Source organism: Cucurbita pepo, chromosome 14 (genome assembly GCF_057944985.1).
Source record: "Cucurbita pepo subsp. pepo isolate OVF chromosome 14, ASM5794498v1, whole genome shotgun sequence".
NCBI lineage: Eukaryota > Viridiplantae > Streptophyta > Magnoliopsida > Cucurbitales > Cucurbitaceae > Cucurbita > Cucurbita pepo.
The window spans coordinates 10,713,539-10,851,200 of record NC_141811.1 but is presented as its reverse complement, the minus strand read 5'-3'; the positions used below and the strand labels follow the sequence as shown (position 1 = coordinate 10,851,200).

Here is a 137,662-nt window from a genome sequence, read left to right as displayed (position 1 = left end):
TCGGACTATCCAACCCAAACTATAAAAGATGGGTTGGGTTGAATTTTCGAAAAACAAGGTTTGATTTGTCGGTTAGAAATTTTTTAATCGGGTCAATCCAACCAACTCGAAAATAGGTTTCACAACCGAACCTAACGTATTTTTTAAGATTATCATGAAAAATTTTCCTCGACCGAACTCAATCCATCCCATGGACACGCTTAACTTACAAATTTTTAAGGTAAGAGAGATGATACTCGGTTTAAATTGGTTCACTCGATATAGGCTATGTCCAGTTCTCTGCTATCCGTGCATGTTCCACTAAAATTGTCAATAAGAATATACAAGACTTCACAGTTGTTCGATGATGATTTCTCTTACTTTTTTCTCAAGAAAAATGCTCATGAATCACTCGAAAAAAACAACCCTAACCCTAACGGAGTATCGTTTTGTTATTCTTCGACAGGGTAGGAAAAGAACAATGAAGATGCTAAAAAACATGCTACAAGAACGACAGGCAAATCCTAGGAAACAACATAATGATTTTTTTGATCATGTTCTTGAAGAACTTGAAAAACATGGAACTCTTCTCACTCAAGAAATGGCTTTGGACTTGATGTTCTTTCTCCTTTTTGCAAGCTTTGAAACCACTTCACTTGCTCTAACTTTAGCCATCAAATTTCTCGTCGACCATCCTCGTGTCTTGACCGAGCTAACGGTATCAACTTTAGAGCTCAATTTGACGAATCGACACACAAATGAATAACTTTTTGATACCTTCAAACGTTGTTAGGTTGAGCATGAGGGCATCTTGAAGAACAGGGACAAGGCAGATTCAGGACTTAATTGGGCTGAATACAAATCCATGACGTTTACTTTTCAAGTAGTTTCATCATATCATTATTCTCTCTTGATTCACTTGTTTCTTAATCTAACATGAATTGATGTCTTCCATTTGTAGTTCATTAATGAAACGTTGCGACTCGGAAATGTAGCTCCGTTGATCTTTCGAGAAGCATTGAAGGATGTCGAGTATAAGGGTATGAACTGAATTCGATATGACTTTTGGGAAAATGAAAAAATGTTTCGGTAAAATGTACTTTTGGTCCCTAAAATTTGATTGATCGTACTTAATTATATTAAGGATGATCATATGATCTGATAACCCGACTAATCTAGACTACCCAACTTAAACCATAAAAGTTGGGCGGGATTAAATTTTTTTTCGGTTTTTGGGTTGGTTGAGTTTTTGAAAAATCGAAAATTTGGTTCCGTTTGCAAATTGACATTTTTTATAGTCGGATCAATTTAACCAACTCGAAAATAAGATTACAATTCAATCCTATTATACTTTTAAAAAGATTAAAAATATTTAGGATGTGTAATTGATGTCAGTAATGTATTGTGACTGGTAAATGTTTGATATTTGAATTTTTACGGTATTTTAGTCATTAATATAACATATAATTAGAAACTTTTTAAATAATTAAAAAAACCGACAACCCAATTCAACCCAAGATTAGATTGGGTTGGGTTGAGTTAGTTTGGACGACAAACTCTATTCGGGTTGCTCGTGTCACTATCCCAAAAATTTGAGTTGGTCAAAAAGATTTTTCCAGTCTAATTCAACCGTACCTGTGAGTATGTGCCATTCACTTTTTGTCTCTAAATGAGTTGTGGACAAAAACGGGACAGAGTATAGGACGATGACAATAGTTGTAGAAAAGAAATTAATAAAGCCACGTCACGTCACATTAATAAAAAAAAAATTACAAAACTTACCTCAATGTCTCGTCATTTTCTCGTTGGTCAACTAACGGTCAACTTTAAGTCGAGAGGTATATTTACAATATGTAAAATTATTGAGTTATTTAAGAAATGGTTTACATTAAATGAGGTTTGTACAAAGCAGGATTTGTGATTCCAGCAGGATGGATAGTTGTACCGAGTCTCTCAGCCGTCCACTTGAATCCAGAAAATTACGTTGACCCTCTTACGTTCAACCCGTGGAGATGGGAGGTACGTTAACTTGACACTAAGTATTAGAGGCGTACACGGGTTGAGTTAAAAAAAAGATGGTAAAAAATGAAATGGTTATTTGATACCAAATTTTTACCTTTTTGTGACAGAAATCAGATGGTGGGGCATCCAAACATTTGATGGCATTTGGTGGTGGCCTTAGATTTTGTTTTGGGGCAGAATTTGTCAAATTGCAAATAGCTGTGTTTCTTCATTCTTTACTTACAAGCTATAAGTAAGTACGATTTCCCGAACAATTTTCATTACACGTTTTTCAGTTTCGATTCTTTTCGTGATTTGGCATGACCTGTCATATACGAATAGACCGACTTTATAAGTTGATTGAAACTTTTTAAAGTATAGAGTTAGAGACTATATGGTCATAATTGATAAAGTTAACTTGTTTTGTTTTCGGTTCACTCAGGTTTGAAGCAATTAAAGGAGGTAACATTAGTCGAGATCCGGGCTTACAATTTCCAGATGGTTTTCATGTTCGGATCACGGAGAAATCGTTATGCAAATAAGAGAATAAGAAGGATTTTCAGATAAATAATGTTGGAGCACCTCTATGAAAATTAGGTCAATGTTCATGCTTTGGAAAAATGTGCAACTTTTTAGTCCAAAGTGGTTTGAACTACATGACATTTCAGTTGAGTTATTATAGTTTGGACGAGGCATGCTAGAGAATATATGTTACACTACTGGTTAATATAAAGTAATATACACGTAAAGTGTTTGGATCTCTTTACAAAATGGGTGTTTATACGATTTGAGCACTCGATCAACCTGAACTACCCAACTCACATTATAAAAGTTGAGTTGGGTTAGATTCTTTTTTCGGTTTGAGTTGGGTTGAATTTTTGAAAATCTAAAAATTTGGGTTGGTTCTCGGGTTGATACTTTTTTGTTCATGCAACCCGAAAATAGAGTTACAACTCAACCAACCTGTGAGATCTCATATCAGTTGAAGAGGGGAACGAAACATTCTTTAAACCTCTCCCTAGAAAAAGCATGGCAAAGGAGGGCAAAGCATGGTAAAGGAGGGAAAACCTGAAACGGAATGCCCAAGAAAGACAATATCTACTAGTGGTGGGTTTGAACAATTACAAATGGTATCAGAACCAGACACCGAGCAATGTGCCAACGAGATCGTTGGCCCCTATGGGGGTTGGATTGTAAAATCTCGCATTGGTTGGAGAGGAAAACGAAAAACGAAACCTTACTCATAAGGGTGTGGAAACTTCTCTCGAGTAGACAAAAGACCAAACCCAAATTTTCTCGCAAGGAACCCAATCCTTGCCGACAATTCCCGCCCCAATCCCTTGAAAAAATAAAAACTTCGAGAACACCTCTATACTTTTTTAAAACCTTCAAAATACCCTAGCGCTAGTACCACATCTCAAAAATACTCGTGAACTTTCAAAACTAACATTAAAAAATATAGAAATAATTTATGATGGTTTTCATCCATATAAGGACGGTAAGAATTTTTTAATATATTATTAAAGTTTTCATTCTTACTCCATAAATTGAACATCCAAAGATGTAAGCACAAAAAGAATGAAGTGATACACTATATGAACAACAGAGAGCTCACAAACACACAAACTACGTCACCCTTTTTTCTACATACACTGTTCTTTCAACTAAGACAACATATGGAACAATGGCATCATCATTAACAAACACATTCATAGACATGTACCATGATATCAAAACAAGCCTAATCAGTTCCCACATTCCCATTTTGATGTTGGCACACAACTTAGATAATGACACCACCTGCAATGGTTGTTTCCGTTCTCCCCTCGAAATAGCATCACCAACCCGATCGTGAACCTGCAACGACGAAGCAAGATCGTAATGAAGCTTTATTTTCATCTCTGCTGTTATCAGCATTCATCGATCGGTAGAAGCGATACACTTACCCGACAATTAGAAGAGCGAGGGCCACGAAGCATAAAATATATTGGTAAGCCTTGTGCTTGGATACAGCTCGAGAACTTGCGGGGAGATGTCGACGTTCCATCCATCCGAACTGAGGACGGAGAAGCAAAACAAACCCAAGAAGAAAGCCTGTCAAGAACCCGCCAATATGGGCGAAGTTATCGACATGAGGAAGAATCCCGACAGCCAAGTTAATGGCGATGATGACGATGAGTGTGATGAGAGCTGCAGCCTGCAAGAACAATAAGTTAGCTGTTGATAACATGGTATGTTCAAATAAGGTACACACCAACCAACATGAAAACAAAGACCATGTGAACCTCTTCCTAGCAGACACATTTTAAAAACCTTGAGGGGAAGCTCGAAAGGAAAAGTCCAAAGAGACAATATCTGCTAGCGGTGGGTTTAGACTATTACAAATGGTATTAGAGCCAGACATCGATTAAAGAGAGGTCGATTGTGAGATTTCATATCGATTGAAGAGAAAAATGAGTGTCAGCGAAGACACTGGACCCGAAAGGGGGTGGATTGTAAGATCCCACATCGGTAGGAGAGGAAAACGAAGCATTCTTTATAAGGGTGTGAAAACCTCTCCCTAGCAGACACGTTTTAAAAACCTTGAAGGGAAGCTCGAAAGGGAAAGCCTAAAGAGGACAATATCTACTAGCGGTAGGCTTAGAATATTACAAATGGTATCAGAGCCAGACATCAATTAAAGAGAGGTCGATTGTGAGATTTCATATCGATTGAAGAGAAGAATGAGTGTCAGCGAAGACACTGGGCCCGAAAGGGGGTGGATTGTAAGATACCAGATCGGTAGGAGAGGAAAACGAAGCATTCTTTATAAGGGTTTGAAAACCTCTCCCTAGTAGACATGTTTTAAAAACCTTGAAGGGAAGCTCAAAGGGAAAGCCCAAAGAGGACAATATCCGCTAGCGGTAGGCTTCGACTGTTACTCATTTTTGTGTCTTCAACTAACCTTATCGGTATATATAGTCCAGTTTGTCAAGAGTTCCGATAGCATTGCACCAAGAAGCCCAAATAAAGCACCAGAGGCACCAACAGAGATGTTGTTTTGTATGAAAAGAGACGATAATATGCTTCCACCTAATCCCGAAAGCAAGTAGAGTATCCCGACCCGAACTGCGTGATTATGTCAAAAAAACAACCAGTGAGCATGAAATTTCCAAAGTACAAAGCAGGCCAAAGTAAGACACTTGACGTACTGAATCCGAATTGTTGTTCGAGGCGGATCCCGATAAATACCAAGCTCAACATATTTGCAAGCAAATGAATGACTCCAGCATGCAGCCAAATACCAGTAATGAGCCTCCATGCTTGATGCCCATGAACTATCTTTTCCCATTCAAGGGCTCCCAGTTTCTGTAGTCTGAAATAAATGATATCAGTTGTGGTAAAAACTCAATGCCTAAAGAGTAGTCTCATGTTATTCTTTGCATTCATGTGTCTCTTCCACAAATGGTAGAGTTGAATGTGTGCAATAGCAAATACAAAGTTCAAATGCACAAGAACGTCATCGACAATTGTCATTGATGTAACGGCTCAGACCCACCGCTAGCAGATATTGTTCTTGAGCTTTCCCTTTCGGGCTTCCCCTCAAGGTTTTTAAAACAAGTCTACTAAGGAGAGGTTTCCACGCCCTTATAAAGAATACTTCGTTCTCCTCCCTAACCGATGTGGGCTCTCACAATTCACCCCTCTTCGGGGCCCAGCGAGGACGCTGGCACTTGTTCCCTTCTCCAATTGATGTGAAACCCCCAAATCCACCCCCCTTCGAGGTCCAGTGTCCTTGTTAGCACATCGCCCAGTGTCTGGCTCTGATACCATTTGTAACGGTCCAAGCCACCGCTAGCAAATAGTGTCCTCTTTGGGTTTTCCCTTTTGGGCTTCCTCTCAAGGCTTTTAAAACTCGTCTGTTAGAGAGAGGTTTCCACACCCTTATAAAGAATGTTTCGTTCTCCTCTCCAACCGACATGGGATCTCATAAAACCATTCATCAACAGTTATCGAGATTAAAGGAGAGACCTAGGAGAAGTATATAGTATTCAACTAAAAGGTTTCTCCAAGGAAAACCTTTTCTAATCACAAAAGTAGAGCACAGATTATAACTTTTTCTTAGGAAAACCTCTTCAAATGAACAGATTAGATAACCTCTAATGGAGTTCTACAAAGCCATTCTATACATTAGTCCATTAATGGAGGTACCCTTTTCTCAAAGTTGAAAGATCTACTCCAAACATTTAAGTCCTTCGCTCATGAACCCGATTGAACACGGTAAAAGAAAATATCCGATCAAGGGAGAAAGGCTTGGTCTGTCCTTTGCTAAGTGAAACTAAAAGCTAAGCCGAGAATACTGCATCAACAACTCAATTTGCCCGGTAAGACCAAGTCGCCTTATGCACGGTTAAGCAGGTAAGCGAAGGCTCTCTCTCGCCCTATTCATTTCATTTGACCAGCAATGAACTAGAACCCATGAGGCTATAGATTACACAAGTGCATACAAAATACCTCAAACAAGGAAACATAAGAACCTCAACTTAAAACCAAGCAAACTTCCATGATAACAGCAACAGATTAACACAGTGACTAATGTTCATAAACAGAAAATCCCAATTGCAAAGGAAACAGAGTTCATAGAAACCCAATGGCAAAATTAAACAACTCACGTGGAAGAAGAAGGACCAAACAGAGGATTCACTCTAAGAGGCTCAAAAGAAAACCGTCCAAGAAACCTGGCAACACACTCCTGAGAGCCCAGATTGTTGTGGGGACAGTTATTAACATACATAACAACAACGAACATAGCAACATTAGCCACCACGAACATAGGAACCAACCAAGAAGTCCATTGCTTCTCAGAGGCGTCTTGATAATAAGAACCTGAGTAATTCCCAGGTGGGTTGTTATTGGGTTTAGCCCCTCCTCTTTCCAGATCTCGGCTACCCATTTCACTCAATCCCTCTTTTTCTCTCAATCGATCACACTATATGAAGCCCAAATGAGCGATCAGTTTCGCCCAAATGGGTTGGTTGAATGGAAGAAATGGAGACGGAAAAGGGGGGTTTCAGAGATTGAAGCGATGAAATGAATTGGGATTTGGGATTTTGTTGTTGTTGTTGTGAATTAGATGTTAGGCGGTGGGTGTAGGTTGGATTCAACAACCGGGGGGTTTCCAAGTTTGAATGAAAGCGGTAAGAAAAAGGAGTAATGAGTAATGGAGGTTAAAGAAACGCATTTCTTGATGCCGCTTGCTCGTGTGTGAATTGTGGAGTGGGGAATCATTACATTTCAATGATTGTTCTAAATTAAAGAACCCAATTCTTGTGTGCTTCCCATTTCCAATATATTTACAACCTTCAATTATTCAACTTTTCATCTTCTCCACTTCAAACCTTTTATGGAAGGTTTCCACACCCTTATAAATGGTGGTCAAGCAACGTGGGACATCACAATCCACCCCTTTTGAGAAACAGCGAGAAGGCTGGCACATCCTCCGGTGTATCTGGCTGATACCATTTGTAACGCTTCAGATCTACCGCTAGCAGATATTGTCTTTCTTAGGCTTTCGGGCTTCCCCTCAAGGCTTTAAAACGCGTATGCTAGGGGAAGATTTTTACGCCCTTATAAATGGTGGTTAATGGTGGTTTGTTCTCTTCTTCTACCAACGTCGGACATCACAATTTATCTTTCTACTTTAACAGGATCTTTAAAAAATAATAATTTTATACGGATAACTTTGAGTTGATTTTATATAGAATCAAGTAAAAATTAGCTACATATTAAATTGATTCAATTTAAAGTATAAATTGTTTAAATTTTTTTAATTCTACAATAATATTTTAATGGATGCTATAAGAAAATTCAAGCATATTTCACTTTCTCCATTAATTTTTTAAAATAGTTTTAAAATCATTAATTTTTTTAATGGATTATATAATAGTTTTTTTTCCTTAAAAAAAAAAAAAATCACTATTTAAAATAAAAAAAAAAATCATCCAAAGCTTGCAAGTGGGGATGGTTGAAATAAGTGGTGGATTAGCTCATTTTCTCACCTATATATATATATATATATATATATATATATATATATATATATATATATATATATATATATATATATATATATATTTTAGGGAGTGGTTTTTGTTATGATGGGTTTGGAAAGAGGTTGTAGTGGACAAAATCTTATTAATTACAATTTTAGCTTTTTTTTTATTTTAATTATTTTAATTATTTAATAATAGTTTAAATTTTTATTTATTTATTGGTTTTTTATTTTTGTAATTTATTAGTAATTTTAAAAGCTTGAAAATTATATAAAGTCTAAAAGTACTTTTTTTTTTCATTTCTTTATTTATTTGTTTATTTTTTAGAAAATATAATATCTTACTTATGGAGTTCTTTTTTTATAATTTTTTAAATAAAGAAAAATTTAATAAGGTAAAATAACAAAATCTTTATAAAAAAAATTAAATGTTTTTTTCTTTGACTTTGATGTTAATCCCAAGCTTTGACTTATGAAGTCTTGATATTGTTACATGTGGGAGATAATTATTTTTTTTTCCAATAATATATTAATTCATGTCTATAAATTTTAATGATTAGATTAGTTATTTATTTATAAATAAATGTCAATATATTTTAGTCAAACATGCATAATTTTCGTATTATTATTTAATAACTCGGACATATTATATACTTTTAAAATTTCGGGCATTAAATACTTTTTACCAATTAAACTTATAATTTAACCGTTAATTATTATTCAAAAGAAAAAAAATTTGTATCATTTGATATAAATTTCTGAAGTATTTGTATCTTTATAAAAATATTTCTAAATAATGCATTTTTTTCTTAAAAAAATGTGTTAAACTATAGATTTTTTTTTAAGAACGTGTTAATGACGGATATATCTACACTTTTTGAGACTGTCGATATACTTAGTGGTGAAGATAATTGGATAATTCAACTGGTTAAAGCAGTTATCGACCAAGAGATTAGAAGTTTATATCTTTCTATCTACCTCGTTGGACTGATAAAAAACTAGTGATTTGACCGATCATTTGATTGATCAACGAGCAATGCATGCCCCCAAACCCATTCTATGAATTGAAAATCCTTCATGGAACAGTTCCTCGGTACATCACTGATTTTGTAGGTACCATTCACACACCGCTCCATATCACCTAGATAAATAAAGTAATTGAATCGTACAGTTGGGTTAATCGTAAACGACAAATTTGGAATTGTTCGTGATGGGATTTATTTTATTGGCAACTGAAGGTGGTTGGATTGTAATAGTTGGCTTTGAAGTTACTCAGATATGTTTCCAACTGGCAGACGATTGGTTCCAAGCCACCAATTAAGTATTGGTAACATATGGACCCTGCACAAGCTTCCTTTGTCAGGCACTGTTGGCGTAGATATGGGCATTCCCCTGTTGTAACCATAAAGTTCTGAAAAATAGACCTCCCAAGTCACTAGACATTGATGCTTCAGTTTCGATAACATGTCCATGTCGAACATATATAGGACATTCACTAATCATAGAACTTGAATATGAATCCAACTCTTCGAGCCGTTTTCAAAGCAATGAACAGACAAATTGTAACTTTTCGAAGCACGGTTATTGACTTTAAGTTTGTTTTTGTACGAAACTGATGAACAAGACATCGTGGATGTGACTATAAAATATAACATATCACTATGTGAAATCCGACATCGGTTGGGGAGGAGAATGAGATATTCTCTATAAGGGTGTGAAATTTTTCCCTAGCATACGTGTTTTAAAAACCTTGAGGGAAACCCGTAAGAGAAAGCCCAAAAAAGACATTATTTATAAGAGTGTGGAAACCTCTATCTAGCCAACATGTTTTAATAACCTTGAGGGGAAACCCGAAAGGAAAAGCCCAAAAAGGGCATTATTTATAAGAATGTGAAAACTTCTCCCTGCAAATGCGTTTTAATAACCTTGAGAGGAAGCTCGTGAGGGAAAGCCCAAAAAGGATATTCTTCATAAGGGTGTGGAAACTTCTTCCTAACAGATGCGTTTTAATAACCTTGAGAGGAAGCTCGTGAGGGAAAACCCAAAAAGGACATTCTTTATAAGGGTCTGAAAACTTCTCCCCAATAGATGCGTTTTAATAACCTTGAAGGGAAGCCCGAAATGGAAAGCCCAAAGAGGACCTTCTTTATAAAGGTGTGAAAACGTTTTCCTAGTAGACACGTTTTAAAAGTCTTAAGGGGAAGCTCGAAAGGGAAAATCCCAAAAAAGACAATATCGGCTAGCGATGGGCTTGGACCGTTACACACCATATCTTTGTTTGTGTTCGTGCTTCTTTGCCTCAAAGTACCGAGATATTGATAAATACTTGGGTCGTAAGATTAGATTAAGTCATTTGAAAACAAAAGATTTTAACTACTAGAATCATGGACACAGTCAAGGGCTTGCTTGTACCTACTTCAATGAGGTAGGGGAGAGAGAAATGTCGACAAGAATGCCATTGGCCTAAAACCTTAGCAAAATGATCCTAACAACACACCAAAAGCTAATATCCCAAGGAACACAAGTTTTTAAATTCATACTACCTCCCCTTCGAGCCGAATTTTAAGCAGCCTCAACATTTCGACCATTCATGGCGCTTTCGCAGTCTCACGAGCAATGGAAAGCTTGGCCAAAAGACCGCATAGCTGCAGATAAGACCCAACTCCATCACAAATTCTCATATGAGCAAACCCAGTTTCCTGCAATTCATCAAAAGAGTGAGTACTAGCTAATCTGGTATGGTCACACGATAGCTCATGTTTCAACATACCTTCATGAATTCCAGTTTCAGATACTCAGCCATATCATAGTTCTTAATAATACGGAAAAGAGTGGTTATTATGTCAGTGGGAGAATAGCCCATGTCGTAGAGTTGCTTCAGGGCTGCACAAGCATCGTCAAATTTACCTTCAAGCACGTTACGCACCATGTTCTTAACATGCAGCGGATGCGGTTGATCGCAAACCTAGTGAATCAACAAGCCATGTTACAAGATGAAGTTTCCTGAGTCTAAGATAAGGAAAGATAAAAACATGTGATAGGAACCTTGAACACATTGTCTTGGTTTACAAAGCGGAATCCACTATATGTAGCTTGCAAATTATTCAGCGCTTGCCTCATATCACCATCAGCGGTGAAAATGATTGCTTCAAGACCTTCTGGAACATAGGGTACCTTCATATTTTCAAACAATTATCATTTCTAAACTACTTGAACATATTACCAAACATGGGAGTCCACAAAACACAACAAAACAATTAAAAAAAAAGGCTCAAGGTAGTGTTAAGGATAAAAAAAACAAATGCAAATTAAACAAAATAACATGTAGTGAACACACAAAGGGAGACGTTGAAGTGAACCATAATCGAAGCCTCTACTAGGAGCCGACTAAGCTAACGTGTAACGAGCCAAGAAATTATTCTAAATTTTCATAGCAAACTGACAGCTCCATAGCACATCGAAGTGTTCATGAGTCATTTAGCATAACACATAACATTGATGCCCCAAACCCTTCTCGCTTCAAAACACGGCAATCGTTTGTTCTATATCCATGCCTCTATGAAATTTGTAGTAGGACCCTGTTTTGCAAGAATGGTTAGCATCTCACGATATTGGCCAACTAAGGTACTCTTTAACCTTTTGCTAGACAATGAAGGTTAGCACATAAAAAGCTGAGGTGAGTGCATCAGATGGTGTTTGTCATTTTTGGTGGCTCCTTCTATATTTCATTTTCTATATGGTTTGTCTAAACCACTGCCTTTACTAGGCTGCTGTTTTGTCCCACGCTTTCAGGCTGATCTAAAGGCTTGCTTTCTTGCTCCAAGGCCAGAAACATATAGTTTCTCCGTGTTGGTAGGGAACTAAGCAAGAGGAGTGGAAGAGAACCATACTTGGAAAAAAGCTGCACTTTAAGACACAAGTTAGCAGTTATTACGTAATTGACCACCTCATGAATTGTGAGATCCCACATCGGTTGGAGAGGGGAATGAGGCATTCCTAATAAGAGTGTGGAAACCTCTCCCAAGTATTCGCATTTTAAAAACCTTGAGGGGAGGCCCCAAAGAGAAAGCCCAAGGAGAACAATATCTGCTAACGGTGGGTTTGGGCTATTACAAATGGTATCAAAGCCAGTCACGGGACAGTGTGCCAGCGAGGACGCTAAGCCCTCTAGAGGGATGGATTGTGAGATTCTACATCAGTTGGAGAGGGGAACGAAGCATTTCTTATAAGGGTGTGGAAACCTCTCCCTAGTAGACTTGTTTTAAAACCTTGAAGGGAAACCCGAAAGGGAAAGCCCAAAGAGGACAATATCTACTAACAATAGGCTTGATCTGTTACATGAATTGCTTTGTTTTAGCGTTTCAAGCAATCTCTCAAGCTTCCATTTTCTCCTTGGAGGAAATTAAACATGTTGAATGTCTCCTTGGTCATACTAGCAAATTTTCAGGTGTAAGCCCATTATAACTCAGTGAAACCTCTTATGGATTAAAATAACTCATTCAGCCAATTTAGCCATGAAAGGGCAGATCTATTTAGGCTCAAGGGAAAGACGATCCAATTTAATACATCATTGTCTTCATTTGAGTTGAACCATGCTAATGCCCAAGATAAAGGGGTGCTTTCGAAATGTCTCAATATACATGCTCAGTTTTTCTTTTGCTCCAGACATCTGACTCCCTCAATAGCTTGCTGATACCTTGAACACGACCCTACAAGTTTCTTGATTCTCTTGTTCTTAATTTTCAAGCCTATTAAAGGAACAACAAAACCAATTTTTAAGAGTGCAACTTTTCAGTACTTTCGAGTAAGTTTTGACTAATGAGTAAATAACTTAGAGCACCTAGAAACTTTTTCATAAAAATAACAATAATAATGTTTCTTTTTTATTATTATTTTTGGGATAAGAAACCTCAAAGGGGATATACTCATTGAAAAAGAGAGAACACACCAAGGGCTGGGGTTGAGAGAACCCCTTCCCTCACCAACTACTTTAAAAGAGCCTGCCAATCCTTGATAATCACCAACATACTATAATTACAAAACAACTTTTTGTGTAAAGCAATTCACCAAGAGCACGTGTTTTGTATATAAAGTTACAAAAAGAATCAAAATGTAAGGACTTATATTCAAACGAACACGCATTTCTTTCCTTCGACAAAAGCCACAAGAGAGCCCTAAAGATGCAACTGCCTATCACCAAAGCTTTACCTTTCAGATTCCAAGCATTCAAACCCTCCAAGTGCCAATCATCAATTCTAATTGGCATACTAAATGAAATCCCCAGAAGACCCGCTAGAATATTCCAAGAAATTCACCCTCCCTTGTTTCTTTCTTGGCAACTTATATCTCAATGTGCCTTGATAGATCAGTGCAATATAAGTTGCCAACATAATCTGCATCTAGAAGGAAGAAGAGACCAGTCTTTGAACTTCCTTTGCAGCCTATCATCAGTATTTAGGCTTCAAAAGGCCAAGGACCAAAGAAAACTGGGATTTTCTTTGCGCTTTTATGCTTCCAGATTAAGCTAGTCAAACACTTTAGATTGGACCTAGATCTTGAAAAAGGGATAAGAAGTAATTGGAGATAACACTCAGCACAGACTGGATAAGGGTGAGCCGACCCAACTTGAGAAAAAAGCATGTTTCGGAGAAACATTTTGTGAACCTAGTCTAAAACAGGGTTCCATAAGATCATACTCCACAAATTACCCCCAAAAGGGAGACCATGATGGTAGGTCGGAAGTTAGCTAAGCTCACATCCAACCAAGGAGACCCAAGAGCTTAATTTAGCAGTTGAAAGAAATATAATCCCCTTCAAAACTTGTGTCTACCCCTTTGATAGCTAGCCTATTGATGGATGCCTACCACCCACCGAAGAGTTTGAGAGAACGGAAAATTGTATTCTCATAGCCTAAAATAAAATAAGATATAATACAAAATCTTGGAGTTAAATCCTTCAAAAGTTATAACATATACTAAAAAACATCAAAAATAAAGAAATAAACGAATATCTTTCTTAAAAAAAGGTTTTTAATATTATGTTCATTGATTATTAAAATAATAAGGATGATTTTTTAATTTATTTTTTTATTAAAAAAAAAAAAGGAAAACTAACAAACTAGGATTAGTTGGTTGCTTGCACCCCATAAACCCATCGGTTTCCATTTAATGAAATCAACACCAATTGACTAACTTATAGCCCTAATATATATGCATACAGGAGATACACGAAGGGAACACTACAAAAAGTGAGAGAGTACTGAAAAGAAGGCAACATGACAAGTGCCGAACCTTCCCTTCCACAAGTTTCTAACATGAACAATCAGCAATATTAACATTTTACTTTATTTAGGTGCAATTTTAAGACACATATCTATGAGAAATTCAGGCCTACACGAATAGTTTTGAGAGAAACAAGGCTCTTTATCCTTTTGAACAATACAGCTTAAAAATATGACCAATGATTACTAAACAAGCTAGCCATTTCCATCAAAAAATTGCACAAAAGAACAATGAGACAATGCATAATAAAACAATGGCATGAGATCTAACATAGTGCTGCTTTCAGCCTTTCAATAAAGTGATACTTTCTTCAGAAGATAATCAAGCGGCATCAAGTTTTTAAGAACAATTAAATTTAGCAGAGAGATAGTATTTATAACAGAAATGTAGTCTGGAATGCATCTCTAATCACTATCACAAATAATTGATACCTTTTCTGCTTGAAGTACCACCATAAGGCGCCCAAGAATCTCTTGATCTGTTAATCTTGAAAATCGGACAATTGCACATCTACTCTGAATAGGCTCAATAATTTTTGAGGAGGTATTACATGCAAGTGCAAAACGAGTTGTGTTTGAATATATTTCCATTGTACGCCTCAAAGCTTGTTGTGCTCCAGTTGTCATGCTGGATTATTTTCATAATCATAACCATCACCAAAAGCAATTAATAAACAATGGAACCCACAGTCAGAAAATGAACAGCAAAGCAAAAGAAAATAAAATTAGGTGAGGGATAGGAATGCGAAAAGGAAGGGGAGGAAACAAAGAAAACCTCCCAAGAAAGAACTTCTTGGTTCCATTTAGGACCAAATAGTGACACGAAAGTGGAACTTGCACGCAGAAAACGATTCTTTTAGATATGGTTAGATCATATAACCTATGACTATGAGATGTGTCATATACCCTAAGAAACAAGTACGAACACAGACATGAGACATGATTATGACACGGACACCGACATGTCAATTTGTTAATTTATACAAATGTACGACATGGACACATTGGGAATATTTTTTTTTAATAGAAGATGTGCGTTACGTGGTTTCTATTTCCTCTTTCATTTTCTTCTTCTTTTGTAGGGGTAGACAGACAGACATCTTTTTCGGTTCAAATGAGACCACAAACATATTTGACACTTCAAAATAGACAAGATACGTGAATTTAACAAAAAAAAAAAAGAAAAAGAAAAATGAATGTGCTTGAAACAGTGAGTAGTGTGTCCCTCCCCCCACAATTTCTTCATGAAATTTTAGGGCTGATTATAATAAGGTAAGTAATGGTTTGAGCAAAGGACATGAAATAATGAGCTGGATTAAACATTTTTCTTTCTAAATTCTCGATCAAATTTCTTTACAATGATGTGTCCCCTACACGACCAGATATGTTCCATGTGTGTTCCAAATTGGACAAAATAAAAACAAACAAGGATGCTACAAACACTCAACAAAAGAGAGAAACCATGTTTCTTAGCATATGTCCATTGAAACCTACCTGTCAGCTTCATCCAATATTACCACTTTGTGTCGACCAGGAGGCAAGGTTACTTTCTTTTGAGCAAACATCTTAATTTTGTTCCTCACAACGTCGATTCCCCTAAACAAGAACACAGATTAGAAAAACATACAGTTCCAATAACATTGGAAATGTTTGAAGCTTAAAAAGCATAGAATGTGCCACCTTTCATCTGATGCATTAAGCTCCAGAACACCATCCTTGTAATTTGGTCCTAAGAGCTCGTGTGCAAGAGCCAGAATACTGGTTGTCTTCCCAGTTCCTGGCGGACCCTAGAAAACAAATATATAGCAACAGAGTATCACCAATAGCAAGACAAAAGGAAAAACCTCATCCCACTTGATTAGAACCTTTTGAATTTCACTTGCCCCCTACCAATTGTGAATGAAATTTTTAGTATATTTCACTGCAGTACACTAAAACCCCCAAAAAATAATAAAAAACAGGATAAAATTCGAGCCTGATGAGTTCCCAAATCCCCCGGTGCCCATGAAAACAGTTCAGAAAATGAAAAAAAAAATGTACAAGCTGCATGATTTTCTACTTCACATAACTAAGATTAAAAATTAAGCAACCCTATGTCCCATAACTGAACTACAACATCAATGGCGGCAATATAAACTGAACAATGAAAATTTCGGGAGGAAAAAGCGATGGAGAAGTACAGATAATATGAAATTGGGCATGTTGCCGTCGCGAGCAATGACTTGGAGCCGAGAAACTGCTTCTTCATTGCCCACAATGTCAGCGACCTTGCTGGGCCTGTACTTCTCCACCCATGGCATGTCGTAGCTGCTGCTGCTGCTGCTGCTTCCTGAAGAAGACGCCATGGATTTTCTTTGTCTTTGCACAGATGAATGTGGCTGCTCGAGGATGGGTAGAACAATTTGAAGGAGAAACTCGGCCCTTCCCACTTCGCGCCCTCGGCTTGGCTTGGCTTGGCTTTTTTTTTTTCCAATATAAAAGGGCAAAACCCCATTTTTTTTTTCTTATCATTAATGACAGCTTTGACCCTGCATTTTTTTGTTTTACCAATAATACCCTCCCATTTTTTATTTTAATTTTTATTATAGAAAGTAAAAAGTAAAAAGTAAAAAGTAACCCTTTTTACTTTAAATTTAAAATTTACTAGAACAAAATTTTGATATAAATGTAACAATATGAGAGTGACTTGATATAAAAAATTGTGGCTTCAATATTGATATATCGTTTCAAGTCTCGATCTCGATCCAAATTTTATTAATTTCTTTTATTGAATTCTAAAATTTTGAGTTGTTGGATTGGTAAACCGAGCAACCCCAATAGAATTCACAGCCCAATTTAAGTTGGGTTCAACTGTTGGTTGTGCTTTTTTTTTTAAATAATAATAATAATAATAATAATAATAATTCTAGTGATGTATCATATGTATTACATTAATAACTAAAATCTCAAAAAATTTAAATATTAAGAGTTTGACCGATTAACCCAACATTCACGAGTTCGTGTTTTGGCGCAAGATTTAGTGATTAAACTTGGTTAGACGAACACGACTCTTCACAATGGTATGATATTGTCTGCTTTGAGTATAAAGTTTCATGGTTTTGCTTTAGATTTCCCCAAAATGGCTCACACCAATGGAGAGTGTATTCTTAGATTATAAACCCATGACCATTCCCTAAATTAACAGACGTGGGGACAGTTTCATCTAACAAACTCATATATTTTTTTTGAAAACCTATAGTCTTGTATAAAAATAAAAAATAAAGGTTAAGTTAATAAAATTATCTCTAAATTTGTATTTATCTAAAAAAAATACTCTTCAATTTTTAAAAGTTTCAATAATATATTTAAACTAAAAAAATATTAAAAGAATAAAGTTAGCTACGATAATACCTTTAAAATTTAAAAAGTTTCATTAATACCCTTCAATTTAAAAAAAATAAATAAAAACAACTCATTATCACTAATACTATATTTAAAAAAATACCCATTAAATTTTAAAAGTTTATAAATTTTTTAAAATTTTTTTTTTATTATCAATATACGTGGACGACAATTGTCAAATGCTACTTTTGAAAGTTCATGAGTATTTTTTATTTTATTTTATTATGGTAAGAGTATTTTTTGTTTTTTTTATTTAAAGTTTTTTAAAAAATTTAAATATATTTTTGAAGTTTTTGAAAATTTGTAAGGATATTAATAAAAATTTTGAAAAAAATATTAATTCGTTTTATTTATTTATTTTTTAAAATTTAAAGATAATTTGGTTAATTTAGCTTAAAAAAAAAAAAAAGATTTTGAGGTGAATCTAAAAAGAAAAAAAAAAACATGATGACGACACGTCGTGTGATAAATGAACAAGTTCCCCCCACCAGTAATTTTCAGTTTATGAACAGACAAAACGACACGTGGTTTCGATCCAATCGGGCGTGTCCCACAGGTGGGGAGAAAAGACAAAATAATTACAAAGAAGCCGCGATCCCGGAGACACCATAACAGGTCGCGCCATTCCCCTTTCGCACCACGACGAGAGTATCTCAATTCCTCCCCCCTAGGCCTCTTCGTATCATCATCATCATCATCCCCCTACTTTTCCCCGGAGCTCCGATAATCCTTCACCTCCCTATTGGATTTTCCCTCTTTCGTTGTTTCTTGCTCGGGATGAAGCAAGTCAATTCGCGGACTTAGGGTTTGATTCATTGTTTTTGGAATTTCTAATGGCATCTTCAAGGTCTCCGAATGGATCGTCTGACGATATTGTTGATACCTCCCCCTTGATGGGGAATTCGAATCGGTCGCTTGATGAAACGCATTCGGGTCGGCGATTTGTGCAGAGGCAAAGTCTGCGTCAGGCGGCGAGGTTTCTGAGGCAGGCGAGTAGTCGGAGGACGATGCGTGAGCCGTCTATGTTGGTCCGAGAGACAGCTGCTGAGCAATTGGAGGAGAGGCAGAGTGATTGGGCGTATTCGAAGCCGGTTGTCATCCTTGACATCGTCTGGAATTTCGCTTTTGTTGTTGTTGCTGCTACCGTTTTGGTTCTGAGCCGCAACGAGTCTCCTACAATGCCTTTGAGGTTGTGGATTGTGGGGTATGCGTTTCAATGCATTCTCCATATGGTGTGTGTTATTGTGGAGTATCGTCGCCGCCAGCAGCGGCGCTATTCAGACTTCAATTCGATGGATGAGGGAAATTCTGCACGCGGGCTTTCCGGTTTGGGGTCGAGAGGGAACTCGAGTCATTATGTATCATTGGCGCACCTGGATGATAACGACACCAGGTTAGGTTATATATACGTTTTTACATTAAGATTCAAATATGATGTCGTCCTTTTCAGAAATCTGTTTTATGATGTTTGACATGCAGTGATTTCGTAATTGTTCTTATAGGAATTATAAGGAACCAAAGGGTAGATTTTTTGTTTGATACAGATGATATGTTTGGTTATATGCAGCATGTTAGGTAAAGGACATGGATTCTGAGTTTGCTTTTCAATGGGAAATGTTAGACTATTAGGATGATTACATCAGCTGAGCTTTTCTCCCAGCTGCACAAATGCTTAGAAATTCGAAATGTTTGGTTAAGTTTACTATCTTGGACGTCAATATATATATATATATATATATATATATATATCATAATTCTTACCTCCAGGCGTGATTGATAAGGAAGGATTGATACAACAGGAACCATTGTTCTCTTTACATACCTATTTTCAACTAAACCACCCTTGGCATCAAAGTCTCATCATGTAAAACATTCACGTAGTCTCTGGCGCTGTATGAAGGCAACTCATAAGAGCTATTATTGTTAGTCGTTTGTTTAGTTTATCATTAAATTATTAAACTGAATTTTCAGTTTTTTTTTTATCATGAAACAACTTCTGATTAAATAATGAAAAAGAACGAGTGTTCAAGGGATACAAACTCCCATAGGGGGTGAAAAAGAAGGAAAAAAAGAAAATACAAAACAACAAATACACCCATAGAGAGATTTAACCATGAAAAGAAATATTGAAAGAACAAAAAAAAAAATTTCAATATCTTCGCCTGAAAGTCTTGGAGAGCTTGCAAACAAAAGCTGAAGCTATGAAAAAGGCCTCCACCAATTACGTAACATTTAAAGCTATTACATTCTTCTAAAGAAAATCATAAACCAACCTCCAACCTTGCCATCAAGAAAAACGTATGAAACAGCTGCTATGCTCATTGAAATTAAGGTTGCAACAAGGTGACAAACCAAAGAGCTCAGCCTCTAAGAAGACAAGGCAAGACCATGCCTAATTTTGAGTGTAAAGCTGAGAGATTTTGATATAAAGCAAAGAGAGAATCCTAGTTTCAGCTCTGAATGAGGTTTTTATCTGTGTTTGTTGTGGCTTCATTCACAACATACCAAATCTTAATAAGAACGATCTTGAAGGAGAGATTTCTCAATTACTGCCCCCACACTATTGAAACTATTAATTGGCCCATTCTTTCAAAACCAAAAAACTGTCAATTAATTAGTGAGAAGATTCATCCCCAACCCTTTGATAACCTTTCCACTGGATTTTCTGTAAATCGAGTCAACCTGTTAGAGAATTCCCCAAGAACTCTAGAATTACTTGAGATTAATTTCATTGGAAGGGTAACAATAGGGAGCAATCAAACATTTATCCGAGGTGATGAAGATGGGATTGCACGCATCTTAAGATCGCAAGCTTCAATAAGAAAAGCAAACTTACTAGAAATCGACCAAGTGGACTCTATAGGGGAAACTTCTTTGAACTAATTAGCAATTGAATTTAATGATGGGCCAACAACACTATCTGAAAAAAAAAAAAAAAAAAAAAAAAAAAAAAAGGAGAAAATGAAGCTTCAAAGTTATCATCCATGCAATGATCAACCTCATTTCTTCCCAGTACCTGTAAAGTCAACAGAGGCTCTTCGACTCCAAAATATTGATGCTAGCAACTTATTCCCCATCAGAATCATGAATCGATGAGGAAGAAGGTGAAAGCTCATTACAATTAGAAGAAATTAGAGAAAAAAGAGGAGAAACAAGGGGAAGTTTTAGAGATTGTGGAATGAAAGGAGATTGGGAGGGTATTAATCAAGTAGTTGATTGTTATTGGAGTTGTATTTCATTGTATCACCTTGTATGAAAGAAGGTGTGAGAAGTAGTTTTTCCTCAGCTTATATGTATGGCTGCTCTGTACACAGTTTAATAATGATAAAGTGCTGAAAGGTTTTCTCCTGCATTTTTCTGGTTTCTATACTATCATTTTGACTGAGCTCAACACAGTCGAGGGAATATTCCGAATCCAATTGCATTAATCAACTCTATTCATCTATGAATACAAGCATAGCTTAGTAGATAAGATATTGTATGGCTCTACTTTAGGTGGTTTGGTCCTCCATCCTTACAATTATTGAACTAAAAAAAAAGTAATAATTCTACTTAAGAGCCACGTACACTTGAAAAAACTTAAGAACAGACTTTTGGAAAAATATGTTGTAGGATATCACTCTTGCAAATCGTTTGGAGTGGATATAACTAGATTTTATCAACCTCAGTTTCTTGATGACAATTGAAATTAAGTGAATAAAAATGTAGGATGTGGCAGAAGTACACTGACTTGTTATGAGCTAGCTTTGCTCACCCCTTAAATAGAAGGATGACTAGAATAGTAAATGATAATGCTGCTTGCTCAATTTGGTCCCTGTCTGTCTATTTATGTATCACACTGAAGACAGACCGTAGTGGTGGAACAGTGTCTGTCAATTTTTTTGCAATTCCCCAAGTTAGGTAGTTGTTATCTGTAATGATTATGGGAGTTTGTTTATGTTTGTTCTTTTTAGTTCTCTTTCAAAGTTGTTGGGTTAGAGTTGTGAATCTTTTCTAGATTTTGGTTCTTTTGTATAATGTTGATACTCTTTTGTAATTTCCATTTTATCAAAGAAAAATGTTTTGTTTTGTTCTTTAAATTTATAGAGATGTGGGGTGGACAAAGTTTGTGCTGGTTTTTTCTTTTTATCTTTCGATGAAACTTTTCTAGTAAACAATGGCAACCCCACACTGTGTAAAGAAATCTGGAAAAGCAAAATTCCAAAGGTCCCCCTTTACTAACTATTTGCTTTTTTCTTTTTTTGTTTTGGTTTTTGAAAATTATTGCTTGTTTTCTCCCAATTTATTTACCATGCCTTGCATCTTTCTTAAGGAATCATTTGAACTCTTAACCAAATTCCAAAAACAAAAACAAGTTTCTAAAAACTTTTTTTATTTTATTATTTTTATTATATTTATTCTGATTTCCACCGGGTGGAAGCTCAAATGATTAGAAGGGAAGTCTTCCACTTTACAACAATTGACTTTATAAGAGAAGGAAGCTCCACTCTACTGGGATTTAGAGATATCTAGATACAGGCCTGCTCTCAATAAGAAAATGCCTAGAATATCCCATCACATCTATAGCTGATCAGTATTTGGGCAAAAAAATGAGTACATTTTGCATATTGTAGGTGACAGATTTCCACGAAATTTCTCCCACCTTAAAACCCCTCAGGATATTCCTTCCACAAGAGAAATGAATTGTACGGCTGAGGGAGTCTCCAATAATAGTGGAAGGGGAATGGCATAGGGGATCGTTGGGAGCTTGCCCAGTTGTGTTCTATCAGTTTGGCACACATGGAGGAGCTAGCTGGAGATTTAGAAAGAAAATTACGTGGTTGCCTTTAGGATAGAAATAAAGGAGGCAAACGAATCATCTTGTTAATCAAGAGAGATCGACTTACTGCTTTTAAGGGGAGGATTAGTAGTTGGAAACTCATGGGAGAAAGATTATTGAACGTTGAAAAAATGGATGTGGAAGTCCATTTTATTGTTGAGAATAACAAATAAAGGATAATTTCAAAATGAGAATATTTATAGAGAACACCTAAAGAGAGGCATTGGAACGTATCCCACCCCAAACTTTTCTTAGAACCTCTTAACATCCCTAAATACTCCTATTATTTTCGATCCATAAATTCCATAAAACTTCAGAAACAAAGGTAGTCTTCCAAAGAACTTGATCCCTTATCACCTAATGGACTAATGAGCACTAAGTATGTAGAAACAAGCTACTTCTTTTTCTTTATCATCATCATTACTATTTTTGTCGAGTAGTCAATTACATTCTCATTGTCCAGCATGCCTCTTTCGAATCTTGGCTTACAAACATTTATAAATCTACTTCCAACACAAAAACTTCTTAGCTTATGAGCTCGTGGAATAATGTTGGATTATAAAGCTGACTATAATCTGGCTTGATATTAGTAGAATTTTTCACGTAACAATAGAATTTTCTGTAATTGAGCATGCATCTCTTTTGTTCTTGTATTTGTTTTTTTCATGATCTTGTATTTCATTTCATCTATCTCAATGAAAGTATGTTTTGTAAAAAAAAAAGAAAAAAAACAAAACAAAACAAAAAAAAGGTTATAAAGCTGATTCATTAGTTGATCCCTCCAATTTTCTTTATATCTCCTATATTCATTTTTTCTGACACGACAGTGTAGCAAAGCACCTGGAATCTGCAAATACTATGTTTTCCTTCATCTGGTGGATTATTGGATTCTACTGGGTATCTGCAGGAGGCCAATCTTTAGCACACGTCTCCCCTCTGCTTTACTGGTTTGTGATTATTCCTTTCTTGTACCGGATTTTGAAGTCGATGATTACGTTTTCATAGATTCTAACATCTATTAATGTGGTTTGAACTGCAGGTTATGCATCATATTCTTGGGTTTTGATGTCTTCTTTGTGGTCTTCTGTGTTGCTTTGGCATGTATCATTGGAATCGCTGTTTGCTGTTGTCTTCCCTGTATCATTGCACTTTTATATGCTGTAGCAGACCAGGTATTTTATGGTGTCACTGAAGATATTTTTATGTTTTCATTAAAGGGCTAATATTTTTGTGACTGTTATCTTGTTGTCTCCTTTTTTGTTTTTTTGACATTTCTACATAACAATAAGATTCTGTATAAAAATTTTCTGCTTTTCCCATTATAAAACTATAGAAGTAAAAGTAAGAAAGGGAGAGAGACGGGAGCTGTCTCCTTTTATTGTGTGTCATTTTCATGTATAAGATTGATCGACTACCATTAGAAATGTGTATCAGAGAAAGCGCATGAGGAAGGAGGGTGTAATTAGTTGGTTAAGAAGGGGACAACTATTTTGTAACTAGATTCTGGGGCTGACTCAAGGGGACTGGGTCAGGGTACTAATAGGGCAGGACAGAGTTGAGTAAGGTGCGTTTTGGCTTAAGATTGGGTGTACTTGGGAGAGATGGAAAGCTCTAGAATTCTTCCCAATCAGCTCTTATCAAAGATTCTCTCATAAAATTCTTCTTCTATATATTAGCTTGACACCCTTCTTCTTTGTTGTAGTTTGTCTTGAGGTTATTGAAGCCTCGTTGAAGAATTTAGGATGCAAGGGGTGGGATCCCTTATACTCGGTTATTACAAGAGAGAGAGGATGCAAGGGGTGGGATCCCTTATACTCGGTTATTACAAGAGAGAGAAAGAGAGAGAGAGAGAGAGGGGGGGGGGGGGGGGGATGAGAAAAAGAAAAGGAAAGAAAGAAAGAGAGAGTTTAGGACCCGAGTTTGGTAGCCAGTATTATATTTCACCCGAGGGCCAAGACCATCTAAGATTAATAATGTGTTTAGTTTGTTTACAAGGCCAACTTTACTACCTTGATGCATATAATTACGCATATATGCAGGAAGGAGCAACCAAAGAAGATGTTGAACAGTTGTCAAAATTTACATTCAGAAAGGTTGATGATGCAGAGAAATTCTCCGCTGATGTACAGGAACCTCTTGGTGGCATAATGATCGAGTGTAGTACAGATTCACCCATTGAACGTGCCCTCTCACAGGAGGATGCGGTATGTATGCCATACCATTATCACATGCCAAAACTGAAATACAGTCCGTTGCAGGATCTTATTTTGTTATAAACTAGAATAGGCTTCTTCTGCTCTCAAATAGATGATTGTTTGATGGAAATCTCGTCTTTTAGGAGTGCTGCATCTGTCTTTCTGCATATGAGGATGGCGTCGAGCTACGAGAGCTTCCGTGTGGTCACCATTTCCACTGTGCCTGTGTCGATAAGTGGCTGTATATTAATGCTACCTGTCCTCTCTGCAAGTACAACATCCTGAAAAGTAGCAATCTTGCTCAAGAGGAAGTTTGAAATTACTTCTCAATTTATGTGTATGAAAGAACGTATATACAGGTGCGTTGTGTGTAGTTGTGAAAGGGATGGATCAGCAAACTCAGTATAGGCCTCTTTCTTTTGCTGCAGTTGCTATTATTGTTGTAGTGAATGTTATTCTTTGCTGTAGTCTTTGCTCTGTGCCCAGGTTGCTGCTCGTGTAAATGGCGATTGAAGGTTCTCTGTAATGACTAATACCCCCCCACCCCAAGGCATTCCCTTTTGTTTCCTTCTCCCTAGTCCTCAACTTCTGTAATCTTGTTGCTCAATAAATTTAAGTTACAAATCTTTTGTTTTTGTTCTTTATTCCAAACTTTGTTGCTGCCTTTGGGAGTTCGTGTGTCAGTTTTGCAGCAACTCTCTCTAACATCCAACCAATAATTCTATTTTTTTTATACCTAATTGGATGCATTTAGATCCTTGTATTTTGGATGAAGTTCTATTCATTTTCATTTCAATTTTAAGGGATGAAAATGGTCATTTTTTTTTAATGTTCATGGACCGAAGTAAACTAAAGTTAGAAGTACAGGACCAAAATTAATCAAAGTTGTACTTAAAGTTAAATTTATTATGTACTTGAATCATTGAATCATATATTGTGCAATGTCTCATTAATTGTTTGTGCTACTTTTTATTTTGTGCCTATTGTTGAGCCTATCAAGTATGTGTTAGTTAGTAAAATGTTGATCTCGATCTAGATGAGATGATATATTCTAATAATTGTTTTCATGAACTATAAACTTTGATAATATCTAAGAGTTAAATTAGGGGTGTTCATATGACTTGATCAACTTGGACTACCTAATTCAAGCTATAAAAGTTAGGTTGGCTTACATTTTTTTTCTTCCTACTTTAGGTTAGGGTTCAAATTTTGGAAAATTGAAAATTTTGGGTTAGTTCACGAGTTGACATTTTGTTCCCAATCGACTTAAAATGGGTTACAATTCAACTTAACCCTACCCTACCTATTGAAGTAAGTTGTAGGGAGCTTAAGACCGTTGGATTGAGCTTATTGAAGCAAGTGAAATTACATTTAGAATGCCTCAAAGTTTGGTTAGATGAATTGGTTGTCTATGTTTTGCATGTTTCATTGCAATATTTATCACGAGTTATTGAGATTGAAGTTGTATGATGTGTGAACAGTTTATTTTACGATGATTAGTTATGAACTTTAATTGGCATAAGATGTGTACTCGACCCAAAAGATTTGAATTCTCCATCCACCCAGTATCGTAACTCAAACAAAGGTTACCTTCGATTTCATTTTGGTCCATTTTAGTTCAATCGGTTGATTCAATTTCTTACCAAAGGGAATGGTTTCAAAGGAAAAAGGTCATTTCCACAACAATTTTCATAAACTTCATCACTCCACAAGTATCAAGAATGTAACAAAAGGGCTGCACAAAATTCATATTTTGTATGAGTAGTGGTGCTTCAACACCAAAACACAAGCATTCACCATTACACAAAATGGAAGTAAATTTTACATTATAACAAGGCATACAATATGATAACACTGACTATACTATATGGATGGCTTTCATTTTCTTTCCCCTTCTATGACTGTACTATCAGGACAAAGACAAAAAGAAGAAGTAATAAAGATGAACAAAATGAATGATAATACTGAGACACTATGATGCTTTGTGAAGATTACAGGCTTGTAATACTACGCAGCTTCGTTGCTTTCAACATCTTTACTTCACAATTTTCCTTGTTTGGATCAAAAAGATTCGTCTGATTCTCATACAAAAGTGATGCTCACCTCATGCATTCCCATGTCTTGCTACTTCTCTTTATCTTCTTTTTGAAGGTTTTTTCGTTATTTCTCCATGATCTGAACGTCAAAGCCGTCCGGGAACTGTAAACCGGGAGTTCGGACGATGTTGCCTCCTTTGATTGCTTTGAACCTGAGAGTTCCAAATGTACAAACATTAGTTATCTGTCTCGAGGACAGAGGCATGTAGTTGCCCCTAGTTTGTCTTCGATTCATAAAGTTTTAGCAAGTATTGTTCCAATTTTATCGGATGTTCTTGAAGGGACCAAAGAGTTGTATTACGAAAATTAAAAAGTTTTATATATAAAAAGTTAATCCTGTCTTACTCTCTCTTGCAACTTACCTGTACTTTGTAACCAGACAATGGAGAAACACAGCCATTTGAACTTTGGTAAAATCTGTACCAACACAGAACCTCATGCCCCCACCAAAAGCCATGAAATGTTTAGAGGCTCCCTTCAGTTCAGATTTCTGGCAAAAAGGAAAATCAATTATTGTGATCCCAAATATCAAACGTAGTGAAACTACTCACAATAGAAACTAGCTCAGACAACAAAAAAAAGGACTAACGATGTATCCTCAACATACCTCCCATCGCCACGGGTTAAAAGCAAGGGGATCGACGTACTTTTCCGGGTTTAAGTGCACAGCTGGAGGGCAGACCATAACAGCCCAGCCTGCTGGAATGGTATATCCTGCTCGAATTAAGGTGCATACATTTTTAGTCAACATCTGGGATGATCTTTTGCAGGAAAAAAAATATAACATCTTAAATGCTACTACTGCATACCCTTAAACTGGATATCTCTTAGTGCTTTTCGAAAGATTCCTGGAACTATATTTGCCAGTCTCGCCGTTTCGTTGATAAACTGAAATTTGATGAAGTTGGTTTGTAAGAAACATAGGGCATAAAAGAGAGAAAAGAATGAACATATGAATAATTCAAGTAACCTGAAATGTGAATGTCATGGATTTGTATTCCTCCCAAGTAAGCCCAGAATGTGCATTTTCCCTTCTCCTCAATATTCCCTCATGTTCAGCCTGATAAAGATGCAAATACTCATCAGAAAAGAACAGATTTCAACAAGGTTGTGGAAAGCAAGTAGCATTTATGGCTGCTATAATAGAACAGAACGGACCGTCAGCTCCTCGAGCACATGAGGATTGTTGAGGAGAAATTTGATGGCTGCTGTAATAGCAAGTGAAGTAGTTTCAAAGCTTGCAAAAAGTAGTACAAACATAAGGTCCAAAGCAATTTCCTCAGTGAGAAGAGTTCCATCTTTCTCCAGTTCTTCAAGAACAAAATCAAAAAAATCTATTTGTTGTTTCCTTGGATTTGCTCGCCTTTCTTGTAACATGTTCTTCAGCATCCTCATCGCTCTTTTCCGGCCCTGTTAATTCATTTCAAAGTAAAAGATCAATTTTACAATAGATTAGTTCAAAAACAAGTCATTATCAATTGTAACCTGTGTTGTTAGTAGGTTTGAACGGAACAAATTGAAGTCATATTGATATCAAAACACAACAAATGTTGGGAAAATAGTATAAATAAATAAATATATGTATATATATATACATATTGAGAGAGAGAGAGAGAGAGAGAGAGAGAGAGAGAGAGAGATTATAAGAAGTAAGACATTTTCAAAGATAACAGAAAGATATATTCAAACTAATAATTTGATATCAATCGTATTTTAAAAAGTTAAGCTTCTAACCTAATCGATATTGTAACTACATGTTCATTAAACTAGCCATATTGTAGAAGCTAAAAAAAAGTAACTTTTTAGATGTAGCTTTTGATACCAAATTTGGCAATTATTTCTTATGTATATTAGGAATATATTATGAAATAAAGAAATTATTACTAAACAAGCTTAATTTTGAACTGAAAACGGAATTTCTTTTGAATTATTCTAAAAAGAATTCCAAAGTTCATCTTGCAGTTCTCAATTAAAATTTTGCCTATTGAAGCTATCCATAAGAGCACCCTCAATTCCTACGGCAAAAATGAGGAAGTGCGCATCATTAGAATTTCTACACTATATTTGGATTACCTGTAAGCATTTGTTATAAGCAGTTCCGGGAACATTTAGAGGGAAGGAGATCAAGCCCTGTATGAATGCAACAAAGTTCTCTCTCAAATTCTCCGAAGAATTTTCTGAATCATAACTAATCAGCTTCTTTGCAGTCAGATGAAAAATCATCTGCATGGACCAAAAAATCAGTATCAGACATGGAAAATGAACAGAATTTCTAAAACATGCAATTGTTAACAAGAATGTTCGAGTATGTAATTACACTTGCAGTATTATCCTTCAATTCAACTGAGTTTTGAGATGACCATTGTCTCAATCTTTGAGTTGCTACAGCCTCAACTTCAGGTATCATCTTTCTCAGACTTTCAGGGCCAAAAAGATGAAGAACCATGTTCTTAAGATATTTATACATGAAACCGTGCAGCGAACCAACATTTTGCCTTCCAAATATCTCTGTGAAGGTATCAGGATACCAGCTCTGGAACAATTGTCCCTCTTCTTGAAAGATATAGTAATTCAAGTCAGGGTCTGTCGAGACAATCAACGGTCTTCCCACCAAACTCGTTCGGAAAATCGGTCCATACCTGAAACATTTAAGCGCGTTCAATAAGAACATGAGAAGAAAGAAAAAGAACAAGAAGGAACACAACAAACCTATCCATTCTGTTTCTGACGAAAGGAGGAATATCAGAGGAGGTATTGGGAGCAAAGAACTGCAGGGTTTCACCAAGTAGAGGAAAACCCATTGAACCTGGTGGAAGTTTTCCATTACATTTGGGATTTCTCCATCTATAAAGCCAGTGTGTAAAACTTACAACAACAATAGCACCAATCAAAAGAAGCCACATTCTGGGTATAAATAGGAACAGAGAAGTTCCAAAGAAGAAATATATATATGATTGATGCACGCTGAAATGGAAATATTGTCAGAAGGAGAAGGGGGCGAGTGGTGCTTGGATGTGGGGGAAGAGAATAATCAGAAAGCAGAAGAAAGTGCTGGCATGTATCTCCCTTTGAGTAACATATGAGTGAGATCTTATCATCATATATAGCCTCATTGGACATTACAACTAGTTAAGATAGTAAATTAAATCTTGTCCTCTTCCTTCTCTCTCTCTGGACCCTTTATTTAATACAGAATTCAATTCTAAAATATGGCTTACAGGTAGTTAAGAGATTGAATAAAATAAGTGTTTAGTGTTCTGTCTAAGACCACAACTCCATATCATTTGTCAAACCCCATATTTTAGATCTCGTGTGAAACTTACAGGATGCTTCCTCCACTCCCCTCTCACCCTTTGTAAGATAATACCTCATCTTAAGCCACCATTTTCAAACCAAAAGAAGAAGAAACACGAGGGCAGAATAATGCCTTATTTTAAGGAGCTTTTGCTTAAACAGAAGGGGTTTTCTTCATATATTTTTCTTTAAAAATTGAAAGGGTCTGTTGGTTTCTCTGTAAAGTTCCAAAGTATCTGAATCGCTAAATCATCAATGGAAAACCAATCTTTCATTAGATCATTAAAGGCTCAAACGAACATCAGATTTTTCACACCAAACACAGGAAAATATTCCTCAATATCTATGTTAAATACCAGAGTATCTAAACCTCCAGGATTTGATCACTATAAACAAAGCCAACATGGTGTTATTTTACAAAAATTTGTCGCGTTTTCTCTTCCTAGATCTTCCGTTTTAGCTGTAACCACCACCCAATATTCCCCATATCATACTCAAATCTTGTTGCTTACATCAATTGAAGATATGGATGAAGAACATTTGAACAGTAAATCAGCAGTAAACGATTATGCACACCAAGTGTTTCTAAAAATGTTTCTTCCATATTTCCATAAGTTAGGTATGTAAAAGGTGGAGAAACTGATTAAACACACCTTCTTCCAGACATGGAGCTCCGTCCCAGAATGCCATTGAGCCACAAACTCCAAAAACTCCATTATCAATGCTACAAGTTAGATCGATAGGTCACTGTGCGGCTACCGAAACACAATAATTGAGAGCTTTTAGCCCTCTCAATCCGATAATGCACCTCAAAAACTAGGGTTCATAGAAGAATTGCTCCATATGTAAAGCTCAGGGCTCGATTGTTTCTTCAAATTTTTTCCGTTTTTCAACTGTTCTTCGTTTGGAATTTCTCACTCTCTAAATTCATCATTTACTCATTCAAAAATTTAAAAGAATATAATTTTTTTTTTTAATTTCTAAATTTTATTCGATATTTTTTTTTAAAATTACTAATTTAAATTAATTTTTGTACAAAATTAAGCTCAAGAATAATTCTATTAAAATTCATAAATTAAAAAACTAAACAAAATAACATAATTATAATTTATTAATTGAGGTAAAAATTTTACGGTAAAATTCATAACATGTTCTTAAAGTTTTAAATTCATTTGATTTTTAAAGTTTAATTGGATTAAATTTAAAGCCTAAGGTAAATTTGCCTTCTTTTAGGGTATTTTTTTTTTTTATTTGAGATAGTGTAATTATTATCATTTTAATTAAATTATTTGATAATAATTTTAAAAGCTATTAAATTAAAATGATAATAATTTTAACTGCTTTTAAAATTATTATAGTTTAATAATTTAACTCTGTCAATTATGTCTTATTTATTGAATTATAATTAAATTAATACCATTATTATTTTTATTTTAATTTGGGTTTATAACGTAATTAATAACAAGAAAATTTTGAAAGGTTCAAATTAATATTTAATATATTGCATAGGCGAAAAAAAAAAAAAATATATATATATATATATAATTAATATATTTTAATTTATTATTTCAAATATGCGATGGGATTGAGTCATGGACGTATCCCTCACAATTTCTCTATTGTATATTTTTCGAAGAAACTCTCATAAGCCAATATGCTCGTGTTAAAGTTATAGTAAGGAAGATCTCGTGGAGCAACTTCTACATTGTTAGAACATATCAAGAAGGCTTTTCACGGTATCGTTCTTGCCCTTATTTAATCATTTATTTTAATTTTTAATAAAATCAAATCGGTTTTCAGTACTTCTTGACAAGGAACCCTGAGTCAGTTGAATCTAAGAACCCTCGTAAGTGTTTGGATATGCAAACCTCTAGTTCACAAATGCTAAAACTCCCGCATTAATTTGATTTCACTTCAAGGGAAAGTAAAATTCGGATCACCTTGTTGATCAAATATCTCAAGACATGAACACTTGTTTGAGATTCAAATCATTTCACAAGTACGATCGATCATGTCAAGCTTGAATGATTCTAAACATGCAATCTAAATTAAATGGAATTGCACGGAAACGTAACCCTAATGGTAAAGGAATCACCGGATGACCTCATTGATCAAATATCTCAAGGCAAGAACATTTGTTTGAAAATTTAAATCACTCCACAAGCAAGATCGATCATGTCAAGCTTGAATGATTCTAAACATGTCATCTAAATTACATAGCAAATAAACTTAGCCCTTGGCTAACGGCTACCAAAAATGATATTTTTACTACATTTGCCCTGCCAAATTCATTTACAAACGCAGTATACATGGCACGAGCATTCAAAAAGTTGTAACTTTCATATCTTATGACCATAATTAGTCAATATGTACCGTCATAATTAGTCCGTATCTAAAAATGTCAAGAAACATCATAACTCTAAATTATGATTCACAAAAAATTGGTCACATGGGTAATTGCTGAAATTTATAAACGTGGTAAGAGTACACGCTGTGTGTATCGGGTAACCAACAACTATTAGTCACTAAGGAGTAATTGCTCAAAACTATTTTAAGTGAATCGATTACATTGTGTGTTACGAGTAATCAACCATCAAGATCTCTTGATTTTGATTGATGAACTATATGATAGTTTGCATGTCTGACCCTAATAGGGGAGAATCTTACCGAGTATTTTCATACTCACCCTATTTTAAAATGATTTTCAAGTAAGGGCAAAGTTGTAGCATATGAGTGACGAGCAGGGTGGAAAGAACGATCATAGGACAACTAAGACACTTCGGTGTAAGTCTTGTTCGAACATCGTTAGTTTATGGGAACTATGGAATTACGAGACCTCATGCATGTTGTGTGTACGTAGAACATAGATTACGTCTCTTTATATGTTTGTACAAACACGTACCTACAAGAATGATTTTGAAGAATACAATAATATAAAAAACGAAACAATCTATATAAACAAATTTGATATATTACCCCGAAGAGACGCTACGTATATATCAGTATGTTGCCCTAACACGAAACACTCGATTAAAATAATAAAGTTTAAAAATATTTAAAACCAAAAAGGAAGAAGTATTGGAAGGTTTAAAGGAATAAAATAGTGACTTTGTGAGGTCCCAAAAGTTGCTTGCCCTTTCATGACAGCTCTTGCTTTGAGCTTTGAACACTTTTTTCAATACTCAATCAAAGACCTGTGCTTGCTATAAACACAAGCTATAAAACCCTAATATATATATATATATATACAAACGCACACGTAGCTATAACTCATTTTGTTAGATGAACACGACTCTCCACAATGGTATGATATAAGCTCTCATGGCTTTGCTTTGGCCCTTCTCTGAAGGGCATCATATCAATGGAGATAGTATTATTTGATTATAAACTCATGATAATTCCCTGAATTAGTCGATGTGGGACTTTCAAACGATCGTGATTGTATTATTTAGTTTTGAAAAAATAATTTGAGCTATTTTAAAAATATTATTGGATTGGAAAATTATTCTAATTTTTTATTTTCATATCTAACCTAAAATTATACTTGAAATGAGATACTAAATATTAAATTAATTTTTTAAAATTATTAAATATATATTGATAATTATTTAATGAGTAAAGTTGACTATAATATTTTAAATGCTAATAATAATAATAATTCATTGGGATAATCCTAAAAAAATGTTCATGGTTAAAACAAAACCAATTTTTCATTTGCAATTTTAATAATTTAAATTAGATTTGGTATAACATTTAAAAAAATAATAATAAATAAATAAATAAAAGTAATGTAAATTTATGAATAAAAAAATATATAATTAATTATTTATAAAAAAATTGTATTAAAAAGGAAATAAACTAATATATTTGATAAATTACACAATTTTTTAGAATAGTCATTACGGGTGAAAATTAGTCATAAAATCGAGTTCAAAACTTATATAAGGTCAACCCAAAAATTACTGGAATCGAGACACGGTTTGAATAAGAGAAAAAGTTAGGTATATTTGTTATAGCCGTCTAACGGCTGTGTGACCAACCCCTAAACGACTCTCTGTTAAGGTCTTGGATGTCTAGTCTCCAAAGGGTATGACCAAGAAAAGTGGCATTGTTGGCGGTTCCTTAAAAGGGTTGACCAATGCTATTTCAACCTTGAAACCACGACCATTTTGGCATTTTGAGTAGCCAATCGTGGGTCGACTAAAGCTAATAGGCCAAAACAACCCTAAAAGAATTATCAAGAAGTTCACCAACAAAGCATCTGTTCGAGTGTCTATTGTCTAGTTACTGAGAAATCCATCAAAGTCTGAGTGACTTAACACCACACTGATACTTTATGGTCTAAATTTGATCCGATGTCACATAATTTTTTTTATTTTTTCTATTTTTTTTAGTATCAAATATATATATATAAATTATTTGAGAATTTTGAAAAAAAAAAAAGAAAAAAAAAAGAAAAAAAAACCAGTTATAACTACCAAGAATTTAAAGGGTGTTTAGAGAACATGGCAAGATCTTCTGTATCCATTGCTTTCAATGACTTTTTCTCGCATGATCTTCTAGATTTCGATCAGACGGTGAAGAAACATCCATCAAAGTTGACTTAGAAGGAATATGATTGGCTCTCAATTAGTTGTTCACCACCTTTGGATGTCAGCCACGTGTCAAAATCAGAACCCATCATTCCAGCTGCCAATTGACGCTTCTACAGCAATAAAATTCGTGAAGGTCGGTTGAAAAATGATTTTTAATTTTAATTTTTTTTAATGAAGCACGATCCCCCAAATATGGAAATAAAAAAATACATTATAAAACAATTAATTATATTAATGAGATTTTTTATTATAAAATATTGCAAAATTATTTTTCAATAATTTTGTTTGTCCTCATTTTAATTTATTACCTAAACATATGTTTTATAATTACATTTATGTTTCTAACCCAAAGTAATAATTTAATGCAAATTATATACCAAATGTCGAACTTTTAAGCTTCACTCGAATTAGCAACTATACTCGGGAAGTCATTTAGTCTTGGTCGAACACAGGCTGCTTTGAGAGACGATGAAACTAGCCATCATTTAGACCTGTCAAGTGCGACCGAGTAAAAACCTAAACACGTAATTCAACCCAACTAGTATGGTTTCAGTTAGATTATGAACTTATTTTGGTTGGATTCGATTCAAATAGATGAAATTTTTATAGATTAAGTTGATTTATAGATTTCTCTAATAGTAATTGAACTGAACCGATTCGAATTTATTATTTTCAAATTTAGTGGTAAACTTTAACTAAATATACGATCTAAACAACTCGAACTATTGGGTTCAGTCTATTGGATGGTTGTGTTTATTATTTAACTAGGGTTATTATGATTGAAAAAGTTTACAACCGGGACAATTGGGTTAGGTCTAGAAAATGTCCAAACCTAACTGAACCCAAATTATGAGCATCTCTACTAAAGGTATTTCTGCAACGAATTTATAACTCGGACAATTGGGTTAGGTCTAAAAAATGTCAGAATCTGATCGAACCCAAATTACGAGCACCACTACTGAAGGTGTTTCTATAACAATTTACAACCCGGATAATTGGGTTAGGTCTAAAAAATGTCAGAATCTGACTGAACCCAAATTACAAGCACCTCTACCGAAGGTATTTCTACAACGAATTTACAACCCATACAATTGGGTTAGGTCTAAAAAATGTCCGAACCTGACCGAGCCCAAATTACGAGTACCTCTACTGAAGGCATTTCTGCAACAAATTTACAACCCAGACAATTGGGTTAGATCTAAAAAATGTCAGAATCTGACTGAACCCAAATTACAAGCACCTCTACCGAAGGTACTTCTACGATGAATTTACAACCCAGACAATTGGGTTAGGTCTGAAAAATGTTCGAACCTGACCAAGCCCAAATTACGAGTACCTCTACTGAAGGTATTTCTGCAACAGATTTACAACCCGGACAATTGTGTTAGGTCTAAAAAATGTCCGAACCTGACCAAACCCGTATTACGAGCACCTCTACTGAAGCTATTTCTGCAACGAATTTACAACCCAGACAATTGGGTTAGGTCTAAAAAATATCCGAACCTAACCGAACCCAAATTACAAGCACCTCTACTGAAGTTTCTGTAACAACGCTAGCCCACCGCTACCAGATATTGTTCTTTTTAGGCTTTCCCTTTTCTTAAAGTTTTTAAAACTTGTCGGCTACTTTATAAAGGGTGTTTCGTTCTCCTCTCCAATTAATGTGGGATCTCACAGTTTCTAACGAAGAAAAGGGTTTATACGAGCTCCTTCGACTGATTAAAAAACTTAGTAATCCCGAGAAAATAATTAAAATGATGAAGAAAAAGAAGGATGGAAGCAACTTAGGAAATAAAAAAGGATGAGATAATTATGAGAAAAGTAAGACAAAAGGCAAGAAGTAATGAAAAAGCATCTTGACTTTGAATTATTAAAAAAAAAAAAAAACAAAATAAAATCAAAAACTTATCTTGTAGTTTGACTTTGAATAAAAAGTAAATTGTAATTAAAGAAAATTAATTAAGGATTTTAATGACAATGATAGTGATGTAGTGAATTGAGTTAGCCAAGTCCGATGATTAAGGAGGAACTTGTTCTTCCTTGTCTCTTCCGTGCGCCTTGTGGGAATATTCTTATTTTAATCTATTTCTTACTTTATTTATGACAAAATACAACTTTTTATTCTATAGGCTTTCAAATAGGTGTTGTCCTTTTAAGTTACGTTTAAAAATTTCGTACTTGATCGTAATTTGACTAATCAAAAAGTCACGGGAAAGAGAGAGAGCTCGTCGGTCGTAAAAGTCGAGCTTGGCTCGACTCCTCTCATAGAAAACCCTTGTGACGTACAGTTCGAGTCGCTTCTAAGCTCTTTATTCTCTTCGTATTTGCCTCCCCTAGCTCGTATCCAACTTTGGTTTGTTGATTAGTTAGACTTTGTTTTAGTGTCGGGTTGCGATTTTGTGTCGGCTGGAGGTGTTTAAAAACCTAAAAAATTTAATTAATTTAAGTCAACTCATTCGGTTTGAGTTGAGTTATGAACTTATCTAGGTTGAGGTGGGTTAAATAAATGAAAACTTTATGAGTCTGGTTAGTTCATTATATTCCCTAAAACTAGATTGGATTGAACCGAACCACATAAAAGAAAAATGTTGGATGGAGTTCATTATTTAATAAACGTTGTTTGAGTAGAAAAAGTTACGGTTGGGTATAAGAAATGTCCCAACTTGACCTGACCTAACCCAACCTACGAACACTCCTAATCTGGACACGTTTGGCTACAAATGGTTTTTCGAAATCTTCATCTTCTCAGCTCAATCTCGCGATCACTTGCATTGTTTCGTTCATCGTTTCCTCACTTAGCCTAACCGTGGTTTTTTTGCATTCGGCCGCCCTTTTCGTAATCGATTGCGTCTCCGTCACCTTGAACCATACTCAAATGACATTATTATAAATTTTCAGACTTGTAACCTAAAAAAAATTCAGTTATCCTACCTCGGTTAATGCATAGAATTTGGATCAAGATTCAGAATCTTGATTCAACGCTTGATGGCCCCAACATTCTTGTGCATCTTTTGTAACATGATCACGTTACTTACTCCTCACTTCTAAGAGTGAGGACTGTTTTGTCCTCACTCACATGTTTTCTAGGAAATTCCCCGGAAATCACCCAATATACAATTGTTCTAAACAAAACGTGCTTAACTTTGGAGTACTTATGATTGAGCCGTCGAAAAAAAAGTGTCTTATTGGTATAGATAGTAACTTTCAATTCTTTTAAACGTTTCTTAGCCATTTTGTCATCAGAATCACTCTCATTCAAATATGATCCTAATTTATTTATGTACTCCTCCTTCACTCGGGTGTCTCATGTTTGGAACTATATATATATATATAGTCCCAAACATGAATAATAATAAGAAGTGTAACAGGTTATGCCCACCGCTAATAGATACTGTCCGCTTTAATCCGTTACATATCGCTGTCAGTTTCACGGTTTTTAAAACGCGTCTGCTAGGGAGAGGTTTCCACACCCTTATAAGAAATGCTCTGTTTTCCTCTTCACCGATGTGTGATCTCACAAAAAGTGTATCTGATTCAGTAACATTAGTGTTTTAATTTTTTTTTATCAAAGAGTGTGAGATCTTACCTCGCTTGAGAAGCATTCTTTACAAGGGTGTGGAAATCTCTTTCTAATATACGCGTTTTAAAAACCTTGAGAGGAAGCCCAACTAAAAGAGAGTAATATCTACTAGCGGTGCACTTGGACTCTTACATAGATACCCGACTAGATGTACTCAACGAAACACTCTTTAAAAGGGTATGGAAACCTTTCCCTAGTAGACGCGTTTTAAAGTCGTAAGGGTAAGTCCAAAGAAGACAATATCTGCTAGCGGTGGACTTGGGTTGATATATGTGAACTTTTTTTTTCTATTCAAATTCTACTCGGCATTGATTCTACTCTAATTGAAGTGGACGTTTGACAAAAATAATGGGCATAAGTTCCTCGCTTACAATAAATTTTTTTATGTTCTCGAACTCTGTTTGTATTCAACTCCGCTCAGATCTTAAATAAATATTTTTTTGTTTGCTTCGTTCGATAAAGAATAAAAATATAAAAAGAAAATAAAAAAGTAATCAAGCTTTGTTTTGCAACTAAACAAACATAGAAGCAAAATAAGTTAAGCTTATGATTTGTTCAATGAACAAAGGAAGTCACCAAAACATGAAGCTAAAGCAAAGGAGGAAGAAAATGACGTCATCCATGACAAAATATTCATAAAAATAATATTCCTTTAAAAATTTTAAAAACCTCCAAGTTGGGTTCTTTTGTCTATAATTTTTAAAAACCCATGTCTCATTTATTGAAACCAACAGAATCCTTGTTCAAATTCATGCATTTTGCAAGCTTTTCGCCCTCCATTTCTCGGGTTTTTTTCCCGTACAATACGATATCAAGTATATGCCAATGATCGTTGAATTATTATACTTCTGGTGTCGTTTTTATAAATTATAGCAGACGGGTTATGCATAACAATGAAATGTAGCTAGGTTTAGGTCATAGCCATGTCAAATAAGCTTGTAGTTAAGTCTAGGGACGTGTATATAGGCCTGTCCAGTGGATTCTAGAGAAGTAATATGCATTCGATCCTACCTAGAAAGAAAAGTAGAGCGGAAGGGTTAGTCACAAAAAGTAGGTCTCACCATGAACCATGAATGTGATTGTATTTCTCGGCTCCAACAGTGAAGTCACATACTGGGTATTTCTCGACATCAGCTAAAGAGGTCCTGAAGGACATGAAACTTTCATATTTTTCCATTAATTCTATTTGAAATGAATTTATGCATATAATAGAAAAAAAAAAAGTTCAAATTTTGTGAGATTATTTTATTTCAACGGTTTAGATTGAATCTCTACCAATGGAAGTGAATTATTTTCAACCGTCCGATGTAGGTGGCGCTATCCAATACAGTCGAAAGTACAACGGTCTATGTACGTTCAGCAAGTTTGGAATTTATTGGGCCCAACTTCTTCATGGCCCAAATTTAGCAAAAATGTGAGCTATAAGACTAAAATAATAAAATTAATTAAAAATACCGTTAATTTCATACCGAAAATTTTAAAAGTGTATTAACACAATTTGGCTAGACGATGTCAGACGGACAAGATAACTTTAGCAGATTGAGCACTTTAGGATCGTGAGCGGCGATCGACGAGTCCAAACCCTAGTACTCCCAGACAAAGCTAGGCTCAATGAGTTAGAATAGAGAAATTTGGAGATGAGAGTCTACGTCAATGTCATCTAACTGCCCTAATGACCTAGAGAACCACCGGAGAAAACCAGAAAGACTAAGGTAGCTCCCAAGCTATTATCAGTTGGCATGGTGTCGATACAACTTCCACTTTCCTTTCTACTTTGGTACTAGTACCGTCGAGCTAAGCTTAGGTTAGTTAAGGTTGTGTGACCGATAATTCAATTAGATTGTCCTGCACAACAGATCCGTTTTAAGTGGAGACGTGTTGCTTTCCCAAACTTGGGTGACTAAATGGTCAGTTTGCCGACTAACCTTCTATGGCTGACGAACAAGCTAGTATACACCTAATGCCCCCATTAGAGAGAGAGTTTTACGAGGTAACACTGCAACCAGAACACCGGTTAAACAATATGTAGGCTAAGTTAGTTACCTAAGTATGCGAGACGTAAGGATTGTACACCTAGAGCCGAGAGAAAAGCCCATGGTCACTTGCTCGGTTAAGGATGCGATGAGAGTCTATAAGTAGGTTGCTTGTTGGGTACAATTTTATACTCACCCTTCCTATATTTGTTTTTCAAGTGACTGAAGTTCCAGGTCGAGCCGAGGAGATATTTGAAATCTCTAAAGCCACATAGGGGTGTCGACCTAAGGTGGCTAATGTTCGTACATGCCCCAGACGAATTTTTTTCTATCATTAGCATTGACTTTGCCTAAATTCTTCTCCTTCAATCATAGCTTGTTGTCGTTTTTGATCTCATGCTTAAAATGTTGTTCAAATTACTGCAAAATAAACTCGATATTAAGATGATCTAGCTTTATCTGTAGGCTCTCTTTCTACTTACTAGAAATTTCAGATACACATGTAAGACTCGCTCTCGGTCAAATACAAAACGTCTACTAAACTTTCTGGCGGCCTAAACTAGCACGTTATGTTTATGCTTAGTATATATTTCAGACACGTATATAAAACTCGCTCTTGGTCAAATACGACCCCTCTACTAAATTCTCTAGCGAACAAAACAAACACATTTTGTCACATGCATGTGCTCCAGCCACTCTTGGCTTCACGCGCAAGTCCTCTTAGCCTTTGAACAGGCGCGATTCCTAATCTTTTGGGTTAATACCCGTTGTGTCATGCGCTCGATTTTTCTCTCTACAATTGTAACGAACGAAGAATATTTTTTTTTGGAGAGCGGCCAAAAAAGATACGAAATTTGCATATAAATCTATAAATTTTAAAAAATTTAAAATGAAATTTATAATTTTAAATGTTTATACCCATGGATGGTGAATGGATGAACTAAAAACAAAAAATAGAAAAAAAAAAAAAAAAAAAAGAGAATCAAAACACAAAATTATCGTTTTTGGTTTCGGGATTGATGTTGTTCTTTGTGTATGGCGGTGAAGATGATCGTGTTTTTATTTAATATTGTGGAATCGGCTCGGTTGGGAGGCTGATCGCAATTGTGGCTCAAAGTGTTCGAACACAACGCCCAGAGCCCATCCCGTTATCATCTTTCCCACCAATTTCACCTCAAATTCAATCCTATTTACGAAATCAATTGCGGTTCTTGGGAAAATAGAGCAATTTCAAGTAGCGACGGGAGACGCTAATTGTGAGGAGGAAAATTGAGTGTCCACCAAGCTCGAAAAGAAACCAGACATGGCGATGCGAGAGCTTGTTACTGGAGGAGCTGCTTGTGCTGTTCCTGGTGCTTCTTCTTCTTCTAACCCTCTCGGTGCCCTTGCCAACGCAATAATTGGCTCCTCATCCAAGACCCAGGTTCTTTCACTCTACCTTCTGGATTTTAATTTGATTTTTTGTTTTTTTTTTCATGAATTTGTTGTTTACTCGTTTTTGTCAAATCAGATTGGTAATTCATGTTATGTTTGAACTATAATCTGAGCAGGAAAGGCTACGGGAAATTCCTACATCGCAGCTCACAGGTCCAGAAAGGCCGTTTGCCCCTGCGAGCCATGGGCAGCTCCCTGGCTCTGAATTTGATCACCCACCGCTTCATCCCAATGAGCAGGTTCTTCTTTGTTTTTTGTTTTGAAATTTTTCTTTCAGAATTCACATGGAATTTTGAACTTATCTGTTGTTTCTGTTTTGTTTGATGTTAGGCGTCTAATTTTTTTAGCGGCTTCCACTCGGCTGCCGATCAGAGTGGTCTGGCCTCTGCATGGAATGAGGTTCAGGGCGGTCCTCCTCCTGTTCATTTGAGAGATATGCAACCAAATCTTGCTGAATTTGATCGAATTTATGACCAAATGCCTGCTTCTCAGGATCAACCCGTATTGGATGGTACTTATAAGTTTCCTCTTTGTTCATTAAAATTCTGGATGGTTGATATTGTTGGCAGTTCGATTGCGTTTTGTGTTGGAATCGAACCCTTTTCGAAGGACTTTGATCTTGATAACGAAAATTTAGTTCAACAACATTCGTCGTTTATCTAGTCTGGGTTCCCAATTCATGACTTGAATTCAAATTCTTAAATCCATAAGTAAAAAACTCCATAGTATATTTAATTCAAGAACTTCCAGATCATAGTCTTGAAACTATTATTTTTAGTTCATCCCAAAGTTATAAAACATTTAATATTGACTATGTAACATCTGATAATTGTTAGAGCTTGAATTTGGTACTCTTTCCAGTCTTACTAATTATTTATTTTTTGACTTCGTCTTTACTGTAAAGCAGGGCCACCGCAAAGAATTCTGTCGAACTTTTTGCACTCATTTGTAGAGAGTAGCCGTGGTGGAATACCTTTTCATCCTACCTCTCTGCCTTTATTGGGACTATCTGAAGGTGATAAACAATGTATACGAGATCGTAGTAGCATAATGGCTCGACATTTTTTTGCAGATAAGAATGAAGACTTCATAAATGCACAGGTTTGGCGATTTCTCTGTTTAGTACCATTTCATAAGAAAGAATGTAGTTAGCTTTTTTATACCAAATTTTCAGACATTATCCAAGCACTAGTTTAAGTGCAATAGGATTTCATCGTCTTCAGGTCACGTCTCATGTTTGGCTCTCATCTTTTCCCTTTTTGTTTAACTTCATGTTTTGATTTATTTATTTATTTATTTTTATGTTAAGAAAGACTGTTTCTGCTTATCTTGAAAGAACAAAATCAAATCTTGAAAAAGTATTTGTTTCTTAAAATATTTACGATCTTTTAGATAAGAGGCAACGCCTTGATGGAAAAAGTACATGAAAAGGGGAGTCATTGGCCCTAGGCACCAAATATATTAAGAAAGTGATCCTCTAATAGTATTAGTAAAAAGAACTTTAGTCGCAAGAAAAGAGATTGTAAACCTTTTTATGATTCCAAACGAGTTTGCGAAGAGAAGGGTTGAACATATTAACTTTCTGTTAATTCAATAGGTAAATTGTAAATGAAAACTTATCGGAGTTTCTTTGTATTCAATCCCTCCAGGTGAATGCACTTCTATCTTCCTTAGACATTGACAACAGTAGACAGGTTAGGGGGCCTCAGCCTGGTAGGTTTCATGAGTTGGAGGATTATTGGAATGAATCTCAAGCTCTCCAGAGACCTGGTGGTCACATTGCAGATGGATGGGCCTCTGAATATAGCCTAAACCGGGAAAAGTATGCTGATCATGAGGCTTGGGCTCAGTCTTTCGAACAACAACATGGTGCCAATGGATGGGCCTCTGAGTTTGAGAAGGTAAAGAGTTACAACTTGTCCATATTAAAGGATCTGTGGCTGGTGTGTTAACTAGCTTTCTAATGATTGCGTAGATCTTTTGCCGAGGATCATTTTGTAAATTTTAAGCATCAATAAAATTGCTACTTATATATATTAAAAAAAAAAAAAAAAAAGAAGCATGGACTAAAATTGGACAATTAAAAGTACATGAATAAAATGAAATGAAACCCAAAGTACAGCGACCGAAATGATATTTTAACTTTTTACTTCCAACAACCTTGGGGAAATATGTGTAATTATATTTTTGATTCTGTATGCACAATGCCTAATTTGACTCTAATTCAATTATAATAACTTATATTTGCCTCTGTGGTTGTGGATTGTAATTCTCTTGATATATTGCCACAGGAGAAGTTTCAGTTAGCATCGGCAGAAAAAATGGCAGGTGGTAATATGATGAACTTAGCTGCAATGGAGCAGACTCACAAGCTTGCAAAGACGTTAGCTGATAATAACGACCCTAAATTTCAGGTTGATATTTTGTATTATGATTTTAGTATTTCATTCATCTAAAGCATAACTAATGTTTTCATTTTACCTTCGTATTTGATAAGATCACATCACATAAGCAAATGCTGATGAACAGTTGGTTTGATTAATTAGGCTTGGCGATGTTGTAAAATTAGTTTTAATAGAAACAAGAACTATAATGGTATACATTATAGTAATTTCTTTTTACAAATAAAAGCAAAGGTCAGATTGATGGCTTTATTGATGGAAAATACAACCATGTATTAACATTTATTTTTCTGACTTTATTTCTTCATGGGCATCGTATGTAATTGTTTTAGGTTAAATTATAATTTAGTCCCAATGTTGTGTATATTTAGTTCCTAAATTTTTAGGTTCCAATGATGCTATTGGCTTTCAATTGTGATCTTAATAAGTCATTTTTGTTAACATTATTACTTAAGTGGTGAATAACTCGTTGGTTAGATTAGCACGTGTTGGCATAACGTGGCACAAGGACTAGGCTAGTTGGATAAAGTCAGGTAATGTATTCGACATGCCCACCCCACAAAGTTTTTAGGCCATCAACGTTGTTTTGTCAAACTGTCATCTGTTATGGTCTGTCATACTGTCACTTATTGATATTCCTCTAGATAGGTGCTTTTGCATTTTCTATGCTTCTTCTGGATTCTGTTTTTTTCCCTTCAAACTACACAATCAATTCATCGAAAAGGCCAAATTTGATATTTTATCCATCTGGCATGCAGAACTCGAAGTTTCTTCAGTTTGTTTCAAAGATGAGTAGGGGTGAACTTATTATTGAAGATAATCAAGTCAAGCCAAACTCTTTATCTCCATCAGATAACTGGGCTTCCGAGTACCAGCAACAGTATAATGGAGGTCTTCCCTGGTCTGATGAATTTGTAAGTCATGAAACAAGTTGTTCCCCTTTCTTCCCCACCTTGCAGTTTGACAATCTGTCGGATGGGTGGGTGGGTGTTTTTATGAATAATTCTCATGTTTGATTTTTGTTTTGTTTTCATTATTTATGGATGAAAATGAAGGAATGGAATACCGAGAGTGCTAGAAATCCTTCCCATAATCAGGGGTGGAGCCAAAATATTTATTGTCCAAACTTTACATTATGAAGAAAAATTAGATGGAAACAGAGGAACTCTAATTGTTTGAATTAAAAATAAACTCGGGGGAGCCCCCTCCTTTTGCTTTCCGGTCCTTACCTGCCTGGGGCAATGAGGTTATAACATAGGTTTCCAATCGTCCAAAATTGTGAAAATCCAGAAACTTTAAAGTTGTAGGTGGAAACCCTCCTGAATTTAGAAAAGTAGACTTGTTCCCACGCACCCACCAAAACTCTATCTACAAAATTCTCTTACCTCTTTCCATGTTATTCAGAATATGTGAAATCAAATTAGTAAGTTATCTATGTTTCTTATGAATTGGTACTAAACAGACCATTGTTTCCAAGTTATTTGGTTAACATAGTATTTAAATGCTTGTACAAAACTTATTTTTCTAAAAAAAAAAAAAAATGGTTCCAGGTTTCTAATCAAACTAATCGGTGGGCTGATGAGTTTGCTGAAGAGAAGCAACATATGTCAGATGATCCATGGGTAAATGAATTTTCCAAGTTGCACATGCAAGACGACTGGGTGGAAGAATTTGGTCAGCAGGTTGGAGAAGGGGCTTCTGGAGAAGCCGATAATTGGGCAAATGCATATGATGAGTATGTCTGATATTTTACTTCAAGTGACTATACTGTAATGCTGTAAACACCTGTCTATAATAAATTCTTTTGTGCCTTCTGCTTTACCTTCCTGACAGGTATCTAAATGAACAAGTAGCTGCCAAGGGAAAGACAGATGCTTCAAAGGGAATATACGTTTTTTCTGATATGAACCCATATGTTGGTCATCCTAATCCCTTGAAGGAAGGCCAGGATCTGTTCCATAAAGGCCTTCTGAGTGAGGCAGTGCTCGCTTTAGAGGCTGAAGTTATGAAAAACCCTGAAAATTCTGAAGGTTGGAGGCTTCTTGGAATTGCACATGCTGAAAATGATGATGATCAACAGGTATTTTATGTTACTGTTGCAGAATTTTTGGCTTTTAAGACCAACTAGGTATTTAACATTCTTCAATGGAAATGATTAGAAATAGAAGATCAAATAGGCGATTAATATTTTTTTTTTATACAGAATGATTAGTTTGATAGATTTTTGCTTATATTGTCAAGTCATATTTCTCTAGAACTTCTATGTTTCTTCCGGATTTTCAACTAAATTATTGAATTGAAAGCACCATCCCTTCAGTTGTTGTGGTATTACCGTTTTTGGTAAAATTGTCAAATCTCCTCGTGGAATCACGTATTTTGTAGTCAAAAAGCAACTATTGATCTACTAAGTTCCTGTGATGAGTTGAACTTATTCCCGAGTTTCCAAAACCTTGGGAATTAGTTATTAGAATATGTTTGTAGATGAAAACTGAAAAGATTTTAAGGGGCTCTCTCAAATTGTATTACATTCTCAACCATTTTCTAGAGGCTTACTGTTACTACTACCAATACTTTTATGACCTGCGTAATGGTAATGCTTCCCAATCTATAAATTTTTATATGTGAAAACTGGGTAGTTATATACAATATGTTTGTATGTGAAAACTGAAAAGATTTGATGGGACTTGCTCAAGTTGTATTACATGCTCAAACCATTTTCTAGAGGCCTGCTGTTATTACTACCAATACTTTTCTGACCTGATGGTAATACTTCGGAATCTATAAATTTAGGTGATGCCTTTTCATGGCATTTGTACATTCGATATCGTGGTGTGCCATGTCATTATTAACTTCGGATTTCTGATTATTATTTGTACAATAAATATGCTATAAATTGGTATATGCAGGCTATTGCTGCCATGAAGCGGGCACTGGATGCTGACCCTACAAACTTAGAGGTGCTTCTTGCGCTTGGTGTGAGTCACACAAATGGTCAGTGGTTGCTTCCTTATCTAATTACATGCTGCACATAATTTATATCGTTAGTTCAGCAAATTTTTAATTATCTTGACTGAATGACAGTAGTTATTAGAGTTGAATCTTTGTAGTGAGTTTGTATATAAATTATATATAGCTCTGTTAAAGATTTTAATTTAATTATGGGTTTGCTAGTGGTCAGAAGATGAGATTTTTTTTTTCCCTTTTTCTAAGGAACAATTTTATTGATGTATGAGATTACAGAAAAGGGTAAACACCACAGAAAATAGCCTTTTGGGGATGTGGGTCAGGTTGACCATCAACTATTGTCCTTTTAGGTTTCTTGATGTCGTTCTCTGGTGTCAATTATTAAACGATAACCCCATGGTTTGGCTAGGTGATTCAGTTGGCAAACTATAACCTGGGTTATGGGTTCGAACTAAGGTGTCTTCCTACCTAGGATATTGAATATTATTTTTCTCTAGTAGTATCAAATATATAGGTTCAAATTGCTGCCCTATGAAATTAATTAAAGCATGCAGTGTTAAAAAGAAGAGAGGAATTTTAATCCAAATGCTTCAGCCTGGCTCCACATCTCAACTGTTGTTAGGTCTGAAAAGGATTAGGATGATTTTTTCCAAGGGAAATGAAGACGGTGGGGTGATGTGTGAGATTGGATTTAATCGACCGTCTTTAGTTGGCCTTTATCTGTAGGGTATAAGAAACCTTTGTAATCTTCATGTTAGTTCGCCACCTAGTCACCCCCCCTTTGTAAGTGTTTCACAATTAATAGGTGTGTTTCTTAAAAAAATAAATTGATCTATTACTAAAATGATTACTGCAGAATTAGAGCAAGCTGCTGCTTTAAGATACTTGTATGGGTGGTTACAGCATCACCCGAAGTATGGAATGCTTGCAAAACCGGAGCTTTCTGATTCGTTGTACTATGCAGATGTAAGCACCATGTTATTTCTGCTCATTCTTCTTCAGCTTTTGTTACGAACTCAAAAATCTCGGGAAATTTATTATTGGAAAATGTGCCTATCTGTAGTTCATTGCTTTATCATGTAGCGGAGGCTTAAAAAATTAGGTGGAGTATAACATTTGCGATTAAATCCAGTCATCTGATTACATTAATGTGCTAAAATTACTTTCAAGTCCATGGGCATTACTTTTTGGCACTTTCATGGTTTCTGCAGTGAGCTAAGTAAGTGCTATCAATAATAGAATCTGGGTTTGGATATTGTAGCAAATAGCGAAGTATCCAGAAACGTTTTAACTGCTGATATTTTTGAATGCATTGCCATTATTAAATTGATATATATTATTGGTTGGCTTGGGTAACCTGTCCAGATTTAATCAATTTTTCTTGTATGCAAACTGAAACCGCTGAATTGAACCGACCCTGGTTTCGGTCGGGTTAAGTGGTTTTTTTTATTTTCCCTTGGGGTGCAAGATTGTCACTCTTTGGAAATCTAAAGGGGTTGGAAAAAAAAAAAAAGATTCAAAGAAGCAATTTGCTTGACGTGAAATTTTCACTGAATTTTTCCTTGGTTTGGATTTTGGATTTCATTAGCTTGACTATTTTGTAATTATCCTTTAAGTCTCTTGATTGGAGCTTTTCTTTTCGTAGTCTGACTCCCTTTTTTCTTAATGTTGGGTGTATTTTTTATTGCCCTTGTAGTCTTTCATGAGCAAATGTTCGGTTTTTTATAATAGCAACAATAATGATGAACGAATATCATTAGTATCTAGGAGTTTTTAGTATGGAACTTAAGATGCTTTCTCATCATGCATCCATTGCTCTCTTTGGTCTAAAACTATGCACCATTTTCTTTTTTGTATGTGCAGGTAGCTGGCTTATTTAACGAAGCTGCAAAAATGTTCCCTGATGATGCTGATGTGCACATAGTACTTGGTGTCCTTTATAATTTGTCCAGAGAATTTGACAAAGCAATTGCATCCTTTGAGACAGCCTTGAAACTAAAGCCGCAAGATTACTCTCTTTGGAACAAGCTAGGTGCTACGCAAGCTAACAGCATTCAAAGTGCTGATGCCATATTAGCTTATCAACAGGTATCAGCCCTGTATTCTCTCCATCTTTAGAACGTATCTTTGCTCTTACCATTTTTTTTTTTTTTTTTTTTTTGGTGAGATAAGAACGAAGTTCCATCAGGCATAGTTGACATTTAATTATTATTATTATTATTATTTTTGATAAGAGACATTCAATTATTATTTTAAAAAGATATGGTCTTAATTTCATAAGAGAGGGTGAGAGAGACGACGAAAAGGCTGGCAGTATCCATTTAGGGTAATGAAAATGGAGTGTGAAGTCTTTAGATACTCCTAAGGTGTGTGTTTGGAGGAGGTAGAGCAAAAGCAGCGAAGAGAGGGAAAATTGTGGGATTGATTTGTATCCAACTAGTTACTGCCAAAGACAGCAGATTCATTAGGCAAACAAGAGGTTATGACTGTTATGGTTAGCAATTTGCATTCAGTAATGGTAGGGAAGTTTTGGAGATTTTGCCAAACCACCATGATTACATTGGAAGCTTTTAAAATTGTAGCTAGGGACGAAGTTGAAACAAGCACAATCTCTTGGGTTGGAGTGGTAATTAACCAGGAAGAAATTGAGAAAAAAGTGAACATCTAGACAAGTTAGAGGAGGAAAGATTGTCCGTGTCTGTAGAGGAAAGGGAGGACACTGTCCATCTTCGAGTGAGAATTTCTTCGTTACGGTGGGGGTGTATACATACATGTATTTTAATAGACGATAATCACGAGAAGAATTAGTTTGCTTCTGAACTTGAGGAGGATACAAAACAAGTAGTCACAGAATGGAGGGTGCAGTAATCTCCGAACGTTAAGATTTGAAGAAAGAGTAATGCTTTTTCGATAACAAGCTGAGCTTCCATTGAGATTAAATTAAAGAAAGAGCAATGTTTCTACACTGATCTGATCTTGTAGAAACCTGTGGTGAAGCTTTGACCTCAAATTTGAATTGATTTTTCAATTTATGCATGCGCTTCAGTCTATGGGTGGAAACATTTTATAGGATTTTTCTTGTGTATGGTCATGGTCTCATTGGAAATGTTCGTGCTGGCCAAAAACTAAACTGCTTAAGTCCATGAACAACTCGTCTTATCGCAAATTATGTATTTACAACAGTGTCTACTTTTACTTATTTTAGCCTTATAATGACTCTTCTGAGTGTGTTTACTGACTTAATTGTCTCTTAGGCACTTGATTTGAAGCCTAATTACGTTCGTGCCTGGGCCAATATGGGAATCAGTTATGCTAATCAGGTATATGTCCTATGCTTAATTATTTCTCCTTTTCCAGTTTCAGTGAATTATCAAAAAGTTGGGAAGCCCTCTTTCTTCAACAATCTTTTTTCCGGTTGTTATTCACCAATCATTTCTAGTTTCAGTTTAAGTAATGAAGTTGTACTGAAACATTAATTGACTTTCTTTCCCTCTACACTTTTAGGGGCTCTATGAGGAATCGATTAAGTACTATGTAAGGTCACTTAGTATGAATCCAAAGGCAGACAATGCATGGCAATACTTAAGAATTTCACTAAGGTATGTGATTTAGAGCGATTTTATTCTTGCATCGCCCACCCACCCTTTAATGCAAATATGAAATCATAGATTTCTCTATTGCAGCTGTGCATCAAGGAATGACATGCTGGAAGCCTGTGATTCCCGCAATCTCGATGTTCTTCAGAAGGAGTTCCCATTATGATATTATTCTTCGCAAGTATTGGATGAATAAACTTCGACTGAAAGGGTTGCATGTCGGTTATATCGAAGAGGTTACAGTCAAATTTTACTGCAGCGTGGACTGTTAGTCTTCTTAAAAAAATTGTTGGGGGTTGGGGGGGAGGAAGTTAAAATGAAATTACCGTTACTGTACACATCAATGTATTCTTTGAGGAATAATTGTGTTTATTACTACACACCCAATAATGATTGTATATAACAATATATGTAGCCCATGTACGAACCTCGTTCCTTAGTTTTCAATAAACACACAGAATATATCATATGATGCTGTTTAATTTTCCTTTCTTTTTATTTCATTATCTTATTAGTTGGGCATTGATTAAAAATGCAGTGAAAGTGATGGAGCTTTGGTTATGGGATTGAGGAAGAAGCTGGAAACTTGCAGAAATGGTGAAGTGATCCTCCATGCCTACTTCTCTACACTGGTAAATACAAAAACTTTGGCCTTCTCTTTCTGAGCTACACGTTGATGATTTCTGGCGTCATTTGTGTAAGTAAGTCCAATATAGGGGAAAGATTTGTAGTCCGTCCACACTGATTCTGTGTCTGTTTTTTTCTGTCTTTGTAGCACAATAGAAACACACTCGTACACTTCATACACAATGATTTAGGTAGGATAATGCTGTGGCTCTGATAGAAGGATTGGTACGATCCCCACCTTATTAAATAAACCAACCACACACCCATCTGCTTCTGCTCTCTCTGTCTCTGCCATTTTACTTGTTGCACACGCCCCCGTTTCTTCCCCCTTACAGCTTTCACACGTCCCTACAATACCCAGTTGCACCCTACTCTACTCTTTTAACATTTATTTGCATTTCCTGCCCCTCTTGTGAATCTAAAATAATTTCATGATATCCATGCTATTCAGTTTTAGGCTAATGAGAATGGCTTGATGGTTCTTGTGTTGTTATCCGTTTACTCCTAGAATGCGAGATCCCAATTGGTTGGAGAAGAGAACGAAACATCATTTATAAAGGTGTGGAAACTTCTCTCTAGCATACGCATTTTAAAAATTTTGAGAATAAGCCTGAAAGGAAAAGCCCAAAGAAGACAATATTTGCTAGCATTGGGCTTGAGCTATTACAAATGGTATCAAAGCCAGAAATTGGACGATGTACCAGGGAGGAGGCTAAGCCCCAAAAAGGGTGAACATAAGGCGATGTGCCAGCAAAAACACTGGCCCTCAAGGGGTGGATTTGGCGGGGGTTCCCCATCGATTGGAGAAAGGAACGAGAGCCGGTGAAGATGCTGGGTCCCTAAGAGAGTGGATTGTGAGATCCTATATCGGTTGGGGAGGAGAACAAAACACTTTTTATAAGGTTGTAGAAACCTCTTTTTGAACGAACGCGTTTTAAAAACTTTGAGGGTAAGCACAAAAGGGAAAGTCCAAAGAGGACAATAACTGTTAGCAATGGACTTGGACGGCTACATGGAATGCCTCTATGATTTCCTTTCCCTAAGACACATGCTGCACTAAATCTCGTTACATTGGTGAATCCTTGATGCATCTTGTAGTGTAAAGCCATTCAATGTGTGTGTTTGTATTCTATTCATTTGCCTTTCAAAAGTTTGGTTGTCATGCTCTTCTTATTTTCAAACTAAAATATAAAATTGCCTCTTACAAGGTCCGTTCAAAAGGTACGGGAGTACGAGAGAAACTCATAAAATATTGAAGAATCTTGACTTGGAGAACTTATTTGTCAGTAGAATAACATCGAGAAATAATATCAATTTTTATCTATAAATTTGTCGATTGTGTCAGTTTTTACTATTAAATTTTTACTCATTGATATCGTTTCATAATTATAGTAAATGACGTCAAAGGAAGGATAATTTTCATTCTCATTTTCTCATGTTCATTCAAAAGAGGGCATTCATAATGTTTAAGAACGCTTTTTATTTCATTTGTGTCAAAAGCATTTAAAGGAGAGATTCTTGCTTCTTCTATCGGATCTTCATTACACAAAGAACGTTTTGGTTAAGTTATTGATAATCTCTTAAAAGTTATAGGTTTGAATTTTTTCTCTCAAACTCGATTTTTTTTAATATCAATTTACATGTAATTTGTTGGTAAATATGTTGATGTCTTTCTTCCGATCGAAAATTTGTTTCGTTGTATTAAGAATCATACTAAAATATGACTCATTCATGAAAAAAATTCGAACTAATAACATATTTTAAATATTTCTACGAAATTAATAATTTGAGACGGGTTGAATCGAGTCGAAGTATATATTATTGATTGCATCATAAACATTTGAATTGTTAATTGAATTGAATTATAGAATATTGATGATTAATACGGAAGACTTAAACTCCGTACCCAATTATTGAGAAACTATTATTTGAAAATTGTTGGCGTGATCTTTTGGACAAAATAAATTTGAAAACTCAATTAATTTTGATTCCATTTTCATGTGGAGAGTTGTAAATTTAATAGTTTTTATATCATACGAAATAAATTTAATCGATTCGTGCAGTGCTGTAGCTAACGCGTTAGGTAACTCGCCTCGAGAGTACGTTCGCAAAAATGAAACTCAAAGAAATTGATAGGGGCCCGTGCAAGCGGTGAAGAAAACGAAATCATAAAAGTTTGGTTGAGTTAGATTTATTTATTTATTTATTTATTGGAGTTAGGTTGAGTTTTTGAAAACCGAAAAAACTCGAGTTGATTTGTAGGTCTACATTTTATTTGATTGGGTCAACCCGACCAACCTGAAAATAGAGTTACAGTCCAACATTATTTTACTTTTAAGATTACCCGAAAAGAAAAATATCTTACATTTGTAACCAATATTTGTAACGCATTGTGACGTGTGAATGTTTTATATTTGAATTTTATGAAATTTTAGTTATTAATGTAACATGTAGTATTCTCGACAACCCAATCCAACCAAACTTAAAAAAACAGAGGCTTGAGTTTGGTTAAGTTGTGAGCTCTATTCAAGTTGATCGAGTCACCAACCCAATCAATCCGAAATTAAGATAGTTCAAAAGATTTTTTCAACTCAACCCGTGTATACTCCTAGTTAGTATATTTTTTTTTTAATTTTTTTTAAAATTTTTTTTAATGACTTATAATGATTTAATAAACTATATATAATTTAAGTTTTATGCACTTATTTGGTTTTTCGTATTCAAAATTTATTAAATAGATTAACTTTCAATTTTGTGTTTAATAAGTTCCTAAACTTTAAAAAATATCTATCCGATCTTCAAGATTTTTAATTTTGTTTCTAATAAATCCTTCGATTATGAATTTTGTATCTCAATATGAGCTCGATTGATTCTATATTTTTTAAAATACACGAAAACACAAAATTTAGAGTTTAACTTTGAATTATAAGTTAAAATTTTAAATTAAAGTTTAGATACTTACAGGACATTTTTTAAGTTTAGGAAGCTATTAGACGTAAAATTAAAAATTCAAAACCTATAAGATATTTTTTTATAGTTAAGAGATCTTTTCGACACAAACTCTAAACGGGTTCATTTCTATATACAAATTTAGTATCGAAAGTTTGTATCGAGTAAAAGCGAGTTTGAGGTTAACCTTTTCTTGTGATTTTACTCGTCACACGACAATTTTCTCGACGCGGTACTCTTTTCATTGTCCATCACGATCAGACATACGATGAAAATGTATACTTTTTAATGTGTGTAAAAATAAAATATAAGAAATAATTGTACTAAAAAAATGAATAGTAAATAATAGTAAATAATTGAAAAAATTATAACTTTATACCGGCTCGAAATGAAAACCCTTTACCTTTCATGAGCCGTTCTAAAAATTATAACTTTCATATCTTAGGATCATAATTAGTCACGGAAAAGTCATAAATTAATAAATACTATAACTTTAAATTATCAGACCGAAAATTCGTAACCATCTAAGAATAAATGAAGTTTGATTCTTCTTTAAGTGACATGAATTGCGTGATAATTTGAAAAACATTTTCTTCCCATTTTCTTGGAGTTATGCATGATTGATGATTTGATTAGATCACGTAATCACCCAATTCAAAATCACAACTTTATGATAACATTTCCGAGGTGTTCGTCGTCTTTCTCCTCAAACTTGGAATAAATCAAATTATATCGATGAACACAATCACGAAAGTGTCTATAAACTTATTGAACACTCTGTTCATCAAATCCATAAAGCTTTTTAAAGCATTGATCAATTTAAACGACCGTATTCTAAACTCGTAATGTATGTACCTGATACACAATGTTGTTTTAGGAATGTCGTTTTTCCTTACCCTCGGTTGATGATAGTTTGACTATAGGCAATCTTAGGTAGCTATGAGATAATAAACATCTTAAGATCTCTAATTTTTACTTAGCATATTTAACATAAGATGCAAATATGAATGAATGCGTAGAGCCACGATCAAACAATACCCATGTATGGTATCCAATAATAGGTAACGTACTTGTCACTATGACATTCATGTTCTTTGCCTCTTGACACGTCATGACAAAGACTCGTCCTTGTTAATGAGCCTATTTTGGTCTTGGGGTCTAGTTGAGCTGGAGGGCTGATACGTAACATATCTCGTAGGAGTATTATGTCATGAAAAGAATGGAAGTTATATGTCACAAACATTGTGATACTTCTCCAGTATGATTAATACGAACTTGTACACGATGATATGATACTTGCTTCTTTTCTTCTATAGCTTTCAACAGCATGAACATATGTTAGCTCGTAGTCAGGCCCATGAGTATGTATACGAGCTCACTTGGTGGTTTCATATACACCTACTTGGACCGTGCGTAGAGAAGTACTGTACATTTAATCTTGCTTGGATTCAAGAGTAGTGCCCAAAAGATAGTTTACGAAAAGATAGGTCCCACTTAAACCATGATTGTCTGTGAATGCATTTTCCAACCCCAACAATAAAGCTACCTACCGAGTCTTTTTTAATACTCAAGGCATGTTTTCTATTTTTTTTTCAGGTAAGGTAAAACACTCATGTACAGATGACGACGTCTCTATGGAGGCTATAAAAATAAAGGCATGGTAATGATATTTTGCATTTAAGTTGTAGCCCTTAGGTTAGATCACGGCGTATGCGTTTCTTTTAAATTCTCGTTAACACGGGTTGTTTCCCTGTTTTTCAATTTTCTTATCTCATTGATGTTACGTTTTTAATTTTAATTTAATTTTGTGAACGTTTAAGTTCAAAATAATATTTATACTAAAATATTTTAAAAACTCTAAGCATTTAGTAGTCAAAACATGCGATTACTAAACCTTGAATCGAAAGTTTACCGTCTAAACGTAACATTCAATTTCATATCTAACATATATCAATTAGTTTCTTAATCGTTTCAATTACGTGAGAGACCTAACATACATAAAATTACTCGTTTCTAGACTTGATAATCACGCAACATGAAATGTAACAACTCAAGTCCACCGCTAGCAGATATTCACCTTTCTAGGTTTTTTCTTTCGGGCTTTCTCTCAAGGTTTTTAAAACGTGTTTGCTAAGGAGAGGTTTCCAGACCCATATAAACGATGTTTCGTTCTCCTCTCCAGCCGATGTGGAATTTCACTTTTTTGGTCGGTCTCTTCTTCAACCACTAAGTCTACACGTGCATGCATAGCAAACAGTCAAACATGACCATATAATTCTGTAATGATATTGCCATTTGAGGGCCAAGAGAAAAAGACACCAACAAATTGGGAAGCAAAAAGATTCCTTCTCTAATCCTACTTCCCTTTCAGCTCAATCTTAAGCTAATAGGGTTAGGTTAGATCGAAAGGTTGTCACGAGATTCAACGAGCGATGACTATTAGTATAGTCGGAGAGAAATAGGGATAATCAATACTCTAGGGTTAAGTCAGGTTGATTTTTCAAACAACATTAAAGACTTATTTACAAAGCAGATCTCTATTGTTTGCGTAAATGTGTTCCTCCCTACCTATGTGAGATCCCACATCGATTAGAGAGGGGAATAAAACATTCTTTATAAAGGTGTGAAAACCTCTCCCTAGCAGACGTTTAAAACCTTGAGGGAAAACTCGAAAGAAAAAATCAAAATAGGATAATATCTACTATGAGTGGACTTTTTCTTTTGCCGTGCTTAAAAGGGTATCTGAAAACCAATATCTTATTACAGTGCTCTCGACTCTTTCCGTGGAGTCTCCTATAGATCATCAGGTCTCCTCGATTAGGCTTAACCTAAATGGGTTTCAAGATTACTTTTTAAAACGCCTATAATTAAACTAAGATTGATTATAATATTTATTGTTAAAGACTAAGGCAAAAAGGAAAAAGGAAAAAGAGTGCAAAAGGTAAGGTCAAAATCATATGGAAAGATGGATGGATGTGTGAGAAGTACCATGCGTGCACCAACTCTTAGCTTCCCTCACCACATAATGTCTTCCCACACGCAACCTTAGTCCTTCTTTTCCTTTGCCATTTTGCCTCTTTCGTCATGCCATGCCCCTTCTTCTCACCATCTTATCACTCTCTCTTACTTTCTCCCTATTTCCACAACATTATTATCCAAACCCCATTCATGTAATCCACCTTTTAAACACAATCGAGGCGAATCGAAGCTCGACTCATGTGAGATCCCACATTGGTTAAGGTGGTTAAGGAGTAGAACGAACACCCTTTATAAGAGTGTAAAATCTCTCTCTAGCAAACGCGTTCTAAAAACTTTGAGAAGAAGCCCGCAAAGGAAAAAAACCTAAAGAGGACAATATGTGCTAGCGCTTGGCCTGGGCTATTACAAATGGTATCAGAACCAGACACCAAACGATGTGTCATCGAGGAGGCTATTCCCTGAAGGGGGTAGACACGAGGCGGTGTGCCAGCAAGAACACTGAACCCTGAAGGGGGGTGGATTGTGAGATCCCACATTGATTGGGGAGGAGAACGAAACACCCTTTATAAGGGTTTGAAAACCTCTCTCTAGCATACGCGTTTTAAAAACCTTGAGGGGAAGCTCGAAAGGGAAAATCCAAAGAAGACAATATCTGCTAGCAATGGGTCTGGGCCGTTATAACTTGGATTCGAAAATTAGTGTCGAGACCACAACTAACAATCAAGAAACTATGGAGCACATAAATCGTTTAGATTTGTAAAGGGTTAGATTCAATTAGCTCAAAAGATCTATAAAGTGAACCAGATACGGGATTGAACCCTTTATGTTTTACTCGAGTACCCGTTACTAAATTCGAAAGATCGGGTTAGGTTGATATTAAAAGCTTATAAAGAACATGTAGGAATATACTTCAATATATGGTTAAACAAAAGAGACAAAGGTGATATACCCTCTTAAAGGGCAAGAAGAAGGGATCAAGTGTCCTAAAATGGTCCTCCGACATCCATAGGACATGAGAGTTAAGGGATACCTAGAGGGTGGCAAAGGGAGCACGAAAAGCTCCATTTTGAGAACTTTGATGGTTTTGTTGAGGGGACATAAGGCAGAATTTCTGGTTCAAAAATTAAATAAAAATTCAAACTTGGTGCACTACCAAAAAAAGCAATCAATACTTACAAATATAATAATGGCTATAAAAAAAGGATTCCCTTCTCGAAGCCTCACCTTAATCTTGATGGAATCAATGGAATGTAAGGGAACAAATCAACCCAATTAGCTTAATTAACCATTAATTAAGCTAATTTTATATATTTATTATGGATAAAACAAGAAAGAGAAGCTTAATTAGTCATTGTTATTACCTTAAAAGAAGGAAAAGATAAGGAGACAAGCGACCATGTTAATGAAAATGATGTTTTTTGTTTGATTTATCATATGGGTATGCAAATTATAATCAAATTAAAAAAAGAAACAAAGATTTTATTTAGTACCCAAAAAAATAATAATATTACATATTCAATATTTGTCGGTTTCAGCTTTCCCTTTGGAAGAACAGCTGAAAGATTCTAGCTTTACACAATTAATTGATAGGGAAAATTTCTTAGGCTAATAATTTTCATGCAAACCGTAAAAAAACTCAAATTTTGTTGGTGGGGTTTCTTGAAATCACTCAAATTACCATTGTTCTTGCAAATTTCTTCATTGTTCTTGCAAATTTCTTCATTTTTGTTGGTGGGGTTTCTTGAAATCACTCAAATTACCATTGTTCTTGCAAATTTCTTCATTTTTGTTGGTGGGGTTTCTTGAAATCACTCAAATTCCCATTGTTCTTGCAAATTTCTTCATTGTTCTTGCAAATTCCTTCATTTTTGTTGGTGGGGTTTCTTGAAATCACTCAAATTCCCATTGTTCTTGCAAATTTCTTCATTGTTCTTGCAAATTCCTTCATTTTTCTTGGTGGGTTTTCTTGAAATCACCCAAATTCCCATTGTTCTTGCAAATTTCTTCATTGTTCTTGCAAATTCCTTCATTTTTCTTGGTGGGTTTTCTTGAAATCACCCAAATTCCCATTGTTCTTGCAAATTTCTTCATTGTTCTTGCAAATTCCTTCATTTTTCTTGGTGGGTTTTCTTGAAATCACCCAAATTCCCATTGTTCTTGCAAATTTCTTCATTGTTCATGCAAATTCCTTCATTTTTCTTGGTGGGGTTTCTTGAAATCACTCAAATTCCCATTGTTGTTGCCAATTTCTTCATTGTTCTTGCAAATTTCTTCATTTTTCTTGGTGGGTTTTGAAAATGAGAGCCATTTCATTGGGTTTTGTTTCTCAATGCCATGAAGAGACTGAAAAAAGGGGTCTATTTTGCCAACCAAGAGAAAGGGAATCATGAAGGGTTTGAAGATGGTAGCCTCCGGAGGGGTAATGAAGCCTTAGAAGGAGTTTGGCTTGTGAGAGGGCAAAAGGGCTCAAAGGAATATTAGAAAACCCTAAACTTTTAAGCATTATTTCCCATGATTCATACCTTTCATGGCGTTGCCTTCTCTTGTTCCCTTCCTCAGAAACGACGTCGTCTATTTCCCTACCAAACCAAATTTGCTCCACTTCTAGTCTCTCTTTGCTATTTTGAGGCATAGTTGCTTCCAATGAGTCAAATATTAGGGAGTAATGATTCAATGCCTCTAGAAATCTTTGCATGAATAAAGGGTGGTTGAAATTTGCTTCCTTTTCAGCTATGGTCACCACTTTGGGATTCAAAGCCTTTATTTTATGAAGCAATCTCCGAACATCGTCCTTCAAAAGTCTGTAAATTTACCATATGAGATCCTACATCAGTTAGGTGGGAGAATTAAGCATTTTTTTTTTTTTTATAAGGGTGTGAAAATTTCCTCCGATAAGACGCGTTTTAAAAACCTTGATATCTGCTAGTTGTGGAGTTGTGCTGTTACAAATGATATCAGACTAGACACTAGGCTATGTGCCAGCGAGAAGGTTGACCCTTAAAGGAGGTGGACACGAGACAGTGTGCTAACAAGGACGCTGGGCTCCAAAGAGGGTGGATTGGGAGGTTCACATCGATTGGAGAAGGGAACAAGTGCCAGTGAGGACCCTGGTCTCTAAAGAGGGGTGGATTGTGACATCTCGAATCGGTTGGGGAGGAAAACAAAACATTCATGATAAAGGTGTGAAAATTTCTAAGTAGAAGACACGTTTTAACGCTGGTCTCTGAAGGGGGTGGATTGTGACATCCCACATCGATTAGGGGGAGAACGAAGTATTTTTACAAGGGTATGGAAACCTCTTGCTAGAAGACAAGTGTTAAAAACCTTGAGAAGAAGCCTAACAGAGAAAGCTCAAAGAGGACAATATCTACTAGCGGTGAGCTTAACGGTTACATACAAGCTAAATACTTTCTTATGAGTTGAATGGTAAGTTAAGTACCTGTGCAAGTAGAGAACGCAATTGACGGCGAGCGCTTCATCGGGGAAGAGCGTGAGAGCGGCGGGGACAAGACGGTCAACGTCATGATCATTGAGAAGAAGAAGAGGATGAAAATGAAACCTCAAGCCAAGTGAATGAGCAAATTTGGAAAGCCTATCACCCGTCTTAAGAAGAGAGGTAAGATCAAGACCAATGGCAGTAATACGAAGCATAGGAGAAGCAAACCGCTCAGCCAAAGCTTGCATAAGAGGAGGCCATTGAACACCATGAATGATATCAAAATCCACAACATGAACCATCCCACAATCCTCAATAGCTTCCAAAATGGCTTGATTTGCAGTCAAATGACAAAATCTAATAAAGGGTGTGATTTGATTCAATGATAAATAGCAAGATTGAAGCCCATCTTGTTGTAACGACGAAGAAGAAGAAGAAGAAGAACAAGGGAGGCGATGGGAGAGTGAAGAAGAGAAATAATGAAGCAATCTTTGAGTGGCATCGCCATAAGGGGAAGAGTTTGAAGAGATAATGGAAAGAAAGCGATGAGCTGAGAGGAAGTCCGATTGAGAGATGAAATGGGCACAACGGATTAGTAATTGACGCATTTGGAAAGGGTCCATTGCCATTATCTTCTGAAAAAAAATGGTGTTTTGAAGGGTTGGATTATTCCCACATCGGATTCTTTGATAGGAAAGTTGTAGTTATTAATAGTGAGAACCGGTGTTACCTTTCCTTACCCTTCTATTCTTTCTTTTCATCTCTTCTTCTTCTTCAATAACTTTTCAACTCATTGTTTATATATAAGGAGGTGAAAATGGAGGCATACGCCATTGATTTGTGATCCTCAAAGTCAAACTCTTCCGAGAAAAACCAGCTAGCTCCTTTTGGTCGGTTTAGCTGGTTCGAGCTAGAGCGGAGGAAAGATGAGAGGTCAATTACTTCCCTTTTTTGCATTCCGCTCATAAGAAAATGAACAATTCTTTCATGTTCGTCTAATAACTATTTTATTTTTTAAAAGTTAGCTACAAAATCGACCGTCGTAATAAATTTGTGAGGAAATAAGCATAATTTTCAAATATCAAATAGTTTTAATCTTTTTAAGAGAATTTTTAGCTAAATTTAAAAAATAAAATAGAATTGATTTTGTGAGTCTACTACTTGGCAGGGGCGCTATTGAGTTTGACCTAGGTCACTGGTATTGTTGTCAGAGTACCGAAGAAGATAGGGGATGGAGACTCTAGTGACACCGGTCATACTAATTGCTCCTTAGAATTTTACTTGGATTTTTACATTTAACCCTTTTTCGTTCGGTAAATCCTTTGTAAATAAAGTGGGTGTTGCATATGAGTACTAGCTCGTCTTTTTCTAAGACATATAGTACATTTGCATCTCATTCATACTCCATCTCCATTTTGGAGGTTGTCGCATCACTTTTGGTTAACTTTTTCTTGGACTAAAAATTTTTGGACATGTGGTCCTTCTTTCTGCCCGTGTAATAAATTACTTCAAATTTCTCTGCTGAGAACTTTTGTTGTCGTTCTTCTGAGTCAAGTTGTGTGGTTCCTTGGTAACTTTTTACTTTGTTGCCAATTTCTTATCCACACTGCTTGTTGTTACTCCGACTTTTACTTGCGTAGAGCATTTCCTTTTCACTCTTCATCACGATGACTCCTATTTACCTAGCCATGGTTTCTTGGCTGACTAACAAATTTTTGAACTCTACAAATGATGGGCGGACCGTCTTTGTATAACAATAATGAAACTTCTATATTCTGGTTATAATCTCTGGTTAATGATCTTTTTCATTTGAGCTCCTCTAAGGTTGAACTTCATATGTAGTTCACTAATCTCCGGATAGATTGACCCTATGGAAATATTGAGCAATCGTCATGTCGCGTTGTGAGATTGATAATAGTTCGTTCTCCAGAAGTTTAATCGTGTATCGTTCTTCTTCGAGAAAAGCATCAGGAACATGTCTCATGCTTCTTTTGATGTTTCGTCATCCCGAATATGTTCCAACATCTTTTCTCAAGTGTGGTCTTCAAGTCAAACATTGTCTTGTTTGTTTTGATTCTCCATTTGTGCAAGACACCATTAGAATCCTCTTCTAGCGGTGTAATTTTACTTCCACCAACGACCTCCCAGAGATCTTGTCCATGTAGATAGAACATCATACATGTTGCCCACATATTACAGTTGTTGTTGAGTTTTTTTATTCCTTCAAAAACTTGGGTTATCACCTATCACGTTGGCAATACATCAGTAATACCAAATAAATTTTTTTAATGCAAAACTTGCATACTCGTGGACTATTCATGAAAAAAAAAAAAAAATCACTCACTAATAATCTCAAGAATTGTTTCCATATGAAAAATAAGACAAAGTTGTAAACACAAAACATATTAAGTTATACCAACATAGTTCTGATACTAGGAAATCGGACAGAGTTGCAACCATAGAGCATACTAAGAATTTTAGAGACCTAACAACCTGTACCAAGCTCGCTCTAACACCAGATTGTTGAATACAACTATTTTGTGGGAAACACTCACACTCGTTCTTGGTGTAGAGATGAGATGTAGGGACTAAAACTACTGCACTTTGCTTGGGATGAAAAACAGAGCCCTTGAACAAACTACACCCTTTGTTCGTACATGAGTGTCTCCTTCTCTAGATGTCTCATACTATTGGAGATAGTATCGCTCACTTATATACTCATGATCTTCTCCTTAATTAGCCCATATAGGACTCCAACAATCCTCAACGTTTACGGGTCATAAATATACATGCCTATAAAAAGAGTTGCACCCTTTATTTGATGAGGACAACCGTGAGGAGGGGGAAAACCTTAAAAGAACTTCGAGAGCTGAAATTTGTTCGTTGTTCGGCATCTCGAGAATTCCTTTTAGCCTATAGTTGAGAGTCTAGAGCTAGATGCAAAATCTTAGTTTTCCCTAATAAATGATAGATTTAGCTCCACGAAATAATAACATTCCTTATTTATAAACCCATGATCTTTCCCTTAATTAGCCAATGTGGGACTCCTCTCCGAACAATCCTCTCTTCGAACAAAATATATCGCAGAATCTCCCCTGAGACCTATGGAGCTCTAAAACAACCTCCCCTTAATTGAAGCTCAACTCCTTCTCTAGAGCCCTCGAACAAAGTACACCATTTATTCAACACTTCAGTCATTTTTTACTAAGTTAAGGGCATGACTCTGATACCATGTTAGAAACCACGACCCTCCACCATGGTATGATATTGTTCAAAAGCATAAGCTCTCGTACCTTTGCTTTTAGTTCTCCAAAAGGCCTCATACCAATGGAGATAGTATTCCTTACTTATAAACCCATGATCTTCCCCTAAATTAGTCAACGTGCGACTCCTCTCCCAACAATCCTAAGCTTCAAATCATCCCATAAGCCTCTTCAAATGTACATTTTGTGTTTAGGTTAAAAATCTCAAAAGTGTCTCCCCCTCAAATGGCATACAAATGCAAGGTATTTAAAGAGTATCATGACAACCGTTCAAAGTTGCTCGTCGCAACAAAAGGAAGGCTAGCAAAAGGCGTGTATGCTTGAATTGTCTGAGGTGATGCATTTTTAAAACATAGAGGTGCTAAAACCAAGTGTTTTGTATTAGCTATCGTATCTATTATTTCTTACAGTGAATACACCATTTTAAGATCTCGAGGAGGCAAATGGAGCGAGAGCCAAAGGGAAGGTTAAAAAATGTATGATGCATGTATCTAAATATTCATTAGGTACAAAGTACAAAAGGCACACGCAAAGTGGAAATGTGAAGTTGTTACTTTTGTACATTTTGCAGCAAACTTAACCCCGATTCTTTGCTCAACACTGACACCTCCCAATGCCTTTCCTCTCTTCTTTTGCTTCTCATCTTTTTTTTTTTTTTTTTTTTGTTGGAAGGGAATAATCTCGGTCTATCAATATCATACTATTGTATACGTTCGTCTCCTTGTCTCATTTATCTTAATTTTATCATGTCGGAATTAATAAGCTTGACTTAGTAAAAAAAAGTTATTAACCTAGAATAATTTTAGGATAATTGTTGAGTAATTATTGATTTGAATAGGTTGAGGGAAATGGTTAGTCAGGAAGATTTGTCAGTAGTTGCTTAATTTGAAGAGAAAGTTTAAGAGATTGGTTGTGCTTTCTCCCGTATAGATACTCATGATGTATGTTATTTATACAATAATAAAGAGAATTGAAAATAAGTGTTTAAGGTTCTTTGTTCCAAAAGATCTCTCCCCTCAAGTTGTTCTTCCTGTTTCTTTTATTTGTTTCGACATGTTTGGATCATGGGCCATTTCTAATATCGTCAAGTGTCGAACAAAGAAATTGTGAGCCTCGAAAGTATGGTTATAATGAAGATCTGCGATAGAACTCTATTAGATTAGTAACGTGCTTCAGAGTCGAAGAAGAATTGTCTCGATAGTCCAGACAGATAGATGACTAGAGAACTCGGCAACCATAAATTTAACCCTCTTAATCTCATCTTTAAAGCTGAAAGTAGCTGAAAGTGTGCTCATTTTTGTCGGAATCTTCATAGGTTCTTGTCTGAGAAACAGACAGCCTATGTTTTGCTTTTGCATGGCCATACATGCAGCAAGCGAGTTGGTGTGTGCTTTTTCTTTGCTGTGAAAGGATGGAAGTTATGAAGCTCCGAAAAAACATTAATCGACTTTGGTCACTAAATTTTAAAATGTTACACTTTTATCTTTGAGTTTGAAATTTAAATTTTTGCAACACCCGTTTAAGAAATCCTCGAGTTGTTAACTATAAGAGTCGAGCTCACTCACCTCCTCTCACAACCTATAGCCACATACAATCCGATGAGGAGAAATTGAAGTTTGTGTTCCTTGTGTCATCGACCCGAAAGTTGTATCATCGACTCCATCTTAGGCTTCCAATTTGCATCCGAGGGTGTTTTAGGAAAGCAGCTTCATCGCATCGACTCTTCATTGTGTTGACTTATCTACTCACACAATCGATCTTCGTTTGTGACTGTTGATTTCGATCGCCATTCGTCCCGCTTTTTCATCGATAACTCGTCGTCAGTGCTGATTGCCTCTGATTTTCCTTATTTTCACACCTAGCGGTTTGGAGAGCTACCTTATTCGTTCATAGGTGTCATGAAGGTCTACTAAATTCCTAAAACGCGAACTCTCTGCTCCAGGTTTTTGTGTGCAAACTCCTCAATTTTCTTGGTGTGGAAGCACTATGGTCTACATGCTTGATTGCCGTTCAGAATCCATAGACCAGTTACATGATGACCGAGGTCAAGAGCCTTAATCTTTACTCCATGTACGTAATTATGTTCTACAGAGGAATACTCAATCAACCACCTAGAGCTATCCTACGTTCGCATACATGCTTGACTAGGAAGATAATCCTATCAATCACCTAAAACACGGAATACACTGTCTAAATATTAAGACAAACTCATTGGGGAGATAACCTTCATCATTCAACTGTAGCACAAATCACAATATCTCATCCTCTTTTAATTAGAGCATAAAGCATTAATAACATACATCATAGAAATTTCATCCAAGTCATCGAGCTCCATCTTACTTCTACTCGAGGCCAAGATATCTCAAATTGCATCTCGTATTCTGATCTTTGTTCCAAATTAATACAACCCACGTCTTGATGTCATCATAACTCACTCAAACATGCTCATCGAGAACGGATCCATGTGTCGTTCATATCATCGAGACATTTCGAATATCCATCCATCTGAGTTCTATCAAGGTATTGGATCCTCCCATCCCTATGTCATGTCATTTACGGACTTTGTATTAGATAGCAGGTACATATACCAACCTCTAACACATGGGTAGAGGCAAAATTTATCTCCTCTCTGGTATCTACCTTCTTTTTTTCCTCTCTCATATGAACATTTTTCTTCTCAACTTTGATCTACAATATTTTTTATTTTCTCCTCGTAAATCGACTACGACCTAACTCAAAGCACTGAAGAATGAAAAGAAATGGTGTTTATACTTTTTGGGGCATTGAAAGTCGATATCCTTTAAATTTTAGCTCGGAAGGAATGTAAAAAAACGTATAAAACGAGTGGTTATTTGGCTAAAACGTACAATCGATTATAAATTGGATTTGAAAAACAAACCTTTCTGCCTCCAAATTGAGATTATAAACAATACAACAGATCTTTTGTTCCAAATACAAATTTTCTTTTATTTGCAAGAGAGCACTGAAAATGAAAATTTTATATCCACAAGAAATATGACCAATAAAAATGACATGAAAAAGACAAACCTCATAGCCACTTCCTCCAGCTGCCTGACCTTTTGTCACCCGACAGGAACCTCGGAAGGCTTAGGAGACTATTCACTCTCGTAACACCCTCCAATGCTGACCATTCCTCCTCTTCATTCGAAATGCACTCCGCTAAGCTTCTCTTCGACGGGTTTCGACCACCACCTCCAACCTTCTCGTCCGTTGTGTCGTCGACAGGTACAATCTCATTAGAGCTTCCAATTGTGCCATGATCGTTAGAATCGACTTCAATATCTTTCGTGTCCTCGCTCGGCGGGGCTAGATCTTCTTCCACTGGTTTAGTGGCTGTGTTTTCTTCTATTTCAGGCTCGTACTCGAGAAAGAGACATACAACAGCACAATCGTCGTTCTTGGATGTAGGATATTTCAACCTCCATGCACGAACCGCGCAGTCGACAAGAGCCCTGGCTGATGTTTCGCGAGATGGGGCTGAAGCAACAATTTCAATAGCTTCTTTATTCGAAAGAACGTCCCAAACCTGTGTCATGTACGTTAATTTGATCAAACACATGTTCATCAGAAGGAACCATGACGAAACATCTATTAGCTCGACGCCGAGGAAATCAATATTCAAGGGAATTGTAACAGCCCAAGCTCACAGCTAGCAGATATTGTGCTCTTTGGACTTTCCCTTTCGGGCTTCCCCTCGAGGTTTTTAAGACACGTCTGCTAGGGAGAGGTTTCCATACTCTTATAAAGGGTGTTTCGTTCTCCTCTCCAACCAATGTGAGATCTCACAATCCACCCCCCCTTCAGGGCCTACCGTCCTTGCTGGCACTCGTTCCTTTCTCCAATCGATGGGGGACCCCACCAAAATCCACCCCCTTTCAGGGCCCAGCGTCCTTACTGGCACACCGCCTCGTATCTACCCCCTTTGGGGAACACTCTCCGCATCGCTTAGTGTCTGACTTTGATACCATTTGTAACGGCTCAAGCCCACCGCTAACAAATATTATCCTCTTTGGGCTTTCCCTTTCGGACTTTCCCTCAAGGTTTTTAAAATGTGTCTGTTAGGGAGAGGTTTCCACACCCTTATAAAAGATGTTTCGTTCTCCTCTCCAACCGATATGGGATCTCACCGAACTTTACCGAGCAAGAAGAAACACACCCTTTAGAGCACTACAAATACACTTTAAAGCTTGATCAGATATATGATGAAAGGAGAAAAAGATACCCCATCAGTGGCAAGAATTACGAACTGATCTCTCGCCGTAAGGTGACGATAATAAACGTCGGGAACAGAAATTAGACCGAAATCCTTCAGACAAAAGTCTCCGAAAGCTCTCGCCATTGCCAAACCAGGTGAATCGTTATTAGGCAACCATACTCGTGCCACTTCGGGCTCATCCTGCAAAGCGAAGACTCTTCCTTTGCATTGCTGGATCCTAGCAGCTTCAGCTAGATAACAAAAAGAAAAGTGGAGTAATGTCCAGGTAAAGACTAAATTTAAAACTTAGGAAGAACCCAAGAACGAAAACGGAACTCTTAAACTCGTGTATATTTCCTATTTGTAGATAAATTTACCAGGAAGGTCGGGTTTCAAGTCCACCGTTAGTTGAACGGGAATCAAAGAGTTATCTTCGTCGATTGTAGCCAGCACCGCTCTCGAGTCACCGACATTTCCAAGTATAAGGTTCTGACCCTATAAAACATCACTTTCCACTTTTGTTTAGCCACATATAATGAGATAAAATTTCATCCGGAGAGAGATTGATAACAGTTCAAACCATACATGACAGGCAAAAGTTTATGCAAGACCGGAAGGAGCTAAACCAAAACACGTCTACTAGGGAGAGGTTTCCACACCCTTATAAAGAATGCTTAGTTCTCCTCCCCAACCAATGTGGGATCTCACAATCCACCCCTTTTCGGGGACCAGCGTCCTCGCTAGCACTCGTTCCCTTCTCCAATCGATGTGGGACTCCCCAATCCACCCCACTTCATGGGACCGCCTCCTTATTGGCACATCGCCCGGTGTCTGGCTCTTATACCATTTGTAACCGCCTAAGCCCACCGTTAGTAGCTTAAGGTTTTAAAACGCGTATGCTAGGGAGAGCTTTCCACACCCTTATAAAGAATGTTTCGTTCTCCTCCCCAACAAACGTGGGATCTCATATAAAGAGACTCATAGTGACAAGAAAATTGGAGAAGAAGTAATGGAAGACCACGTTCTAGTTAAAAACATCCAAGAGCTAATGCCTGATACAAGAGAAAGGACTCGAGAAACAAATGATCATTCGTGTTTTTCATTAGAATTTCATAAATAACTTCAGTTATCGTGGGCTTGAAGCCCTACGAACTGGGTTAGAGCTGCACCATGTCAAGAGTACTTAAACCTCCGAACGCTAAAACTGACGAGGCCTTTTACAGATATTTAACGGGTGAGCTACAGCACCAATAGTTCATAATTTAGAGTAACTTATTTCGGTGGGTACGAACTATCGTTTAGAGAGATCCATTTAGAAGTGTGTGATTGTTTAATTCGTTTTCTCGACGAGCACCGAGGAAAGGGACTGGCAATTCTAGCAATCAGCAACATGAGCATCCTTGTAAAGGCACAATTTAGATGAACTAGGAAAGGAAAACTCAAAATGCCGGGGGCTCCACCAATGATCCTACCAAAATTGAAGCTAAAAAACATACACCACCACAAATCTCGATCTTTTTTGCACGAAGTTCCTAAAACCCGCTACATATTCCTTCATATTCAGAAAAGAAAATATCTTTTTTGCACAAATCTCGATCGGTTGGGGAGGAGAACGAAGCATTCTTTATAAGGGAGTGGAAATCTTTCCATAGTAAACGCGTTTTGAAAACCTTGAGGGGAAGCCCGAAACGGAAAGCCCAAAAAGGACAATATCTGCTCGCGGTGGGCTTGGGCTGTTACAAATGGTATAGAGCTAGACACTGGGCAATGTGCCAGCAAGGAGGCTGAGCCCCGGAGGGGGTGGACACGAGATGGTGTGCCACCAAGGACCCTAGGCCCCGAAGGGGGATGTATTGGAGGGTCCCACATCGATTGGAAAAGTGAACAAGTGCCAGCGATGACGCTGGCCCTGAAGGGGCTGGATTGTGAGATCCCACATCGATTGGGGAGGAGAACAAAGCATTCTTTATAAGGGTATTCTTTATAAGGGTGTGGAAACCTTTCCATTGGGGAGGAGAACAAAGCATTAAGGGTGTGGAAACCTTTCCCTAACAGACGCGTTTTAAAAACCTTGAGGAGAAGCCCGAAAGGAAAAGCCTAAAGAAGACCATATCTGCTAGCGGTGGACTTGGGCTGTTACAACTTTCTTTCATCTATGCCACCGGGACATTTTTTTGTAATCCCCAAGGTTTGGAAGGCAATATCTCATCTCCATCCCTCGTACCCTCCTTTAATGAAAGTATTGTTTCATCTTCTAACAAAAAAATAATTGAGGTATGCCACAATGCATGCCTTATCGAGGGCACCTAGACTCAACCGAGGCAACGCGCCTTCACCTCATTTAGCTCCTAAGTACATATCTACACGTGCAACCGATGTGACTGACTCTCTTACCTATTTTGGAAGCGTACTCGTTTAAGATTATGTCCATCATTTACAAAGCAACTTCCACCGATCTATTCATCCTTATTTCCTATTCCTAAAGAACACACATTTAGTCAATTTCGAAAACATAACTGAACGATATCTTATCGTTCTAATAAAACGCCTCCAACAGATCTACATTTATGCAAACAAACACACTGAAAAACAAACCATAGTATGATGCAATTTTACCTGCTTTATTAGAGTCACAGCCGTCGATCCACTGCAAAAACAATCAATTTTCGGATGCAGTTTCAACTCCTTATCCATTAATTTGAAGGACTTCAGTAAAGATACTTTGAGTGGCAGAAACATCTTGGGGAATTTTTCGTTTTCCTCGGCCTCCAGTGACTTGTACGAATCTTCATCGCCGTCCAGAGCAACAGAATTTTCAGAATTTGAACTTCTGGAATGGTTCGTCTTAACGACACTGCTTTGATCTTCGTTTGATTTAGATGTCCATTGTGTACATAGGATTAGAGGAAGGGTATCCCGAACTTTTTTCGCAACCATATGTCCAAAAGGACCGTGTCCATCAAATACCCCACAAAATATTGTATCTCTTTTCGAACCGAAAGCCTATAAGAAAAAATGTTCGAACCAAGTTAATCCAAAGGGCAGTGAAAAGTAAAAGATCCGTGCCACTAGTGACTGTCAAAAGCAAACAACATTCTGGTACCGATACATAAGGAACTGATTTACGGGTTCCTCAGTGCTCGTTTGCTCCAAGCAGAGAAGGAAAAACCCATATTATCTAAGAAGTAATAACTACATTGGCAGCTCGTAGGAACGGTTTGGGTATGTTCGGATAATAATGAGAGGATATGTTTGGTTAACTATTTTAAAAAAGAAATGATCTAATTCATCACATTCTTGTTTATTACTTAATGTATGTGATCTGTGGACAAGCTAAAGTTTTTTACGAAACGTTGTCAAACAGGTTTTTCTCTTAGAGTACCTTATCTAGTAAAGCATGAAACAATGTAGTTAGTTCGTTGAAAAAACTCGACCAATCACGGTTTCTTACAATAGATTTTTAGGAGTATTTTGTAAAACAAGTTGCCCAACAGTGTTAGTAACCACGACCCTCCACAATGGTATGATATTGTCTACTTTGAGCATAAGCTCTCGTGGCTTTGCTTTTGGTTTCCCCAAAATGCCTCATGTCAATGGAGATGTATTCCTTACTTATAAACCCATGATCAACCCCTTAATTAGTCGATGTGGGACTCCTCTCCTAAAAATCCTCAACAGTTCTCCCCTCGAACAAGGTACACTATAGAGCCTCCCCTAAAGCCTATGGAGCCCTCGAACAGCCTCCCCTTAATCGAGGCTCGACTCCTTCTCTAGAGCCCTAGAACAAAGTACACTATAGAGCCTCTCTTGAGGTCTATGAAGCCCTCGAACAGCCTCCCCTTAGTCGAGGCTCGACTCCTTCTCTAGAGCCTAGAACAAAGTACACTATAAAGCCTCCCCTGAGGCCTATGATGCCCTCGAACAGTCTTCCCTTAATCGAGGCTCGACTCCTTCTCTAGAGCCCTAGAACAAAGTACACTATAGAGCCTCCCTTGAGGTCTATGGAGCCCTCGAACAGCCTCCCCTTAATCGAGGCTCGACTCCTTCTCTAGAGCCCTCGAACAAAGTACACCCTTTGTTTGACACTTGAGTCACTTCTAACTACACCTTCGAGGCTCACAACTTTTTTATTCGACATTTGAGGATTCCATTGACATGACTAAATAAGGGCATGGCTCTAATAACATGTTGAGAACCAAGATCCTCCACAACGGTATGCTATTGTCCACTTTGAGCATAAGCTCTCATGGCTTTGCTTTTGGTTTCTCCAAAAGACCTCATACCAATGGATTATAAACCCATGATCAACCCCTTAATTAGCCGACGTGGGACTCTTCTCCCAACAATCATCAACCAACAGCCCCTTAAGGTTCCTGACATGCCAAAGATGAAACTTAACACCTGATGAACTGATTTGTACATCTCAACTTCAATATAGTATCAATTTTCATAAGCTCCTGGAAGGAGCATAGATGGGTAACATGGAAATCTAACAACTTGTTTAATGTCCTGCCAAGAACATGAACGATCTAACACGATAAACGGCACGATTAATATCACTGACATACAACCTTTTATGGATCATTCTAAGTAATCCTAGATTACCTCGGAGACTGCTAGTTGGGTTGATTAAGCTATGTCATAAAGACAAGAATCAATGAGCTTAGTAGCCACTAGAAACAGTACCTAATTTGTAATCAAATTCACAAAACCCCCTAGATTTTATGTTAAATGAATATCATATGGAATCAAAAGTTCTTGCACATCCCAAAAATGAGTTGGATCTCCAAAGCTCATACATAAAGTGACATCAAGTGCTGAAAGGACATTATCAATCAGCTCAAAACGAAGAAAAAAGTGATATAACAGTATGAACAATGGGTACTAACCTCATGCACAACCATGGCATCTTGATTAACCCCTTTCTTCCCCTGTTGTGTATACAAACAAGCGATTCTCGATGACCCATTTGAACAAATCCGCCCTGGAACCTCAAATTCATGAACCTTCTCTGAACAAACCCCAACGCCAAAAGTTTTAGTGGAATTGCTCTTCCACCAACGCGGCTTACTGGTCTTAGAGTACAAAAACGAAGAAGCAGAAGAAAATGAGTTGATTGTAGAAGGTATTGGGGATTCCGCCGCCGCGGCAGAATCAGCGCCGCCTCTGCTCTGCCGCCCTTTTAGAGACGAATGGCAAGAACCCATCAACAAAATCGGCTAAATCGATCAAAATCAACACCAAAAGAGCTTCCTCTGCCCCTTTTTGGGGGGTTTGGGCGGAATTTCTCTTCCGATTGTGGTTGGGGTTGGAATTAAATTATTGTGTTGGAATCCGTAAGGGAATGGAGGACAAGATGGTAAATAAATCGAAGTTGATGAAACATCGTTATCCGGGTGTGTGGATCTTAAATTTTATTGGGAAAAAAAAAACAAAAAAAAAAAAAACAATTAATTCTTTTCATTTCAGTGGAATTTTTGTACCCATTGTTCATTTGTTTATCTCCGGCCGGCAAGCCTTGTGGGCCGCCGGGATTTACCACTCGTTAGAGTTGAAACCTCGGGAATGGACAGTCAAAGAGCTGTCGGAGCGACACGACAGGACAGGACAGGATGCGACACATGGACTGAGTGACAATGGTGGTGCATTTTGTCGTGTAAGACATGAGTGGATTGGAATCTTTATTATAAGAATTAGAATCTAAAAAAAGTTGGGCTTTTTTAGGAGATGGGTATGATCTTCTATAGGAATGATTGTTTGTTACCTTTATAGTGAAACATCATGACTTGAGCTGTTCATATATCCATGACTTTGACTTGGAAAGTTCAGCTCTAGATAGTCAAAGACATGTTTTTTTTTTTTTTAGGTCAAATGTGAGGTAAGAGTCAATCTTCAACTTTTAAACAATTTATACTACATTTTTATATTTATTCGTTTTAAAATAATAACTTCTAATATTTTAATTAGGAAGGTATTTAGAATCTTGCGTAATAAATTCACTGAATCTAGAAATCCCCACAAATCGAAGAGTGGGAGGCACCAAAGCTGTGAGATCCCACATCGGTTGAAGAAGAGAACGGAGTATTATTTATAAGGGTGTGGAAACCTCTCCCAGAGTGGATTGTGAGATCCACATCGGTTGAGAAGAAGAACGAAACATTCGTTATAAGGGTGTGGAAAGCTCTCCCGGAGTGGATTATGAGATCCCACATCGAGCATTCTTTTAAGGGTGTGAAAATCTCTCATTAGCAGATGCATTTTAAAAACCTTGAGGGGAAGGTCGAGAGGAAAAACTCAAAGAAGACAATATTTGTTAGTGGTGGGCTTGAACCGTTACACAAGCCTTCACATTAGTTCGGAAGAAGTCGAATGTTTGGCCTAGGTGACTTTCGACTAGTTTTGTGTTAATATCATGTATAATTGCATTATGAACTTCTTGCTAATAGGCTAAGGGAGTGGCTCTCGTGCTTTATCGGTATTAGTCAATCGAATTTTATATGGGAAAGAAGCAGTGTGAACAATATCATATTTTGGTAGGAACGATAAGAGGTATCATCAGTATAAGGGGAAATCTCAACGTGTATTAAAGATTGGCTTCTTTATCTTTGAGATTCTCCTAACAATTGGCATACCTTGTTAATTTGTTGATAGGGTTTAGGCTTGTATTACATCCTCGATAATCTCGATCTCTACGTATAGCTCCTTGAAAGGTTATTTCCCAAGCGAGGCTCGAGACAAATGGATCTTTTGTCTCCTTACCCATTTGTTATTGAGACGAGGGTGTTCACCCTTATATTGAACTCACTTCCTCTAAGTTTTGGCTTTCACGGTCAATCCAACTATTTTGCTGAATGCAACCTCTATCATCTTAAAATACATCACCTTTTCCACTTACTTGCAAGTGAAATCGTATCATCTTTTGATGTGTTCTTGTCGTTCAATAATAAATCGATTTCTTCACCAACTATATGACACTTATCTTGTCTTGTCTAAGACTACTTGCTTGGTTGGCCCCCACTTCTATGTTGTCATCTTGTCTGTCTATATATAGGGATCATAACCTACTACCTTATGTTTGAGATACTCTCTCTCACTTAAACTAGTCATCGTTATCAATGACTTTCTTAAGGACACAATCGTATCATGGATTATGGCATTCTCTCCCACTTAATCTCGACATCATCCCAATGAGGATCCAAACGGCGGACTAACTACTAACTGAGTTGCATGAAATAAATGTCCAAAAATCAGGGACCTATCTCACACTTCTCTCGGTCTTTGAGACTCGCAACATAAGCACAACAAGCATCCTATGGTTGTGGGCTATCTCATCAGGGACCTACCTCGCACTTCTCTTGGACTTTATCCGCGACTCACTAGACAAACTATTGCAAAACAAGCATTAATATATCATCGTCTTAGCTAGGAGGAGCACACCTCAAACGTGGTCATCTTGGGCTCAACATGCATATTCTCTGAGGAGTCGTCGTGGCCACGTCCCTTTCTAGAGCAAAGTATAGAAGCTTTTAACATAGTCCCTTCAACGTCTTTACTTGGGCACCTTCATGTGACAACTGTTGCACTGACGTTCTTGCTGCAACTTCATTCTTCACAATTCTCGTGAGCGATGACTCAAGAAATACATATGTACTCACTTCTTGGAGCAGTTATATGGGCTCGCTTGCCTCTCTCATGATCACTCCTCTCAGAACCATTTTTCATCTTCTTGCTTCATTGATGGGTAAGACTCTTCCCACTTAAGAAGTCTGCTTCAACCCCGAAAATTATTCTGATTTTGACTTACGACTGCCCTACTCATCCTAGCTCTCGTGACGTACCTGTGAAATGTTAAATTAATGATAGGATGCACGTGCAATTAGATGACATTATGCTTGAATCAGAACTTGAGAGAGTGAGACGTAGGCTCATACAGGCAATAGTACTTGACCACGACTTCCATTAATGACAACGACTCAAGGTTTGTGGCAACGAGGACTTCCATTAACAAAATCTCATTCAAAAATTTTATTCCCTAGGTTTTAAAATTTCAAAATTGATGCTAAATATTTAATTCTTTCCAAGGCATTAGGGCATTTTGATGAAATTTGGGACATTGATATTTTTTGCAATGAAGATGCGTGATCGCCAATGAACCCCAACAATGGCAGAAGCAGATGCAGTAGAATTGGCCAAGCAAAGATGCAGAGCGGTTATGGACATGATCGAAGCGCTACCTTCTTCCACCAACATCTCCGTTTCAAGTAGCCGAACTCTCCACAAATTGGCTCTTCGCGAGCTCAATTTCCTCTCTCGCTGCTCCTCTTCGTCATCCATCCCGCTCAGGTTCCGCCATTTTTCTCAAATCGAACCGTTTACAGTTTCGAATCTTACGTATCTTTCCTGATATTGATCGTGATTTCCATACAGCTTGAACATTGGGCACCTCGAGGCCATTGTTCACATTCTTCAACATCCTTCCGTCGCTGGAATTTCACGTGTCTGTAAGCCGATTCCATCTTCCTGTTCGAAAGCTGTTTATGTTGATGTAATCTGCACTTTGAATAGGAATCCTGTGTGGATTATTGTATCCGATAGAAAACCTAGGTATATTTCTTGGCACAGGGGCCATAGGAGTAAGGGATTGAAATCTCGGCTTGAGGAAGTGGTCGATGCGGCTCGCTCTTTGCAGGCCTTGGAACCTTGCTCGATCATCTTGTTTTTTTCACATGGACTTGATCAGTTCATTCTCGAAAGACTCCGAGATGAATTTAGGGCTACGGAGTTTAATTTCAATTTCTCGGACATGGATTTTGATTTCTCTGAGATTGATGATGATTGGGTTAATGTGCTTCCAAGAAGATATAAAGAAGCCTGTGTTCTTGAAATAAAAGTTAATGATAGGAATTGCGGGATTACGAGTTCAAATTGCATCAGTAAATTATGTTCTACTGGTGTGGATGAACCAGAGATTTTGGACAAGTATGTTGAGAGAGATCTTGGGGTTCCTTTCTGCTCTGTTGTTAAGGCAATGAAACCTAATCCTATGATCGGGATCGAAGATCTCGAATCCACGAGTTTGGAACATTTGTTGGATGGTGATACTGATCTAATAAATTTCGATACCACGGCATTGATTGCATTAGTATCAGGCATTAGTAATGGTTGTGTTGCTAAATTATTGGCTACTCCAGAGGATGAATTGAAACAGAAGTACAAGAGTAACTATGATTTTGTTATTGATCAGGTGAGTTTTGTTTCCAGATGAGCATTACCCTGTACTATTTTTCTGTTCCTGTTTAGCCACTATTTTACTCGCAACTTAGCGTGGCCTAAATTCGTAACCATCGAGTATTGATTTAAAGCATCAGTAGATCTTATTTTCAGTATAATCTTCCCCATGTTTTTGAATTGTTAGAGCTGAAAATTAAGGTTGATTTACCAATCAATTAGTTTGTTGATTTCCTTGCTCGTGTTAAATGATCTGAACTTGTTCTTACTAGTATTATTATTATTTTTGGTTGTAGCCAATGTAATTTGTTCTCTCGATCCCCTGCTAGGTTATGTCCGAAATTCAGAAGCCGATTCTTGTGGAGCTGAGTTCTTTTTTATCTGGAAAAAGAGGTATAATATGCCAAAGTGTTCACTCTGAGTTCAAGGAACTAGTTACAATGTGTGGAGGGCCGTACGAGAAGTCCAGAGCAAACTACTTACTAAAGCACATCATGTGAGTCCATTCGAACGATGTTTTGTCGTTCCTTAATCTTCCTCATTCATTTGAAATACGTAGATAATTTGGATTTATCACTTTTAGTTTCATAAATCTTAAAATGGAGACAATATTATGGGTCTGTCCAGGATTGCTATATGCTGAAAGTGAATATGTATTCTGATAGATGAAGTTAATTGGAAATCTCCCAATGTTTGCAAAGAGCATAGGTTTTCCTTTAATACTCTAGATGCCAATTGCCCACTCCTAGCATGTAACAACCCAACCCAGATCCACCGCTAGCAGATATTGTCCTTTTTGGGCTTTCCCTTTCGGGCTTTCCCTTAAGGCTTTAAAACGCGTCTGCTAAGGGAAGGTTTCCACCCCCTTATAAAGGGTGTTTTGTTCTCCTCCCCAACCAATGTAGGACATCACATAGCATGCCACCATGATCTCGTCCCACCAAGTGCTTAATACCTTCAACACCCAATAGAATTTTTGCATTTCTTTCTCATGAATCTTGGCCATCCTGATGTGCATTTGAGAGTGAAACATAAAGTAGGTAGAAATGACTTAGGTGGCTAAACACCATATCTATAAGGGTCTTGTAAACAATAAAAGACCGAGAATGTGAGATCCCACATCAGTTGGGGAGGAGAACGAAACACCGTTTGTAAGGGTGTAGAAACCTCTCCCTAGTAGACGCGTTTTAAAAACCTTGAGGGGAAGTCCGAAAGGGAAAGCCCAAAAAGGACAATATTTGCTAGCGGTGGGCTTAGACCGTTACTGAGAAGAAATGAATTCAAGTTATGGTGGCTTTCTACTAGAATTTAACATCATACAAGTACCTCGACAGTCGAATGTAGTGGGATCAGGTAATTGTTGTGTGAGAATAATTGAGGTGTGTGGACAAGCTATAGCTTGGACACTCCCAAAACTTGGTTATAAATTTTGTTGATAGTATTCCTATTCATATATTATTGAGATTTTTCTATGTTTTATGTGTATTTATAAGTGATGTCAAGGATATCGATTAATATTGATGTTTAACCTTCCAATTTACAGATATTTCCGTCCTTGATTACACTTTAGTGCACTGATTGGTCTGAAAAATGAAACAGGGTTGTGCCAGACATGGCATCAAAACGTATGACGTGTCTCCCGACCACGAGAAAGCTAGCTTTAAAGAACAAGATCGTGTTTGGTACTGGCGACTACTGGAATGCCCCAACATTGACTGCTAACATGTCATTCGTTCGAGCAGTATCGCAGACTGGGATGTCCCTTCTTACCTTGGAGCATAGGCCGCGAGCTTTAACTGGCGATTAGTTGATAAACACGTGTTTAAAACGCGATCTCTGATGACAGTAGGTGAGTTCAACAATATATGAGAATGGAGATTTAGATCTTTATCCTTTTGGTCGGGAATATAATATCTTATCGCTACCAAAATTCTGTCACTAAGTTGTTGGACACTTATTTTGGAACTCTTTCTGGAACTTCTAGCTTTTACACATCTTCATTTGAAATTGTTCAATGTTTGTCTTATTTTATAGCGTAGTCGGTAGGATTTATTTATTTGTTTGTTTGTTTCTGTTTTTTGTTTCGATTAAGAGGATAATATATATATCCCCAGTGGCATTATAATAGTGTTTGTTGGGCGACAAAAGGCATTAAAGAAACCCTCCTTGCTCATCCCAAAGATCCTTTTTCAAATCTCGTTCTGGTAGAAGAACGCTAAGGTTACTAGCAAAGGTGAAGAGTTGAAAGGCACCTATTCATCTAAGAGACAAAATGAACCTAAAAATCGAGATTCATTTGCATCTTCAATACATTATGTATCTCTTTATTTATGTACTTGCATGTATGAAGGATTCATGTATGGGCTTGAAAGGTTGTTGGTTGAAGATGGGAATACGTTCTTCTTTCTTCTTCATAATTGACCATCTTTCCAAGGAAATCTTTTAAAACTTTCTTGGGGTTGTTTGTCATTTCAATATTGGAGGTTATTCTTATTATCGTGGGGTTCGCCTAAAATAGAAATTTTCCAGAGTCAGCTGCACCTATGGGTATATAGCTTGTCAGATCTTCCCTTTTCGTTGGAGCTTCATGGGTGTTGCCCCGTTCCCCAATCAGATGCTTGGATATGAACTATACTTCACAAGGAGTCAAATGGGAGTATGACCTTGCCATTTGACCTCTCTTCCCATGTAACTAGGAACGCTCAATGACAATCTCTCAATTGTCACTACTTGGCCTCTCTTGCTACCACGATAGCCCTTAGTGTGGTCAGCATCAATCGTGTTTGGGTCCCGAAACTTACACTCATTCACATTAGTTCATCCAACAATGTTAATGAGTGAAAACAAAGTATCACTCAAGTAGGGATACAAGGGAATGCTATTAGTTTTTTCTTTTTGAAATTTAGGCTTGTTTCCTCTCAAATTCATTTATATGGTTTTTTTTTTTTTTTTAGAAATGTTTGAATTCTTAATCAAATTATAAAACATAAACTTTAAAAAACTCTTTTTTAGTTTCTAAAATTTGATTTGATATTTTAAAAAGAAAATGGAGGAAAAAAAAAACTATAAAAACAAGGATTTCAACTTTTTTATCTTAGGAAAATAAAGGAACAATCATGAATATAATGAGTACCAAATTAATAAATAAATACCATGGAAATTTTAAAATTAATTTAAAAAGGTTCGTGGAAATGGGAAATTTTGGAAATTAAAAAAAAATCATAAATTAATTTTCTTTTTGACAGATTATAAATTAAAATATGATACAAAAAGTTGTCCAGACAGGCTAGATAGGAAGTACAAAATTTCACTGAAATCAATAATTGGAGAAAAAAATATGCGTTTGCAGGGAGTCGAACCCGGGTCTATTGCTTGAAAGGCAATTATTGAAGAGAAAAGGTTTACCGAAAAAACAAAATAATAGCTGTAAAAAAGAGATTAAAAAGTTGCGTCTGCTGGGAGTCGAACCCGAGTCTATTGCTTGGAAGGCAATTATCCTAACCGTTGGACTACAAACGCAAGATATTTAAGAAAAAAAGGTTTACCAAAAAAACAAAATAATAGCTGTAAAAAAGAGATTAAAAAGTTGCGTCTGCCGGGAGTTGAACCCGGGTCTATTGCTTGGAAGGCAATTATCCTAACCGTTGGACTACAAACGCAAGATATTTGAAGAAAAAAGGTTTACCAAAAAAAAAAAAAAAATAGCTGTAAAAAAGAGATTAAAAAGTTGCGTCTGCCGGGAGTCGAACCCGGGTCTATTGCTTGGAAGGCAATTATCCTAACCGTTGGACTACAAACGCAAGATATTTGAAGAAAAAAGGTTTACCAAAAAAAAAAAAATAATAGCTGTAAAAAAGAGATTAAAAAGTTGCATCTGCCGGGAGTCGAACCCGGGTCTATTGCTTGGAAGGCAATTATCCTAACCGTTGGACTACAAACGCAAGATATTTGAAGAAAAAAGGTTTACAGAAAAAACAAAATAATAGCTGTAAAAAAGAGATTAAAAAGTTGCGTCTGCCGGGAGTCGAACCCGGGTCTATTGCTTGGAAGGCAATTATCCTAACCGTTGGACTACAAACGCAAGATATTTGAAGAAAAAAGGTTTACCAAAAAAAAAAAAATAATAGCTGTAAAAAAGAGATTAAAAAGTTGCGTCTACGGGGAGTCGAACCCGGGTCTATTGCTTGGAAGGCAATTATCCTAACCGTTGGACTACAAACGCAAGATATTTGAAGAAAAAAGGTTTACCGAAAAAACAAAATAATAGCTGTAAAAAAGAGATTAAAAAGTTGCGTCTGCCGGGAGTCGAACCCAGGTCTATTGCTTGGAAGGCAATTATCCTAACCGTTGGACTACAAACGCAAGATATTTGAAGAAAAAAGGTTTACCGAAAAAACAAAATAATAGCTGTAAAAAAGAGATTAAAAAGTTGCGTCTGCCGGGAGTCAAACCCGGGTCTATTGCTTGGAAGGCAATTATCCTAACCGTTGGACTACAAACGCAAGATATTTGAAGAAAAAAGGTTTACCAAAAAAAAAAAAAAAATAGCAGTAAAAAAGAGATTAAAAAGTTGCGTCTGCCAGGAGTCGAACCCGGGTCTATTGCTTGGAAGGCAATTATCCTAACCGTTGGACTACAAACGCAAGATATTTGAAGAAAAAAGGTTTACCAAAAAAAAAAAAAAAATAGCTGTAAAAAAGAGATTAAAAAGTTGCGTCTGCCGGGAGTCGAACCCGGGTCTATTGCTTGGAAGGCAATTATCCTAACCGTTGGACTACAAACGCAAGATATTTGAAGAAAAAAGGTTTACCAAAAAAAAATAAAATAATAGCTGTAAAAAAGAGATTAAAAAGTTGCGTCTGCCGGGAGTCGAACCCGGGTCTATTGCTTGGAAGGCAATTATCCTAACCGTTGGACTACAAACGCAAGATATTTGAAGAAAAAAGGTTTACCGAAAAAACAAAATAATAGCTGTAAAAAAGAGATTAAAAAGTTGCGTCTGCCGGGAGTCGAACCCGGGTCTATTGCTTGGAAGGCAATTATCCTAACCGTTGGACTACAAACGCAAGATATTTGAAGAAAAAAGGTTTACCAAAAAAAAAAAAATAATAGCTGTAAAAAAGAGATTAAAAAGTTGCGTCTGCCGAGAGTCAAACCCGGGTCTATTGCTTGGAAGGCAATTATCCTAACCGTTGGACTACAAACGCAAGATATTTGAAGAAAAAAGGTTTACCGAAAAAACAAAATAATAGCTGTAAAAAAGAGATTAAAAAGTTGCGTCTGTCGGGAGTCGAACCCGGGTCTATTGCTTGGAAGGCAATTATCCTAACCGTTGGACTACAAACGCAAGATATTTGAAGAAAAAAGGTTTACCAAAAAAAAAAAAATAATAGCTGTAAAAAAGAGATTAAAAAGTTGCATCTGCCGGGAGTCGAACCCGGGTCTATTGCTTGGAAGGCAATTATCCTAACCGTTGGACTACAAACGCAAGATATTTGAAGAAAAAAGGTTTACCGAAAAAACAAAATAATAGCTGTAAAAAAGAGATTAAAAAGTTGCGTCTGCCGGGAGTCGAACCCGGGTCTATTGCTTGGAAGGCAATTATCCTAACCGTTGGACTACAAACGCAAGATATTTGAAGAAAAAAGGTTTACCAAAAAAAAAAAAATAATAGCTGTAAAAAAGAGATTAAAAAGTTGCGTCTGCCGAGAGTCAAACCCGGGTCTATTGCTTGGAAGGCAATTATCCTAACCGTTGGACTACAAACGCAAGATATTTGAAGAAAAAAGGTTTACCGAAAAAACAAAATAATAGCTGTAAAAAAGAGATTAAAAAGTTGCGTCTGTCGGGAGTCAAACCCGGGTCTATTGCTTGGAAGGCAATTATCCTAACCGTTGGACTACAAACGCAAGATATTTGAAGAAAAAAGGTTTACCAAAAAAAAAAAAATAATAGCTGTAAAAAAGAGATTAAAAAGTTGCATCTGCCGGGAGTCGAACCCGGGTCTATTGCTTGGAAGGCAATTATCCTAACCGTTGGACTACAAACGCAAGATATTTGAAGAAAAAAGGTTTACCAAAAAAAAAAAATAATAGCTGTAAAAAAGAGATTAAAAAGTTGCATCTGCCGGGAGTCGAACCCAGGTCTATTGCTTGGAAGGCAATTATCCTAACCGTTGGACTACAAACGCAAGATATTTGAAGAAAAAAGGTTTACAAAAAAAAAAAAAATAATAGCTGTAAAAAAGAGATTAAAAAGTTGCGTCTGCCGGGAGTCGAACCCGGGTCTATTGCTTGGAAGGCAATTATCCTAACCGTTGGACTACAAACGCTTGATGTGTAAAAATTTTGTCGCTTTTATTAAATATGATAATTATTTATAACTATTTTTTCAAATAAAATTTAAATTATTCTTCTATTTTTTTTTTTAAATAAGTAGAGAAAAATGGACAAAAATGAAAATAAAAAGCACACATATTAATAAAAAATCGTCATTGTTCATTTAATTCTAACATCTCTCTTTAATATTAAATTAATTCATACATTGTCAAAAATGTAGAGTTGTTTAACATTAAGTTCTAAAATTGATGCTACGAAGTTCGCTATTCCTTCCGAGTGTCCGACAACAACATCAGGTATGCTAGCCCAACCAATATGGCAACATGTTTGCGAACCGCTTAGTGGGTCCATATTCGCACGTATGAGTTGTGTGTAGAGTAGTAAATACACATCCGATGACCTGGACTGGAAAGCCGCTTAAGAGAATACGATTTTAAATGATAGGTCTCATTCATGTTGCATGTGTTTGAATTCCTTATCTTCGATAGTAAGTCACTTACCGACTAATTCTTAAACTACTCATGCACTCTCTACTTTTATATTTCAGGTAAAGACAAGACACTTCTATATGGTTGACGACATTGCATTAAAAACCATGAAATCTGCATAGGGTAGTTGCATTTATTTTCATAGACTTTAGGTTAGGATAGGTTACTGCTATTTTAATATTTTCTTTTGTTTTACTTTAAGACTCTTATTTAAACGTACAAGTCCATGACATTGTTCTATCAACTTTTAAACGAATGTTTCCGCATAAAAATATTATATCATGTACATGGTAGCGGCTCTAGTTCCCTTTGAAAATTAGGGTCGTCACAGATTACCACTCGTGAATGGAGGAGAATTTCTTTTCTCTGAATCATGTAAGTCGTTGTGTCTCTTTGTTCATTTATGCTCGTGGATGTGTGAGTGCAATTGATCTTATTTTTGCTTCCGCTGCAACATAAACTTAGTACGATATTGTAACTCCAGCTCTTACGAATGATTTGTTTACCTATGACTTCAAAACCTAACGAATTTTGATTAAATTTTATCGTTTATTGTCATATGAACTAAATTCTGTAAGAAAAATTACGACATGGACAATTCTGTTTCGTTAATTTTCTTATAATTTTATGATTATCCTTTAGATACAAAATTTAACAACTTATTGATTCAAGTATTTAATCATCATATGAACTAAATACTTATTGATTCAAGAATTGACTCAATCAAACAAACCTAGCGACCATTATGGTATTGATAGCCGTGAAGGTTACAAACTTTCAATTAATCATAGGTTATTATAAATGATATGAACAAAGACATCAATCATGCAATATAAACTTTAAGGAAGATGGGAAGAAAATGTTTTCAAAATTATCAAAAGATATTTCAATTCATGTCACATCGAATAAGAATCAAGTTTCGTTGTTATAAATTTTGGGTGGATCATAATTTAGAGTTGTGATGTTTCATTAATGCATTTTGGACTTTTTATTTACTTTAGGTTACATTACACAGGGTTTAATTATGACTATAAAGTATGAATAACTCTTGGAATGTCTAATGGAAGGTCAAGAGTTTCATTTTCACGCTACATAAATCCATGTACGTTGTATTTGTAAGGAGACTTAGAAAATGTAATAAAAAAACGCATTTGTGCTTTCTTTTAGTCAATAGTTAAGTTTCTTTACAATTCTATGTAGTTTAGGTTGCATATAGAATCATTCAAACTTGACATGATCAATCTTGATTGCGGAGTGATTCAAATCTCAAACAAGTGTTCCTACCTTGAGATATTTGATCAACAAGATAATCTGAATTTTACTTTCTCTTGGAGTGATTCTTTATCATTAGTTCTTACCTTTCCTTTGTAGTTCTTTGTAGATTAAATTGTATGTTTAGAAACATTCAAGCTAGGCATGATCGATCTTGCTTGTGGAGTGATTCGAATCTCAAACAAGTGTTCTTGCCTTGAGATATTCGACCAATAAGGTAATCTGAACCTTACCTCCCTTGTAATGATTCCTTATCATTTGGTATCAGAGTTTTCTATTGGGTTGATTTCTTATATTCCATTGGGTTGATTTCCAAGAGTTTCATATGATTTGATATCAAAACTTTACCACGGGCCTACCTTCTCAATAACATTTATTTTCAAGGCTATAAATAGCCATTTAGGTTATAAGTACGAAGACTTAGGATATTATAATGATAATGCATATCATGATTCTTAAGCATGAGTTTGTTTCTTTGCATTTCTTGTATTTAGATTTGCATGCTAGAGTAATTTAATTAGTTTTGATCAAGCTATCTTGTGGAGTGATTCGAATCACGAGTTTAGAAACGAGTTTTTTTTACTCTTGATCTTGATCATCAAGGTAATTTGTTCCAAAACTTTCTCTTAGGTTGATTCCTTATCCTTTTTGGAGTTCTTGAATAATTTAGATATAGAGATCTCATTCTTTAACAAGATTTTTAGATCAAATCTCAAAAGTTTCATATCAAATCCATATCTCGAGCTAAATACCCATGTAGTTTCTAGTTCCTCTCCAGAATCGGTTTAATGGGATTAGAGCGTCTACCCTAATCCGACTCTACACTCCATAGTAACTTAACTAGTTACGTGATTCTGTAAGCTACTTAAATCATATTAAGACATCATGGAGGTCTACTAGGTTCTTAGAGTGTCGAGGTGGTTTAAACTCGATTTCTCAATTCTAGGACGTTATGAGTTAATCCCTTTGGCTTGACCAATCTCTGGGTGCACATAGATCTAACCTCTAATTCTACATGTAAACCGCATTAGTTATAACATCCTAATTTTAAGTGAGTTCTTGATGCATGCTCTACTAGGAATACAATATATCTATCGACCATCTTTAACACGTAGAGCGTGTCTTCCCACTAACAACTTTTATACGACGATATTCCTATCAACCCTTAATGCATGAAAATCATAAGGTATAAATCATACACACAATCAAACAAGCTCAACGGGGAGATAACATTCATGAATCATCCAGAGCACATAACAGAATGTCCCTTTCTCCATCATACCACACTGGAAGACATACAAATTTCCTTCGTTAAAATTTCTAGATTTCCAAACAAGTTTTTAACTTCATTACAAATCTTATCATAAGGGCATTTTAGTAATTTTGTATCTTTTACATCGCGTACTCATCCACATTACCTAACTCCTATTCTAGTCATACATATTCTATTTCAAACTTTGCATGGAACATAAAACAACATGCTTCTAAAAAATCTAACCCTATAGCATGACGGTAATTATTTTTCTATAACCAACATACAATACATACTCATCCAACAACGCCCTTCCGCAGTCCTTAACATGCATTTTCTAAACACCTAAAGTCAAGAATGCTTGCATGCTAACACATGTCAGTGATCCTTACGAACATTACTTGCTGAAGTCCACATGACTACTTACTTGAATGATGAACGCCTTCGTGCGATTCTAGAATTTTTTCTGGAATTCCAAATCCGTTTCAATGCTTATCTATTTGTTTTTTGAATTTTCATAACTTTCTCCACTCAACTCGAATCAACATGGTTCATTCACCAAAACTGTAAAGCTTTAATCCATCTTTAAAAAGGTATTTTATCCTAATTTATTATCAAACACTAGAAGAAATAACTAAGTCAAAAAATGGTCCAATAAAAGGAAAAATTAGATTTAAAATTTATCTATTTTTTCTTTATATTTTTCTTGAGTTTTTTTTAGATTTTTCTACAAATTTCTCTTCTACTTCATCTTAAAATTCATTTTAAAACATATCTATAAAATTCTTGAAGTTTGAGCTTAAAAAGAAAAGTTAGGTATTTATTCGTCGTTGGGACTCGAGTGTACATTATTTTATCTATTTACTCTAATTTAAACCAATTGCTCGAAACCTACCGGACCATTATCCTTGTGAAGTCTCAGAGATAGTTGTCCTTAGGGAAGAACAAGATGCTCACAAATTCAAGAACGTGGAGACGTTCGTGTAGACTAATGAACCTTAGAGTCAAGGGCAATAGAACAATAGACAAGATATAGCCACACCTTCCCCTCTAAAGGAAAAGTCTAGACAACGTGGTAGGAATGAACCCACAAATAATTTATCTGGATAGGAAGAGGACTCCAATTCCACACATAAATATAATTGACATACTTGTAAAGCATGCTCTGATAGAGGCAGAGCCTCTAGAAAATATGATTCAAGAAACTACCTCAGTGATAGTAGCGATCATGATTTGGAAACAGGTAAGGCGAGAAGGAGACATAGTATGTCATAGGGATACATGGACTCCTTATTTTATCCATTCACTTCTATCTATTAATGAGTAATAACTTTAAATTTTTTTTTTTTAAAAAAAGAGACAACACGAAGACTGTAGTGTTTCGTTCTCCTCCCTAACCGATGTGAGATTTTACAATCCACCTCCCTTCGGGTCCCAGCATCCTCGCTAGCACTCGTTCCCTTCTCCAATCGATGTAGGATCCCTCATTCCACCCTCCTTCGAGGTTCAGCATCCTTACTGACACACAGCCTCGTGTCCACTCTCCTCATTACAATTGGTATCAGAACTAGACACTAGGCGATGTGCTAACAATGAGGCTGACCCATAAAGGTGTTAATGTTACTCTTAAAAGTTCATGAATATCTTCGGCAGATAAACATGGTACTAAGGTTAAAAGGATAGTTTTGAAATTTCTTACAAAGTTGAAGGACGTTATGAAACTTTTTAATGTTCAAGGATGTTTTTGAAACATTTTTTAAAATTCAAGAGTATATTTGAGATAAAATATTAATGGGTAATCGAAGTTGCCCAATACTCTCAAATAGTCATCCATCAACATTGAAAGTTTCCTCTCACCTATCGACCAATTCTTCTTCGCTTTACACAACATTTCTTACCAAACAAAATTCAACGAATGTTTCTTATTGTCAATGAACTAAAGACTAATCGTTTGGTCACAGTTTTAACAATCTTTCGTCACTTGATGAAAGATAGCCATTAAATAACACAACTTCATTCAACAATATTTTCATAAACTTGCTTCTAAATAACGCTCGTCATCTACAATGACTATCTACAGGAGATAAACACTATTGTTTATAACGTCTAAAGATTTTACCGCCACAGAAGTTTGGCATATGAAACATAATCTTAATACTCTTTGTTCGAGCAAAAAACTCATTATATTCTCGAAATGCTAAAATCTCCATCCGATTCGAACTTAACCCGACATAATTTTACTTCCAGTTTCTATCGTACCGAAAAATCTAGTCGGCTACAAAATTATACACGTGCTTGAAGCCTTATATCATCGTTGCATTTAGGGAAGTAAAGGGAAGAAAAGGAGAGATTGTGAGGATGAAAATGAATGGTAGACAATGTCGGCCATTGTTTGAGTTATTATCCTCATGGTTTTGGTCAAAGCTCAACTTTTTGGAGCTTCAAAAAGTCCTAAAAGATATTGCGGCGGCCTCACCTTTCATTTCCATGGCCGACTCTTTTATACAGTTGTCTCACCACAAATCTCTTTCACAATTCCACATTTTTCCAAATCTTCAACCTACTATGGTCCCGAGTTCGTCCTCGTTGGTGACAACTCAACTCGTTGTTCTTTAACGACTCGTCTTACTTTTCTTATTTTCAAACGTTAAAAATAACAGTGAGCAGTTCGGTTTAGATTGTTCTATGAACCGAAATTGAGAAGCTGAGCCTATATCTCGTATGTAGGTTGGCTCGTCTTAGGTTATTGGATCAAGTATTATATAAATCATAACTTCTTTAAATTTATTTTTTTTATACATTAAATATTAATTAATTAGGTCGGGTTAGACTGAAAAATCTTTTGGACCAATCTGACAATTCTGGTTGATCGGTGATCCGAACAACTCAATCAAATCTCAAATTATTAAATTATTCATTTTTTTAATATTAAAAAAAAAATCATTTATCCACCATCTATATTACATTAATAACTAAAACCAAATAAATTCAGATATCAATCAATAATCTTAGCTAAAGTTAAATAACACGCATTAAATTTTCATCGGTTTAATAAACGAATATATTAAAGGGATAATTTTACTCGATATGTTGTTATATATAGGTCTTCAAAAATATATTTTAAGCGTAACATTATATTTAATCGAATTAGTTAAATATCCTCATTAATGAATTATATTCATGTTAGCTATGATTTATAGACTTACACGTAGATTAAATTCTATGATATTGTTGTTATTATATATTTACTAACGTGTCATACAAATATTAAATATTTTTTCGAGATAAAAGTCAAATATTGCAGGCAATAAGTCGAAGAACCACCGCTAATCAATGTCGATACATTTATAGATTTATTTTTATTTTTTATTCTTTGTAAAATGTACATTTTCTTCTTACCATTTATTTCGGTTAAAATTATTTATATAATCAATTTTTATATACCAGCTACCACGTCAATTTACGTGAATGGTAATGTAAGTGAAGTCACTTATGTCATCAAAATTTTCAAATCACATGTTAATCTTCGTCTTTTTTTCAGCTAAAAGCTCGAAAACGGACACAATTGAAATGTCTCACTCCGAAGTTGAATAATAATCGGTATAAGCTAATTTGAACACAGATCAACTGATCAAATTTTCTGTCTTCGATCAAAGGTTAGAAGTTTGATTCATCATCCTTAGATTGTTAAGCTCGTAGTGCAAATTTGTTAACGGGATGAGTTTTTAGTTCAATTAAGTACCACTTATACTATTGTCGAGTTTTATCTAGAGACAATGATGGAGTGTAAATTTAATTTGGTTTGTATTTTTTATGTTTTATTTAAACTATATGATTTCGAATATATTTGAAAATATAACCTTACATTTACGTATTTTTGGGCCTTCGGTGTCCCCTTAATACAAGACTCTATAGAAACAGAAAGAACAGATTTTCTAAGCTCACGTGCCTTCAATTTCAAAAAGGTTGCATCATTTCTTCTTATAAAGTGTATGGGACGTTTTTCAATGGGTCACGTCCTATGTTACGATGCTCATGAATTTTTCTATCGAAATAATGAGTACTTTTTTAAAAAAATGTTCATGAATTTTAAAAAACTTCGCTCATTCCGTTGAACTAATTCTTTTTCTAAATATTTTTACAATTGGTAAACCCTAAAAAGATTATATTAATATGAATGACATATCTATCTTTTTGTGTATTAAATTTAAACGACATATTAACTCGCACTCAAGTATTAATGCTCAACCTTGTTAAAACATTGAAGTCCTTAAGTTCCGGGTTCGTTAGAATTTATCCTTTCTTCGTGATATAGACTACATAATTTGACTAAATGTGGTAGTTTTATGACTGTTCCATCATCCATAAACTTAATGATAATGAAATTTTGTAACTTCTTTTTTAAAAGATAAGGGTATTAATGTAAATTTTGAAACAATTCTCGTTCATACATTGACGGTAAGTATAAATTAAGTACTAATTAACCCATTTATTAGAAAAGAAATGGAAAAAATAGAAACTTTGATGTATAAGAAAGGGTAATGAGGAACACAACACTGAATTCTAATAATAAAGAACATAAAAAGGTCTCTGACATAACAACTAACTGAATTATTACCGACAACTGACAGTTCATAGATCCATAGTACAAACAAAAACATATTTTAACACAAAAACTTGTCTACCAATCAAAATCTCCAATGCCACACACTCTCTCTCTTACTCTTTATCTCATCATAAAGAGAGAGAAAAAAAATGGAGAATCTAACTCAAAATCTCTCTTTTCCAACTCAGCTCATTTAAGGTTTACTCTCTATTGTTCCAAACAGCTTCTGAATGAAGCAAAAACATGAGCAAAATTATTCCAATTTTTAAGGTTTTCTCGTTTGATGAGCAAAATTTTGTTTTTTCTTTTGTCACGATCGAATTAAATATGTTCGAATTAATAGAGAACTTTTTTTTTAAGGGTTAATTTTTGTTTCTTTTTTCCTCTAATGGTAGCTCCAAAGATTTTCATCTCCGGTGGAGTTCCATGAGTAGCAGTCGTGTGATGACGGCGAGTCACTCATTCGTGGCGGCGGCGGCAACAGCATTCCCTCCGCCATGTCGTGCAGCAAATTGGGCATTCCGAACAGTGCCTCTTCGTCAACGAACTCATGGGACGGAGTAGACTGGTGGCAGATAGGGTTATTACTTTCTCCTTGATCAACCTTTTTCGTCGCGGCAGCAGCGGCGGCAGCGAGACGAATATCAGCTGGGGATTTGGAAGCTGGAATTGGGTAGGAGCGAATCGAGTCCGGGAAGTTGAGAACAGCATTGCTACCCTTGAGAGCCAGAGCAGCCACGTCGTAGGCAGCAGCGGCCATCTCCGACGTTGGATACGTGCCGAGCCATATTCGAGTAGTCTTACGTGGCTCACGAATCTCCGACACCCATTTGCCACTCCGGCAGCGGACTCCCTTGTAGTTGCCATGTCTATTGGAGGAGGTAGAGGCCATGAAAGATGTCAAATAGAGAAAAGGTATGATATTTGGTCAAAATTAAGGAAAGCACCGGCACCAGATAGGTGGATATGATTGTAGGAGTTAAGTGGGCAGTAGTAGATACTGATGAGTAAAGGGGTTGGGTCTATTGGCCTACACTTTGTATAGGCATATTTGGGTCAGCCTCCTATAGACTTATAGATAGAGAGAGAGAGAGAGCTAGAGAGAGACTAAGAGAGAGAGAGAGAGAGAGCTAGAGAGAGACTAAGAGAGAGGGGGGGATAGAGAGACTAAGAGAGAGAGGGCTAGAGAGAGACTAAGAGAGAGGGCTAGAGAGAGACTAAGAGAGAGGGATAGAGAGACTAAGAGAGAGAAAGCTAGAGAGAGAGAGACTAAGAGAGAGAAAGCTAGAGAGAGAGACTAAGAGAGAGAAAGCTAGAGAGAGAGACTAAGAGAGAGAAAGCTAGAGAGAGAGACTAAGAGAGAGACTAAGAGAGAGAAAGCTAGAGAGAGACTAAGAGAGAGAAAGCTAGAGAGAGAGAGCTAGAGAGAGAGGTAGAGAGAGACTAAGGGAGAGAGCTAGAGAGAGAGAGCTAGAGAGAGAGAGCTAGAGAGAGACTAAGAGAGAGAGCTAGAGAGAGAGGTAGAGAGAGACTAAGAGAGAGAGCTAGAGAGACTAAGAGAGAGATTTATGAGAGAGAGAGAGAGACTAAGAGAGAGAGAGAGAGAGAGAGAGAGAGGTGAAGTTGAGAATAAAGAGAGAAAGAGAGAATTTAAATGAATATGATCGAAAGAGGAAAAGTGAAAGCGTGGGGAGTTCGTGGGGGAAAGAAACAAGGAGATTGGAATGAAGGAGTTGGATTTAGGGTTTGTCCGCATAACATCACACGCTTCACCCAACGCAATCACCCAATTAATTCCAATGAGAGTGATAAGTGAGCTTACTAATATCACACAAACCTCACCTCTATAATAACATGCATGCCAACCAAACACACATGCTTTCCATTTCTTAAAAACAATACCTCTTCATTTTCTTTTACCTCCCATTCTCGTGGGCCCAACCAATCACAAAATCTAGTACCAAAAACAAAAAAACACAACAATTAGACAAGGTGGCATGTCCTATTTGTGTAGGATAAAGAGAGGTAGAGGACGTATGGTACCATATTTAATGGATCCAAGCTTTTAAACACAACCCAAACCTTATTTATAATTAACCTTAAACCAATCCATTTACATCTTCCATAAAATTTTGTTTTCAAGTTGTCAATGTGTTTACAGGGCTAATATTGTAAGGATTCGGGAATAAAAAAGTCTACATAGATCTGCTGGTGAAAATTCTGGCGACTCGCACAATATGTAGATATCGCTACAGAGAGATGATGAGTGCAGACGCGCACAATATGATGATAAAGGTTTTCATGGTGAGCGTGACATTAGTGGTCCGTTAACCTCCGGACGTTGCTACAGACAGCTAGCTTAACCAGAGAGGGTCCAAGAGGTGTGCGAGCGACCTAGAGATTCGCACTTGCACGAGTGGGTCGTGTGTAGGGAAGTACTACACATCTATAGTAGTCTAGACTATAGGCCACCCATAGTATAGTATGAGATGAGATAGAGATAGATCTCTAGAGCATATTTGCATGTGATTGCATTAGTATGGCTCTTATAGTGGGATCACTCATTGAATATTCTTCGAAATACTCAAGTCGTATGTCACGTCATTTTTTTTAAGTAAAGGCAAAACGCCCATGTAAGGATTCCCTTCATATACTAATGATAAGAGTATTTACGAACTTTTTTAAAATGTTTAGAGTATCGATAAAACTTTTGAAAGTTTATACGAGTATTTTTATTATTATTATTATTTAATCATGGCTACCACGACTCTTGACTTCCGCCAAGACCACGAGCTTCTCAACATAAGTGTTTTGTACGGTAGATTGATGCCAAGGGTTTGGTTTGGCGCATGGTGAGGGTCTGGTTACCGACACGATAAGTCTCTTCACAGCAGGGCCAATCTTTCTCTTTGATGCCCAAACACCCCTAGCGAGCTTCGACTCACATTTATGACAACCCTCAAACAGCTGAATCTTCGATCAGATCCTCTAATTTTGATCTATGAAGAAGGAATAGTTGATTGTTAGGAATCACGGCTCTCCACAATGATGCTATGATATTGTCCACTTTGAGCCTCCTCTAAGGCCTATGGTGGAACTCTCGAACAAAGTACACCATTTGTTTGACTACTCTTTCGAGACTACAACTTCTTTGTTCGACATTTGAGAATTCTGTTGACATGGCTAAGGTAAGAGCATGACTCTGATACCATGTTAGGAATCACGATTCTCCACAATCATTTGATATTTTCCACTTTGAGCATAAACTCTCATGGCTTTGTTTTGAGTTTTCCCAAAAAGTCTCATACCAATGGGAGATGTTTTCTTTACTTATAAACCCATGATCATTCTCTAAATTAGTTAACGTGGGACTCCATCCCAACAATCCTTAACATCAATGAGGTATGAGTTTCAAAGTACGATAATTCAAAGAGACAAGGGACAAATTGAGACGGAGCGTAAAATCAATGGAGGTGAGACCGAGAGCATGTAACGCTTCAAACTAAGAATTCAAGCTAGAATTCAAAATCAATATTATTTTTTATATCTGATGGCTCCAACATTTGTCTCTCTTCTTTGAGACCAAGTCATACAATCTTACCTGTCTATTGTCAGTTGTCAGTCTGACATTTTGACATTACAATACTTATAGGATTTTTCACACGAACATAAAACTTAACATTTCATCAAAAGTTTCCATAGTTGACTTGTCAAAGTCAAATTTAGTTTAATTAAAATAAATAAATGAAATAGGGCCATCTTTTTCTACTATTATTTCCCTCCCTTCCCCACTCCGAGTTCAAATAAATAAAAAATTTATAAATGGTTAAAAATAATTTTTAATTATTTAAAAGGTATTTTTTTCATAAACGACTTGAATAATGTGAACCAATCCAATCTAACCTATAAACCTTCCCGAATATGAGTATGTGTTAGTGAAATAGGGATTGATTGAATGATTGATGAGAAGATTGAATTATGAAGAGCAAGAATGCTCTGTATTTATACACAGAATACAAAAGATATTCAGAAAATCTGATAACAAACAGTAAACAAATTAAAATAAAATCTATTCAAATCAAAACTAAATCAAATCAAAAACTAAATCTAACTCCTAGAGATTTAATTAGATACTAACTGACAACAATCTAAACAAATACCTTATGGTTGAAGAATAAAATAGATTCTCGAACAAAAAGGTGAGAGTAGAAGTAAATGAAGAAGAACACATGGACCATTGATTTGACTGAAAAAATTGAAATGGAGAAAGAGTTGATGTGGTTGGAATAGTTTTCACACTGCCACGAGGAATAGTCGAAGTCGAAGTACTTTTGGATGTGAAAAGAAAAGAAACTAAGTAATGGCCATTGTTCCTCCACATCTATGTACTTGCTTCATCTTCATAAGTAGACAAGCAAAGGTATTCTTGGTTAATTAGCTTCTATTTTCTTACTATGCCCTACTCGAGTTTCAAACGCGTCTTTCTCGTGGTCATCATTAAGCTTTTTTAGTATAGAGACTAAATTTGAACGACAAAAGAGGTGGGAGATCCCACGTTATATTGCATTTGATGTTCTGTAAATGGTAACAACCTGAAATTGGAATTCGTTTATCAACATATTTTTTTCGATCATTCTTGTAGCTGTTTTGATCGGCGCAATTGCCAAATCCTTCAACCACCTATATATATATATATATATATATATTTCATTTCTTTACTTTGAATCCTTCGAAAGATATATGTGTTTTTCAAAAAAAATGAAAAGGTTTCACCTTGGAAAATCAACAAATTCTTTTTGGTAAAGTTTTTGGAGAGCGTTGTAATCCAACTAAGCAAAATATTGTTCTTCAATGGATTGTTTTGATAGAGAGAGATATTGTTCCTATTCATGAACCTCGGCATAGTTTTATAGATCGGTCACTTCAAAGCATACTTAGCTTCTTCTCCAAACCGAGAGGTAGAACTCATGCTCATTGCTTTAAGCTTAGTAGTTGTCAAGGTTAGAGCCTTATCCATTATATTCTTCCTGTTTATTCTCAAATGTGATGCTTCATACAAGCTTAATATTCCACTCTCGTCCTTCACGTTTATTCTCAAAGATATATACCGTTACACATTATTTCTAAATTATGTTTGGTAGTAAAACATAAATTAAAAAAATATACATGTCAATATTATTTCATATGGTTTGGATACGATCCAAATATTATTTGTTATAATACTTTTTTTTTTTTTTTGTACAAAATAATCATTTAAAATATTATAAAATAATGTCATGGACTTGCGTATTTAAAAAAAAAATTAAAACAATACAAAAAAAAAAAAAAAACCAGAATAAATATTAAAGATAACAATGTTAACGTATGATTTATGAAATTAAATGTAACTACTATATATATGTGTCATGGTCCTGGTGATATCGTCATCAACCGACATGGATATCTTTCCTTTAAAAAATATATAAATATTAAAGAACTATATCAATCCGTGAAAATGTAGTTTAGATACGTGTACCAATAAAAATTTGAACTCCTACAAAAAAAAAAAAAATAAATAAATAATAATAATAATAATAATAAATAAATAAATAAATAAAATAATAATAATAATAAAATAAAATAAAAGCTAAAGAAATAAAAGGAATATATATATATATATATTTTCTCTAATGTGCGTCCCCACATTTGGATGAAAAAGATAGCTAGAACGCCAAGAAACTATAGGTAACGCTATGATACTGTCATTGAAATTACCCAAAATACCTTGCGATGCATGCACGTGTTTGTTTAAGACCACTGGGAGCACAAGTGATGTACACCGGTTGAATTTGGAATATCTTTTGGATCAACCCGAAATTTTGAGTTTATTGAGTTGGTAATCCGATAAATATGAATATATTTCACAACCCAACCCAACTTTCCATTTTCACGTTGGGTTAGGTTAGATTAGATTGTTAAGTTAAGATTATTTTTAAAAAAAATCTTATTTATCTATGTTACATTAATAACTAAAACTTCATACAACTCAAATATCAAATATTCAAGAGTCACAATGCATTACTAACGTGATTAAAAACGTCAAATATTTTTTATTTTTATAATAATCTTTAAAATAGGGTTGGGTTAGACTGTAACCCTATTTTCCAGCTATTCGAGTTGACCCGACAAAAAAATGTCAATCCTTAAACTAGCACAAATTCTGTTTTCTAAAAATTTGACCTAATTCAAATGGGAGAAAGAAAAAAAAAACTAACTCAATCAAACGCAACGAATGATTCCAGGAATGTATTCTAATGGTGGTGGCGCACCTGGTGCACCTTTTTATTATTTCCCAATGTAATCCTTTTAGTTGTTTCTTTATTACTTTGTCATACAAAAATGTCCATAAGAACGAAAGAAAATTTCATATAAACCGCTATTAGTAACTAAAACATAATCAACGACCTTACCTTATTTAACAAATATTGTGGTGGTTAATAAACTATATTTGGAGATATTAAGGTTATTTATCATGCTTGTTTTTAAATAAAACATAATGATACGATGAAAATTTTGATCATAAACGAAACATTGCGCATTACCAAATTTGTAGGGATGAAGATTTTTTTAATAATTTTTGTAATTCAAATCCGTCTAATCACCGAATCTTAATTCGTTGATTCATTTATAATCCCTTGAAACACATACCCATTCCGTACATAACATCATTCCTTTAACGAACAAGAACTTGATTGAGATCGAGACTAAGTCGTTCGTCTAAGAAACTAAATGTATTTTTTACCCTACTAATGAATTAAGAATCAAGGCAAGAATTTTCCACAATAACTCAACATTATCCTTCTCAATGGCTTCAACTCAAAAGAATCCATCACACAATCATTCAACAAATGTTCTCCCACACTCATTCTAAAGTTATTCAGAAACCCATCAAAAGGATCAAGCTCTCTTACCTTACTCATCTTTTCTAGCTTTCGATCTAGCCGGTGCTGGTTTAATAATCGAACCAAGTACGATCAGCGTGATGGGAATGACGCTTCCAATGTAGTACACGCTTCCATACGAGGCAAGCGTCTCGTGCAAGCTCAAGACCTGCCCAAAACATTATAGCATCAGAAGCTTATAAGCACACGACGAGAGCAAGCGAACAAGCGAAAGAGACGTACCATGAACCCAACACAGGAGTAGTTCAGAACCAAAACTGTGTAAGCGAAGTTCAAAAATCCGAGTATACTTTTGAGGAAAGCCATGGATGGAGGAATAGCTTGTTGCCATCTGTAGATAACTGCTCGATCGGTCGTACCGAGGTCGAGGAAACAACGAAAAGAGTTACATAACTGAAGACTAGACAGTATAATAACAGTTTGGCCATTGCATACCTCTCGAACCAGCAATCATCAGAGCGGACTGAACAAAGAAGATGATGTATCCAGGATACAGACCCTATATTTTTTCGGGTGATCAGAAAAGCAAGTCGATGTCGGAACGCGAAAATAACCAGAGATTTTGAATGTGTAAAAGAGTAAAAGCAGTAATGTCTTTCATGATACTCACATGCCAAACAGCACTGACTGTCTGTGTAGCCAGCAGCTGAAAGAACCCAGGTTTCCTCCCCTTTTGAATAAGCCTTTCATAAACATCTACACCAGCACGAAACAGCAATGAGATCATTTTACTAGTGAAATGTTTAAATGTAACGGCTCAAGCTCACCGCTAGTAGATATTGTCCTTTTTGGACTTTTCCTTTCGGACTCCCCTTTAAAATTTTAAAACGTGTCTGTTAGGGAGAGGTTTCCACATCCTTATAAAGAATGTTTCGTTCTCCTCCTCAACCGATGTGGGATCTCACAATCTACCCCCTTCGGGGTCCAGCGTCCTCACTGACACTCGTTCCTTTCTCCAATCGATGTGGGACCACCCAGTCCACCCCCTTCGGGGCCCAACGTCCTTGCTAGCACACTGTCTCGTGTCTGCCCCTCTTCGGGGTTCCGCCTCCTCGCTGGCACATCGCCCGGTGTTTGACTCTGATACTACTTATAACGCCTCAAGCCCACCGCTAGCAGATATTGTTTCTTTGGATTTTCTCTTTCGAGATTCCCCTCAAGGTTTTTAAAACGCATCTGCTAGGGAGAGGTTTCCACACCCTTATAAGGGGTGTTTCGTTCTCCTCCCCAACGATGTGGGACCTCACATTAAAGCTAACGAAAACAATGCAGACTTGTAAACCTCGAGCTGGAAAGAAACTCACAATGACGAAGCCACGTGCTGACTTGAATATTCCATTTAAGAGGAATCTCAACTGCACTCTTCACAAACTCGAGACCAAGAACGTCAACGTTCTTTGCACGGTCCCAGCGCGGTTTAGGCGGAGAAGATTTCGTCCAACCACTGAAACCTAAGCCAGAAATAATGATGGAGGCCTCTGAAATTGACCAGATGAAGTAATATTTCCAGCGTGCCGTGAATCCTGCCATATATTGGTACCCGAGACGCTTCCAGAATGGCCAATCATGGTAGACAGGATCGATAAAACGGGACAATGGAAACTGCGGTACGAGGTATAAATACAAGCCCATACAAAAAGCAGCTTGGAAAAGAGCTCTAATTGTTGCACAATATGGTGATGGAGATGGGTTTTGTTCATCATGCTTCCAAATCTGAAAAAGAACCAAGATGACAAAATTCGACATAAGAACATCGTTCCGAAAGTTCGGGGGTTAAACGATCAAAGCAGAAGAAGAATGGACACACCCCATTTCCATCAGTCCACTCAAGATAATCCTTCATTTCAAAAACAGGACCAGCAAAATGGCTGCCACAACAGAGGCAGTAACCAACGTACTCGATTAACGACGGTAACTTAATCAATCGATTTTTCTTTTGAGCCTCACTTAAACCTTCTTTTAACAACCCATCGTTATAGTTTATCGAACATGAAATGACTTTCAGTGTCAACACCATCAAGGCCCCTGAACAATATAGAGGAAAGAATGTCACAGTAACGACACGCTTGGATTGTAATGAAAGAAAAAGAAGACGTGGGAGTCGATCGAGTGATCTTACCAGTTGCATCGATACCTCCTTCCTTCCAAGCATCCCCACTCATGTAATATACATGGCTACACATGTTTACAAATAGTCAAGAATTCTGGAATCAAATGCACAATCTCAAGAATCTGAAAGATCTTTATGATGCAAATGGATTTGATAACACAACATCAGATATGATATCTAAGATCATTTTCTTTACGAAATGTGCTAACAGATTCCGAGACAAATCTTCAAAAAAAATTTGCAGAATGGTGATTGTAAAATTAGATTGTAAGTTTATCAAATACAAAACCCAACAATCCTGCATTTTGTGCATGTTCTGCTGCTCGCCCGGCAACTGTCGTTGCCAATCATTCGGCTCTCGCTGCTTTCTCTAACCTCCTATGGCCTTCTTCCCCTCTAACTAGCTTTTAAGTTTAACTCCTACTCATTTTCAGTGGTGTTCAAGCTTCATTTGGAGATCAGGGCTATGCTAAATGGATTAGCAACATTCGTAAGAATCTGATCGTAACGGTCCAAGCCCACCACTAACAGATATTGTCCTCTTTGAGTTTTCTTTTTCGGGCTTCTCCTCAAGGTTTTTAAAACGCGTCTACTAGGGAGAGGTCTCCACATCCTTATAAAGAATGTTTTGTTCTCCTCCCCAACCGATGTATGATCTCACAATCCACCCCACTTCGGACCCCAGTGTCCTTGCTGGCACTCGTTGCCTTCTTCAATTGATGTGCGACCCCCCAATCCACCCCCTTTGGGGCCAACATCCTTGCTGGCACATCGTTTGGTGTCTGGCTCTGATACCATTAGTAACGGCCCAAACCCACCGCTAGTAGATATTGTCCTCTTTGGGCCTTCCCTTTCGGGTTTCCCTCTCAAGTTTTTAAAACGTGTCTGCTAGGAAGAGGTTTCCACACCCTTATAAAGAATGTTCCATTCTCCTCCCCAACCAATGTGTGATCTCACAATCCACCCCATTTCGGGGACCAGTGTCCTCGCTGGCACTCGTTCCCTTCTCCAATTGATGTGGGATCCCCCAATCCACCCCCCTATCGAGCCCAACGTTCTTACTGACACATCGCTCGGTGTCTGGCCTCTAATACCATTAGTAACGGCCCAAGCCCACCGCTAGCAGATATTGTTCTCTTTGGGCCTTCCCTTTCAAGCTTCCCCTTAAGATTTTTAAAATATGTCTGCTAGGAAGAAGTTTCCACACCCTTATAAAAAATATGTCGTTTTCCTCCCTAGAAGCAATATCTTTTTCTGAGTACTCAAAAAGGATGATGCTTTGGGTATAAACACTTCAAGCATTGAAAACTCGACATTTCTAAGCACGGTTCCTCCTCAAAGGCCTCGTCCAAAGAAACAACGGTGGAAGTCCATTTCATCCCCTCAAAGGAAATTGAGTAGCGATGTCTCTATCGATCCCGAAAACATATAATGTAGCCGGACTTTCGAAAAGAGGAGGAGCTTTTCAGCTAAGGAAACATCATAATTGTTTCAAAATGGTGTTTTAACTATGACTTTCAACAAAGTCATAAACTCTATTTCTGCTTATAATCCTTTCCATGCTTACAAATCTCTTCGAAGTGTCAACAATCCTAATCCGTCGTAACGACTCTATCTTAATAAGCATCGACTTACCATTCTCGCTATCAAATTATCTCCAGCAAACATCAAAAGCAAATTCAGGGACAAGAATTTAGCTTTATCAGTGCCATAACTATACCAACACAAAAAGACCAAACGAATTCCTACCTAAAATTTAAGCTCAGGAAAACTAAAAGACTAAAGGAACTTAGCATGGATATAGCCACGTGAGATCTCACATTGGTTGGGAAGGAGAACGAAACATCCTTTATAAGAGTGTGGAAACCTTTCCCTAGGTTTCAAGGGAAAACCCGAAAGGGAAAGCCTAAAGAGGACAATATCTACTAGTGGTAAGCTTGGGCTGTTACAAGCCATCTCCAGCACAAACGTTCTTAATTTCCAAACAATTAATTCTACAAGGACTATAATTTTCCTGCTTACATCGAACAGCCCATTCGATAAGAAACCGAGTACCGAGCTCAAACTTATGTTACATCTTCCTACAAGTCAAAATCATAGTCAACCAAAGCCCAGAAGACAAACACAACTGAGCTGCATGACAGAATTACAAGAACAGAACATTATCCCAAGTTCAATTTCCACCAGATTCAACACAAATCAAAGTGACACAACAATAATTCGAAGAATGGAAAACAATAGAAACTACAATCAGATTGTTGAATTCAAGAACCCTATCAATCTCAGTCGAATAACAAACCCAATTGAATCGAATAACAAAAGAAACGCCCAATAAATCGCTTACCATCCAATGAGATAACCAAAGCCGAGCAAGAAGGTAATCAAGCCGCAATGGCGACGGAAGAGGAGCATCGAAGCATAACCCAGGAACATGGGGACCAAGAAATGGAGGTTGGAAGAGAAGCCAAATGAGAGACAAGAGAGAAGCACACCGGAGAGGGCGGAATAGAGGTGCTTGGTGGAAGGACCTGGAATAAGCCGCCATAGAAAGCTGACCGGAATTGTGGCGACGAAACAGAGAAGGAACCGGAGAACTGGGACCGAGACGCCGATTGAGGCGGCTAAGGATTCCATCTCCAGGCCCATCGAAGGCGTTTCTCTGGATTTGGTTTGTTTCGGCGTTAACGAAGTGTTTTGTTTGATTTACAGAGCAGAATCTCAACTACGCCGCCTTCTTGTACGTGCCTTCCGATCATATGGCTCCATCACCGTGAATTTTGTGCCCATTTTGTTTCCACTTTTCAAAAATTAACTCGTTTTTTTTTTTCTTTTTCTTTTTGCGAAATTACAACAAATATGTATATAGATTTGCATGCTATAGTCATTCAAGTTGTCAACTTGATCGAGGCTAGTCGAATCAAGTTGTCAACTTGATCGAGGCTAGTCGAATCAAGTTTAAAAACAAATTGCTTCATTCTTGATCTTAATAATTTTGATTCCTTACTCTCTCGAGTGAGTAGTTCATTAAGTGTTGATTTAGGGACTTAAACAATGGAGCCTCACTGTAACACTAGATTCGTAGTTTAGAGAGTCGAGTTGAGAAGACGAATCTAAGATGGCCCCACACCAGTGTTGGATCCAGCAGCCCAAAAACGAATGGCCCAAAATGCGTCATCGTGCATGGCCCACGACCCAAAACCCACGTGCCAACCCGAGTCGATTAGCTGCACTTCGCGCACGTGTGGAGTGTGTGAAAGCCGATTCTCAAGCTGCGACTCAGTTGTCGACTTGGTCCAATATGTCCTAAGAGTGTGCGGATTTTACCACATGTTCGTGATACGAGCTTGTAGCAACCATTTCTATGCGTGCATGAAGATTGTAGCACTATGTTGAGATTTGACTTGTGATAACCAATCATTTATGTGCATCGAACTTGTTGGTTTAGCACGATCTATAGGTTTCATGATTTCCCGATATTTAGTATATCTAACCTTCCATAGAGCTTATTTAAATTAATAAACGATAAATTAACTTAAGTCAAACATATAATAGAATATTAAATTTATTCGTGAATTATAATATAATGAAAACTTGGAAGGAAGAACTACATTAATTTATCGATAACGATATTTTAATACGAATAGAATACATTATTTAATAACGAAAATTTTGGTCAGGGGATAACGATCAAAGACCATTATTAATAATATTAGTCTATTATTTACTCAAAAAATATATATACATATATATATATATATATATATATATATATATATTAATGTTTGTAGCCCATTTGATATTAAATAATATGTTCCGAACTGTTTTAGTTTTTCCTGAAAACGAGGTGATCCAGCCGCACCTTCTAGTACGACTACCTTATTACGACTTCATTCCAGTCATTAGCCCTGCCTTCGACATCTCCCTCCTTGTGGTTAAGGTAACGACTTCGGGCATGGCCAGCTCCCATAGTGTGATGGGCGGTGTGTACAAGGCCCGGAAACGAATTCACCGTCGTATGGCTGACCGACGATTACTAGCGATTCCTTCTTCATGCAGGCGAGTTGTAGCCTACAATTCAAACTGAGGACGGGTTTTTGGAGTTAGCTCTCCAAATTAGGGGTATTTATATAGCCTAATAATCTGATCCAAACCATAAACATAAATTTAAGATTTTTTTTTTCTCGATTTAGATAGGGTTGACTTTTTTTAAATTGAAAATTTTGGATTAAGTCAGGAGTTGTCATTTTTTACTAACTTGAAGATAGGGTTGGGTTAGGTTGGGTTTTCAGGTTATTTTTTTAATTATTTAAAAAATCCAAATTACCTATCTCAAATATGAAATATTAACCGGTCACCGTGTATTACTAACAGAAATTACATACACTCTCCAACGTCTCGATAGAGTATATAAAATTTGAATTAAGATATAAAGTTAGTTATAGAATATATTTTATAGAGCGGTAATCTATTAAGACTTTAATATTAATGAAGATCAACTTTCAATCCCACTCGTGTTTCTTTTTTAGCCGTAGGTCAAATATTTTTAATCTTCATAATAACGGTTAAAAGTAGGGTAATATAGGGTTGAGTTGTAACCCTATTCTCGGGTTGGTTGAGTTAACTAAACCAAGAAAATGTCAAATCGACCCAAATTTTTTGTATTCCAAAAATTGAACCCAATCTCAATCGTAAAAATATAACTGAACCAAACATTTCTGGTTTGGGTTAGGAAGCTCGAGTTGGGCGAATTCTCGAACCGTATGAACATCCCTATTATATGATCTCATGTGAATCAAACACTTCGTTAAAATTGAAACTTTTAAAATCGAAAACTATATATAAGTCGTGATTTATTTTTTAAATTTCTTTAGATTTTGTTACTTTTTGAAACTAAACAATTTAAAAGAAGCAACCTAACCTTACCCAACAATTACATTTTCAACTAAAAAAATTATTTTAAAAAAGAATCAATTTTTATGAACATAAATAAATAAATAAACAAATAAAAAAAGGTAACACATCATCAACCACAAGTTCTTAAATATCTTAAATATCTTAATGTGAACTAGATATTTATATGGGTCGTAATACGTTATGGTTCTGACATCCTCGTATTATCTTAATGTGAACTAGATATTTATATGGGTCGTAATACATTATGGTTCTGACATCCTCGTATTATCTTAATGTGAACTAGATATTTATATGGGTCGTAATACGTTATGGTTCTGACATCCTCGTATGACAGGGTAACATGTTTTGTCTTCGCTCAATGTTTTTTTAGGAAGTTCTCATGAGATCATCCGGTATAGATAATACTTTTTAATTCTTTTTTAACTTTTTTTTAGTCATACTATTTTACTATTTTGAGGATTGCTCTCATTTGGATGTGGTTATGATCCGAGATTATTGGGATAAGAAAAAATTCTTTCACGATATTTCTTTTAATAGAATAATTAAAGAAAAAGGTAAAAATGAAAAACTTTTGTTCGATGCAACATAGCCACTAGTTATGCACATCACTATTGATCCCATGAGGACCATCCAATTCACATCTACAAGATGTCGGAAATGACATTCCACTTTGATTTTAGACAAAGTGACAAAAGTGGTACATGGCTGCCGTAAGCTCGTACCATAAGATGTTAGATTAAATCTCGTGACGAACACAAACCTCATGTTTAGTTGCTAACCGTCGAAGTTAGAACCCTAATCAAACTATTAGTGACAAGGCAAAGTGACAAAAGTGGTACATGTCTACCGTCAGCTCGCACCATAAGATGTTAGGTTAAATCTCGTGACGAACACAAACTTCTTGTTTAGTTGCCAACTGTCGAAGTTAGAACCTAAGCAAACCATTAGTGATAAGGCAAAGTGACAAAAGTGGTACATGGCTGCCGTCAACTCGTACTATAAGATGTTAGGTTAAATCTCGTGACGAACACAAACCTCATGTTTAATTGCCAACCGTTGAAATTAGAACCCTAAGCAAACTATCAGTGACAACGCAAAGTGACAAAAGTGGTACATGGCTATCGACTGCTCGTACTACAAGGTGTTGGGTTAAATCTCGTAATGAACACAAACCTCATGTCTAAGCCTACCTAAGCAAACTGATAGTGACAAATCGAAAGAACGAAACTGACGTGAAATCATCATCGAATCTAAAAAATAAAATATCAAACAGTTACCGAACGAGAACGATAAACATTGCCTCATTTCCCACACAAACTACTATAGGCTTACCAAAAAACAAAGCCAATCATCGTTTGAGAAGCTATCATCAAAAATATAATCTTCTTCTCTCTCACTCACCTATGTTTTTTTTACACATTTTCTAACTACAACAAAATCCAGACCGAACGAGTCAACGACACTGGGATATCTGTTCGTACTCGACCGGGCAGATCATCACTGCATCTAAACACAGCCCGCCTTTCGTGTGCGTGCAGTCGATCTGAGTCATAGAGAATTTGATCCTTGTCGATTCGTTTCGAGCATCGACATTGAAGTTACCTGCACGATACAGAGTCCATTTCCCAGATTCCACTAAATAGCATCGAGTTTTAGCATGCTGACCATCTGAAGTCCAAAGCTGGAATTGCACAGGCTTTATGTTCCAACCATGAACGTGCTCGAGGTTACAGATTCGACGCCCAAACCTTTTCGATGTCCGACCCAATTGTAACCTGAAGTATAGACTGTAACTTCCCGGTGGAAACGGGAAGTCGATCTCTCCACCAACTTCAAACCACCATACTTGCTGAAGATATGCAACAGTGTGGAATCTAAGCAAGAAAATGAAAAATCGATATCAGTTCGTTCCCTCTCAACGACGCATACGACAAAATCACAGAGTTCACTGCTTATATACATCCTTTCAGTTCCATCAGCCTCAAAAGATCTTCAAATATCAATGAATTGATCAAGAACACAACAGAAAACGATACCAATACGCATAAAAAGATTGTTTTTCGACACAATTTATATGCAAAACGCTTTGATAAGCTTCCCCTCAACGTTTTTAAAACGCATCTACTATGGAGAGGTTTCCCCGCTTTTATAAACAATGTTTCATTCTCCTCCCCAACCAATATGGTATCTCACAATCCACCCTCCTTCAGGGCCCAACGTCATCGCTGACACACTACCTCGTGTCCACCCTCCTTCAGGGCTCAGCTTGCCCAAGCCCACCGCTAGCAGATATTGTCCTCTTTGGGCTTTCCCTCTTGAGCTTTCCCTTCAAGGTTTTTAAAACAAGTCTACTACGGGGAGGTTTCTACCCCCTTATAAAGAATGTTTGGTTCTCCTCCCCAACTATAGGTGGGATCTCATCACACAATAACAGATATTTCCCACATGAATCAAGGTAAGAACTAATATCCAAAACAAATCATTGTTCTTACCAAACTTGGAATAATTCTGTTAATATAGAACAACAAGATCCATCCAACCATGTTCCATGAATTCAGCAAGAACAAACTCAAACAATAATGATAAGAACAAGCATAGATTGATTCAAAATATTCATTCCAATGAATCTGACTGACCTCGATTCTTCAGTGGAGATGCGATTCCAATACCTCCGATCATCAATCCCAGTAATCCTCAAATCCATGGAAGAAATCGATAAACAAACACCGCCTGAATGTTTATCCAGCCAAACTTTCTGAAACGAGAACAAAAACAAAATCAACAACGATCAAAGAAATCAAAGCCCTAATTTCGAAATTAAGTTTACCTTATTTCCATCATCCAATGGATTCTGTTGACAAAGCTTCGTATAAATCTCTCTTTTACTCATAATCCGAACAAAATCCCCAAACAATCGTTGAACAAGAACGCTATAATTAGACGGCAATTTGGAATCCCAAACGAAATCAGCCCAGGAAGCCCCACGAAAGGCCCGATTCAGCCTCGCAAGTCTACAAATCTCCACCGGACTCAAATGCCCCAAAACATCCGCCACGCAATTCTCAGGCAAGTCCCCGAGGCCGGGATACGGCGGCGGCGACGGTGGTTGAGAGCCATTACGGAGGCAAAAAAACGAAGAGAAATTCAGACCCATTAGAGAAGGAAGAAGATCATGAGAGAAAAATCAAAAGGGGTTGATTGAATACGAAAAAAAGAGAGGATTAAGGAGATGGGTTGCTTGGATTCGTCGGTTTTTTGAGAAAACAAGAATCAAGCGGGTGTTTGTTTAGTGAGAAAGTGGAGGAAAACAGCGAGGAATGATGATTATTGTAGATATTTGGGGTTTGGGGGATTAAAAATCGAAGTGGGCGGAGGAATTTGAAGGCGGAATCGAATCTTTTTTGCTCCAAAACCTCAAATATTTATATATCTAAAATCCATGGCTGCTTCTCCTTGCCGCTATTTGCGTCCATTGGTTCCGCTTTAATTAGGATAAGACTCTCATTTTATTTTCCATTTCTATAATCTCTAATTACAAACAATTTGCTCCAAAATCTATGAGGTCGATCCATCTCACCCCAATCCTCTTTCGATCTCCGTCTCTTATTTCATTGTTCGAGATTTGATAACTAAACGAAACATAGATTCTTTGGACTCCTTCCTTTTTTAAAACTAAACGAACAGAGATAGAACAAGATCGTTATACTTTTCTGGATATTTCTTAATGTCTGGGGCTTCATTTGCTTCGGAAAAAAATGGTAGAATTTCTTGGTCTTATACGAACATACCTTTGCTTTGGGTCTCCCCAGAAGACCTCATACCAATTAAAATAGTATTTTTTGATTGAACAAAGTATGTCTCCCCTTAATCGAGGCTCGACTCCTTTACTCTTGGAGTCTTTCTTTGGCACGACTAAGTTTAGAGCATGGCTCTGATACCATGTTTTACGAACACGACTCTCCATAATACTATGATATTGTTCACTTTGAGTATAAGCTCTCATGGCTTTGCTTTAGACTTTCCCATAATGTCTCGTACCAATGGAGAGAGTATTCTTTGATTATAAACTCATGATCATTCCCTAAATTAATCGACGTGGGACTTTTATCATCCAACACTCACGAATACTACAAGATCCATTCCTCAATGTCCTGGCTATTATTGAATAATTTCTCGGGAATCCTACGAGAACTCTTCGTTCTTTTTTCTCCGTCATTTTTTCAGTTTTTTATTTTTTTAAAGAAATTATTTTAATGCATGATTCTAAATTTATCGAGAAATATATATATATAAAAAGAGAATATTATATTTATAATTAGTATTTAAAAAAATACTATTTATAAATATTCCAAAAGATAAAGCCATTCATTAATGGAGCACTAGATTGATTCTTTTGGTTATTTTATTTTATTTTATATTATCAAAAATATTTTTCCATTTCAATATTCCGTTAATATAAAATATTTTTTTAATAACGAGAATCAATTATTATTATTTTTTTAATAACTCTAACTAAATAATATTATTAGAAATTAAAATATTATTTACATTCTAAATTAATTTAAAAAATTTAATTTAGAATTAATTAATATAGATTTAAAAAATACGCCGAAAAGCAATGCTCTCAATGATAAAACATTTTCGATCGTGACAATGATTGTGATGTCATCATGTTAAAGATCCACGACCGACGAATATATTAGTTTTTATTAATTAAAATTTAATCTCGATATTTAAACTATAAAAGATATATAAATTAAAATAAAAATAAAATCCAAAATTAATAATAAATTGAATATTTTAATTGATGGGAGATGGAATTAGTCGAACATAATAAATTTGACAGACATGCGCCAACGACAAAAGGAGGCCACTTACGACATGTCGTCATCAACAGCACTTTTCAATAAGGCCCATTTATTATAACATTCTTGGTTTGCACCGTCAAAAATAAATAAATAAATAAATTAATTAATTAAATTCTGGAATTGACAACAAGGCCAGTCGATTATGGAATGTTTGAAAAATGTACACGTGTGTGCTTGTTTATACCCACCTACTACAGCCACATATGCATGTTTTGACACGTCATATATACTTTTTATTTTATTTTTTTAATTTATGTTTTATTTTAGTCCATTATAATTAATAAAAAAGAAAACCCTTTTGGACTATAATGGACCATTTAAATAGGTTCAATATAAATAAAAAATTACCATTTTATTAATTTATTAAAATATATGGAATTTGCTGGATTATGGACCGTGTGAAAAGTCTACACGTGTGTGCTTGTTCATACCAGCCTAATGGACACGTATATATATATATATATATATTTTACTAGAATTTTGACGAGCTTATCATGACTTGAATATGAGTGACTAAAGCTTATTGTAGCTTTTTAGTTTTTATATTTATAATTGGACGGGGAAGTATGATAATTTCTTAGCCCATCTGAAGGAGGATTTGTCCTCGAATCCCGACTACCATCTACATCGATAAGAGGCACAAGAATAACTTGGACAAAATATGGACTCGAACTTTCACGTATATGTTCTTAAGGAATGAGTTTACTCACTTGTCTCTATTTCTCTTTAGTCTCGATTGAATTAGTCCTATGTATTGGACGGTTTAAAATGGATGTTTAAAGGATGAAGTCAATCTTGAGTTCTAGTCCTTTGAGGGGTGCCGAATCACTAGGCATCTCCCTTGAGGGGTCCCTTGCCTTTTGTTTTTAAGTTTGCATTGATCAATAAATATACCTTTTAGAGTGTGAGATCTTACATCGGTTGAGGTGAAAACGAAACACCGTTTATAACGGCGTGAAAACCTCTCCCTAGCGGACGCGTTTTAATAACCTTGAGAGGAAGCTCGAAAGGGAAAACCCAAAGAGAAAAATATCTGCTAGTGGTGGACTTGGGCCGTTACAAATGGTATCAGAGCCAGACACCGGGCAATGTTCCAGCGAGGAAGTTGTTCCCCAAAGGAGGTAGACACAAGGCGGTGTGCCAGTAAGGACGCTGGGCCCCAGAGGGGGTAGATTTGGTGGGGGTCTCACATCGATTGGAGAAAGGAACGAGTGTCACAAAGGATGCTGGGCTCTAAAAGGGATGGATTGTGAGATCCCACATTTGGGGTGGAGAAGGAAACACCTTTTCTAAGGGTCTGGAGATTTAATGCCTAAAAACTTAAAAGCCTAAAATTTAATGCATATTATTATATCATAAATTATTATAATAATATAAAATTTAGAAATATATCTCATTCCAAACACAATTATAATAATTGATTTATACGAAATTCTGATAATATTTTTGATGCAATACTAAATACAGTTATTTGATATTCGGTGTTTTATTTATATACCTTTTTTATCGACCTAATAAACAAAACCTTAAATCAAACGTCTTTTAGTCATTTCTTTCGTTAGCCATTTAATAATTTAATAATTTTTTGTTGGGCTTATTTGATTGTGAACCCAATTATCATATGACCCAACTGGCTCAAACTAGGCTTACTCAATGGGTGTACTATAAAAACGTCTTGAAATTTAATTTAGGACACATGTCAATTTATAATTGGTCCCCGATTTAATAATATGCTATTTTTATTAATTTAAATCGTAACTATAACGACCCTAAATTTCCACATATCTAGAGTCACCACTAACGTCTCATGCTCATCTCTAATGCAGAATAAAAATCTAAGCATGCTCATCTTTATTAGCGGAAAAATTTAAAATTTCAGAATACATTAAAACATTGGAAAACACTGTCGGACTTACGTGTTTCAAACATCGTGCTGGAGTTCAAAAAGATAAAATAAAATGATTACAAATTAATTAATATAAATGAATGAAATGCAAACGCCCTATCCTAACCAAGACTAGGAATTAAATATGCAACTATCCTATGCACGCGCCACAGTCTCTGATCACGATGCCACCGTCAACCGTACATGGGAGCCTTGCCTTTACCTGAAAAACAATATGGCATACGGCCTGAGTATTTCAAAGAAATACTCGGTAAGTGGCCCTACTATAGGGGTCATGCTAATGCAAACACATGCAATCATGAATAGGGACCTATCTCTAATCATCTTAGGGGTGGCCTCCAGTCTCGGACAAATTGGATGTGTAGTACTTCCCTACACACGACTCACACGTGCGAGTGTGAGTCCCCAGGGCACTCACACACCCCCTGAACCCTCTGGTCAAGCTAATCTGTAGCGACGTCCGGAGGTCAGCGGAACCCTATAGTGTCATGCGCCTCATGAACACCCTCATCTGTGTGCTTTCGCACCTGTGCGCATTCGCGCTCATCATAAGGTGCGCGTCCGCAGTCATCATCTCTAGGGGAAGTAGCCCTATGCTTATGAACATACAAAATGCATGAGGTCCCTCTAAATTCATCGTAATGTCTCTTCTGACACAACCCTCTAGTCTCATCTCTTTGTTACTCTAGGTAACGCATACTCGTGGATATTTATATTAATATCATTTTCATGCTCTTAGGGTTGTGTCCTACGTCGGTCTAACGACATGATGCAATATGACACTCATCATCATCTAGCATGCTCAATATGGAAAACATCATCATATTAAGTTAAAAATCATGCAATCATCATGCTCATCATAATGCCACAACGTGCGTCAAACATATCAAGCGTCACTCAACAAAATATGTATATAGTGGCACATATCATCAAGCATCATACAATTTATTTAGCCTATCCTATAGTAAGGCCACTTACTTGGTTGGCCTTGGCCGAAGTACTCCCTAAATAGCTAAACGTAAGCTCCCGTTCAGTGAGAGCTGCTTCCTACGTCGCCGGGGTTTGTTTCCTATCACACCGTTCACCACTTTCCGTTAGTATTTCACAATTAATTTACCTATAATTTAATAAATGTGAAATACGGCTCTAAAACGACCTCGGATACCTTAATCGGGGCCAAAAACAGATCCGGGAGGGTCGAAACAGTGGAAACCGGGCTGAAAATAGGTGAGCCGAGCCGAACAGCCGCCGGAGCGTCATCGGAGGGAGCCCGAGCCGTTTGCGCCGAGCCGAGCCGAGGGACTGCCTGCGCCGCTGTGTGACAAGTGGCGACAGCAGAGAGAGCCACGTCGAGCGATAGTGTCGGGTCGCAGTCCGGTTCGGGTCGTGGTTCGGGTCGCGGGCTGTGGAAGGCTACTGGGCCAAGACTAATCGTTGGGCCTCGGCTTACTGGGCTGGGCCGCAAGTGTTTGGTTTGCAGGGCGGCTCAATTGGACCGTGGGTCTAGTCTGGGTTGGTTCAATTGAACCGTAGCTTCTGGGCTGGTTTGAGGTTTGGGCCGCTGTAGTTGGGCTGGGCCGAAGGCAGAGGCCAAGGGAGGAATGGGCTGGCTCTCTCGGGTTTTGGGTTCGGGTTGACCCGGATCCGTGGATCTCGTCTTCCTTACCCGACTTCGGCCGATTTTCTGGCGAGCTTTCTCTCTCCTTCCCGCGGCGTTTCCGTTACCGATTTCGGTCCTCTTTCTTCCCTTTTCCTCTTTGTTCGTCGTCCTTCTTTCTTTTCTGGGAGTTTTGCGGCCTAAAAGCTCCTAAAAGCCACAAATCTAAGAACGATTAAGAAAACCTAATTTTCCGACCTCGGTTACCGACGACACCGCTTACGAAATAACACAAAACGCACCCTGAGTTATTGTGCTTTAATTAGGGATCCTTCTCATGGTGGTAACAGGTCGTTTGGTGTCGGTTTGAGGGCTCGTCGGAGAAACTGGACACTCGCCGACGTTTGTCCGAAATCTCTCTCTCTCTCTCTCTCTCGAAATTTTCTCTCTTTTCTCCCTTTGCAGGTGTTCTGAAGATGCTGGGTGTCGTGGGCTGAGGGCTAGGCGTGCTGTGGCCGTCGTTTCGCGTGGGTTCCGCGAAACTCGGCGCTCGCCGAAAAACTCACGGGTTTTCCGGCGATTGAGTTTTTAATTTTTTTTTATATATATATTTTTTCTTTCTTTCCCGGGTCGTTACAGTAACACCCGCTCATCGACAATGCGATTAACAGGAGTTACCATCGACACTAATAACAACCTCTGACAACCAATCATAAGTTTCCCAAACATTTCTAAAACATATCATAATATTAAGTAAAATATTTAAAACACGTTCGGTTGAAAACATTATTAACCAACAAAAGTCTTAAACAACGAAAACATAATTACATAAACAGACCTAGACATGGATTCCCAATAGTCTCTAGTCCGTTGGCCTCGTCCTCGGTTGGCCTGCATCATCTAAATCTGGAAAGAAAAGTTATGATAATTTTAATGAGTAATTAGATTACCCAGTAAGTAGCTAGCTTATCATTCATGAGTTCACAACTAATCTTTCCCAGTGTTTTTAAGTTTTATTCGTCATTGACTCCTAGTTTCTCTTACTAGGGTCATCTGTTAATTAATGAGTTATCTCAGCTACCTCCAGCTTAGGTTACTGACTCTCTCTTGATATGCTTACGTAGAATTTTCGGACTTGTATGTAAGACTTGCTCTCGGTCAAATACGGTCTGTTTACTAATTTCTCTGGCGGCCTGTTTAACTCATATACCAACGGTCAGGAATACTCATGCTCCCTGACTTAGCACACAACACGTTGGTTAGGAACTCCGCGGGAATTAGTATACTCACATCTGACGCATGCTTTCATACGTTTATAATGTTCAACACATAGAACAATTTAGTAATCATTTATAACATGCTTACATCACAGGTAAGCAGTCACAATATACAACTAGACAAATAATATCATCACAGCACATATTAACATACTAAGCTCTTAATCAGGTAAACAACATACTCACAGGTTGTAACACAAGTTAAGAACTAGTTCAAAGATCGATCTACTACTTACTTGGTTTCGAACTCCTCTTTCCTTGGATGTACGTTTAATAAGATATTTCAACACAATTCCTTCTTATTAGACCTATATTGACCAATTTTGACAGGACAGGTTAAAAGGAGTCGAATGGGACAAACCGGGAGCCAAAACGACGGCGCACGCACGCACCCTCACGCGGCTGCACACGCTCGGTGTGTTTTTCTCACGCGACTGATCTGCGCACAGTTGCGCTCTCACTCTCGGACTCCCACGCGCTCGTCTTCAACCTCTGTTTTCTGCAATTTTTTCCAAACTTTTCCATTAATACCCATTGTACCCCTAAGCCATATCTTACTTCTACAATCCGAATTTCATCTCGATTCCTTCTACAACTTTGTAGATCTCCTTATTATGATTCTAACAAGACCTATTTCATAACTTATTACGCAATATAGACCATGATATCGAGATTTAAAAGTTCGAACAAATGTGTTTTTCGTTACCTTTGAGACAAACGCTTAAATCAGCTTAAATTCAGAGCTTCAATAGCTGAAAATCATCACACTCATCTCCCCCATCCTCACGCTTGCACACTAACACAACAAACGCTGCAGAACCTTACGATTTACCGAGCATATGGGTAAGATTCTTCTTTCTCTGATTTCTCTCTTTTCTCTCTCTTTTTTTTTTTTTTTTCTATTCCTCCGTTCCACTTTTAAAACCTTCGTACCAGACCTTTATAACCTTCATTCCACCAACTCACAAACCGTTCTCTCCTCAACGTTCGGACATCTCCAACCCACGTGTGTCACTATCCTCTTCCTCCATTACACCAGCTCCTTAATGCAACAACTATTTTTTTTTTCATAATTATTATAACGATAATATTTATTATTACTATTAAATATCAATACAACACGTATAAACATTTATTTATTTATTTTAGATCATTACATAAATAAAAATATTTGTATATAATTTTCCGTTCTATCATTTCTATCAACTTTCACGAATTCACCAACTAATTTTAATAAAAAAAAATAATTAAATAAAATAGAAAAATAGAAAATATTTATTATTTTATTATTATTATTACCATAAAAACGGCGGTAAATAAAAAGGAGATCCTAAAAAGCAAAGGTCATAGTAACGTAACTAACGGTCGGTCTACGTAAAAATAAAAAAATAAAAAATAAAAAATAAAAAATTAATTAGAAGGTCACGTGCATCAAGCGTGACGTTTTCCACGCGAAGAATAAAGAGAGAGACCGTACCCTCCAATTCCCCCTCTTCTCTCAACGGTCATATTCCACCGACATACTCCAACGGTCACTTACACCCTCTCTTTCCACCGTCCGATCCCAATCCAACGGCCATCCATCATCGTCCCCACAGTCCTTATACCCTTTTCTCCCTCTGCTCCATCGTTTTTTCCTTTTGTTTCAGTGCTCCTAAATCAAATCAGTCACAGAACCAACACAGGGAAGAAACAAAGAACAACAACAACGGAGGAAGTTTACAGAGACAGAGACAGGTAATGGGTTTTGATCAAATACTTCTATTTCTTTCTCTCTGTTTCTCAATTCTTAGTGGGTTTTGTGTTCTTTCTCTGATTCTTCAGCTGTTGGATGATTCGATTTTGCTGTCATGGCTTCCGTCTCTGTTCTGGGTTTGAGATTCTGCTTCCGTTTCGCCTCGCCTGTATGTTTATTCGACTCTGTTCATCGGTTTGTAAGTAAATCTTTTCTCTGCTTTTTCCAATGAATTTCCTCTGAATCTTTGGGAATCCGATGATTTTCTTTTTCTTTTAATCTATTTTCTATTCTTTGATTCTTTGTTTTGGGGTTGGGATTGAATTTTAGGACACACGTTTTGGCAATTTAAAAACAGAGTGTTTCTTTTGATTCTGTTCCTCTGTTTCTCATTCATCGGATTCCTCTTGTTTTCTTCTTATTTCTTTCTGTTCATACGATTTTTGGGTTTCTTCACACAATCACGTAGCTTCATTCTTTGTAGTTCTTGAAGGGAATTGATTTTCTTAGCTTATAAACTCTAAAAGGGATTTTGAAAAACAGAGGAAAAAAGAAAAAGAAAGGAAAATTGGGTTGTGGGGGTGTGTGGATCTTTTTGGAAAAACGAAGCAAAAGCGTTGGAAGAAGATAGAGGATGTTGGCTGGGTGTTCTAGTTCAACATTGCTCTCGCCAAGGAATCATTTGAGAAGTGAAGTAGTACAGTCGCCGTTTCAAGCTTGCCTTTTGCAGTTTCCCCCTTCAATGAGCGCACAGAGATTGGATTTGCCCTGCAGCTTTTCCCGCTCAAAAGACGCCTCTTCCGTCGCTCGATCCCCGTCGATCCGCCCGGTTTCTCTCTCGGTCGAGAAGCAGGACATTAGGCTTCCGCCGCTATCCGCTACTAACCAGAAAATCAAGCAAGAGTTTTGGAATGGGAAAGGTAAGAACTTGAAGAGAATTGCAGAGCAAGTTGGGATTGATGATGATGAATCTTCCATTAGCAATGCCAAGAGGAAGAGAGCGTGCAGAGACGACGTAGGAGACGGGCTAATTCTGAGCCAATTCGGCGGTGGGGTTCGGAGTTTCTGGTATCATCAACAGCCTGATGGAGATGAAGGACTCTGCTTTCTTCCTGGAAGTTCAACGTCGCAGTTTATGTCGAAGATTGCTGATTTGGGAGAAGGACATGACGGAGAAAGCAGCCATGTGAAGGCGCAGGACGGCTCGGACTCGGTCTCCGGTTCAGATTCGGGGTCGAGTTCATCATCAAGAAGTGAGAGATTTGCAGCAGCAGAAGCAGGGCCAGAAATTGGAAATGGGAGCTCAAGAAATCCTTCATATCATCACCATCAAGGCTCTGGCTTAGCAAATGAGAGAGGAGAAGAAGAATCATTTGAGCTGTTAAGTGTTTTAATGGCATGTGTGGAAGCAATAAGATCAAAGAACATTACTTTGATTAACCATTTGATAGAAAAACTTGGGAGCCAAGCTTCACCAAGAGGTTCATCACCCATTACACGTTTGATTGCATATTACACAGAGGCTTTAGCAGTAAGAGTGAGCAGAGTTTGGCCACAAGTGTTTCACGTAAGGCCGCCGAGGGAATACGATCGGATCGACGACGATACAGGAACAGCGTTACGTCTTCTAAACGAGGTGAGTCCGATCCCGAAATTCATCTACTTCACAGCAAATGAGATGTTGCTGAGAGCATTTGAAGGGAAAGACAAGGTTCACATCATAGACTTTGACATAAAGCAAGGGCTGCAATGGCCGAGCTTGTTTCAGAGTTTGGCATCTCGAGCGAACCCTCCGAGTCATGTCCGAATCACCGGGATCGGTGAATCAAAGCAGGAATTGAACGAAACGGGAGATAGGCTGGCGGGGTTCGCCGAGGCATTGAGGTTGCCGTTCGAGTTCCACGCCGTGGTGGACCGGTTGGAGGATGTGAGACTATGGATGCTTCATGTCAAGGAGAATGAGAGTGTAGGAGTGAATTGCATTCTCCAACTGCACAAGACTCTGTATGATAATAACATCAATGGTGGGGGAGGAGCATTGAAGGACTTTTTGGGGCTTATCAGAAGCACGAACCCGAGCATTGTTGTGATGGGCGAGCAAGAAGCCGAGCACAACGACCCGAGATTGGAGACTCGAGTTGCAGCCACACTTAAGTACTACGGTGCGATATTCGACTCCCTCGACACTAGCCTTCCACCGGACAGCTCGGGGAGGTTGAAAATCGAGGAGATGTTCGGGAGGGAGATAAGGAACATGATAGGATGTGAAGGAAGGGAGAGGTATGAAAGGCATGTTGGATTTGAGAAATGGAAGAAAGTGATGGAGAAGCAAGGAGGGCTGCGATGCGTCGGGATTCGAGACGATCGAGAGCTTCTTCAGAGCCAAATCCTGTTGAAAATGTACTCATCAGCTGATGGATTCAAAGTGAGAAAGATTGAAGAAGAAGGAGGAGCTCAAGCAGTTTGCTTAGCTTGGGAAGAACAGCCACTTTACAGTGTGTCAGGATGGACAGCAGCAGAAGTATCTTGATATTGATTTATTACATTCTTTTTGGTTTCAATTGTAATTTGTTATACACAGGGAGAGAGGGAGAGAAAAGGGTTTATAAGAGAGATTATTCTTTAATTCTTAGTAGGGTTTATAGACAGTGTTTCTCTTCGTCTATATTTGATTTGTTGTAATTCTTTAATTCTTTTATGTAAGTGTTCATTACAATTTCTATTAGTGACGGAATCGAATCAAAATCTTTGATCATTAAAAGAATGCTCTCTTATTTCTCTCTTAAATCTGTTCAATCTAGTAGTTACGAGTAAGAACGAGCAAGATTGATGCTGCTCAAGACTTTGAAGTTCAAACTAGTGATTTATTCTAGGAAACCTTTTGCATCTCATTCATTATAATAAGACAACTTTGAAAGGAGCTACTGTGAAATTCCACATTGATTGGGGAGGAGACCTAAACAAGGGTATGGAAAACCATGGTTGGAGAGAACGAAACGAGAGTATGAAATACTCTCTCATTAGCAGACGTGTTTTAAAAGCTACTGTGAGATCCCACATTGATTGGGGAGGAGACCGAAACAAGGGTATGGAAACCATGGTTGGAGAGGAGAACGAAACGAGAGTATGGAATACTCTCTCACTAGCAGACGTGTTTTAAAAACTTCGAGGAGAAGCTTATAAGGGGAAGTCCAAAGAGGATAATATCTAAGGTAAGTCTGGAAGGGAAATCCCAAATAGACAATATCTACTAACGGTGAGCTTGAGCCGTTACAAATAGTATCATAGCATTGTGAGATCCTACATTGGATGGAGAGGAGAACGAAACATTCATTTTTTGTAAGGGTGTGTAAACCTCTCCCTAGCAAACTTTGAGGGAAAACCTGAAAAGAAAAACCCAAATAGGATAATATCCGATAACAATCGACTAGGGCCGTTATTGCTACGATGAACTCGAGTAAGAACACACAAGTGTGCACATGCGTAATATTGTAATACCCTTGAGTTTCAAGGAACCATTTGAAGGATCTATTTAGAACGACTTTTTAAATGCTTAAAGGCACTTTTAAGCCCTTAAAAAGTCGTTCCTACCTAATAAGCCTGAAACATCCCGGGTTAGCTCCTCTTAGGCTTCCCTCTCTCCACAGCCAAATAATAAGATGGCACATGAATTGTATCAGCCCAAGTAACAGCTAGCAATATTGTTCAAACGCGTAAACTAGGGAGAAATTTCCACACTTTTATAAGGAATGTTTCGTTTCCCTCTCTAACCACCGATGTATTTAGATCTCACCTGAATACTTAGCTTGGATTGATTATCAAGTCTTTGAAACAACTTGGCATATGCCATCACAGACCTTGCCTATATGCTTTCAGAATATAACAAGAGCTAGTTTTGTGAAATGCCCAAAAGATGAATATTAAAGATACCAACACAACGTAAAATCAAGAAGCAAAGAACCATTTTATGTAGCAAACCAAGGAAGGCTCTATATTTTGGGTAGCCATCTAATATATGCAATGTTTCTGTCTAAAATGAATAGAACTAGTCATATACAAAGCAGCCACAGAATCCAATATGATTTCTAAAACCCCCATCGTATTAACAAGAAAGCTGCATACAGAACTCCTCGGCATAATGATCAAATATTTTGCACTAAAAGACCATTATTCCGCATTAATGGTTCTATTTATACCTTCAAATGCCATCTCTGTCTCATCCACACACAGAGGGAAGATGCAGTTTTCATGTATATATCATTTAAGTTCGGCGCCATCGGACTCGAGCGTTGGCCAGACCATTAAATCAACTCCAGAAATAAGGCTTCTTGTTTGCTGTTAAGTCCAAGTTCATTCAACGTTGAGGAACTCTCCCCATCTCCAAAAGCTTTTCGAGGATATGGCCTCACCTGTTCCATAGAATAAATACATATACATGAAATGAAATCAACATAAATATTAAACCATAGGTTTACACTTAAGATTCTGTATTATTTTGAACATATAAAGTATATGTCTACTCAAATGATCAAATGTCTCAATTAGGGTTCAATCATTTTGTGATGGTTATGAACTATAATGGAATAATAAGCTTCTAAAGCAAAATAGATTTTAAACCAAATTTTAAATTACTCTCTAATTAGTATAGCATCAGAGTATCATATCGTCGTAGAAAACGACAAATAAAAATAATACTTCTTGGCAGAGAAACATCGTCTTAGCATACGAAATGTACTCACCAATCTGTAGCTGCCAGGCTTCACAACTCTACCAATATCAATGAAGTCCAAGAGACACTACAAAACATATCACAGCCAGTTAGGCAAAGAGGGGCATAGAATACAAATCCACCATTGCCAACCTCTATACAATTCACCTGTAGCTTATCAGTTTTGAGAAATCGACGACCACGGCGACTGCCATCGGGCATGCGCACTAATAGTGTCACAGCATTCTCATCATCTGTTCTTGGTTCACTAGGAAGAGAAGCTTCTATTTCTGCCAAGTGTCTTTCAAGTTCCTGCTATTAAAAAACCATAGAGTGAACATCTAGAACAGAAGATTGCTCGTTGTTGCTAAATTCCAGAAATGTGGAATACATGGACCAAATATATCTCGCAGAAGTGAAAATACCATACAATGCATCATACTTGAACTAGTAGGGGAGGAATCCCACACAGCATTATGAAAGGACCAAATTTCATAATTTGAATATACTCACAACGATCACAATGCTATGTTATCCAAAAACTATTTAGCCTTTGAATAAATAAGACAGTGAGCGACAACATCAGTTTGGTATGGAGAAAAATGACAACTTCCAGATAATTTCTATCTACTACAAAAACGCTAATAGAAAATAAAGCAGGAACGTGGATAGAAAACGGAGACCATGAGGACACATTTATAAAAAGTGTGTCATATAAATTTTTTTTTATGCATTTTAATGGAACCCCCTAGGAATTTGTCGAACTTTAATGATATATGACACCTAAAAGAAGGAATGAAATATGCAATCTCTAAGAGATCGAAGAAACAAGTAACCAATTTCTAATGATAAAATGCCTTAATAATTTAACATAATTTCAAAGTGCTTGTGCATTTATATATTGTTATTTTCTTTAATAAAATAAGTCTGATGGTTTTCACTCTTAAAATTTATTGTATACCTCCATACATTTCATTTTATAATCATTTTTATGAAAGTAAATGAATAAAAGTAAGATTAGTTCAAATGACAAACAATTATCAGAGAAAATGATTGTTTGATGCTATGTCGTGCTTAAAAGGTGCTACTAGAGATGTTTCACAAGTATCAAACTCATATGCAATTTGTTCAATTAGTGTTTGACAACAGAGAATCTAGTATGTGTTGACAGAGACACATTACCCTAGTTTATCCTATACGACTTGGACGATAAAGTTTGTAACCATAACAATCAGTATTAAGATTTAATGTTTGTAGAGACTACTCAGAATAGAGTACAATGTTCTGTGTTGAGTCTGAAATCCCTGAGAGCACAACAAGAGAGCAAATAGACATATAATACACTTGCACACATTTCTTCTCTCAAATATACGGAGTATTCTATGAATTAATTACAACGGATGGGAAAAGGCATCTCCAGAAGAGAAAGCCACAGAAATGACCAGAATTACCTTCTCAGCATCCAATTTCTGACGGGATTCCTCCTCTCTTTGTTTTTCTTTTTCAAGAACAGCAGCAGCTTCTGCCATTGCCTTCAGTTCTTTTTCTTTGTCAGCTTGTAAGGCTGCAAGATACTCATCATCCTGCATGGGTATGTGACTAACAATTAGACACAATAGATGGCAACCTGGAACAGTTTTTTACTTAAAACGCAAAAGCCTAACCTGTTGTTCCCTAATCAAACGCTGAGCTACTAAAGAGGGAGAAGGAGGGCGAGGGGCTGGCTGCATATATGAACCTTGATTTCTCATGAACTCATGAGGTGCAGATGGAAAATTATATGAACTTCCTTCAGAACCTCCACCAAACATGGCCGCCTCAAGCATGACTGCTTCGTCATGCTCCTCTGAAGAAATTCCACCCCACTTCAATAGAGAAGCATCAACAGTTAAAATGGATAGTTACAAATAGCAGCTAGGATGATATCTTGTTGCAGAAATTAGGATAAAAACATGGGCATACTAAATTCTATACCTCATCAGAACGAAAGATACTCCCATTGTGCTGTGAATTATTACCAGCACCGGAATGCTTGGGACTAGATGCAAGGCTTACATCAACTTCAACCCCCTTTGCAGGCTCAACATAGCCCGAGGACTTGCGTTTGGACCGATGCCTAACTAAATTATCTTGCTCTAGGTCTTCAACCTCATCTTGAAAAGACGTGCTTCCTGCTTCCATCCTGAATTTTTCCAATGTATTGTCATCAGACTTTTGTGTCAAACAATACAACACAAATTACAGTCTCATGTCTCATCCTCAGTAGGCATCATAATAAACAAGTTGGTTGAATAATAATTTGTCCTAAGGCTTCATTTGGGATTGATGTAGCTTTTAAAAAAAATTCTGGCAACCGTACTTCTAAGAAGAACAATTGTGAAATGAAGTAGATTACTGTTTAGTAAATTTCAATATAAAACATGAAAAGCATGTTATAATGTTTGACAAATAAATAGTATTGTTGTGATTTAGCTATAATGACCAAAGTAGACATATACATTGCAATTATTTTTTATATTGATATTTAATATATACTTTATTATAAGATAATTATTAAAAAAATTACACGTTTAAAAGTGAAAGTAAAACTTTGTTTAATATAAATAATTTGATAAAAGCTTGGGAAAAATAATTGTCACAAAAAGAAATAAATAAATAAATGGAAGGATAGAATTGAAATTTTAAAATTTCTCAAGGAAAGATACAAATTTTAAGGAAAGCCAATTTGATTTTGCATCTCAAAGCAGATTGGAAAGCGATTCTAGATAAATTGATAAATATGTCATTTTACCAAACAATCTAGACGGTTAAAATTTTCTTATAATTTCTTTTAGTCTATCCAAAATCAATCCCAAATGGATACTAAATCTAGCTAGTGTAGTTTACAGAGAATACAGTCGTTGAGAAGAATACCTTCCATTTAGTGCTCTGCCTTTCCTCATCTCCACCTCAGTTGACTTAGAATCTGCTATTTTCAATCCTCCAATGTTCTCCCCTCGCTCAGGGAAAGCTTCATCTGGCTGTATTGTCGATACAAGTTATCCCTAAGAATGTGTAAGCGTCAAGACAAAAAAGGGGTTTAAGACGAGAACAAACCTTGATAGATGAAGCTGCATGTGAAACTTCAAAATTATTCGAGGGAGAAAGATGTTCTTCAGTCCTAAGATTGCTTAAATCCTGCCATCAAGGCAAAAGGTATATCAGTATATACCACAACATGATGCAATGCCTCATCAGCAAATAAAAAGCTCCACGTTCATAGTGTTATCGCATACAGTGTGTGTAGTTAAGGGATCGCTTGGATAAGCTTGCACAACATCCTTCTTTGAAGCCTCAATCGCAGCACGAATCATTTCTTCTTCAATGTCATTTCTGTCTTGGAATTCATTACTTTCAAAGGCACCGGGTATAGCATTTCTGTCACGAGATATGATACTTGAAACAGCGCGATTCTCTAAATCTGGTGCACGTGCCGTAGAAGTAACTGGAGGTTCTTCATCTTCATTATCATCAGTTACTACAGTTCCACGAACCTCTGGAACATGGGCATCTACAGTCCCAGTGACATCCTCAATTGTCAGCTCATGGCCAGATGGTCGATTACCATCTCTAAATTCTATGGGAATCTCCCTCGCCTCTCTTGGATGAGTCACAACTGGAGCAGAACTTGTAAAATCAGAGGGGCGATCAAAGAACCCCTGGCGGAGATTTCGATCAAGTAACGAAAATGGAATCATTCCCTCTCTAGCTGTAGATAGAAGAGACCGAGGAGGACCATGGGGTTCGACTTCAACTGGATCATCAATGTCCATGAAATCATATTCACCAGAAACAGAGGTTTGACGAGCACTGGAGATATTGGGAAGAGTTCAAGTTCAACATCAAGAATATGGTCAGATACATAAAAAGAACACAGATATGCAGGTAAGCAATTCCATTTTTAAGGAACAAAAGCTTTAGAAAAAAAAAACAGAGTGAAACGGAAGTGGTAGCATACTTTACGGACGAACTTCTATCTCCTTCATTGAAATAAGCATTCACAGCAGCATTGAGATCAGCACCATGCGCCTAAATGTAAGACCATAAAAGGAAAATGAACAGATTGAAGCAATTTACGACCAAAAAAAGAAGTCTATCTCATCATCAATGCTTAGCATTTGTATTCTCCTAATCTTCACTACCACATGAACTGCCAACAAATAACCAAGAGACCAAAACATGCCAAATTTAACTAAAAATTCACAACCCACGTATCCATAGCTGTAATAAGAAAACCCCCCAAAATCAAAATCGGCAGAAAGAAGTATAATAAGCACTCCCATAAAACAAGTTCAGAAGCAATGACCTAAACCTAACGGTCCTAAACATCGACATCAACAGTCCAGCGGCAGCATAAAAAAATCAGCAAGCTGAGGCAAAATCAGCGCCTTCCCTCCAGAAAGGAACCGACTACAAGAGAGAAAAAGGGAAACAAAAACATAGAAATGAAACCTCGAGGCTCTGAACGGCGATCGCTTCGGATGCTCCAGTAACGCCGATGAAAGTATCAATTGCTTCCCGCGAAGGCATCGCCATAGAAATCAGAAATCAGAGAGAAATTGGAAATTGGAAATGGAAAGAAGTTGATCGGAGGAGAGTATTATCTTGGTGAAGAACAAGAAAAATGGCCTGTATTATACGTAAGGAATATAAAGAGATTGGTATCGGAAGGCGAAAGCGCTGGAAAGGAAACGTAACGGACAATTAACCTAGACACGTGTTCTACAAAATTTCGGCAAAAAAAAAAAAAAAAAAAAAAAAAAAAAAAAATCAATCCATTTTGTGATAAACTTCCCCGATAATATTAACTATCTAACTCAAACTATAAATATCGGTTAGAATCAAATTTTCGATTTTACTAAAACTAAGAAAAAGAAGAAGAATTCGATAACCCAATCCAAAAATTTTGGAGTGGGATTGGATTAAGCTGTAACTCGATTCAGGTTGCTCTTAATTTGGTTCAAGAAAAACATTCCAACCGACCCAACTCGATTTGATGTGTAAAATTTATTTTCTAAGTTTCTCTTGTGTAGAAAATAGTATCTCGCATGTGGGAAATTTGTTATATTAGGTTCGTTTATTGTATAGATAAATCCATCATTCACGAGTTGTTTTACTTCTATAATTACATCGTTTATCTTAAATACCACTGTTCCTCCGATGAACAATTTGTTATGATCCAACCATAAACTAAGTCCTCTCGAGGACGTAAGAGGGTGGAACTTCATTGTTCCACTTGTCATAATCGCACTTTGATGGCAGAAGACTTGCGATTGTGCGACACTCACTTCTCAGCAACGAGTGAGTTAAGCCTATTCGTTATTGCGTCGCCTACGATTAAGCGACGTATGCTCAAGCCTCTGGCTCCGGTTCAAGAAGAAGGTTTTAGAAAACTGGGAAAAAGAGATTTCGAAAGAGAGTTTTGAAAGCAAGACTTGAGAAATTGAAATTGGTGGGATATGAGAATGTAAGCAAAAGACAACAACAACGGCTTACTGCATATAACTATCGGGTAGGGGGATAGGACTAAGTCACAAAATCAATATCTATGAGAACTACCTATCTACTTTCCCGGTATGGGAAGAAATGAATTTCATACCGTAGGATTATGTTCCCAATTCCCTGTTTGATCGAATCCTCAAAATGCTAGGCATTTCGAATCAGATATAAAAGTTATTCTCACCCATGTTAATCACAGGACAAGCCTTCTTAAGCAAGAGTTCACAACTCACTTAGGATTAATATCGAGTCGTATATAATTATCGTGTGAAATACTAATTTTCTCAATTAATTGATTTATAAAGAGAGACTAAATATTTTGTTATCCAGTCTTATACAAACTCATTGCATAGAATTCCCTACACATATGTCTCTGTACAAACGATTTGAATTAAATCATTTTAACAATTATAAGGTTAGCCATATCAATAGTGTTACAAGGATATAACACAAACCCTGTCTATATATCATAGACCCTTTAGGTTATTACTTGAATATGATTCTTCTGTATGTCAGCTACCTATGGTTCAAAATTACATTAATAATATTGTAATGTCAATAAAATGATCCTTAAAAATTAAATACTATATTATAAAATTTTAAGGCATAAATCTCGACAAATCTAGACCCTTGACTCAACGGACTCTCCACGATAGTCTAAATTAGTGACTAGAAGGCCTCCTACGTTGAACCAAGAGCACACGGTTGGTTCTGGCCTGTGGTGTCTCTACTAAAGAGTTTCTGAAGTTGCTAAGTTTGTTTCGTTTAATGTTGCCTTGTCACGGCTAGTACGACCAATAATCCTTAGTGTGATAATCTATCATTGTCAAGCCACAAGTCCATCCCCATCTTCCTCGCCATTAGCCAGAGTCATCCCAACGGCACCTGCTTAAGCATCCACATAACCTTTGTCCACTCCTGCATTATCCTAGTGCATTATCCTAGTCAAAGCAAACTAAAATTTTTCCTTTTCAAAATCAATAGACCCTTCTTCACATAGCATACTACACTACACGGTCACAATAAGTTTTGCATAATATCATGTGACTGTCGTCATCATTCCAAAATTAATTTTCACATTAGCTATCATGTTTGTTATACAATGACGGTAAACTAACGCATTGTTGTCAGAGACATTGTTGGCTTTTGCATCAAAAACACGGATCAATTGATAGAACTTTTGAGCTCGCAATATTTGGTGAGAATGACTTTCACCCTGGTATTGATAATTGAAGATTGTTAAAGACAACATAAGCATAATATAGAGTAAAAAACTCAACCGATACGAATACAAAGACACGTATACGATGCAATATTAACTTTGCCTGTATGTGTATGCTCACTCGATTATGACTATAACCGACTTGCCTCTACTTCATATGTCACCTCAAGTCTCGAGATGTCTTTGGCTTTTATTGCTCACTGGTATACTTATTAAGAATTGTCCCACAAGTTGTAATGCCCAGATGAAATTGAAAAGAAAGAGGAAAGTGCGTAGTTTTCTTCCATTTTTAATTAACTTCTTGAATTTTTAATAAAGTATAAAGAAAGAATCTCTAGGGCTCAAGAAGTAAAAATGGCTAAAATAAGGGAAGAAATTTGTAGAAAAAATATATTAAAATATTTAAAATAGAGATTTTGAAAAATAGCTTTAAACATAACATTAGTTAAAACAAAATAGTGCTCATACATGAATAATTAATACACGACACAACATTTAAAACATAAAATAAGGAACGGGTACAAAACATTTTAAAACAAAATGGTTGAGGACGACGGGTGAGGCTTGTCTATGACACCTTCTCCAGAGTCCGCTCCCGACCTCGACCAGCTCCTTATTACCTGAAAAAAATGGAAAATAAGGAATGAGTACAAAGACTTAGCAAGAAGCCTACTTGTAGACTTAATCGTGTCGTTGATATGCTAGGGCACCACACTCTTTCTTGTCTTTTTCTTGTTGTAAGTACTTAGGCCCTCTGGTTCTTGTTCGTGACTTGTGGGTTCTTATCTTAGTCTATTTGAGGACCTTGGTCCTTGGATTCTAAAGTCTTGGTTTTGATCTAGGGGCCTTAGTACTATGGTTCTTGGTTCCTGGTTCTTGTCCTTAGAACTTGGATCGTTCTTGGTGCTTTCTTAGTTCTTGTTCTTTTCTTGAATCGTTCTCCAAGACACTTCCTTTAGGATTTACGGTACTAGTCATAAACCTGATAACCTGTGTCCGAGGCTTCATGCGTTCCAAGCGACACAGTCTTAATCTATGTCCAAGGCTTAATCCATTACTAGCGACGTAGTTTGATCATGCATCTAGGGCTTGCCTTGTGATACAGTCTGAAAACCCATGCCCAAGGCTTCATGCGTTCTTAGCGGCATAGTCTGAAAACCTACATTCAAGGTTTCTTATGTTCCAAGCGATGTAGTCTAATCCTACATCTAGGGCTTGCCCTATGATACTGCGTGAATACCTATGCCCCCAAGACTTCATGCGTTCCAAGCGACATAGTCCAAGTCGTGAGCATATTGTACCGTGGGAGGTCTTAGGAGGTTCTTGATTCTTGGCTAAGGTAACTTACTCTCTTCTTATTCCGTTGTGGCCCTAGATTACTCTCCATGATAGACCATAAAGGTCATATGATCGATGCATGCATGAATATGGCATAGACCATAAAGGTCACGTGATCAGTGCATACATGAACATGACATAGACCATAAAGGTCATGTGATCGGATACGAGAATGATGCAATAAACGAAATGTAACGATATGACTAAGATATGATTGACATAGCGATATGGTTAGGTTATGTATAGAAAATGATATGATTATGATAGATTGATAGAACAATATGGTTAGATACGTTCCTGTAATGGTATGACTAGTATACATTCAAGAAACGATATGGTTAGGATGCGTTCCTATAACGGTAAGACTAGGATACTCATGAAACAATATGATTTAGGATATGTTGGGGAATGATATGACTAAGGTATGTTCATGAATGAGATACACAAGGACAATAAGATTATGACATGTTTAGGAAACAATATGGATAGGACATGCATATGAAAAAGATATGACTACGAACTGTTTACGAAATGATATGATTATGATTCAACATGTAAATGACGGATATATATATATATTATGATATAATATGAAAATGATATGAAGTATGTTATGATACGAGATATGTGATAAATTTACATGCTTATGATATGATATATTGTGATGCGATATGTTATGGAATGATATGTATATGATGAAAGTTGTTATGTCTAGAAGCATGGAACGTTATGATATGACATATTTATGTAATCTGAATGATATGATATGATTGACATGCAAAACGACGAACTAGCATGAAATGCAACTCCAGCGTATGCATCAAAGATATGACAAATGATATGATAAGTGATATGAGAAATGATATAAAAAATGATAAGATATGTACGAAATGCCAGCGAGATTGTATTAAAAGATAATGAAAATGGAAAAACATTGGATCCTCATGCATTAATGTGTGCTCATGCATTGGAGGATACCTCTATTCCTTCACGATGGTACGAACACGTACACTACTAGGCAGGAGAACGACTATTATGTTTTACATAATGCTGCTGTGATGGGTGTTCGACAAAGAGAGCTACCAGAGCATGCTCGCCCTAAAAGGGGCCTAGTAGTGTGCGAACCGACTGATGGGTTCACACTCACACGTGTTGGCTATGTGTAGAGTATATGATACACATCCAAGCTGCCCGTTAGGAGAGTATCGTAGGAAAATAGACTGTTATGATAGGTCCCATCATTGCATTCGCATGTTCTTGCATTTAACCCCAATAGTGGGGTCACTTACTAAGTATTTCTTCTAATACTCAAGGCACATGCTACTTCTATTTCAGGTTAAGGCAAGGTATTCCTGTACAACTGACGAGGACATCGCAACTCGAGACCATGACACATGCATAGGGTAGTCACATTTATTTTCTTAGACTTAGGCTAGAATAGGATGTTTTTAATTTAAACTTTTATTTAGTCTTTTGTGGCATTGTTTTAAAGGTATTTTCAAAAGATGTAAGTTCATGACTGTGTTTTATGATTAAGCTGATGTTTTATGAAAGTTTAAATGAAATATTTTCGCATTCAATATTCATGATATGTATACAGTGGCGACCTTAAATTAAGTAGAAAATTTCGGGTCGTTATAGTGAAGGTCCCGGAGCCTAAGCTCTTGGGTGGGACTCGAGATACTAAGGCTTTTGAGAACTTTATCTCTGACCTCAAACAGTACTTTCGAGCCATAAATACCGTGGTAGAAGAGACGAAAGTCACATTAGCGACAATGCATGTAGCTGAAGATGCAAAGTTGTGTTGGGGATCCAAGTACATGGATCCAACCCCCACCGTCATTCAAACTAACACCCATCAACCAAAAGTTGTGAAGATTATGTCGGCAATACAATTAAGAAAGAATATCCATGTTGAGACCACGCACGCCACCATTTCCATAGTTGAAACAGGGAGCTTGAGTGAACTAACTCTAACAAAACCTTGTAGTCGCTAGAGAAACGCTGCAACGCAAGGCCAGAAGGTCAGACAAAGAATTTATTCCCATCTGGACAAATAAATTAAGAGATTGAATCTATATCGGGAGTGAGATTGCCTGCCACAGATGTGTGTCATGTGGCTCAACCTACACTAGTTGAGTTCCACAAATAGCAACATGACTTGTTGGAAGTCGGGTTCATTAGAACGGTAAAGACTATTGTCAATGATCATCCAAATGCAAGGAAGACCCTAAGTCACCTCCACTGAAGGGGAAAATGGAGACAAACCTATGAAGTAACTTGTGTTTACTCAGAAAGACCATCTGGATAGATGGAGAGAAGGGCCGATCGAAAGTGTCTGCCACGACAATTATACAATGGAGAAAGAGTTTTGATCAACTTGAGGTCAAATAAACACCGATTTTAAAGCAACAAGAATCAACAACTGCTGCAAAAATATTGTGAATCAGTCAAATCATTTAGAAGGTGAAGAAGGCATCATATAGGATCTAGTTGCTCCCATAGATGCTGACTAGCCCTGCTATCCATGTCAGTAACTTGAAATGTTACTATATCTACCAAGAAGATTGCAGGCACAAAGAGGTGGTATGACCTCATTAAACGAAGAAGAATTCCACCAAAAAGAATTTAGGAGAGACTAATAGATAACATGCAAAGAGTTGACGATTTGAGAGTGATTTTCAACAATTCTTGGTAGATTGGAAGAGACTCCTTAATGCAAGATTAGCTAGAAGCGTGTTGAAAGACCTAAAGTCAGCCTCACCGAACATTGCTGAGTTCGTGAAGAGTCGATTGACAACGATGTCAACCAATTGAGTGGGAAAGATACAACGATCATGGTTGTCCAAGGCGTATTGCCTATGTTCGTGTGTCGAATGTCCTAGTTATACTTGTCTAAGACGTGTTGTCCATGTTGTATGCCCATTCTAAACTCATTTTACTTGCTTTCATGTATAGTTAGGTCCTTACTATTCCTGTCAGGGAGCATATGGTTGTTTACCAAAATCATGTCTACACCTACCAAGACAAACCTGCCCCAAAATGTACTGTAGGGGACGTGACTAATAGTCAAGTTTTTTTTACCCTGGTTATATGTTATCAATCTTGTGGTTATTTCTTATTCGCTTTTACCCTATAGCATTATTTTCTTTCAAAGTATTTTCTCGCTCACGTTACATAAAATTTTTTCTACCAAATGTGATTTGAAGCTCGATCATACGTCAAGATTATTCTATAAGTTTGATTTTCACACAATTAACTTGTTCATCAAGCTAGAGCAAGTGTTGCACAATCGTTATCCTGTTGTCACAAGAGTGCAATTGTGACAATACATGTGTGTGGTAAATGAGCGTAAGACCCCTTTTTGACTCGTGTGAGTCCCTTTCTCATCTGTTTGTCCGTTTAGAGGTCACTTCAGTAGAAAAAGAGCAATCTACAAGTTAGGGTACTTCATCAAACTTACCATCTCAAACAAAGAGTTCTAAAGGTAGAACTATAAAGAAACAAGAATCCAATAATAATAGGGTTGAAAGTTTAGTAAATTTTGTTAGTATTTTCTTCCCAATAAATACTCAATCACATGTATGCTCTATTCACAACATAATAAAAGAATTCGAAAGCATAGTGTTAAGGTTCTTAGTCCAAGAAACTCTTATTAGATAAAAGCTATGGTTTCCAAGTTGTTTTTTACTTTTGAAAAATCTGAATTCACTCCCGTTTTAATGTGAGAGCATAATTTTTTCTGGCCATTTTGGCACGTTGTGACCAAGGTTTGTGCCCACTAATGCTAAATTTAGGATAGGTTTGTTATTTAAATACGTTAAACTGAATCAAAGAAATCATCGAGTCTTCAACAAATATCTCTCTCTTTTTCTTTTTTTTTCTTTATTTTTTTTCTTGGAAGGAAGGCCGGTTTTTACTGGTCGATGTTTTCCTCTCAATTGCCAAAAGTCAATAAGTGGTATTAGAGTCTGGTTTAAGCCATCGGTGGTATATCATTACGGAGGAGCAAACTTTATAAATAGTCAAGTTGGGTAGCTCGAGTGGTTAGAGCATTGACTTAACAACACACAGGTCTCAGGTTTGAGTAGAAGAAAATGCAAAGCACGAAAATACACACATCTGTGGAGTCCATCCTAGGCAGGCTCACTCACTCTTCCACGCCGTCGTCGTGTGCCGGCATCTCCATCATCGAATGCGCGTCAACCTACAGGCACAAGGGTTATGGCACGATATCGAGCTAGAGGAAGGAGAAATGATCGAGTACCGGGAGAGGGGGTCGTCTACTCTTCCTCACTGAGGAGGAAAAGGAGAAGGTCGTGGAGTCCATCCTAGGAAGGCTCACTCACTCCTCCACGCCGTCGTCGTGTGCCGGCATCTCCATCATCGAATGCGCGTCAACCTACAGGCACAAGGGTTATGGCACGCTCTCGAGCTAGAGAATGAGAAATGATCGAGTACCGGGAGAGGGGGTTGTCTACTCTTCCTCACTGAGGAGGAAAAGGAGAAGGCCGTGGAGTCCATCCTAGGAAGGCTCACTCACTCCTCCACGCCGTCGTCGTGTGCCGGCATCTCCATCATCGAATGCGCGGCAACCTACAGGCACAAGGGTTATGGCACGCTATCGAGCTAGAGGAAGGAGAAATGATCGAGTACCGGGAGAGGGGGTCGTCTACTCTTCCTCAATGAGGAGGAAAAGGAGAAGGCCGAGATAGAAGAGAGGCGCACCATCCCTGTTCATCTCTCTGCCCTCGCTTTCTAAAACCTTCTCTTAAAACCTAGGCCAGAGGCTCGAGCATATGTCGCTTGGCCGTAGGCGACACTAGAACGAATTGGCTTAGCTCACTTGTCGTTGGAAAGTGAGTGCCGCACAATCGCAACTCCGCTGCCATTAAAAGTGCGATTGTGACAAGTGGTATCAGAGCTTTGTAAGCTCCGTGAAATAGCAAAGACCGAAAACATGTCGACGACAAAGTCGACACCCAAATCACAAGCCGATCGACTTACTTTAATAGAGGAGGAAATGCTCTTCCTCAAAGAAGTCCTTGACACCATCCGCTTCCTGGAAGCACAGGTGAAAGACCGCTTCCTGGAAGCATAGGTGAAAGAATTGAGTGAAAAAGTCGTAGAGATCGATGCAATGGGTAATCGCCTAGATGGGTTGCCATTCGCAGAACTGATGTTTCGAGTGACCTCACTCGAAGAAAAAGTTGCTCCTACGAGCAGCCCAAGACCGTATGGTAGCCTCGATAGTTATGTCGCGCACAAGGAGGGACGTGGTGAAGAGTTCGACGTGCTACAAAATACAATGATGAGTTTGTTCAATGGATTAGCTGACGAATTCAGAACAACGATCGATGACATGCAAGAAAAGATGTCCGCCATGAGCACCTGAATCGAGGTGACCATGAAAGCCATGGAGAACGTCTCGGCTTGGCAAACTAATACAGGATCCAACAAACTGAAGTTTCTAGACCCTAGACCTTTCAAAGGGAACCGGGATGCCAAAGAGTTGGAGAACTTCATCTTTGATCTCGAACAGTACTTCAAAGCCACACCGGCTTGTACCGACGACATAAAGGTGACAGTAGCCTCGATGTATCTAGACGAAGCTAAACTTTGGTGGCGTACGAATGTACAAGACATCGAGAATGGATTGTGCACCATAGACTCGTGGGAAGACCTCAAGAGAGAGTTGAGAGACCAATTTCTCCCTGAAAACGTAGATCATCTAGCAATGGAAAAACTAATAGCCCTAAAGCAAACTGGAAGCATAAGGGATTATGTCAGACAATTTTTGACTCCCCCTAGATATCAGGGGCACATCAGAGAAGGACAAGGTGTTTTTCTTTATAAATGGGTTACAACCGTGGGCCAAAACAAAAGTACACGAGAAAAAGGTCCAAGACCTAGCTACCGCAATTGCCAGCACTGAGAGACTCCTAGACTATGGGAACGAGGTGAGTTACCAAAGAAAAACAACACAGGCCCCAAACACTGGGGGAAAACATATAAGCCGCCAGGTCATCGGAATGGAAACCCCAACAGGCCAAACGGAGGTAACGATAGACCAAGCGGGTGGACAGATAGACCTCCCCAGAACAACCAAGCGGGGACATCTCGAGGACCTTACCCTCAAAGGAACCACCCAACGACACCTTTACAATGCATATTGTGTAAAGGCCCCCACAAAGTGTCCTACTGTCCTCATCGAGCCTCTCTCACTGCACTCCAAGTGTCCATTCAAGAGAGCAATGACACAAGAGTCGAGACTATGCTAGACAAGAAGGAAGATCAAGACAACCCACGAATGGGCGCGCTCAAATTCTTGTCGGCCCTCTAACAGAAGGTCAACCCGAAGGAGATAATAGAGAAAGGGCTGGATGCGACAATAAACTCTCGACCGAGCAAGAGCACTTTGATAGACTCAAGAGCGACTCACAACTTCATCGCCGATCAAGAAGCCCAAAGATTGGGACTCACCATAGGAAAAGACCCTGGAAAAATGAAAGCTGTCAAGTCCGAAGCCTTGCCTATTGTGGGAGTTTCCAAAAGAGTCCCCTTCAAATTAGGGGCTTGGACAGGAGAGCTGAACCTTGTCGTAGTTCGCATGGACGACTTTGACGTGGTACTTGGGATGAAGTTCCTCCTAGAACACAAAGTTATCCCAATGCCACTGGCAAAATGCTTGGTGATCACCGACCGAAATCCCATAGTAATACCTGCAAGCATTAATCAGCCAGGTAATCTTAGAATGATCTCGACCATACAATTGAAAAGAGGACTCGCACGAGAGGAACCTACATTTATGGCTATACCACTGATGGAAGAAGTGACCACTGAGGAAACTATCCCAGACGAAATCAAGGAGGTACTAAACAGTTATGCTGACATAATGCTAGAGAGCCTACCACAAACATTAACACCCCGTCGAGGCATTGATCACAAAATTGAACTCCTTCCCGGAGTTAAACCCCCAGCGAAGAACACATACCGGATGGCTCCCCTGAGCTAGCCGAATTGAGGAAACAACTAGATTTGTTGTTGACGGCAGGATTCATCCGCTCGGCAAAAGCACCTTACGGAGCCCCCGTACTATTTCAGAAAAAGAAGGATGGGACATTGCGTCTGTGCATAGATTATAGAGCCTTAAACAAGGTGACGATACGCAACAAATACCCACTGCCTATAATATCCGACTTGTTCGACCAACTTCACGGGGCCAAATACTTCACGAAGTTGGACTTATGATCAGGGTACTACCAAATACGTATCACCGAGGGGGACGAGTCCAAGACGACATGTGTGACAAGATATGGGGTCTTCGAGTTCCTGGTAATGCCCTTTGGCTTGACAAACGCCCAAGCTACGTTTTGCATGTTAATGAACCAGGTTTTCTACGAATACTTGGATCAGTTCGTCATAGTATACCTCGACGACATAGTTGTATACAACACAACCCTAGAGGAACACAAGGTGCACTTGAAGCTGGTATTTGACAAGCTGCGGCAGAATCAGTTGTATGTCAGGAAAGAAAAATGTGCCTTCGCACAGACATGCATCAACTTCCTCGGACATGTCATCAGTTGTGGACAGATCGGGATGGATAGCGATAAGATAAAAGCTATCGAAGAGTGGAAAGTCCCTACTTCCATATCCGATGTGCGGTCCTTCTTAGGATTAGCAAACTACTATAGGCGGTTCGTCGAAGGGTTTTCACGACGAGCCGCCCCCTTAACGGAGCTCTGAAGAAAGACCACCCTTGGTCGTGGTCAAATAAATGTCAAATGGCCTTTGAAGATCTGAAGGCAACCATGACGAGGGGTCCTATCCTCGGGTTAGTAGATGTTACAAAGCCATTTGAAATAGAAACAGATGCTTCCGACTTCGCCCTAGGCGGTGTCCTTATTCAAGAAGGCCACCCCATCGCTTATGAAAGTCGAAAGCTCAATGATGTCGAACGAAGATACACTGTCTCCGAAAAAGAAATGCTGGCTGTAGTCCATTGCCTACGAGTCTGGAGACAGTATCTCTTGGGATCACAGTTTATAGTGAAGACGGATAACAGCGCCATCTGCCACTTCTTCGATCAACCAAAATTGACAGCAAAATAAGATCGGTGGCAAGAGTCGTTAGCGGAATTCGACATCAAATTCGAACACAAGGAAAGGAAGAGTAATCAAGCAGTCGATGCACTGAGTCGGAAGGGCGAACATGCGGCCCTGTGCATGTTA

At 37.0% G+C, this 137,662-nt stretch overlaps 13 protein-coding genes, 21 non-coding genes and 1 pseudogene across 39 annotated transcripts in view; 5 read left to right on the top strand and 30 right to left on the bottom strand.

Annotated features, from left to right (window-relative positions):
- LOC111809897 (cytochrome P450 87A3-like) overlaps window positions 1-2,786 on the top strand; it is a 4,905-nt gene extending 2,119 nt beyond the window's left edge. The window contains exons 4-9 of one of the 2 annotated variants that reach the window (XM_087117550.1): window positions 446-697; window positions 773-862; window positions 941-1,019; window positions 1,892-1,998; window positions 2,109-2,233; window positions 2,423-2,786. In XM_087117550.1, coding sequence (XP_086973676.1) covers window positions 446-697; window positions 773-862; window positions 941-1,019; window positions 1,892-1,998; window positions 2,109-2,233; window positions 2,423-2,522 — 753 coding nt within the window. In that variant the 3' untranslated portion in view covers window positions 2,523-2,786. The remainder of the gene's footprint in view (window positions 1-445; window positions 698-772; window positions 863-940; window positions 1,020-1,891; window positions 1,999-2,108; window positions 2,234-2,422) is intronic. The other variant, XM_087117551.1, reaches the window with a different exon arrangement.
- Window positions 2,787-3,437: 651 nt separating this feature from the next.
- Window positions 3,438-7,236, bottom strand: RBL2 (RHOMBOID-like 2). The gene is made up of 5 exons (XM_023697761.2): window positions 6,633-7,236; window positions 5,172-5,335; window positions 4,925-5,088; window positions 3,927-4,177; window positions 3,438-3,837 (listed from the first exon to the last, which is right to left on the bottom strand). The coding sequence occupies exons 1-5, from the start codon at window positions 6,911-6,913 to the stop codon at window positions 3,726-3,728; spliced, it is 972 nt and encodes a 323-aa protein (XP_023553529.1). The 5' UTR covers window positions 6,914-7,236; the 3' UTR covers window positions 3,438-3,725.
- Window positions 7,237-10,324: 3,088 nt separating this feature from the next.
- RFC2 (replication factor C 2) lies at window positions 10,325-16,749 on the bottom strand. Its single transcript, XM_023696063.2, has 7 exons — window positions 16,472-16,749; window positions 15,972-16,078; window positions 15,786-15,887; window positions 14,724-14,919; window positions 11,057-11,185; window positions 10,782-10,976; window positions 10,325-10,710 (listed from the first exon to the last, which is right to left on the bottom strand). Exons 1-7 carry the CDS (start codon window positions 16,634-16,636, stop codon window positions 10,600-10,602), a joined length of 1,005 nt encoding a protein of 334 aa, XP_023551831.2. The 5' UTR covers window positions 16,637-16,749; the 3' UTR covers window positions 10,325-10,599.
- Window positions 16,750-18,264: 1,515 nt separating this feature from the next.
- LOC111810073 (E3 ubiquitin-protein ligase At1g12760) lies at window positions 18,265-25,321 on the top strand. The gene is made up of 5 exons (XM_023696630.2): window positions 18,265-19,065; window positions 23,319-23,438; window positions 23,531-23,663; window positions 24,531-24,695; window positions 24,830-25,321. The coding sequence occupies exons 1-5, from the start codon at window positions 18,506-18,508 to the stop codon at window positions 25,001-25,003; spliced, it is 1,152 nt and encodes a 383-aa protein (XP_023552398.2). The 5' UTR covers window positions 18,265-18,505; the 3' UTR covers window positions 25,004-25,321.
- A 1,089-nt stretch (window positions 25,322-26,410) lies between these two features.
- Window positions 26,411-31,001, bottom strand: LOC111810915 (cytochrome P450 87A3). Of its 5 annotated transcripts, none has more exons than XM_023697757.2 (10): window positions 30,730-31,001; window positions 29,492-29,647; window positions 29,100-29,421; window positions 28,856-29,005; window positions 27,941-28,192; window positions 27,753-27,842; window positions 27,592-27,670; window positions 27,390-27,496; window positions 27,145-27,272; window positions 26,411-26,934 (listed from the first exon to the last, which is right to left on the bottom strand). In XM_023697757.2, the coding sequence occupies exons 1-10, from the start codon at window positions 30,741-30,743 to the stop codon at window positions 26,847-26,849; spliced, it is 1,386 nt and encodes a 461-aa protein (XP_023553525.1). In that variant the 5' UTR covers window positions 30,744-31,001; the 3' UTR covers window positions 26,411-26,846. The 5 variants fall into 5 exon arrangements, with proteins under 5 accessions (XP_023553525.1, XP_023553526.1, XP_023553527.1 ...); XM_023697758.2 differs by having other exon boundaries at window positions 29,492-29,626; XM_023697759.2 differs by having other exon boundaries at window positions 29,492-29,588.
- Window positions 31,002-41,192: 10,191 nt separating this feature from the next.
- LOC111810240 (peroxisome biogenesis protein 5) lies at window positions 41,193-51,089 on the top strand. The gene is made up of 15 exons (XM_023696888.2): window positions 41,193-41,647; window positions 41,775-41,897; window positions 41,989-42,169; window positions 42,566-42,759; window positions 43,308-43,559; window positions 43,950-44,072; window positions 44,819-44,974; window positions 45,611-45,795; window positions 45,894-46,140; window positions 46,967-47,051; window positions 47,881-47,990; window positions 48,888-49,112; window positions 50,279-50,344; window positions 50,529-50,623; window positions 50,708-51,089. Exons 1-15 carry the CDS (start codon window positions 41,528-41,530, stop codon window positions 50,784-50,786), a joined length of 2,241 nt encoding a protein of 746 aa, XP_023552656.2. The 5' UTR covers window positions 41,193-41,527; the 3' UTR covers window positions 50,787-51,089.
- A 7,544-nt stretch (window positions 51,090-58,633) lies between these two features.
- Window positions 58,634-61,515, bottom strand: LOC111810480 (scarecrow-like protein 18). Its single transcript, XM_023697186.2, has 2 exons — window positions 60,615-61,515; window positions 58,634-59,976 (listed from the first exon to the last, which is right to left on the bottom strand). The coding sequence occupies exons 1-2, from the start codon at window positions 61,238-61,240 to the stop codon at window positions 59,502-59,504; spliced, it is 1,101 nt and encodes a 366-aa protein (XP_023552954.1). The 5' UTR covers window positions 61,241-61,515; the 3' UTR covers window positions 58,634-59,501.
- Window positions 61,516-66,759: 5,244 nt separating this feature from the next.
- Window positions 66,760-73,431, bottom strand: LOC111810174 (putative protein phosphatase 2C 6). The gene is made up of 5 exons (XM_023696776.2): window positions 72,980-73,431; window positions 70,707-71,093; window positions 68,468-68,585; window positions 68,118-68,341; window positions 66,760-67,421 (listed from the first exon to the last, which is right to left on the bottom strand). Exons 1-5 carry the CDS (start codon window positions 73,295-73,297, stop codon window positions 66,924-66,926), a joined length of 1,545 nt encoding a protein of 514 aa, XP_023552544.2. The 5' UTR covers window positions 73,298-73,431; the 3' UTR covers window positions 66,760-66,923.
- Window positions 73,432-76,164: 2,733 nt separating this feature from the next.
- LOC111810716 (uncharacterized) lies at window positions 76,165-79,344 on the top strand. Its single transcript, XM_023697472.2, has 4 exons — window positions 76,165-76,433; window positions 76,518-77,334; window positions 77,648-77,814; window positions 78,918-79,344. The coding sequence occupies exons 1-4, from the start codon at window positions 76,252-76,254 to the stop codon at window positions 79,123-79,125; spliced, it is 1,374 nt and encodes a 457-aa protein (XP_023553240.2). The 5' UTR covers window positions 76,165-76,251; the 3' UTR covers window positions 79,126-79,344.
- A 1,421-nt stretch (window positions 79,345-80,765) lies between these two features.
- On the bottom strand, window positions 80,766-80,837 carry TRNAG-UCC (transfer RNA glycine (anticodon UCC)). Its single transcript has one exon. It is a non-coding gene; the product is annotated as a tRNA-Gly (tRNA).
- Window positions 80,838-80,905: 68 nt separating this feature from the next.
- Window positions 80,906-80,977, bottom strand: TRNAG-UCC (transfer RNA glycine (anticodon UCC)). Its single transcript has one exon. It is a non-coding gene; the product is annotated as a tRNA-Gly (tRNA).
- A 69-nt stretch (window positions 80,978-81,046) lies between these two features.
- On the bottom strand, window positions 81,047-81,118 carry TRNAG-UCC (transfer RNA glycine (anticodon UCC)). Its single transcript has one exon. It is a non-coding gene; the product is annotated as a tRNA-Gly (tRNA).
- A 69-nt stretch (window positions 81,119-81,187) lies between these two features.
- On the bottom strand, window positions 81,188-81,259 carry TRNAG-UCC (transfer RNA glycine (anticodon UCC)). The gene has a single exon. It is a non-coding gene; the product is annotated as a tRNA-Gly (tRNA).
- Window positions 81,260-81,327: 68 nt separating this feature from the next.
- On the bottom strand, window positions 81,328-81,399 carry TRNAG-UCC (transfer RNA glycine (anticodon UCC)). Its single transcript has one exon. It is a non-coding gene; the product is annotated as a tRNA-Gly (tRNA).
- Window positions 81,400-81,468: 69 nt separating this feature from the next.
- On the bottom strand, window positions 81,469-81,540 carry TRNAG-UCC (transfer RNA glycine (anticodon UCC)). The gene has a single exon. It is a non-coding gene; the product is annotated as a tRNA-Gly (tRNA).
- A 68-nt stretch (window positions 81,541-81,608) lies between these two features.
- Window positions 81,609-81,680, bottom strand: TRNAG-UCC (transfer RNA glycine (anticodon UCC)). Its single transcript has one exon. It is a non-coding gene; the product is annotated as a tRNA-Gly (tRNA).
- Window positions 81,681-81,748: 68 nt separating this feature from the next.
- TRNAG-UCC (transfer RNA glycine (anticodon UCC)) lies at window positions 81,749-81,820 on the bottom strand. The gene has a single exon. It is a non-coding gene; the product is annotated as a tRNA-Gly (tRNA).
- Window positions 81,821-81,889: 69 nt separating this feature from the next.
- On the bottom strand, window positions 81,890-81,961 carry TRNAG-UCC (transfer RNA glycine (anticodon UCC)). Its single transcript has one exon. It is a non-coding gene; the product is annotated as a tRNA-Gly (tRNA).
- A 69-nt stretch (window positions 81,962-82,030) lies between these two features.
- On the bottom strand, window positions 82,031-82,102 carry TRNAG-UCC (transfer RNA glycine (anticodon UCC)). The gene has a single exon. It is a non-coding gene; the product is annotated as a tRNA-Gly (tRNA).
- Window positions 82,103-82,172: 70 nt separating this feature from the next.
- On the bottom strand, window positions 82,173-82,244 carry TRNAG-UCC (transfer RNA glycine (anticodon UCC)). Its single transcript has one exon. It is a non-coding gene; the product is annotated as a tRNA-Gly (tRNA).
- A 68-nt stretch (window positions 82,245-82,312) lies between these two features.
- Window positions 82,313-82,384, bottom strand: TRNAG-UCC (transfer RNA glycine (anticodon UCC)). Its single transcript has one exon. It is a non-coding gene; the product is annotated as a tRNA-Gly (tRNA).
- A 69-nt stretch (window positions 82,385-82,453) lies between these two features.
- Window positions 82,454-82,525, bottom strand: TRNAG-UCC (transfer RNA glycine (anticodon UCC)). Its single transcript has one exon. It is a non-coding gene; the product is annotated as a tRNA-Gly (tRNA).
- A 68-nt stretch (window positions 82,526-82,593) lies between these two features.
- TRNAG-UCC (transfer RNA glycine (anticodon UCC)) lies at window positions 82,594-82,665 on the bottom strand. The gene has a single exon. It is a non-coding gene; the product is annotated as a tRNA-Gly (tRNA).
- Window positions 82,666-82,734: 69 nt separating this feature from the next.
- Window positions 82,735-82,806, bottom strand: TRNAG-UCC (transfer RNA glycine (anticodon UCC)). Its single transcript has one exon. It is a non-coding gene; the product is annotated as a tRNA-Gly (tRNA).
- A 68-nt stretch (window positions 82,807-82,874) lies between these two features.
- TRNAG-UCC (transfer RNA glycine (anticodon UCC)) lies at window positions 82,875-82,946 on the bottom strand. The gene has a single exon. It is a non-coding gene; the product is annotated as a tRNA-Gly (tRNA).
- A 69-nt stretch (window positions 82,947-83,015) lies between these two features.
- Window positions 83,016-83,087, bottom strand: TRNAG-UCC (transfer RNA glycine (anticodon UCC)). The gene has a single exon. It is a non-coding gene; the product is annotated as a tRNA-Gly (tRNA).
- A 68-nt stretch (window positions 83,088-83,155) lies between these two features.
- On the bottom strand, window positions 83,156-83,227 carry TRNAG-UCC (transfer RNA glycine (anticodon UCC)). The gene has a single exon. It is a non-coding gene; the product is annotated as a tRNA-Gly (tRNA).
- A 69-nt stretch (window positions 83,228-83,296) lies between these two features.
- TRNAG-UCC (transfer RNA glycine (anticodon UCC)) lies at window positions 83,297-83,368 on the bottom strand. Its single transcript has one exon. It is a non-coding gene; the product is annotated as a tRNA-Gly (tRNA).
- Window positions 83,369-83,436: 68 nt separating this feature from the next.
- Window positions 83,437-83,508, bottom strand: TRNAG-UCC (transfer RNA glycine (anticodon UCC)). The gene has a single exon. It is a non-coding gene; the product is annotated as a tRNA-Gly (tRNA).
- Window positions 83,509-83,577: 69 nt separating this feature from the next.
- TRNAG-UCC (transfer RNA glycine (anticodon UCC)) lies at window positions 83,578-83,649 on the bottom strand. Its single transcript has one exon. It is a non-coding gene; the product is annotated as a tRNA-Gly (tRNA).
- Window positions 83,650-91,271: 7,622 nt separating this feature from the next.
- LOC111810713 (ethylene-responsive transcription factor ERF026 pseudogene) lies at window positions 91,272-92,875 on the bottom strand (annotated as a pseudogene).
- A 5,211-nt stretch (window positions 92,876-98,086) lies between these two features.
- LOC111810064 (lysophospholipid acyltransferase 1-like) lies at window positions 98,087-103,099 on the bottom strand. The gene is made up of 8 exons (XM_023696610.2): window positions 102,670-103,099; window positions 100,335-100,390; window positions 100,023-100,240; window positions 99,520-99,928; window positions 98,826-98,911; window positions 98,651-98,714; window positions 98,438-98,556; window positions 98,087-98,363 (listed from the first exon to the last, which is right to left on the bottom strand). Exons 1-8 carry the CDS (start codon window positions 102,969-102,971, stop codon window positions 98,226-98,228), a joined length of 1,392 nt encoding a protein of 463 aa, XP_023552378.1. The 5' UTR covers window positions 102,972-103,099; the 3' UTR covers window positions 98,087-98,225.
- A 3,360-nt stretch (window positions 103,100-106,459) lies between these two features.
- LOC111810065 (F-box protein PP2-A12) lies at window positions 106,460-108,687 on the bottom strand. Its single transcript, XM_023696611.2, has 3 exons — window positions 108,067-108,687; window positions 107,876-107,994; window positions 106,460-107,113 (listed from the first exon to the last, which is right to left on the bottom strand). The coding sequence occupies exons 1-3, from the start codon at window positions 108,391-108,393 to the stop codon at window positions 106,693-106,695; spliced, it is 867 nt and encodes a 288-aa protein (XP_023552379.1). The 5' UTR covers window positions 108,394-108,687; the 3' UTR covers window positions 106,460-106,692.
- Window positions 108,688-116,463: 7,776 nt separating this feature from the next.
- Window positions 116,464-119,374, top strand: LOC111809643 (GRAS family transcription factor). The gene is made up of 3 exons (XM_087117194.1): window positions 116,464-116,624; window positions 116,712-116,821; window positions 117,166-119,374. Exon 3 carries the CDS (start codon window positions 117,257-117,259, stop codon window positions 119,150-119,152), a length of 1,896 nt encoding a protein of 631 aa, XP_086973320.1. The 5' UTR covers window positions 116,464-116,624; window positions 116,712-116,821; window positions 117,166-117,256; the 3' UTR covers window positions 119,153-119,374.
- Window positions 119,375-120,567: 1,193 nt separating this feature from the next.
- LOC111810278 (plant UBX domain-containing protein 8) lies at window positions 120,568-126,000 on the bottom strand. Its single transcript, XM_023696947.2, has 11 exons — window positions 125,822-126,000; window positions 125,328-125,398; window positions 124,606-125,179; window positions 124,427-124,507; window positions 124,244-124,350; window positions 123,305-123,512; window positions 122,995-123,195; window positions 122,782-122,913; window positions 121,499-121,642; window positions 121,362-121,418; window positions 120,568-121,031 (listed from the first exon to the last, which is right to left on the bottom strand). The coding sequence occupies exons 1-11, from the start codon at window positions 125,903-125,905 to the stop codon at window positions 120,924-120,926; spliced, it is 1,767 nt and encodes a 588-aa protein (XP_023552715.2). The 5' UTR covers window positions 125,906-126,000; the 3' UTR covers window positions 120,568-120,923.
- Window positions 126,001-137,662: the final 11,662 nt, after the last annotated feature.

What these genes read in the sequence shown, in the direction of transcription:
- RBL2 (XM_023697761.2), bottom strand. Translation starts at nt 6,913, where the DNA reads ATGGGTAGCCGAGATCTGGAAAGAGGAGGGGCTAAACCCAATAACAAC. An exon ending in TTTGGTCCTTCTTCTTCCAC is followed by an intron (nt 5,336 to 6,632) that starts GTGAGTTGTTTA and finishes CATTTATTTCAG; the next exon opens with ACTACAGAAACTGGGAGCCC. An exon ending in CTCGCTCTTCTAATTGTCGG is followed by an intron (nt 3,838 to 3,926) that starts GTAAGTGTATCG and finishes TCGTCGTTGCAG; the next exon opens with GTTCACGATCGGGTTGGTGA.
- RFC2 (XM_023696063.2), bottom strand. Translation starts at nt 16,636, where the DNA reads ATGGCGTCTTCTTCAGGAAGCAGCAGCAGCAGCAGCAGCTACGACATG. An exon ending in TGGTACTTCAAGCAGAAAAG is followed by an intron (nt 11,186 to 14,723) that starts GTATCAATTATT and finishes GAAAATATGAAG; the next exon opens with GTACCCTATGTTCCAGAAGG. An exon ending in ACCAAGACAATGTGTTCAAG is followed by an intron (nt 10,977 to 11,056) that starts GTTCCTATCACA and finishes TTGATTCACTAG; the next exon opens with GTTTGCGATCAACCGCATCC.
- LOC111810073 (XM_023696630.2), top strand. Translation starts at nt 18,506, where the DNA reads ATGGCATCTTCAAGGTCTCCGAATGGATCGTCTGACGATATTGTTGAT. An exon ending in GTCTCCCCTCTGCTTTACTG is followed by an intron (nt 23,439 to 23,530) that starts GTTTGTGATTAT and finishes TTTGAACTGCAG; the next exon opens with GTTATGCATCATATTCTTGG. An exon ending in CCCTCTCACAGGAGGATGCG is followed by an intron (nt 24,696 to 24,829) that starts GTATGTATGCCA and finishes CTCGTCTTTTAG; the next exon opens with GAGTGCTGCATCTGTCTTTC.
- LOC111810915 (XM_023697756.2), bottom strand. Translation starts at nt 29,685, where the DNA reads ATGTGGCTTCTTTTGATTGGTGCTATTGTTGTTGTAAGTTTTACACAC. An exon ending in CCATGACATTCACATTTCAG is followed by an intron (nt 27,671 to 27,752) that starts GTTACTTGAATT and finishes ATCAAATTTCAG; the next exon opens with TTTATCAACGAAACGGCGAG. An exon ending in TGTCTGGTTACAAAGTACAG is followed by an intron (nt 26,935 to 27,144) that starts GTAAGTTGCAAG and finishes TGGAACTCTCAG; the next exon opens with GTTCAAAGCAATCAAAGGAG.
- LOC111810240 (XM_023696888.2), top strand. Translation starts at nt 41,528, where the DNA reads ATGGCGATGCGAGAGCTTGTTACTGGAGGAGCTGCTTGTGCTGTTCCT. An exon ending in ATTCGTTGTACTATGCAGAT is followed by an intron (nt 47,991 to 48,887) that starts GTAAGCACCATG and finishes TTGTATGTGCAG; the next exon opens with GTAGCTGGCTTATTTAACGA. An exon ending in TACTTAAGAATTTCACTAAG is followed by an intron (nt 50,624 to 50,707) that starts GTATGTGATTTA and finishes TCTCTATTGCAG; the next exon opens with CTGTGCATCAAGGAATGACA.
- LOC111810480 (XM_023697186.2), bottom strand. Translation starts at nt 61,240, where the DNA reads ATGGCAATGGACCCTTTCCAAATGCGTCAATTACTAATCCGTTGTGCC. An exon ending in TGCGTTCTCTACTTGCACAG is followed by an intron (nt 59,977 to 60,614) that starts GTACTTAACTTA and finishes GTAAATTTACAG; the next exon opens with ACTTTTGAAGGACGATGTTC.
- LOC111810174 (XM_023696776.2), bottom strand. Translation starts at nt 73,297, where the DNA reads ATGGGTTCTTGCCATTCGTCTCTAAAAGGGCGGCAGAGCAGAGGCGGC. An exon ending in ATGCCATGGTTGTGCATGAG is followed by an intron (nt 71,094 to 72,979) that starts GTTAGTACCCAT and finishes TTTTTCTTATAG; the next exon opens with GCTTTCGGTTCGAAAAGAGA. An exon ending in CTGTGACTCTAATAAAGCAG is followed by an intron (nt 68,586 to 70,706) that starts GTAAAATTGCAT and finishes GATGTTTTATAG; the next exon opens with GGTCAGAACCTTATACTTGG.
- LOC111810716 (XM_023697472.2), top strand. Translation starts at nt 76,252, where the DNA reads ATGGCAGAAGCAGATGCAGTAGAATTGGCCAAGCAAAGATGCAGAGCG. An exon ending in ATGATTTTGTTATTGATCAG is followed by an intron (nt 77,335 to 77,647) that starts GTGAGTTTTGTT and finishes ATCCCCTGCTAG; the next exon opens with GTTATGTCCGAAATTCAGAA. An exon ending in TACTTACTAAAGCACATCAT is followed by an intron (nt 77,815 to 78,917) that starts GTGAGTCCATTC and finishes AAAATGAAACAG; the next exon opens with GGTTGTGCCAGACATGGCAT.
- LOC111810064 (XM_023696610.2), bottom strand. Translation starts at nt 102,971, where the DNA reads ATGGGCCTGGAGATGGAATCCTTAGCCGCCTCAATCGGCGTCTCGGTC. An exon ending in AGTGGACTGATGGAAATGGG is followed by an intron (nt 99,929 to 100,022) that starts GTGTGTCCATTC and finishes GTTCTTTTTCAG; the next exon opens with ATTTGGAAGCATGATGAACA. An exon ending in ACTCCTGTGTTGGGTTCATG is followed by an intron (nt 98,364 to 98,437) that starts GTACGTCTCTTT and finishes TGTTTTGGGCAG; the next exon opens with GTCTTGAGCTTGCACGAGAC.
- LOC111810065 (XM_023696611.2), bottom strand. Translation starts at nt 108,393, where the DNA reads ATGGGTCTGAATTTCTCTTCGTTTTTTTGCCTCCGTAATGGCTCTCAA. An exon ending in CATTGGATGATGGAAATAAG is followed by an intron (nt 107,995 to 108,066) that starts GTAAACTTAATT and finishes TTCTCGTTTCAG; the next exon opens with AAAGTTTGGCTGGATAAACA. An exon ending in ATCTCCACTGAAGAATCGAG is followed by an intron (nt 107,114 to 107,875) that starts GTCAGTCAGATT and finishes TTTCTTGCTTAG; the next exon opens with ATTCCACACTGTTGCATATC.
- LOC111809643 (XM_087117194.1), top strand. Translation starts at nt 117,257, where the DNA reads ATGTTGGCTGGGTGTTCTAGTTCAACATTGCTCTCGCCAAGGAATCAT.
- LOC111810278 (XM_023696947.2), bottom strand. Translation starts at nt 125,905, where the DNA reads ATGGCGATGCCTTCGCGGGAAGCAATTGATACTTTCATCGGCGTTACT. An exon ending in TCGCCGTTCAGAGCCTCGAG is followed by an intron (nt 125,399 to 125,821) that starts GTTTCATTTCTA and finishes TCTTACATTTAG; the next exon opens with GCGCATGGTGCTGATCTCAA. An exon ending in GGCAGAGCACTAAATGGAAG is followed by an intron (nt 123,513 to 124,243) that starts GTATTCTTCTCA and finishes GGAAAAATTCAG; the next exon opens with GATGGAAGCAGGAAGCACGT.